Source organism: Cibotium barometz, chromosome 42 (genome assembly GCF_041138505.1).
Source record: "Cibotium barometz isolate CiBa-2024 chromosome 42, ASM4113850v1, whole genome shotgun sequence".
Taxonomy (NCBI): domain Eukaryota; kingdom Viridiplantae; phylum Streptophyta; class Polypodiopsida; order Cyatheales; family Cibotiaceae; genus Cibotium; species Cibotium barometz.
The window spans coordinates 21,993,153-22,105,287 of record NC_141087.1 but is presented as its reverse complement, the minus strand read 5'-3'; the positions used below and the strand labels follow the sequence as shown (position 1 = coordinate 22,105,287).

The 112,135-nt window shown below is 42.4% G+C and overlaps 2 protein-coding genes across 2 annotated transcripts; one reads left to right on the top strand and one right to left on the bottom strand.

Annotated features, from left to right (window-relative positions):
* Positions 1–40,543: 40,543 nt before the first annotated feature.
* Positions 40,544–101,418, bottom strand: LOC147614256 (ras-related protein Rab7). The gene is made up of 7 exons (XM_086780807.1): positions 101,163–101,418; positions 100,709–100,735; positions 100,506–100,605; positions 99,997–100,143; positions 41,710–41,790; positions 41,460–41,605; positions 40,544–40,993 (listed from the first exon to the last, which is right to left on the bottom strand). Exons 1-7 carry the CDS (start codon positions 101,213–101,215, stop codon positions 40,927–40,929), a joined length of 621 nt encoding a protein of 206 aa, XP_086636933.1. The 5' UTR covers positions 101,216–101,418; the 3' UTR covers positions 40,544–40,926.
* On the top strand, positions 95,248–97,356 carry LOC147614257 (uncharacterized). Its single transcript, XM_086780808.1, has one exon. The coding sequence runs from the start codon at positions 95,444–95,446 to the stop codon at positions 96,005–96,007; it is 564 nt and encodes a 187-aa protein (XP_086636934.1). The 5' UTR covers positions 95,248–95,443; the 3' UTR covers positions 96,008–97,356.
* Positions 101,419–112,135: the final 10,717 nt, after the last annotated feature.

Sequence of the window (112,135 nt, the reverse complement as noted above, 5' to 3'; positions counted from 1 at the left end):
AGCAGGGGCTAGGCTACATGTTGATGGGGACCTTGGGAGAGGGTAGGGTGGGGTGGGGGTGGGGTAGGGTAGGGTAGGGTGAGGCGAGCGTGATACATCGAGTGGATGAAATCAAGCGAGATGCAAAAGCGAGTGGGCAAAGTTGAAACCCACACAGGCATGATTTTAGTGTTTGGATGCTATGTTGCGCTAGATCCAAAATTTAGTGTGTGGAAGTTGTCTTGCTCGATCCAAAATTTTCCTTTAGAACGGGAATAAAGTAAAATATAATAAAGTGAGTCCACAGACGTGTGCCTCAGATGTAAGCCTATAAAAAAACTCAAACACAAATATATATATATATATATATATATGTATGTATATATGTATATATGTATGTATATATGTATATATATATATATATATATATATATATATATAAACTTCAATAGAACACACGAGTTTGAATCCATTCAGACCTGCTGATCGATTCACCAAAGAGAAACCCTTTAACATGCAAACTTGATTCGGACCATTTAGTGGAAATGACAATCTAGTCAAATGTAGTGCATCAAACCATACCTCCTCAAAGCCACTCAACCTTTGGTCCCAACCATAAACGACCAACACTTGACAAAGTGCTCCTTAAGGAGAACCCACTCAGCCTTTGGTCCCAACAATAAACCACCAACACTCGATAGAGTGCTCCTTAAAGAGAATTGGTGATTGTGAGTGGTAAAGGTGAAAAGGGTAGATCCCATATGACATAAGCAATGATGTGTAAAGGGTGTGTCTCTTGGAGATAGAAAAGGAAACTGTCACTTGGAAGGTGGAAAAGGGCAAGTGTCACTTTGGAAGGTGGAAAAGTGTAGGCTTTCCCTTACTTGAGCTTCTTCTCTACCACCTCTTGTGAGAGAAAACCACCGTAAGGTTATTCTCTTCTTGCCTCCATCTAGGCAAAGATATATCTTCCTTGCCTCCCATGGCCATGGAGCATTCTAGCATAATAAAGGAGTGAGGACTCGTTGACGAGTTAGTACACCCATGTTGTAAAGTTGCATTTGTGGCTTGAAGCAAGACCAAACTACACATAGGCTAAGGTAAGCTCTTCACTTAAACACTAGCTTTCTCTCTTACTCTCTCTCTAGGTCTATCTCTCTCTTACTCTCTATCTCTTTCTTACTCTCTAGCTCCTCTCTCTCTCTCTCTCTCTCTCTCTCTCTCTCTCTCTCTCTCTCTCTGTGCCACCCACAAGTCCGGGTAGATTGGCTAGTGCAAGGGCCCTTATAAAGGCCATAATCCACCCGAGTTCAAGTCCCACCATTGGTCGTATATGCCCTCGTGTTGCATTCTACCAACGTTAATACCTCTCTCTCCCAGTGTGTGTGTGTAATAAAAAAGGACCCTCGCACTACCTTTCTGCTACCCACAAGTGGGGCAGATTGGCTAGTGCAAGGGCCCTTATAAAGGCCATGATCCACCCGAGTTCAAGTCCCACCGTTGGTCGTATATGCCCTCGTGTTGTATTCTACCGATGTTAATACCTCTCTCTCCTAGTGTGTGCGTGTAATAAAAAATGACCCTTGGACTACCTTCTGCCACCCACAAAAAGTGGGGCAGATTGGCTAGTGCGAGGGCCCTTATAAAGGCCATGATCCACCCGAGTTCAAGTCCCACCGTTGGTCGTATATACCCTCGTGTTGCATTCTACCGCGACGTTAATACCTCTCTCTCCCAGTGTGTGTGTGTAATAAAAAAGGACCCTCGCACTACCTTTTTGCCACCCACAAGTGGGGCAGATTAGCTAGTGCGAGGGCCCTTATAAAGGCCATGATCCACCCGAGTTCAAGTCCCACTGTTGGTCATATATGCCCTCGTGTTGCATTCTACCGACGTTAATACCTCTCTCTCCCAGTGTGTGTGTGTGTAATAAAAAAGGACCCTCGCACTACCTTTCTGCCACCCACAAGTGGGGCAGATTGGCTAGTGTGAGGGCCCTTATAAAGGCCATGATCCACCTGAGTTCAAGTCCCGCCGTTGGTCGTATATGCCCTCGTGTTGCATTCTACCGACGTTAATACCTCTCTCTCTCTCTCTCTCTCTCTCTCTCTCTCTCTCTCTCTCTCTCTAGCTATATGTCTTTCTTACTCTCTCTAGCTATGCCTCTCTATTACTCTGTAGATTTCTCTAGATTAAGAGAGAAATCTAGAGAGTAATAGAGAGGCTATATATATATAATTATAATTATAATATGTATGTATGTATGTTTCTATTACTCTCTAGATTTCTCTCTTAATCTCTTTCACTGGCATGTGAGAGAGATTAAGAGAGAAATCTAGAGAGATATATATATATACATCTCTCTCTCTCTCTCCACACACACACATACCCCCTCTGAACACTAGCCTCTTGTATGTAAATAATTTTGGGATCAAGCAATACAACAAACCACTCTTCTTGTAATATAATTTATGCAAGCTCTCTTTTATCCCCTTGTATATAAGTAATTTAATCAAGCAATACACCTAGTGGCTTCCCTTACAATATGATTTGTATAAGCTCTCTTCTCCCTTGTATATAAGTAATTTAATCAAGCAATACACCTAGTCTCTTCCCTTACAATATAATTTACTAAGCTCTCTGCTCCCTCTCCCTCCTTCACTTACATGTGTTGTGTTGATCGATGCACTAGGTTAATGAATGCTTGCATGTGATTTGGCTTCTGTTTTTGCATAAGATTCCTTTATTTTTCCCTCTTATTTGAGGGATCCTGGTTGAGTGAGCTAGGTGCAAAAATATCTATTTCCTACATATTTACAAGCTTGCTCTTCCTCCACACGCAAATAGCACTTGGAGCTCTCTGATGCGACAATAGAGAATGGTACATGCTATAAGAATACATAATAGTGGAAGCTACAAAGCACTAATGAATTGCAGAAAGAAGTGGACAGTATACAATACTACTGCTTGTAAAAACTTCATTACAAACTGATGGCATCTGCCACCCGTGAGCTTTGAGTAAAGAGCTTTGATAGAGATCTAGGCAGACTCTGGATGGAGGATATCTTGTTTATAAGAGTGCTTCAACATAATGAACTTGATGATGACATAAGGCTAGCAAACTAGTCTATATATAGTATCCGATCTCAGCATGGATGTAGGTCGACCACCATGACTTGGTGGTTGGTTCAAAATGACCAACAACCACATCATCCCATTGAGACCATAGTGGACTAAAACATAGTTCCATGGAGATTGGTCATAACTCCCATGCCATTTGAGACCGTCTTAACCCTCAAATGAGCCCCACAACCCAAGAACAATGTGTCCTTGATTTGATGTCACATCCCTCACTAATGTGGTCACATAGTCAGAATGTATCCTACTTGGTAGAGTGCTAAGTCTACATAAGCTATTTTCTAACCATCTAGCCACACTTGGCCCCACCATCCCAGTGTCTAATCTGGGAACTATTGGTTGCTCACGATTATAACTACTCCTCACAAAATAGAGCACATATGTCACCCATGGAAACAACATAAGAATGGAGCATTGAGCAAATGTTTTTCTAACACCCCCCCTCAATGTCCACTCGTCAATGTCCACTCGTTAGGTGAACTACCTCTCCAAGTCAATGAAGATGGTGTTGAGGGAGTGGATCCGAAATCCCACTTAAGATGAGATTAGAACTCATACTAGATCTCTCAATGCATCCAAAATCCCACTTAAGATGAGATTAGAACTCATACTAGATCTCTCAATGCCTTTCAATTAACCAAGTTCACTATGAAAGCTCTCTCTACTCATAAATAAGAACCGTTATTTTACTCTCACAAACTAGAGAAGAGAGCTAAATTAAGCATAGCAAAAGATAAAGATTACGAGCATAAAAGAGAGCTAAATTAAGCATAGCAAAAGATAAACATTACTAGCATAGTTAAGAACCGATATTCTCTTACAAGAGACCTAAATTAAGCATAGCAAAAGATAAACATTACTAGCATAAAAGCTTCATTAAGAGAGGAGGTGGAAATACAAAGGAATGACCCTCCTTATATAAGAGCAAAAGAAAATACAAAGAAATGACCCTCCTTAAGTAAGAGCAAAAGAAAATACAAAGAATGACCCTCCTTATATAAGTAATGGAGGCATCATGAGCCCATGGGTACATGCCATGGCATCCTATGCAAAAGAAAATACAAAGAAATGACCCTCCTTAAGTAAGAGCAAAAGAAAATACAAAGAATGACCCTCCTTATATAAGTAATGGAGGCATCATGAGCCCATGGGTACATGCCATGGCATCCTATGCATATATGGGAGACAAGGTAAAGTGGAAGAAGCTAATCCATACAAGTGGCGGGGGTAGAGTGTGAATGGGATGACTCCCAAGTCAATAGCCATGCCCCACCTCTTTATTACAAGAAGACACTCTATAATATTAAAATGAGATTCTTTTTAAATCCCACTTTAATATTTAAAGATGTTATTTTGCTTAATCTAATGATATGCACCAACATAAGTAGCCTCTTAGTTAGAGGTTGGGCACATGCTGTACATGATCCTTATTACCATATATATATATATATATATGTATGTATGTATGTATGTATGTATGTATGTATGTATGTATGTATGCATGCATGCATGCATGCATGTATGTATGTATATGGCAATAAGGATATACATACATACATACATACATACATACATACATACATACATACATATATATATATATATATATATGTGTGTGTGTGTGTGTGTGTGTGTGTGGAAGACACTCCCCACCTCTTTATTACAAAAAGACGCTCTATAATATTAAAATGAGATTCTTTTCAAATCCCACTTTAATATTTAAAGATGTTATTTTACTTAATCTAATGATATGCACCAACATAAGCAACCTCTTAGTTAGAGGTTGGTCACATGCTCCATGTACATTCTCCTTATTACCAAATATATACATGGAATTTTTACACTTATGACAATTCCCCCCTCAACTTCAAGTCAATATAATCGACTTGAAGTTGAACCAACTTACTTGGTAAGAGTGTCATTTTCTTTGAAGCTTAATGTTACCCTTGTCAAGAATAGCTTCAAATATATTGAATTATATACCTTTCTTAGTTGCCTTCTTTGTGGCCGCTTTGGCACCCCCTGCTCCATGGTCCAACATCTCAATTACTTCATAAGGTCCTTTTTAGGGTAAGAACTTTTTATCAAAGGTCTTATCATGCTAAGCATCAAACATCAGAATGAAATCCCCTTTCTTGTAATTCCTCGGTTTCTTCTTTGACTCCATCATGGCCTTGACTCCATCAAGGCCATCAAATGCACTCTTTCTCTTAACCTACATTTCTTCCATGTTCTGTTTTGCTTCCCAACGAGTCTTTTTCAATTTTCCTAACTCGAGGATTCTAAGCTCTTGTCTGTATCTTTAATCTTTTGTTGCATCAACACCTTCCAAGTAGGGACTATGATATTCTAAAGGTATGATTGCTTCACATCCATACGCTAACTCAAAAGGTGTATTTTGTGGTTACCTCATGAATCATTTTGTAAGCCCGCTCTTCAGATGATCCCATCCTTACCAATCTTATATAACACATCATCTAAGAGAGAGAATTTCCTACCACCATGCGAATTTTCCTTTCTCCCTAGCTCTGGAATTTAAGGTATAAGAACAAGTTCTAAGGAATTTCTTGGCTTCTGTATACGTATCTTCATCAAAATAGGCATGATACTGCATGACTCTTCCTCAAAGTCTAGTAATACATTTTTTAAGGCAGCGGCTCCACCTTGTACCATTTTGACCTCAAAGTCAAACTTAACAAAAAATTGGCTCCATTTGATAAACCTTCCACAAGGAAACCCCTCAGGATTCTCCTTGTACCATTTTGTCCTCAAAGTCAAAACTCAACAAGAAACTAGATCCATTTGACAAACCTTCCACAAGGAAACCCCCCCCCGAGGATTCTCCTTTTCAAAGCACCATTTCTACTAATACAATGAATGTCCTTCCCAATAAAAGTAATGCGTAAATAGATTTAACTTAAAGATTAAGGAGAGGCCCAATTTTTCTTCGTCATCATGCTTAGTTTCTATAATTAGCATTAATCTAAAGGTAAAGGAAATGGGAAACATTCTATTGTCCTCCCCTTTCTGTAGAAGAATTCCTATAAGTGTAGGGGTATGCAACCTACATTCAAATAGAACCTTTCATGCCATTTTAGATTTCTCAAAATTGGTGCACGAGTCAATGCTTTCTTTAAAGCTTCAAAGCTACAATAGCACTCCTTTTCCCCAATAAAATTCAGTGTTTTTGTGAAGGAGTAAAGTAAGAGGTCTAGATATTTATGCAAAGTTAAATACAAATTTGCGATAATAACTTGCTAATCCAACAAATCCTCTTACCACAGTTGCACATTGTGTGGTGGACTCCATTCTTTGATTTTTGTAATCTTCTCTGGATCAGTCTTTATACCATTTTTTGAGATAGTATGACCAATAATTCTACCTTCCTATGTGGAAATCCTGCATTTTCTTGGATTTAGGCATCCTCCTACATCATTCATCTTGGTAAACCGCCTTCACTTTTTCCAAGTCCCAAGAACTATAAATTACAAAGTCATCCATACAAACTTGCATAAAAATAAGCAAGTATGGCACAAAGATATGGTCCATCAGCCTTTGAAAGGTAACACATGCATTAGCAAGGCCAAAAGGCTTAACTTTAAAAGCAAAAGTAACCCAAGGAGTGGGGAAGGTGGTTTTGCTCACATCTTCAGGGGCTACATGAACTTGGTAATATCTTGAATATCCATCACAAAAGGTGTACATCTCATTACCTACTATTTATCCAAGATCACATCCTGAAATGGAATAACAATCCTTCTTTGTTACCTTGTTCAACACCTTGTAATTTATGCATGCCCTCCATTTTCTATTTTTCTTGGGTGTTACCACTACAGAGGAGATACCCATTGGGAACGATGAATCTTGCTATGAGAAGTTTTGTCACCTCCTCTTGTAACACTTGAGTTTGAAGAGGCCCCAATTGTCTTGGCATTTAAACCACTACTTTACAATCCAATTCTAACTCTATTTTGTGCTGCACACCATGAATTTGCCTCACCTCCTCATAAGAAGTGGCAAATGGCTATGGAAACCCTGCTAACATACCTTCATACTCACAAGCTTCCTCCTTGGTTAAAGATTTATCAAGCATGAAATTGCTTTGTGAAGGTGAAGAAGAATTTACCTCTTTTTGATGACTTTGATCTTCCATAATGTACACCTCTACATCAGCATCACTAAAGTTGCTCTGCTCTGACAAGTCCCAAGAATCTTCCTCCTCATCCAAATTCATGGTTTCCTTCATTTTTTCTATAGCTTTTGGTGCTCCACTAGAATTTTTACTTGGGAATCACCTAGGGCCATGTGCCATGTTCCCTATTCCCTTGTAAATTTATCACATTGCTTCTATAGATCTTCCCAAGATCATGGATATACGTGTGGTTACACCAAACAATATAACTAGAAAAATTCAACCACTCCCCTTGGAGGAATCCAAGAGGGCCATCAACTACTTTGATTCTAACTGGTGTTTTTCTAATGCATTTTGAATCCATTTTGTCATACACATAGGTAGGCATGACATTGCATGAGGCTCCACCATCCACACTGACACCCTTAATCCTTTTCTAATTGGTGTTTTTCTAGGGTATTTCGAATCCATTTTGGCATACACATAGGTAGGCATCACATTGCATGAGGCTCCACCATCCATATTGGCACCCTTAATCCTTATCCCTTCATTTTTTACATCTACTCTGTGAGAAAAATGATCAACATCTGAAGCTTAGGCCATAATCTCCAAGAAAGTAATGTGTATCACATGTATAATGATCAAAAGGTATATGAAAGTACATAGGCCAAGTGCCTTTTATTATCCCAAGGTCACATGTCCTAAATCCCACATGCATAAAGATGCCCTAAGCCCATGTACAATGTGCATGTGCATTACTAAATTTACTTCATTACTACATCGCACAAAGAACATTGAGATACAATATCATTATGTGCATAAACTTATTATGGATGGAGAGTTAGAGCTTGTCTACTACCTAACGACAGAGAATTGTGTAGACATTTTGACAAAGGCTCTGAGGAGAGATTTGTTGAATTGCTATCATAGGTGTAAAAATTCCATGTATATATGGTAATAAGGAGCATGTGACCAACCTCTAAATACTACGCTGCTTATGTTGGTGTATATTATTAGATTAAGAAAAATAACATCTTTGACTATTAAAGTGATATTTAAAAAGAATCTTATTTTAATATTGTGGAGTGTCTTCTTGTAAATAAAGAGGTGGGGAGTGACTATTGACTTGGGAGTTGTCCCATTCACACCCTGCCCCACTTTCATCTACCACTTATATGGATTAGCTTCCTCCACCTCAACTTGTCTCTCCCATGTATGCATAGGATGTCATGGCATGTACCCATGGGCTCATGATGCCTCTATTTGCTATATAAGGAGGGTAATTCCTTTGTATTTGCCATCTCCTCTCTTAATGAAGCTTTTATGCTAGTAATGTTTATCTTTTGCTATACTTAATTTAGCTCTCTTCCCTAGTTGTGATTTAGTATAATTGTTCTTATTTATAAGTATAGAGAGCTTGGGTAATTGAAAGGTGTTGAGAGTTCTAGTATGAGTTCTAATCCCATCTCAAGAGGGATTTTGGATCCACTCCCTCAATTGGTGAACTCGACCGTGAAGCAAATAACTCAAGTCTTCAAGGCCGATTTCTAACATCGTAGCATTCTCTTTATTTTAAATTTTCTATTTTTTTTGCTTATTTGATCAATTTTGATTTATATTTCTTATTTTAATCACGAGATTCTATCTATTGAAACCCCATCATCATGTTCATGCTAATTTTTTGTCAAATCTCTTTTCTCATGTCAAAAGAATAAAAAAATCATCTTCTTTAATTGATGTGTATGCCTTTACCACTACTATACATGGGTTTTGAGATTCCTTTTGTGTCTGTATTGTTCATCCTTTGTTGAGGTAAATGGGGTTTAAGTGGTTCTAGATGGATCAACATATAAGAGAGAATTAACCTTGGGTTATAAGGAGAAAAATTAAAAAAAGTTATTTTTGGGAAGTCTTACCCCCATGTTAGTAAAATGGGCATAACTCTTTACTTTGGTAACATTTTTTAGTGTGGTTTAGTGGCAAAGTTGACTCTCTAAACCTAGGATGTTTACATGTGGGTCCTTTTCAGTGCACTCATATCTATAATGACCCTTCTCACCACACTGATAGCAAGTTATACTAGCCCTCTCTCTTGGTTGACCTCTTCTTCCCCACCACTTCTTTGTTGGGTTTCTATCAGGTGAATAGGAGTTAATCAAACTTTGAAGCTAACACAGCTACTTGTTGTTTTATAGGTGTAGGTGGTGCTAGTCTTTCTAGAATAGGAAAAGTTGTTGTTTTATAGATATAAGTGGTGCTAGTCTTTCTGGTATAGGAAGAGTTGTAGGAATGGGAAGAATATTGGATACACTCACTTTGTAGGAGGAGACAAAAGTGGAGAAGATTCTATTGATGTGGGCTCTATTAATCTTCTAGTACTCTTTCCCATGAGCGGGATTGATCCATAGCTACTTCTAAATTTTTTGGATCTTCAAACTTTACTTTCCTCCTCAATGGCTTTACAAGACACTTGATGAAGCTCTTCATCACACGTGGCTCTACTACACTGGCCATCGCCAAGGCTTTTACCAACCTCTTTAGCAAAGAAGTGGTCTTATCCACATATAATACCACTTTTTTCACTTACAACTGCTTTGCAAACATGACTTCTTCATAATTCTCTATCATCTAAAACTATTTTAAAAAGCCATCACTTAAAGCTTTCTAAGTTCCTTTTTCTTCTTCATCAAGATTTTTAAACCATGTTAAAGATAGTCCCTCAAGAAAACCAACAAATAGATCTAACCATTGAATCTTTGTTCTATCACCATGGGTTTTACAATACTTTCCAAAGGCTTGATGTATTGTTTGAGATCTTGTGTGTCCCTCTAGTGAAGTGGTTGGCAAATGAGGATGCACACAATAAAGGAATGTTGTCAGTTTGTGAGTCCCTAGCAAACAGTCGAATGTTTATGATATACAGAAATCTCATTAATTGTTGCCTTGTACTTAGCTTGATCACCTAAAGTTAGATATATGCGGTGGTAATGCCCTCATTTAAATGAAGACACCTCTCCAGCGGCTCCATCACCTTTTGCCCTCCTCTTCCTCTCTCCCCTTGGCTTGTAGAGCCATGCACTCTTCCTTATGAAACTGACTTGAGATATATTTAGATGCTTTAACATGTATCATGGACATACAGAAACATAGAGGAATTTTCCTACAAAGGAGAAGTCCTAGTGCTAGAAACTTTGCTTAAACGTATGTCAAACATTAGAAAAATGCTAAATTTGTGTAGGATAATGCACTGCCACTTGTCAACAAGAAGTTCTCAAATATAAGACTTCTATCAACAATGTGAATGATGGGTATAGCACACAACCTACATATTGTTAATGTGATGCCTTGACGATGCTCATCATCAAGCCTCACATGCCACCCACATAAATGTAGTAATACATTGTTGAGAAAGTCATTACAAATCATAGATCTCCACATTTCTTCACCCATGCTTTGAATTAACCAATCACCACAAGAACCACAATTATAGATGTAGATCATCCCATCGATCACAATCTATTGCCCTTGTGGCCCAAATTGGTTCATTCCATTCTTTTACTAAGAAAGTTTCTTCAATATCTCTTTCCTTCCAATAGTGTTTTCAATCCCTACATAGGGAATAGAAGAAGAGTACCACTATAATCATGTTTGAATCGGGCAAACAAAATTGGAGTCGAGACATCTCATTAGTTTCTTTTTACAGAAAAAGCAATTGACCATGTAGACCCAATTTTCAAGTCATTTGGCTATGTTGTTTTGAACGTACTCATGCCCTCTGTGATCCCATCCTATAAAAGCAATACTTTGGCCCAAGAATGATCAATTTTGCTATTGTCAAAAATTTAATCAAAGTCATTCACTACAAATTGCACCACACTTGCACCCACCATGGTGAATCTCTTTAAAGAGGTGACATACCTGGTCTTGGCCCGTTAGAGCCTCAAAAGGCCTAGCGTACTCTTCATTGGGTCAAACAAGTGTTTGTTTGCCCTAATTAGCTTAGACGCTACATGCACGTGAACCTCTTAGGGATATTTTTTCAGAAAAAGTGCATGCTAGTAACTTCCCAGATGGAAGAGGAGATCCTAAAACCTATTTTCCATCATTGTCTCAAGACCAAAAAAAAAAAATTCGAAAACTTTTTCCTTGTTTCGTAGCATGTTTTTGAGGGTGTTCCAAAAGGAATTTGAAATAACTTTGTATGAGAGAGTTGTAGTATTTTTGGAGTACTACAACTTTGTCTCTTTGAGTCATTCGTGTTGATTTTGTCGTTTGGACCCTCAAAAAGTAGCCCAAATATAGTTCGGAGCGTTTTCACGCTGTTTTTTTTATTTTTAGTGCTTTTTGGGTTATTTTTTGCCTTGATTTTCGGGTTGAATTTCGAGGCTGCTGGTCGGAGACCAAAATGATCAATTTTTACTTCGGACGGCCAATACTAAATTTGAAGAGCTTGATGTTGGCTTTCCGGTGAGCACTAGAGCGCCTTTATTGGATTCACGGTTTAGGAGATACAAGCCTCTAAACAAGGGTGTATTCCATTATTATTATTTTGGCCAACAGACCCCCTTTCACGTCATGAACTAGCAGGGTGCAGTTCATGGTGTAAAGTAGACTTCACGGATTTTATTAATTTTTTTTTTGTCTTAAGGCGTGAGACGCTTGGGTCGTGAGACACTCTGGCCGTGAACTGTGAGACACGTGTCTCACGCTTTTTTTTTTGCGCGAGGGCTGTTTCGCGCCGTGAAACACAGAGTTCACGTCGTAAACCGCTTAGGACATGAACTGTTTTTTTTTGGTGTGGACCCCTAGGGCGTGAATCCTTAGGGCATGAGTGCAGAAGCAGAAAATGGTTCACGCGTGAACCATTTTTTTCAATTTTGTTTTTGGGCGCGAACCCCTAGGGCATGAATCCGTAAGAGGTGAGTGTAGAAAATGGTTCATGCGTGAACCATTTTTTTTTGGCGCAGACCCCTAGGGCATGAATCCTTAGGGCGTGAGTGCAGAAAATGGTTTACGCGTTAATCATTTTTTTAAATTTCTTTTGTGGGCGTGGACCCCTAATGCGTGACACCTTGGGCGTGAGAGTGCAGAAAATGGTTCAAATGTGAACCATTTTTTCAGGATCTTTTTTTAGTCTAGTGGAAAATTCAAATTTTCTTGTTTGGGGGGGATATTTTTTGAATTTTAAATTAAGAAGATATGGGCATTTTCCCAAAAGGTAAGTAGGAATTAAAAAAGGAAACCTTTTTATGACACCCCATTACACCCTTCATAAATGACTCCTAAAATGGACGATTTGACAACTCATGGGCATCTACTCATTGAATGCTCATCTACTCATGGGCATCTACTCATTGAATGCTCATTAGCCTTAATGAGTTATGTAAAAAAAGTGATTAATAATTAATCAAAAGTTAAACTTATTACTAATCTTTCCCTCTTTTACACTAATCAAAGACTCTAATTAACCACTAATCCTTAATTAATTCACATAATTAAGCACATCATTGGATAGAGCAAGGAAATGCTAAGCTATGTGCATCAATAAATGTGTAAATTAATCTAAAATAGAAGATTAATTAGACTCTTAATTTTGGTCTCTTTTTTTAAGGCAAAATTAAGCAAAAGAGAGTCAAATTCCTCCAATTGATGAATAAATTGATGTAATTAAGTGTTTTGAAGCATATAGATGGTCTCAAAACACTCAAAAACACTAATTTCAACTACTTACACGATCAATTTGGATCCCAATTAATACATTTTCAAAAAAATTACCTTTTGAACAAGATTAATCACCCTTAATGATAAAAACCAGTCCATTAAGAGAAATTAGTCGAATTCAAGGGTTTTTTGATGGTTTTTAGAAAATTTTTGAAGGATTAAGCTACTCCTAATGCTTGATAACACTGTAATGCAAATAATTTTAACAAAAAATATATAAATTAAACTAAAATTAATGATTTTCTTTTTATGTTTAACACTAAAGAGAGCTAGCATTCACTACTAAAAATTGCATTCTATTGCATTGTTTGATATAATGGATGCAAACTAAGCCTAATACAAACTATGTTCAAGCCCTAAGAACATTAAAAACTACATTAACAATAACAAAAATAAAAAATTAAGCAAAAAACATTCTTTACAAAACAAAAAAGAGAGCTATTCTACACCAAATCACACACAAATCACCATCAAATCCACATCTTTTTCATGGGAAACCATTAATCAAGACATTGGGCAATGGGTAATTCGCATATTAGAGAAAAAACGATGGAAAAAGCCAAGGGATGGCTCCCCGACAACAACGCCAAAAATGTTATGGCTCACCCTAACCACCCTTGAAACACATCCAACAAGAGATTATCTGGTAAACCACAAGTGTCGTGAGGATCTTTCCAATGGCCGAGCTCATAACCCTTGAGGTCTCCAAGCTCTATAACTCTTTTAGAAGTAATTCCACTGCACCTCCCATGCGAGCATTGTCACACCGTCACACTAGCATGCATTAGAGAGAGAGATTAGCAAGAGGATTAGCAAGAGAAAGACTCAATTACACAATGGGAGAGTATGTTGTATTATGAGATAAATTTACTTATATACATGGCCATAAGTGTTCACACTCACTTAAACTGTGGTCGACCGGACACTTTAGACTCATAAGAGACCTAATGCTATTACAATGACTACTCTCATAATATATCCATGAAGTACATCACTTGGGACTTCATCCTAACTTACTACCATACGCTCTTTAAGCGGGAATCGCCTTAAATATTCCATCGGACCATTATAGGCGCCCGTCCAAGTTGTAGATTTGGATACCATTACTTCATATCTTAAATGTATGACCCTTTGGTGTATCTACCTTGACTCCTTGATGTAAGATAATGGTAGTAGTTCTTGTTAACCCTAGGAATGGGTTAACACACAATTAGGCACCAATATTAAAACCAAATGAAAAATGTGTAACTAGCAAGCATAATATGAAGGCGTAAAGCCAATCCAAATATAAAAGAGAATAAACTAAAGGAGAACCACTTATTTCCAGAACAAAGACTTGGTTAAGAGCTACAAGTCTTGCTATAAAATTTTTAAACATGCAACTCTCATATCTTTTATGGAAAAAAACTACATAATTAGCATCTAATTTTGTTGCTATGATAAATCACAATAAAGATGTAGCTAAGTTACATAGGAGATGATGTTGCCAATCCCAATGGTACATTTACTGGACAACTTTGTGACTTTCGCTCCATGCCAATAGTTAGATTTGACTATAGAGGCTTGCTAAGTTAGGAAGGTAGGTACAATCCCTAATTTCCAATAGTTACCAACCAATTTAATAGGAGGCTAAATATTTGGAGATACTTTTCACATATGTAATATCCCAATGGCGAGGATATAGAAAACAATAGGAAAGACATTTTATCTTTTTATCTCAACTCATTCTAATGGATGGATTCAAAGAAATAATCTCTGCAAAATCAAAAAAATTATCTTTGCAAAATCACCTCTATAAATAAGTGCACTCTTGTGATTACTCATGTGATGTAGGAGCACTTTTCATCAATCATGCATGTGTTGTCATATCCAAACACGCATACATGATCTCTAACATGCCTTAATGCAAACAACAAAATGACACACATCACCACCATCATCAAGATCTCTCTCTCTCTCTCTCTCTCTCTCTCTCTCTCTCTCTCACACACACACACACACACACACAAAGCAATATAGTATAACGAATATTTGGTCTAATTTATGGTGTACTTTTCTCCATTGCATTTACTATGAAGTTAGAGAAAGGTGGTGTCTCCATAGTGTATTATCTTTGAGATTGAAAATGAACCATTTGTTTATGAATAAGTGGGTTGTAAACTTAGCCAAAATATTATGATGTTAATGGGGGGGCTGCTTGTTTTTTTGTGATTGTTAAGGTGGAGTGGGGGATTTTGGCCATGCCTACAATAAGCATGTCATCAGGTTTTACACCCCCTGTCACTTTAATTCCATCGGGCTTTGGTCCTTTACTTAACATTTCCACCAATCTTATTGATACTAACCCTTTTCAACCCTTGGATGCCCGCACCTTAGATATACTGACTAGTCTAGGAAGGGGGATTGCCCAAGGACTGAGTGAGTCCCTATCCACAAGAGCACTCACATACGGCCGCAGTGACTCATACAAACGGCTATATAGATCCCCAAAATCATGGGTAAATACGATGAAAAAATAGATCTTGTTCAATTCATTCAAATGTTTGAATAGAGATGTGAAGCCTTTGGAAATACAAACTGCCCCACCAAGGTACATGCGTTGCACCTATGCTTAGAGGGAAAAGCTAGTTGATGGCTCATCACATTGATGCCAGCGATCAAGACAAACTTCAGAACCTTGAAGTCAGCCTTTATCCATGGCTTTTCAAGACAAGGTGATCGGTGGAGTGCAGCAAAAGAACTCTATTCAATTGAGCGCAAACCAAATAAAACCATTAGAGACTTTATCCTTCGGATAAAACTCTTAGACTCATGATGTGAGTCATGGAAGAAATTAAACGATTCTCAATTGAAGAGATGTTTCATGATGGGCTTAAAGAATAATAACTTACATAACTTGATCATTGTATCCAATCCAGAAACATTTGATCAATGTTGTAAAGAAGCAATACGTTTAGATGACAACATGATGGAAGATGATCCTGCTACAAGATGTTCCTCATTCTAAACCAAAGTGAACCAATGGCAAAAGAAAGATTGATCTCGAAATTGTCATTCCCTGAATTCTATACATCCTTTATTAAAAGCTTTCAATCAACATCTCTAAGAGAGGATGAAATCCTTCAAAGCCAAACATCCTTAATGCCTCTACAAGTGAGGAGTGAACTGCCTTGTGTTCAGTGCAATCACTACGACCATCCCAATCCCCATTGTGCATAAAGGCACCTGTTTTTTGTGTACTGCATATATTGTAAATCCTTTGGTCTCATGATACTACAAAGTGTCCCAATTCATCAACAACAACTGACTCAAAACCTCCATCTCCCGTGCACCAAACAGAAACAGTCCAAAGGGTAGAAACCGCTCAGGAAGCAGTTAAGTAAACACTTCAATGTTTCTATTATTGTGGACCTCATAAGATGACAGATTGCATAGTTTGGAATACTTCCATGCCCACGATCACTGACACTTTGCAACCCATGTGTGAACGATATGGCATTGATCACATGTTCTAAGATTGCAAGAAGACAAGTTGCTTCAATGCAACTTGTCTCACAAAATACAATTCTAAACATCTTAATTGTACAAAACAGGCAATTGTCCATGGTACCCTTGAATGTGCTTACATGCTTACAAGCCAAGGCACGAGAGACAGTAAAATAGAATGAAAAAGATAACACTTCAAAATGGATAGAAGAACATGCCATAAAGCAGAAACCAAAAGAGAAAACAAAACCTTCTAAACCCAAGAAAAACAAGGGACAACAAACTATCGAAACCAAAGCTGAATTAAAGGACTTGGAAAAGGAGCCTGTGGATGACATAAACCCAAAAGAGCCAAAAGCTACTCATGATGCAGAAGCATCCACCTCAAAGACCACCACACAAACCACAAAACCCATATGTGCGACACAGGATACAAAAGCCCAAAAGAAAATTCGATCTTGTCGCATATGGGCAAACATAATGAAAACCTAACAATCCAAAGAAAGTCAGAAGATGAAACATGTTTTAGTACATCGCTAAGTGAGGATGAAACAAGCTCTAACTCTTCACTCAGTGCACTTCCCAAACCAATCCTCCAGAAACTAGAACGCACCCAACAACCCCAAATTGAAAATCATGATCATATGACATATGCAAAAAGCAAAAAGTGAGCTCAAGAGAGCATGCTTAGCATGGTCGAGTGTCTTACAGGATCATTGGTTGTTACTGAAAAGATCCCTAGGATTTTGGTGGTTAGAACTTTCCAATAAAATCACCATAGCTCAAGCATAGCTTTATCCAACACGAGAACACAATCTCATGACCCTTGAGTTATGGGATTTGTTAGCTCAACCAACACTCACGGCTCATCCTGAAAGAATTCCCTTTACACAAGACTTGAACATGCCATGTTTGGGGTACTTTGAAGATACAATGTATATTGAAACTAACCCCCTTACAAGTTTTTTGTGGTTGAGTATGTGTTGGAAGAAGATTTGATCTTGGGGCATAAATGGACTATTGCTACCCAAGCACCACTGTGCTTTGCCAATGATAGGGTCATCTCATGATGGTCAACGAAACAAAGTTGACAATACCATAGTGCAAGGAAGATGATCCAATCCTAATGGATTTCTATGATGCTAAATCCGTCTATACAATGACCTACCATCTGCGTCAACGACCGACTCCGATAAAGCATCTACTCCTTCAACCCCATCCTCACCAACGAAGTTCGATGCCAAAACCTCTCAGTCTCAGCACTATTCCTCAAAAAGTTCCCCACACGTGCAACCATTTATCTTTAACAAGGAACTCAAAGGAAAATCCCCAGAGCCAATGCCTCTTTATAAAAACAAACCTCACCAAACAAGATGGCAATATGCTCAAAAGCCTCATATCAAATGCCACTCTTCTGCAAGAGACTCAAACCTCATCATCAACAATGCCCACCATGAGTCTCAAACCTGCAACCTCAACACTAACTAATGTGAAGGAGGGCTCACAACCTCCCACTTTAACCAAAAAGAAAAATCCACCAAGACAACAAAAATCAAGGTCTCTTAATGGTATCAAAATGTGGGTGGAGAAGAAGTTACTTGTTGCTCAAGGTTAATATGAAGGTGCCAATCAAATTTGGGTGCCTTGACAATCAAAGCCTCTTCCTCAAAAAGCAGCACTGAGAGGCCAAGGAAAAAGAAAAGTACTCCACAACACTGTCCACAAAAGCCTATGCAAGTTCCTCAAAGAACTCCACCAAGTCAACAAGTGTGGGTACCAAAAAGATTACTACAAGCACAAGGGTACTACCAAGGTAATACCAAAGCTTGGATTACCAAGCGCATCAAAAAGTCCCCTCAACCTATTCAAAGAAGCAAACCTCAGCACCAAAGGCATCAGCCCCACCAGTTTATAATGTACATCAACGATGGGTGCCTATGTATGTGCTTCAACAACAAGGATACTATGATGGTAATCCCATCATATGGTTGCCAAAATCGAACAACGTGAAGAAATCCTCACGACTTCAACCCCAATAGCTTCACCTAAAGTTCGACAAAACTGGAGGCCCAAGAAACACCAAGCAAGTCACTCAACCACTCTCAAGCATTCAGTACCTACACAAGAGCTTGTGTGTTCAAGCAGCCCCAGTGGGTAACCAACCAATAGTCTTACCCCTCGATAACATTTGAGCCAAAAATTTAAGAATTATTTCCCACATCTACAATGAAGACTTATGAGGACATCAAAGACAAACTCACAATGCTCTTTTCACCCCTCTGGATGTGAAGCGTAAGTGCAGAAGCTACATGGAAGACATAAGAACCTATTCTCTCAAAAAGGACAGTAGCCACAAGAACTTCTTGCTCATAAGGTGGTAGTCAAAACAAAAAACACACGGGAGGCACACATATGGCCTACCTAGAAGTGATAAAAATCACAAGCAACTCCCAAGGATCTTCAATAGCCATTATATTTTCTTAAGCTTATAGCTTATTATTCTTTTGGCTATGTTAATGTAGCAGCTACTCCATGAGTACATATCCATACTCATGCACTAGAAAACATTTGTACCAAGGCCTCACCACCCATCGAAAACTGCCAGGTATATCGAGAGGGGGGGGGCATGGTGGGCGAAAGCCTAGTCAATGGTACAACCCATCGCGCCTAGAATTTTCCTTCAAATTACAAACCTCTCCAAATGACGCCACCATCTTCACAAATTAATGATCTCCAATCCTTAGTGAGGATATCTATATTAGCCTCGCAAGAGTCGACACCACCATCTTCACAAATTAATGATCTCCAATCCTTAGTGAAGATATCTATATTAGCCTCGCAAGTCGACATAATTCTTTCAGTCCTCGCCAACCAACGGCTACTTCAAAACAGAGCAGTTCAATAAGAGTCTATATGACTCACTTCTTGTATATCTGCTTCATAAAAGTATGAAAAGCACATGGGAAGAAGTATGCAGGAACAAGTCCTACTCAACAATATTTTACAAGAATCCTGCCACATAAAGGGACTTCATTTCTTCAAATGATAAACGTCGCTTCAATGAATCAAATGAGGAACTAAGAATTACCATCTCGTTCTGATGATTATGTCTACATTCCTTCAAATCCTTCCCTCTCTTCTCTACCATTATTAACATCTCTTAGCGTCTCCACTAACACAAAATCACATGTAACCTTGCTTATGATTGCCAAAAACAAAGTGAGCAAAAAAACACCTTTAAAAAAACATGCTCACACAAATATAAAATTGCAATCATTCACAAAAAACCCCACCCCCACCTCGTTAGGAATTCCCAATAAACCACTAACCTTTTAATTCACTAACTAGCTTTTCTTATTGCTTCCTGATGAGGAACACAGACCATTGAACATCACTCAACATCAAAGCCATCGACAAAGCTTATCCATTATCCCCACACAAAGGTCTTCAACATGATCACGAGGACACGATCGACATTAGGAAGGGGAGAATGTTAACCCATTCCTAGGGTTAACAAGATCTATCGCCGTTATCTTACATCAAGGAGTCAAGGTAGATACATCAAAGGGTCGTACATTCAAGATATGAAGCAATGGTGTCCAAATCTACAACTTGGACGGACGCCTGTAATGGTCTGATGGAATACTTAAGGCGATTCCCGCTTCAAGAGCGTGTGGTAGTAAGTTAGGATGAAGTCCCAAGCAATGTACTTCATGGATATATTATGAGAGTAGTCATTGTAATAGCATTAGGCCTCTTATAAGCCTAAAGTGTCCGTTCGGGCCACAGTTTAAGTGAGTGTGAAAACTTATGGCCATGTATATAAGTGAATTTCTCTCATAATACAACATACTCTCCCATTGCGCAATTGAGTCTTGCTCTTGCTAATCTCGCTCTCTAATCCATGCTAGTGAGTGTGTGTGAGTGATGTGAGGTGAGAGGAGGGACAAGTACCCATAGTGCAATGCGGCAGTGTGACAATGCTAGTGGGAGGTGCAGTGGAATTGCTTCTCAAGGAGTTGTAGAGCTTGGAGACCTCAAGGGTTACAAGCTTGGCCATTGGAAAGATCCTCACACGACAGTTACGATTCACCGGGTAATCTCTTGTTGGATGTGTTTCAAGGGGGTTAGAGTGAGCCATAACATGTTCTCTATTCTTTATATACCTTTATAGTTTCTCAAATAGAAGAAACCTTGTTAGATATCCGTAACGCCGCTACGGGCGTTACCACAAGAGGGGACGGCCTCTGGCTCACCACCCAGCCATAGAGAAAGAATGAGGATTGCCCCTCATCCCCCAGGCTATATAGTGTGTGGCCTGCCATCCACACTAGCCTGGCCGCCCATGACTCCGCATGGATGTCCTCTCCCACTGAACCCCGGACATGGCCATTCGGTCTGCCCGTCGGTCATAGGCATTATAGCCTACGTGACATTACCCCCCTTAAGAAGAGTTTTCGTCCTCGAAAACAAACTGGGGAAACCTTTTGGAAATTGCACTACGGCGTTCCCAGGTTGCCACTTCCTCATCCCCATCTGTCCATTTAACAAGTACCTCCTGGTACACTTTATGTCGGGTTTGTCTGTCACGATACTGTAGAATCTTTTCAGGTTCATGTGGTATCTTTGGTGGCTCTATCAAGTCCACCAAAATCTCTGGAGAAACTGCGTTCTCTAACCCGTGAACTGATTTCTTTAGTTTACTGACATGGAAGACAGGATGGACTTGAGAACTCTCCGGTAACTCAAGTTTATATGCTACGTCCCCAATCTTCTTAAGGATTTTAAAAGGACCACAATATCTCGGAGAAAGTTTATCACACTTTTCCGTTTTCATGGTTTCTGACTGCGCAGGAATCTTGAGGAATACAAAGTCACCTTCTGCAAAGGTCACCTTTCTTCGTCCTTTATCCGCATAAGTTTTAGCACGATCCTGAGCGCTACGAATGCTCTCTCGTGCGGCTCTGAGCATATCATTCATATCTTCAAGGAAATCCTTGACAGATTGAATCTTCTCCTTTTCTAGGCCTACAGCCATCGGAGATCTCGGCTAGAATCCATACATTAACATGAATGGTGTAAATCCAGTCGCTGAGTGTTTGGAGCTGTGATAGGCAAACTCCAATAAGGGCAAGTACTCTTCCCAATTAGATTGCTTCTTACTAACATAAGAACGCAACATATCCTCTAGAATTTGGTTAACTCTTTCAGTTTGACCATTAGACTCCGGATGATCTGCCGTACTCATACTCAGAGTAGTATCCAACTTTTTGAAGATTTCCCTCCAAAAATGACTGTTGAACTTTCTATCTCTATCCGACACTATATCTGCGGGCAGGCCATATAGCTTGTAGAGATGTTCAATAAAGAGTTTTGCCAACTCTAGCGTTTTTACAGTTTTCTTCGTGGCAATAAACTTTGCCATTTTAGTTAACCTGTCCACTACCACCCACACCGAGTCATTCCCTCGACTCGTCTTGGGTAAACCGGTAATGAAATCCATGGAAATGCTTTCCCATTTCCCTTGAGGAATCTCCAGCGGATGGAGTAGTCCTCCAACCTTAAGACATTCATGTTTATTGACCTAGCACTTACTGCATTTCAGCACATAAGTTTGGACGTCCTTAAACAAACTAGGCCAATAAAACTGTATTTTTACTAGTGCATAGGTCTTCTGAATCCTAGGATGACCCGCACTTGGACTATCATGACTTTCTTTAAGAATTTGGGCCCGAAAGTCACCAATAGTTGGTACACATACTCTACCCTTGTAAAGTAAGTACCCGTCGTCAATGGAGTAATTAGCATATTTCTCCCACGTGTCCGGTCGAGCTCGATCGCCGCTCTACGGGCAATCCGACGTGCCATTACAGGCTACGTGACATTACCCCCCCTTCTAAAGAGTTTTCGTCCTCGAAAACAAACTGGGGAAGTCATTGGTAAGCAAATGTCTAGTAGTACTCACGCAAGCCGTGATTTGGTATTTCAACCAAAATCCCAAGGCAGATTTCATGCCTTGATTTTGCATCATGTCATTAGGAGAGAAGCTAATGTACTGGAGAGCACTCTAGTCGCGCAAGTTCTTAGACTATGCTACTAGATATTTGTAGACTACGCTACCATGTTGCATCACCAACTTGTTAAAACTTCTCCTTGGAAAGCTCTACAGCCATAGGAGAAATAAACTAGAGCCAATCTAATCATGCATCACAAGGATTAGTTCCAAAGCTGAGAGATACTTTCTCTCTTAGAGTAACATCTTTGCACAAGCATATGCTCTAGAATCTTGTTGAGTTTCTAACTACCATCAATCTACGGATGGTTAAACTCCACTCTAACTCAGAGTAAATGTAAGTTTTAAAAATTTTCCTTCAAATATAACAATCAAACTTCCTATCTCTTATGCCATACTATATCTGCGGGCAGACCATATAGTATGTGGAGATGTTTGATAAAGATTCTTGCACCACTACGGGTGTCTAGAGTTACATCCAATCACTTACAACTCTTTGTTGCTATTACCAGACACATCCCTTCAAGTATTGTCTGGACTCACACAACTATTCGAGTTTATGTGATATTTGAGGATATCCCTCCTTTCCCTCAAGAAAGGTTTTTGTCCTCAAAAACTCTACTCTCAAGCGGACTACGCGCTAGTGTCATAGGTCCAAGAACAAATCTAGACCGTGTTTAATATCATATGTTATATTCTTGAGTCCTTCCAAGAAACTTTTAAACATCTTGCAAACGAAGATGTGCTATAGTGTCTACGCACATATGGTGGTACTATTGATAAACTGCTTTGCAAACAGATCAGTGGTTTCACACTTGTAACAAAGTGCTTCATTGTTGCATATTATTACCCTTCATAATCGGTTACACACTTATGAATCATTTGGGTGGGTTGTACCATCTATCAAGAAAAATTCCAAACTACTAATAACCACATTATCAATCCACAGATAATGACTGAGCTTGCTGCGAAGCCATAGGTTACTAGATAATTGATGGTAATTACACAAGCCCAATGTCTCATTACATCATACATTCAATATAAATGCAAACATCACAGTACTTCGTGATGATGAACTTAGGAATTTCATCCTATCCCTGTTTGGTGTTGGTATGAAGTATAACTATGAGAACATTATTTGCTACCTCCTCATTATAGCGGCAAAGCTACCTACCCATCACAGGTGGCAATTTATCAAGCTATAATCGATGACAAGCAAATAAACGAGTACTCTTGTAAGAACTTCATAACCATATCTCACACCAAACTCATAATCACTATGGATTAAATGCCAGGGCTTGCAAAATTAAATGTTGTCTGATAGGTAGAGGGGATCATCAAACTACGGATGACTTTAACAACTCACTAGGACTAGTGATGTGTAACTTTTAAGTTACTCCACTCTCCTTGCTTATTCCATACCATCGAACAAATCGGTCCCTCGATTTGAGCAACGTCAACATATTTATGAGTACCTCGATACTCATGGATTGTGGTTCGGTAATTTAAAATGTTGATCTAGAGTATCTTTCACTTGAGGATCTTAATTTTATTAGCAGCTATGTATTAGTAGTGAGTAACTACGTACCCACTATCATCACACTAGTAGCTCCATACTAGTCTGTGAGTAACTCCGTACCCAATGGCGTACCTCCCCCGAGTGGGAGTACCATATACAACCATCTATAACAAGATGCTTAAGTCACCAGTGCTAAGAAGTGACTACACAAATTGACCCCTCCATTGCACATTGCAGTACAATCTCTGGTATTACAACACGAATTTTTGGACGTCCTTATCATAGAGGTCAACTTAAAAACTAGTGCATAGGTCTTGTGGAGTCTCGGCGGCTGACCTAACCACACCACTGGTGACTTCCTACAAAAAATGTGGCGCCAAAGTCACCACCTATGTACTTTAACTCCGTAAAGTACATGGTCTCATCTATCATCTATTGGAAAGTTGTAAAACATTCCTGCGATGGATTTTTATCACCCTAAAATTATTGTGCACTATTTTAGTGTGAAGAGCTTTTTTCCTGGGTACCATGGTTCACCCCAAGCTCATCTGTTGCTAAATTCTTCGATTTAACAAAAGATATGTCTGCCTCCGAACACTCCAGTTCAGCCCGAGACTTTGAGTTTACTTCTTAACACTCTGGTAAAGTCAAAACTCACCAGATACAGTAGGATTTACCACTAAGCCCTCCGGCTTAGCCTCCTATCCTAACTCAGCCCGAGTTTATGTACACTACATATGTCGGATCCGATACTAACAACAACCAGGCTCGTCTGGAGTGAGATACTACTCACTATTGCCATGTAAAACCTTATTAAATCCTAGAAATGCTCCACTCATTCCCCAGGGGTCATACGACTTATAGGGTTTACACGCACATGAACTTTGTAAGCAAAATAGCCTATCATGCAATATTACAATTGCTTATGTAGGAAAGTAATATATTTTCCAAATTCATATGGTAGCAACTAAAATGTGCTCACAATCGCACACTTATGTTGAACATAGGCAAGACTACGCTTGCAAAATGCTATAGGGCGTCCCCCATGCATGAAACTGTCCAACCAAACTAGTCTTACTGCTAACCTCTAGATTTAGATCACTCCGGAACTAAATCACTCTGTTAGCACTAGTACACCATCATGGTCTTGCTACCTAGAGCTTCTCCGAACTCTGTAACTGGGTTTTATCCCAACTTATGGCTGTATTTGGTAATTTTCAAAGTTCAAATTTTATCTTGCACACTTTATCACTACAGACAAGTGTACATACAGACCCGCTAAAGAGTCAAGTGACATGCACAAGCCTTGGCGTCCCATTCCACCAAGACTACAATCGATTCCGTAATAATTTGATGTCCCATACCATCAAATTACCGCCAAACCAATTGATGTGACATATAAAAAGGCTCTTTCCCCCCTCGAAAGATCACCACAAACTCTCGAGCAATGGGATGTCGACGCATGGCAATAAAAAGAAGAGAAAACCATGCTAGTAAGTTTAAGAACAGTTCTCTTCGATCAACTTCTATAAGGGCATTGAGCATTACATCTCAAGACTATACCCCTTCAGATTTACCTTTGATTTCTACAAATCAATCCTAAATCTGCTATTATTATCTAGGCGTATGCTAATCCCTCAGATTAGTACTCCTAGATAAACCATTCAATTGAGTACTGCTAGCAGCACTGTTAGCCCCTTTATCCCAAGTAATACACACCTTAGGGATTACTTTTACAAGGCAATCTACGTGACTAAATCAAACTAGTCACTACTCTCTAGGCCCAAGTAGTGACACTATTTTGTTACTACAAACAAGGGCCAGCTTGCCTCTACGGGCCAAGGCTCTCTTGTTGCTACAAACAGTAAGCAACTTGTTTGGACACAAGGCATAACCACATCAAGACTACGCTTGTACATGGTTCTCATTTGCCAAAGTTTTGAAGGGTTATGAGCACTACGGCTCAATTAGGCTTACCTTGATTTCTCGTGATAAGCACTTCGTCTAATTTGGGCACAACTGACGCCACTGTCGGTCCTCTTAGCCCAAGTAAAACACACCGCAGTTTTAGATTTACACTATAGCCAAACTACGTGACTTTGATGGTCAATACTAAGTCTATGCTCAGCTTAAATTTATTCTCTCTGAACCAAATGTGTGATCACCACATGTATTACCCTCGGCCATAGAAGTGTTCACTAGGCACAACGGCCATAGAACGGCTCTCTCTCGAAGGACTCGGCACTACGGCCGCCGTGGGATTTGTCTCTCTCTTAGCACGCGGCGCGACGGCCGTGTGCAGTGGGTCTCTTTCGTGGAAAACAGGCACTACGGCCACACGGCGCGACGGCCGTGTTGGGTTTGTTTCGTGGGGTGTATTGTTGGTTTTTTTTGTTAAATAATAATAATAATAATAATAATGGGCCGGGCCGGCCCTCGCCGCTTTCGGGCGTGGCCGCCCGCCCGTGGGGAGTGTCCACAACGTGGCCGCCGCCTGGTTGGCCGCCTGGGTTGGCCGCCCAACTGGCCACCCGCCGCCGCTGGCATGGCCGCCCGCTAGGCTGGCCGCCTGCTTGGCCGCCTGCCTGGCCGCCGCTTGGGCTGGTCGCCTGGGCTGTGGCCGCCGTGGGGCTGGTCTTCGCCCTATGCCTTTACGACCCACAAACCCAGGCATAACACCATCAGCCCACTGCAGTGTTGCCACAACCGAGCAAGTCGCCCCCAGGATTCTTCGCCCCCACTGAGGAACGCAGGTCGTTGGCTGGTCTTCGCCGTGGGGCTGGTCTTCGCCCCCCCCACACCAAACGTTGCCTTCGCCCCCCCTCCCCTCCCCCACACACAGTATAGAGATAGGCGATTTTTCTCCTACCAAACGAATTCGATTTGCAGACAATTTCAATGCAGAGAGAAAAAAAACAAAACGAGATGCTTACCTGCAATTCGTATAGTTGTGTGAGACGGGGAGAGAGAGAGAGAGAGAGAGAGAGAGAGAGAGAGAGAGAGAGAGAGAGAGTTCTTCCCTTCAATTCTTCTTGGCCGCCTCCCTCCACACACTCCATTGTGGAGATAAGGGTGAGAAGATGAATGGTTGAAAACCATCGAGTGGGCTCCGGTCCCCCGGTCACGCGCGGACTCTGACGATCCCATCGAACCACACTCTGATACCAGTGTTAGATATCCGTAACGCCGGGCGTTACCACAAGAGGGGACGGCCTCTGGCTCACCACCCAGCCATAGAGGAAGAATGAGGATTGCCCCTCATCCCCCAGGCTATATAGTGTGTGGCCTGCCATCCACACTAGCCTGGACGCCCATGACTCCGCATGGGCGTCCTCTCCCACTGAACCCCGGACGACATGGCCATCCGGTCTGCCGTCGGTCACAGGCATTACAGCCTACGTGACAAACCTAGGTATGGAAATAATAAAAAAAATAGGGCCTAAGGTTATAGATAATTTTTTATTGAGGTGATTAAGAACATACCATAGAATCAACCCACATAATAGTTGCTATCAATTAAATATTTATATTTGATATAAGAGCAAAAAATTTTCCAAAAAATCTTGAAAAAGAAGTTGTCAAGATTAGGCTCTTTGGTTTAAAAAAATGTGGAGCAATTTTCACATTCAAGATAGTCAATGGATTTCAAAGAAAAGGGAACTAGTTTGAAATCAATGTTAAAACTCAAAAAGTGCCTTGCCTGTATAGTGGCATTCTTGCATTGCTCACATCACTTGATGCGTCAAGGAAACAAAGATCAATAAGAGTGCTAGTTAAATAGCGACTTGATATAGGTGCCCATAATTCAAAGATAGTGCATCAAATCACTCACAATCCTTTGGTCAATTAAACGACGAGATCTCGTCACTTTGCAAGCACCTAATGAGTGTGTTTGCTTGGAAAGGTCTAGAAACTATTGAAACTAGTAGCAAGGAATCCATGGAGAATGCTCAAGAAATGAGGAGCCAATGGATGAGAAGAAAGTGTCTTCTCCCACAATATCCAATACTCTTTTAGACTATGCCACAAGGGGTTATTCGGGTTACAACCATAAGCTAAAGAAGAGGCTCAATCATCCAACTATTGTTAGGAAATCAGCTAGAGATTTGAAGGAAGAACAGTTACTCAAACCATTCCTCCCCGAATAGGATCGATGTAAGGATACTAGAAAGTACCTCTGAATAGACACTTGCACAAGTCTCAACAAATGCATTTCACTCCTCGGATAAGGAGGGATGGTACCGGTTCTCTTAGGAGTTGAGACGCATTTTTCCTTCTATGGAGGAAATGGAGTTAGAAGATGAAATTAGAGGGGCATAGTTGTAAATGCAAATTCTTGGATATGCGATGAGCCAATGCGGAATAGAGAAACAATGAGAGATTGTGATCGCTAGATTCAACAGAGTCTTAGGTGAAGCTTCAAGAAGATGCAACTACACAAGGCAATAATCTGGGTGTAGTCTAAAGGAGTTGAATTTTACTTGGTGATAAAGGAAGAACACGAATAATAGGAAAATTTTATAAAAGATGGTCAATGTGTTCAACCAAACGGGTTAGAAAAGAAGAGGCGATGGAGGAGAAAGTAAAGCACTCTTCATGTGTGAGAGGTTATCAAGATCATAGAGTGGGTTGGAGGTGGATTTAGTGGTTAAAATTGGAAGTGGGATGGTTGAAATATTTTTGGTTCTATGACAAGGGAAGGTTTTGTAGTTATCAAGATTAGTATTATCTTGAAGGCTAAATTCATTGATTTGGCTAAATAAATTTTCAATGGAAATCAAAAAGCTATAGTAGAATTCCATTAAAAAAAAGAAGATGAAGTTGATGTTGAGCCCATCCAAACAATGATACTAGGTGAATTTATTCCTTAAAACAAAAATGTAGTCAAAAAGTTGCAGCTAGGCTTGAAGTGTTATTTCGCTTCTTATTGTTTAAGTGGAAGGTGGGTGTCACCACCCCTACACACGTTGTACGTCATGACTTTAAAAAACTAAATCATAAAACACCTAAAGCATGCTAACAACACCCTAAAGTTTTCTAAAGCATGGGGGAAACCCTCATGAGATCAAATAAAGTGTGGTAATTGGATGTTCAAACTAGGTGGATAAGAGAGAGATGCCGGTGATAAAGTGGCAATGTGAATGAACAAGGGTAGAGAAGTAGAGTGAAATGGGCAAAGTAGAGAAGGAGTGTGAAAAGGGCAAAGTAAACCCTAAGATTTAATGGAGATAGGCGCCCCTTCTTTTTTCTCTCAAGTAATTTTCTTTCTTGAGAGCTCCTTTTAAGCTCGATGTTGCTACTCTAGATCAACCACCATCATGTAGCTCTCCACCATAGCCATAAAGCTCAAAGCTTCATCTTCCCCTACTTTGTGTTGACATTACGCTTCACAAGCAAGGAAATTCTTAGTAGATTTCTAGGGATTGAAATGAAGTCTATACTCAATGGCTAGAGTACACATAACTTACACTCATTAGCCATGGAGTACACACATGTGCTACTCATGAGAGTAGCCACCATGGAAGCTTGGGCCATAAGCTCCAAAAAAGTAATTTTGTGTATCACATATAAAATGATCAAAAGCTATCATGGAGGCACTTCTGAGGGCACCTTTCAAATAGCAAAGCGTAATGACGCTTGTCAAAATCCGTCTCCTCCTGAGTTCTCTAATTCCTATTCTTGCAGCTCAAGCTCTAGTTTGAAGAGAGAGAGAGATAGCTATGGCAGCTTGCCTTCAAGCAGATAAAAGGCACATGTGCTCACATGGCATTATTATTTGTTTGCTTCTCTATATTTTCCTTGGGGACTAGCTTTAGGTGTCCTGACTGGTCTTTTTGAAACACCCCCTTGTCCAGTTTACCTCTTGCACTCAAAAGCTCTATTTTCAATGCCATACCTCCTCTCTTCCCATAAAATTCACATGAATTATCCTTTATAAAGTCAGGGCCTTGAGGTGGTCAAACTATACATGGCGTGATGTTATCCTAATTTTGATGACCTTATCTATCCACAGCATGTCATAAGGTGATTCAAGAGGTCACAAAAGATTTTACTATAGGTGTTAGACATTTACATTAATTTAGTCCGAGGCAATTAGGCCTAGACCGGACATTATTCGTGTGTGCACGGGCAAGGGCCTAGTGGGCCAAGGTCCGTGCACACACGAGTAATGTCCGGTCTAGGCCTAATTGCCTCGGACTAAATTAATGTAAATGTCTAACAGTAGGGGCCGGTTATCACCTGATGTGGGTAGCACAATGGTTAAATTATGATAGGCCAAGGTAATTGCTATCATTGGGTGGCCTTTACACCATGAGTAAGTTTCCCCGTAGCATTGGGTGCTACAGTAACTAATCTTGTGCAAGTGCACTCCTATCTCCATATAAAACATTTTTGTTCAAGTGATGTTGTAAAGGTCATAAACATTGTTTCCAGTGAGTCCAAGAGGGCGAAGGTTCCACAACACCAACAAATGGTTATCCATCCCATAAGTGAAAATATTGTATCCTTTATTTATCACCACATTCCCAAGTGTCACAGCATTAGCTTTAACCTGTTGGCATACACCTCAAAGAAGCTGGGGCGGCAGAGTATTTGTTCAAGGGGCAGCAATCTAATGATTGTGTGGTTGACCTTGAAGATATGGAAACACATATAAATTGATCTTTCCGGCAGGCTAGGCTCTTCCTCATATGCTTGGAATAATCGGTCATTTAGTCCCTTAGTTAAATCCTAAAGTGCGAACCAGTAATAGATCTTATCATCTGATGAATGTTGCAAATCTCTTTTTAAGTTTTTGTTTTCTTCATCATTAATAAGCTTGTTACTGACATATATATGTAGGTCAGATCCTTGTAATATTGGGGAGCAAGGCTATGAATCAAACTGGATGTTGATCTTTTGCAAAGCTTAGAAGTCCATTGCAGGCTTACAAAAATCTATGATGAATCTTACCCATAGCACCAAGATTTTCACTTTTACACCCTTTTCTTTGTAAACTTTATGAATCTGCACCATGATTTGTTTAAAACTATAGCAAGCACTACATAGTTTTGCATTTCTTCTATACAAAGGGGTCCATGATGTCTAAAAGGATTATCAACTATCCCAAAGGCAAAGGCAATAATTATCTTGTGATGTGGCGTTTGAGAAGAACTGCCTCATCAAGTGGAGGAGAGGGCTCCATCCACACTATCCTTCCACGAAGTAGTAGCCCAATAGACACCAAATCTACAAGAGGTGAATTCATCAGATGATGAAGCAGAGAAGTCTGCAAACAGATCAATCAATGCATTTGCATCCATCTATGGCATCTTCCCATTTTTTATTTCCAAGTGCCTACTCAAAACAAGTGGGCTCCAACTCTTGAATTTTTTTAACCATGAAAGCATAATGATGGGTTGTATATCCATCATATACCAACCTCTCAACAAGTATCTAACACTCGTAGACCTGTTTACACTTGGATCACTTTCAGGTGTCCTCAAAATGGATCTCATTCTCCTTGTTGTAGGAGTAACCCCACTCATGGAATGCCAAGCTCCTTAATTAAGTTTAGTTTGGAGACACTAGAGTCACCATCCACATATGAGTGACTTGCTAATAGATCAAGCACAAAAGGATGATCTACCTTTTTCTTCCCTTTGTGTGATATATGTGTACCTACATATGTCCTCAACCTGCTTGACCATGGACCACAACACTGAATTCCTACCACTAGAGGACTATCCATGTCCACTAAGCACATGTGGTGTTTGCTGCTCTACATGTGGGGAAACATCATTACTTCTTACATCTTCATATTTTGTTGCCTTTATTGGTGCATACCAATAGCTACTCTTTTCATCAAAGACGACATCTCTGCTTACTTACATCTCATGAGTGGTTGGGTTATAACATATAACCTTTCTACTCTTAAGCATAACCAATCAAGATGCATTTCTCTGCCTTTGGATCCAGCTCTATTCTCACTTCATCGGGAACATACACATATGCAATACATCCAAACACTTTCAAGTGAGACATATTTGGTTTTATACGTGTAAACTTATGTTCAGGCATCATACCATGAATAGCTGTAGTAGGGAAGCTCCACCAAAAATCACAGAAGAGCCAGTTGTTTGCAAATCCAAGAGAATAGTTTTTGAACTCAAAAGTGCTCATGTCCCTATGAAAAATTTGAAGTCCAATATCCATGGTCTATTCTTGTTCCTCATTTGTTGACAACTGTAAGTGAAGTGGTGATGTGACTATGAGGAGGTATGATGTTGTGGCATGAAGGAGTGTGTGAAGCAGTGAGTGGTGTGTGAAGAAGAATGGTAAGTGAGGGTGATGTGCAAGTGGTTTTTGTTGTGAAGTGGTGATGTGGTGTGTGGAGTGGTAAGTATATTGGTTGAGTGGTGTGGCATGAGAAGTGATGGTATAGCCATGAGTGTTGTGTAAAGTGGTAAATAAAGTGTGGGTTGGTGAGTGGTGTGGGAAATCATGATGAGTGGTGTGGGAAGTGATGATGAGTGGTGTGGCATGAGAAGTGATGGTATAGCCATGAGTGTTGTGTAAAGTGGTAAATAAAGTGTGGGTTGGTGAGTGGTGTGGGAAATCATGATGAGTGGTGTGGGAAGTGATGATGAGAAGTGTGTGAAGTGGTAAGTGATACTCATATTCGTGCAAAGTACAAAAGTAGACTTTAATCCATCAGCCATCACTTCAAAAGCTAAAATGAAGTCGCATGATGACTAACCTAAGACAATGTCTAAAGGTCATTAAATCATAATTTAAAGGAATTCCTCCTAGGTAAAGGTTTTGTGGCACAATTAGAGCCAAGAGTACTTGCAACATTTTGAGACTACATGCATAGAGGTTGTAGGTGTGCAAAAGTACTTGCAACATTTTGAGACTACATGCATAGAGGTTGTAGATGCGCTTACACATGGTTGTGGATGGGTTAACAATACCCTCACTAAATTAGAAAGGAGATGAGCTTACACATGGTTGTGGATGAGTTAAATAGGATTATCTTATGTACTTAGTAGGTTGTAGATCGGCTTACACATGGTTTTGGATGGGTTAACAATACCCTCACTAAAGTAGAAAGGAGACGGGCTTACACATGGTTATGGATGGGTTAACAACACCCTCACTAAAGTAGAAAGTATGCAAGAGGCATATCTTATGTACTTAGGAGGTATGGTGTACAAGGATTTGTGAGTTGCAACAAAGGAATGGGAGAATATATGACCACCCTTAGTTACAATTTTTAATCTGTAGGATTATGGGACCAACCAATTCTCTAGTTGCAACAACTAGAAAAAAATATGAGCAAAGTGAGAAACTATATTACAAAGTTCTTGAGCATTATTACAAAGTTCCCAAATGATAAAAGGCCAAGGGACCAAAGCTTAAACAAACACTTCATTGAAGGTATAATTGAATATCTATCATGAGGTATGGAGGATGGAACAAGATAAAGTCTTAGAAACATCAAATAACTATTTGAAAGAGTTATTTTAGTGGAAGATAGGCTAGAATATAATGATCATGGCATAGATGATGAAGCCTCTTCCATAACATCTAGGTCTAGTGGTCCAAATAACTATTTGAAAAAGTTACTAGAAGATAGGCTAGAATATAACGATCATGACATAGATGATGAAGCCTCTTCCATAATATCTAGGTCTTAGTGGTTGAAAACATGCTCAATAGAAGGAGACTAAGCCAAAAGCTACACTAGCAAGGTGTTGGTGACCATGATTCAAGAATAACTCAAAGTAAGTGGAACTAATTCTCCCAAGTTGTAGCCACAACATAATATTGTGTGGTACCATTTATACTAGTGAGACCATAAAAATGAATATCCACACTCAAGAGCTAAGAGGTACCATTTTCAAATAAAAAATTGGTGGGAAACCTTGACACTTAAAATTGCATGTATGGAGCAAGGAGGCAACTAAGGGCCACAATATCTTGAAGTTTAGTTATAAGATCCCTTTCCAAGTACTAATGAAATTTTACCGAAGGGGCGTATTTATAGACCCCCAAAAGAAAACTAATGTTGCCATCAATTTTTCCTTCGCAACCTAGCACAACAACAATAGTTGAAGTAGTAGGGGAACATAATAGGGGGAATTGGGTGGTGGTGGCTATGATAATCTAGTGCAATGATAATATTTTATATTACATGAAAGAGTAGGTTATATCTATTTGTCTAGAGAATCACAATATACATCAAAGAACCAGTGGGGTGTTTTGGGTGTGGAGGAAATCACAATATTATAAAATTTCCAAACAAGATGCAGTAAGTGCAATATACAAATGTGTGAAGATTGTGGAGTGGGATATCTTTAAACAAAAATTTCTAGACAAATACTTTACAACCACCACAAGTGTTATCCATAACACGTGTGAAGATTTTGGAGTGAGATATCTTTAACAAAATTTTCTAATAAAGGCATCTACTTTAAATATGTCACAACCACCACATAAGGTCATTTAGGGCCATCCACACCACTTAAATCTTCTACTAATTTCAAATGTAAAGAAGATAATAGAACCAAGGTAAGAAGAAATATAATAGGTGGAAGAGCCTAAGGATCAAGAAGAGAACGATCTTGATCAAGCCTTATCTAAGGACATAAAGGCATGGTAGGAAGGCAATATAATCTTAAGTTGAAGAACTGGAAATGGGAATTCAATCAAATGATTCAAAGGAGGCAACAAGCTTGGATTTATGAGTAAAAGATCATAGCCCACACCTACTATTAAGAAGAAGAGGTGTCTCAAGACCAAGAAGGAGCTTCTCAAGAGGATGTTCATTGGGTTGTTCTCAATAAGAAGTTTTTTCACTTATGTGATTGGGCAGTTCCCCTCTGCAAAATACTACATGCCGTGAGAAGGTGTTGAGCTGGAGAATAAGAGAATCAAATCCCTATTATCATTTATCAATTCACAAATAAATATCTACTTTGTGGTTTTTCTCAAGTGTACCTCAATTTATCTAGATTGTTGATGATGATAGATGGAGAGGGGAAAACCTAACCAATGGGGAATTGGATGTGATGACAAGCTATGGAAGAATGGAGGTGAATGCAATGTAGGGAAAATCAAAATTGTGGAAAGAGTGATTCTTCCAATGCAACCTTTCCAATGAGTAAAAGAATTTTCACAGTGTCACAACCTTGTGGAAGAGTGATTCTTCCAATGCAACCTTGCCAATGAGTATAAGAATTTTCATAGGGTCACAAGAGAATAAACTTCATCCAAGCCTCAAGTGGGGTGAGACAACCATTAGAAAAGCTAGATTTTAAGATCATTTTGGCCAATCGAGCAAGGGTCTAGACTTTGGGTTCGATGAGAGAAATGTCAATGCAGATTATGGGCCTAACCTATACACAATCCCATTTGTAGTCATATTGCTATTAATTTTCCTCTATCTTTTGATACTATTTTGGGAAGGTTGTAGTTCTAGACACAGCAATGGTAATACATGAATGGAGCAAGAACCAAGGGCACTTGCAAGATAGATAAAAGGCAATCAAAGTAGATACACAACAAGTGTCTAAGCCAGTCACACTTGCGATGATGAGTCTTAACATTATTGAGAGGAACAAAGAGATTTCTTGTAGTGTTGATGTAAAAAAAGGTTGTAAATATCATATATTTCACCCACCATTAGATTTAGTAAAAAGACAAGAAGGCTAGTTAAAGATGGTGGTGGAAAGAGCATCCACAAGACAAAGTAATAGTCAATGGTCCAAGCATACACATGATTTCAGTGGAGTTGAGATGAGTATAGTACAACTCTACATGTAGAGTCAATCTAGTTCATCAAAATCAAAAGTAGTTAAAACTATGTTTAAAGTTGTTCAACCTCAAGCACAAATCAAGAAGATTCATGGACATCAAGATCATCCATAGTTGAATTCAGCCTAGTCTCGTCACCCCTAAAATTCCAAGAGACCAATTTTGTGTCCCTATTGATGCCTCACAGCTAAAGTTGTATCAGAAGCCTCATCAAGCTCTCAACCAATGCTTAAATAGCTTGATGTTAAGTTGAAATCTTTGGAGACACAAGAGTAAAAGGGATCAAAACCACATGCAAAGTTAAAGGATGCATCAAAAGTAAAAGAAAATTCAATAATGGGTTCTTAAGAAGCTACTCAAGGCACATAAACCAAAAGGAAATGCCAAATGGCTCAATGTTGGGTGCCCAAAAAGAAGTCATACCAATGTTCCAGCGTATACCATGAAATGGTCGCATGAGTGTCAACACAACCTTGGGTAGCATTTTGAACATTCACTCTACACTTTCCACACCAACATGCCATATTACTCTAAAATCTATTGGCCTGCTTAGCTAAGGGGCTAGGTGATAATGGTAATTTATGCGATGTGGGAAAACTAGGTAAAGGGGGTGTGTGAATCAATGTCATCATGCTACCATATTTAGTTAGAGTGATGCAAAAAAGGAATGAATAAAACATGCAATAAATTCCAAAAAGTATGCAAAAAAAAGGAATGAATAAAACATGTAATAAAATAAAAAACTTCAAATATATTGAATCTTTATGTTGATATTTTTTGGACTAGTCATGCTTGCTATTCAGTTGCAAATTCTACAACTTGATCATTGGTGATAAATGTAGAAGAAGCTCTAGCATTAGCCCCAAGGAATGAGATGGGTTCATGGTGAAGCGAAGATAAAATGAACACATTGATACATTTGAAAGTTGTGATGAATAAGCAAATGAGGAAGGTGTAGTAGCCATTTGGGGTAGGAGGTACATATATTACTCAATTTTAAAGATCTCTTTTACATGATAATGTAAAAGAGATTTCTTTAACTTGATAATGTTTTGGATTCATCATATATTTTATGTTTAAGGATCTCTTTTACATGATAATGTTTTAAATTCCTCAATTGTTTTATGTTTAATGATAAATTTTCCATTTGTAACTAAAATATAATCCTTAGCATTCCTAAAGATGTTTGTGGTGGGGTAACTAGTTATAATTCTTAATGTGCAATTGGCATTGACTTTATATTATTTTGTCAAAACCTACACAAAAGGCTACAGTCTTCCATCTACATGCAATGAGATTTGTGATGTTATGTTTTACGCCTACATGTGATTGTGACTTTGTTTATTTGAGAGTAAAATCAAGTGACTCATACAAGTATGTTTATGAAATCCATCTTACTGTCATATTCATCGTATAGAAAATAACTTGATAAGTTCTAAACAAATTCATACTATAAAACACATAATGTGTCGGAGTTAGTTTTTAAGGTTACGCACAAGGAGCTTCTCAAAGGCTTTAGAACATGAGAGAGAGGTTCCATGTTATCCACATTAGATATGATGATGATGTGATCCATGATGGATGGGGTTGATAATCTTTAACAACATATATATTTAATTTCTAAGTGATGGGATCCATGATGGAGAGAATGACCAATGGGGTTGATAATCTTTAACAACATATATATTTATTTGCTAAGTCATATGTAATTTCTGATCATTACGTATGTTTGTACTTAAAAGTTCACTGCATTGCTAATTTGTAAGCAATTAGACACTGTCGAGAGTCAACTTCGGTAAGACCTTTGCAATGGCATGGGGACACTACCACAAATGTTGAGTTCTTTTGGGAAGGGTTTCATACCTGGGCCACACAAATGAAGTATCTTCATATGCAAAAGAAGCTATGGAATTTAATTAAAAAGAATGCATCCACCAATCCAACTGAGGAATGGAATGAAAAAGATGAACAAGCATTGTTATTAATTGGATTACACTTTGGCACCGACCTTATTCATCACATTGATTCCAAAACCACAACGAAACAAGCATGAGATTAGTTAAATTTAAAATTTGGTTCCAAGGCCAAGAACCAAGAAATCCGTTTGAAAATAGAATTTTACGGCTTAGAGATAGAATTTCATGAGTCACTAGCACAACTCCTAAGCAAAAGGAAAAGCATCATGACACAACTAGATAGCATTGATGCAAAGATAGGTGATAAGGATGCACTTGCCATACTTCCAAAAAGCATGTCTGAGGAATATGGTGCACTAGTAACCACTCTAAAGAATTTACCTGAACCAACATTTGAGGGTTGTATTTCATCCCTACTTGAAGAAGAGAAGGGGCTAAAGAATGGAACACAAGGAACCACACACCAACAAGGGCACAAAAGAATGCTACCACTGCAGAAGGAAAGGACACTTCAAAAGTGATTGCAGACTCAAACATAAGCCAAAATGAGAACACTGCAACAAACTCGAGCACAAAGAAGAGGAATGCAGACTAAAGAACCAAAAAGCCAACTACGTGGAGTCTTCATTAAGCAAAGAAAAGACCCATGAACATCTCTTCTAAAACCAAAGCTACATTGACAAGCCTCACCACCTTAGCCCATGGTTGTAAAAGGTTACCAAATGAGTAAACCTAGTCTTTTGTTTTTTATTACACCTAACCCCTTGAGAGTAGCAACTTATGCACCCAGGGAGTAGCAAGCTTCCATAGCCATCAATTAAGGTATCATGAATTTCATCAAGGTGAAGGAAGGTGAACTCATAGATATTTTTCAAAGATATAGTGACACAACAACCATCGCCTCCTCAATAACATCATTAAGGCTTATGAGGAGAGAATCTACTTCAAGCAAGGGACATGTTAATACCATTTTGTTCCCTAATTTTGTAATGTTCTATCAATATATTATTTTAATGTAATAAGCCATTAGAGATTGCCAAGAGTACATCTTGTTAATTTACGCAGTCCATGTAAAGGCTGATGCTATAATGCCAAAGTCTTTCAAGTCTTTTTTGATGAATATCCGACCTAATGTGTAAACACATGGCCATGGTATATAAGACACTTATTGTAGACTCCTCTCACACATAATTGACATAGCTCTTGGCAAACTCATGTGTAGAGAGAGAGAGAGAGAGAGAGAGAGAGAGAGAGAGAGAGGGTGTGCACGCACGCTCACGTGCGCTTGAGAGCAATCCATTTTGTATTGTGTCTTTCATTTCCTTGCATTGAAATCTCAAGTGATGGGGCAACTACGGTGACACGCGTGGAGCAAACAACAAGTGGGCGCCTAGAGCTCGACTTGATGCATGTAACTAGTAAGTTTTCCTACGACAACCATGCACTCATTTTAGCTTAGGCCAGAATGGGAAGCAACATATGTATTGTAGAATGAGGACAATGATGATGATGTTAGTAGTGGTGATGATGATGTTGGTAGACATGAGTGAAGATGTAGATGAAGAAGAAGATGATGCCAATGATGAATGAGCTCTATCCTCTCAATCATCTTTTTCCCATAATCCTTGAATCATAAAAAATATATAAATCAAGGCAAGAAGAACTAAGTTTTATTGGTTACTTAAGCATAAGCACTCTACGAAAGTACATTATGGTATTTCCAAAATCAAAGCATATTACTTGGCTATGGATGAAGCAAAAAACATGAAAAAACATTTTCATATCGAACATAAAAAAGCTTTAGAGACCATGATCACAAGCCATAATTCACAAAACAAAATTAGAAACACAAAGACCAAACTCTATTGAAGTCATTTAGAACATACATACATACATATATATATATATATATATATATATATATATATATATATATATATATATATATATATATAGTGATGTGAGTACATACTCAATTGAGATGCCATTAGGCTAGATTCAAACCCAATATCTCGTACTTGAGAGGCATGGGCTGTAACCCAAGAGGCAAGAAAAAAAAGATCATAATTTATACAATTTTTCAAATTGAGAAGAGTATTAAGCAATTAAATACCTGGTAAAGCCTATGAATGGCAACATCAATCCAAGCACAAAAACTAGGCTTTCACTATCCACAAACTTAGTCTAAGAATCTAGACAACAAAAGACATCAAATTTGAACAATATTAAACCACATAAGAAATTATGGATGGTTCATATAAACAAATTTCTATTTTATATTCCAACACGAGCTCGATCAACATTAACATACCTCCAAGTGCAAACTTGCTTTCTCTTAGAACGGAGATGGACAGTAATCTGTAATGATACGAACCTTCCGAATACCAGCATTTGTCCTTGAAGGAAGCAAGAGGCCCGAGGCCATGCATGGACTTAATTTCATCACTAGATCTTAACACAGGAGATCGAAAAATTAAAATTTTGACAAATGAGGCCTCTTTTGTGTGTATAGTTTAGGTAAAAGGGTTTCAAAAAGGGACAAGTAGGCCAAAAAATAGGATAAATGGATGTGTCTGGAGAGACCCCTAACCACCACCACCACCACAGCACCATGGCAGCACAGAATCTTGGCACAAGCCCTAGATTTGACATCAAGTAACATTGAAAGCCATGCTTTCATAAGTCGAATTCCTATTTTCAAGTTAAAGAACGCAACCATAAAGCAATCACTATTTCATCGCACAATGTAGTTCCAAGAAAACCTGTGGAGCTCTAACTATTTGAATCCATACCCTGCAAGGACTAAATCATAAACCACTACAGGCTAAACAATCTAAGTAAAATATAAAAATCCCAATCTTCCTTATGAGCACAATTATCAATGGAAGCTGAAAGTATGTGAGTAATGAGTACCCATTCAAAAATGGTGCACAGCATAATATCAATTATTACAAGGACCTAACCTTCAGAGTTTCAAGATCTCAAAATCACAGAACCAAGCTGATATCAGTAGCCCTCACTACCCTACATGGACAAAGCGAATAAACATAAAACCTGATTCAAGAATCGCTCCACAGTGTATAGAAACTGGATTTATGCAAATCTTCGACCTCTCTCGACACAAACTGACAACAAGGCACATTCAAGAGTTTCGAACTCTGCTCTCTCATCATGTACATCTTTAAAATCCTATCAGTATCTGATCGTGCATCAGCCTCTCTTGCTAGCATTCACAAGTTGATGTCTTTTGTGGCCGCCCACTTGACATATCAATCGTGTCCGGAAGATATCTGAAACACAAAATGATCTGTAAGAAATGATATCTAAATCACAAAAATTGAAGCAGCCTGCATAATGATTCCTCATGCTAGTATCATTCAAACCATGCCATTTCTCTGGATTCTTTCTCTAACCATGCGCTGCTGTGCTGTGGGAGACCATGTGGTGGTTGTGCCTGCCATGATGCTGGGTAGCCTCAGACACTTCCAAACCAACTGTTTTATAGAGCATGCTAAAAATTGCTCTAAAAAAGCAGTATAATCCAATGGACTTGAACAGCCCCTTGAAGTCTAATGCTGCTTGATATATCACTCTAACCATGAAATTGCTAACATGTAAATCCTCTTGATATTAACATTCTAAACATTTGATTCCTCTGATATTATAATTCTAACCATGCAATTCCTCTTAATATTATCATTTTAACCATGACATCTCTCTTTATATTATCATTCTAACCATACAAACAATACTTACATTTCTTCCTCTGTCTCATTTTTCAATGCATTCTTCGCAATGCATTGAAATGCTGCATCCACATTCAGATCCTCTTTGGCAGAAGTTTCAAAGTAGGGGATGTTTCCTTTGGTTGTGCACCACGCTTTCGCCTTCTTTTCGGATACCTAAGATTGAGGAGGAACAAATCAAAGGGTTTCCCTCGCAAAAAAGAAAAAAAAACACTTTTCTAGAGAAGCCAAAATAACTGGGCAAAGAAGATGGTACATACCACACGGCTGTTCCCACCATCTATGTCCACTTTGTTTCCGAGCACCACAAAAGGAAAATTTTCTGGATCAGATGGATTTGCCTGCACAAACAGAGGCTCAATATTCAGATCTCTCTTCAACATCACATTTTTAGCTTGTCCATACAAAAGGCAAGCCATCGTTATCCCAAGGTATTTTAGAAAAGCTTTTAGAAAAACAAAATAGTCTCTCTCTCTCTCTCTCTCTCTCTCTCTCTCTCTCTCTCTCTCGCAACTCAAGTAGAAGAATCCACAAGGTCAGGCAGCTAGCCAACTTTAATCACTGCTGAATTTTGAAGCAAACCACTCAGAATTTTCAGCAATCGCTTGAGAGAGAGATAGAAGAATGGAAGAGAGAAAGCCGACATAGCATAGACCTCGAACGGCCGGGCCCCTTCACAAGAATATAGATTATTCCTCCATAATTATTACAAAGTGTATTGGCTGATTAAATTCAGCATGGCATCACCATCAAACAAATGCTTTGGAATCTCTTAAACTGTACGTGATGGCTTACCATACAAGCACAAGAGTTGGAGAAACTCACCCATCTGTGTGCCACCCCAATGGCCTACCAATGGGTCACACACCCGGTGTTAATCCATTTCTAGGATTAACAAGAGCGACTACCATTATCTTACATCAAGGAGTCACGGTACCGGATAGATACACCAAAGGGTCATACATTCATGATATGAAGCATTAGTGTCCAAAGCTACAACTTGGACGGGCGCCCGTAATGGTGTGACGAAGTATTTATAGCAATTCCCGCTTCAAGAGCGTGTGGTAGCAAGTTAGGATGAAGTCCTTAGTGATGTACTTCATGGATATATTATGATAGTCATTGTAATAGCATTAGGCCTCTTATGATCCTAAAGTGCCCGGCCGGCCAGAGTTTAAGTGAGTGTGAACACTTATGGCCATGTATATAAGTGAATATCTCTCATAATACAAGATACTCTCCCATTGTGCAATTGAGTCTTGCTCTTGCTAATTCTCTTGCTAATCTCTCTCCCTAATGCATGCTAGTGAGTGTGTGTGAGTGAAGTGAGGTGAGAGGAGAGACGATACATTCATGAAATCTCAGAAATTCAGGAGAAGTGACATAGATCACTGCTTGTACACCAAGAAAGCTTTGGATGGCAGTCTATTGATCCTCATCTTGTATGTTGATGATATGTTGATTGCCGGGAAATCTCGTAAAGAGATGGATGCCTTGAAGCAGAGGCTGCATCAAACCTTTGATATGAAGGATTTGGGTGATGCAAATCACATCTTGGGTATGCGGATACTTCGGGACAGAAATCAGCATGTGTTGTATTTGTCTCAGAAGGAATACATTGGCAAAGTCTTGCAGAGGTTCAATATGGACGGGGGGAAGAAGACTAGTACTCCTCTGCCTCCATATGTGAAACTCAGTGCTATGGACAGCCCACAGTCAGATAGAGACAGGGCTGATATGGCCAAGATTCCGTATGCTTCAGCTTGTGGCAGTCTCATGTATGCCATGGTTGCTACTAGGCCGGACATTGCATTTGCAGTGGGAGTGGTTTCTAGATACATGGCCAACCCTGGCAAGAAGCATTGGGAAGCAGTGAAAGGTGTCATGAGATACCTAAAGGGCACACAGGATTTGTGCATTTGCTTTGGCAAACAGGATGCATTAGTGCATGGTTACACGGATTCGGATTATGCCGGTCATCCAGATAACCGGAAGTCTACTACCGGTTATGTGTTTACATTCACAGGAGGTGCTGTGTCATGGATATCCAGGATGCAGAAGTGCACTGCCTTATCTACTACAGAGGCCGAGTATATTGCAGCCACAGAGGCTTGCAAGGAGACATTATGGCTATCTCGGTTAGTGGTTGATTTGGGCTATACAGGGAATATTCCATTGTTGCATTGTGACAGTCAGAGTGCCATCCAGTTGGCAAAGAACCCTGTCTTTCATGCAAAGACGAAGCATGTGGATATGAAGTATCACTTCATCAGAGAGGTGATAGAGAACAAGCAAATTCAGCTTGTTAAGATTCACACGGATGACAACCCGGCTGATCTGTTGACAAAGAGTTTGCCTCCCGAGCGGTTTGCTCATTGCAGACACTTGATGGGCATTGGATGAGGCCAGTTTCAGCCTTGATATGGCCTTGTATATTATCATGTACATGCTGATTTTTCTTTTCCTTTACTTAAGGGCACTTTGCCTTTAAGTGGGAGGTTGTTGGGGTAAAGGCGTTATGCCCACCCTTATAGTGTGTACAAGCCCATAAGTTATAGTACATAGTACACTTAGTACTTTTAATGTACTAAGTGCACTATGTGTACTAGTGCAATATACATGTGTGATAGGGAAGTCACACACTCATGCCTCATGAGTTGACTTATCCCCACAACTCTCTCTCTCTCTCTCCCTTGTGTTTCTCTGTGTATGTCTCCCACATAACTCTTAACCTAACCCTAATTCTCCCATCAACGCAGTGGCGCCCCTTGCGGTATTTCTTTAATTGATTATAAGAGCTTTGTTTACAATATAAGGCTAGGAACTCAGCCGTCGCAGTAGAACCCTAGAAGCCTGCAAAGAACCTGCATCTGGCTTCTTTTCCACTCGGCATCCACAAACAAATCCAGCCATTGCTCACATCGAAAGACCCTCTCACATTGAGTCTGCATACAGAAGCTTTCTCCCATGATCAAAGCTGCCACAACCATCCATAGCCTCACACACTATGAACAGCATCACACCCTGACACATCCAGTGCTTCTGCATCACAACACAGACTCCCAAACTGTCTCTCAAAAGAGAACTCGTATCACAGCACAGCATACCATACAGTTGACACACCTGTACCAACCTTCTCTACCTTCCAAGGGTACTATCCATCTCTGTCATGGATTCCCTGTCCCCTGCCCAATCAGTAGCAAGGTTGAACCAAGCATGTGTCCATTCCTGTACCTTCTGCCTGCATGTGACCTATCTCCTGGAGAAACCCAAAAACATGTTTCCTCGAGAAACCTACGACCTATTTCCACATGAAACCCTTAGGCCTGTTTCCCTTTTGAAACTTCGGTTCTGTTTCCCATACATCTAGTTACCTGTTCCCTCATGAAACATCTGGCAACATAGAGATGCCCATAACTGTAGGTCCCACTGTTCCTTTCTAGGAGGAAGAAAACAATCTCCTCCATGAGCACGCAGCCATGCGAGCTTGCATCACTCCCATGCCAAGAAACATAACCAAATGACCTTGTACTTGCAGCCAAAAACCCAAGCACATAGCTGAATTTGCAGCCAAACAAAAACAGCCCATAAACAGTTTCAAAACAGTCCCGGAATTGCTCATGCACGTAGCCAAAAACACAGCCATGAAACAGTCCATGAACCCTTCCAAAACAGTCCAAAACCTTGCCTTGTTTCCACCCTCCAAACTGCCAAACCCTTCCTCTCACAAAGGGCCAGAGAAACAACTCCAAGACAGTCACAAGCCAATGAAAAGAGAGACAAAGAGAAGAGAAAATAAACAGTAGCCGGCTGTCTCTACATAGTAACAGTCCACCGCCTTCCACTTGCTCCTCCGGCTGTCCACTGTCTTCCACGAGAAAGAGAAAAACAGAGAGAAGCATGGGAAAAGCCTGCAGTCCAGCCCACCTGTTGGCAAGGGAAAGAGAGAGAGCACGCCCAGCTCTGTGCGCCTGCTGTCCTGCAGCCGCCTGCAAGGGAAAGTCCCTGCTGACCAGTCCGCCTCCTTCTCCTGCAGCTGTACCTGCTCACAGATGCTGCAGCCTAACTGTGTATCCAAGAAGAGAGCCAGCCAGTCACCTGTAGCCTCTGTATCTCCTGCCCCACCCTTCACACGAGCATGAGAGAGAGTTCAGCGTGCAGTTCTGTGCGCCCAGCCAAGCAGCCTGCTTTCCAACGAAAAAGCCAGCCCATGTATCTTTAGGCGACCAGCCCTATTTTCTCCCAAAAAGCACATGCGACTGGAAAACTGCAGCTCGACTCCCTCTAAGAAAAGCATAAGGCCACGATTATTCCCTAAAAAGGGATTCTTTTATTTTTAAAGGCTTTTAAACCTTTGTCCCCTCCAAAACCCTTTGTCACCATGGGTTATGAGAGAAGACTTTAATCACTTGGCCCCCTTCACACTTGGGGTTGTCCACACATGGGCTTACTTTTTGACTCCAACCTGATGCCATTCACACTGTCCACCATGTCCCCGTGCACACCTGCATACTGTCCAGAGAAAAACACAGGGTCGTAACACCGAACCTCCACCCTAAGGAGGGTTCGTGAATCGTTCCTCCTGGTCCAGGACCATGGGCACAAGCTCCTCCCACGTGATGGTACTGAGCCTGCCACTGGTAATCAAAGACGAGTAAAATGCTGAGTACTGAAAGGGCAAGTGCGACAGCAACGTTATGGCCATGTCCTCTGACGATATCTCCTTCCCAGCCTGAAGAACTTCCTGCTGAAGAGCCTGCAACTTGTTAATATGCTCCCGCATCGTCAACGACTTTGCAGGGCTAATAACCCGCATCTATACTTCCAAGGAAATCCTCTTCATGGGCGATACCCTGTTGTAAAGAGAGGCCAAATGCTGCCATATACCTCTGGCCAGCGTCATATGCTTTACATGATTGATTACCTGCAGTGTGCAGTTGAGAAAGATAAACAAACGGACCCTGGCGTTGGCACGATCCCACATCTGTGTCTGAGCGACGGTAACTCCCCTTCCTCTACTTCCGGCCGTGGAACCCCGATAACGATGAAATCAGCAAGGTCATATGACTCCAACACAAACTCCATCATCTACCGTAATTGTTCCCGTCCAACTCACGGTCCACTGGGAACGTGGGGAGAGTCGGGATCTTCACATGCTTCTCAGCCATCTCTAACAAATCTGCCATCGCGGGGATGTAACTGAAAAGGATGGGTGGGTGGGAAAAAAAACTCTAAACCTGCAAGTGGCTGTCCAGCACTTCAGCCCGCCTTCCTCTTGCAACTTCTCTTCCCGGACAGTCCAAACAGTCCACCAATCAGCAACGTAACTATCCCCCTCTTGCTCAGAAAACTCCCAAGATCTATCAAGAGCCTACGGCTCTGATACCATGTCAAAATACACAGCGGAAATGATAACCAAACTTGAGACCACAAGAGCAAGTAGAGTGCAGAAAATAGACAGCACAAGAGAAGGAGAGAGATAGGCGTATAACTCTTCTCTATGCACAAGATCCCGAGAAATAACTGAATGAGTACAATGTGGGGCAATGGGACCTATTTATATGGCCCCATCATGCAGTCGGCCAGCACTAGTGGCCCTAACGACTGGGCACATCCGGTCGGCCACCAGAGAAAAATACCACGACCCCTCCTGATGAAGTCGGCCAGCTCCTGGTACACATGAGTGCAGTCGGCCAGCATCAAAGGCTCCTGCCAGCCTGTGGCAGCCACCCACATCATGGAGAAAATGGGAAAAAATGGGAAAAAAATACGGGGAGTGAGGAACAATGATAAAACACCTATACAGGGCGGGCACACCCACAACAGAGGCCCTGGTGTCTGATAAAGACAAGAGATGACTTCTAACAGGAGGGGCTGGCCGTTCCGGCTCAGTGCGGTGTTTATTCATAGTTCTTGTGGTATTCCTGCTGTGTGTTCTCTGTCTGAATACTTGGAGAGTTCTGTCCTTCTGTTTCGAGTCATCCGCTATTTGTGATAGTGGTATCAGAGCATTCCAGACTATTTGGAAAAGAGCAAAGATTTTGGGAGAGACTCGGATGATTTTTCTCTTCGCTTCGACGCTATGGACAGGACAGCACTATTCGGATACGACATCAAAACTTTGTTCAAGAACATGGCTGCAGAGTTCCAGAAGACTCTAGATGCCCAGAAGGAGTTCTATTCAGAGCAGTTGGACAAGCTCCTTGGACAATTGGCCACATGAGAAAGTAAATATCGGCGCTACCCATACGTAGAGACACTATTGTCCGGAAAGGTAGCTCAAGATCGGTTGGTTATGGACATTTTCGGAGATCTAGCCCAAATGTATGCCGAAGATCCAACAGACTTGGCTTTCAGATATCTCTCAGAGGACGACGACATTCAGCTACAGCCCTTTGGCTACATAGGTGGCCAGAGAGTCGTTGTCTTGTTTGACAACGGCAGCACGGAGGACGTGGTCACAGAACAAGCCGCTCGGCGTGCCCGTTTCGTCCTGAATTCGGTGGACAAGCAAGTTGAGGGTTTTAGCACAGGCATGACAACGAGTGTCAAGTATGAAGCTCTAGGTGCTAAATTGGTTATTCAGGGCATAGAGTTTGTGCATGATTTTATGGTTGCCCCTCTCGTAGAAGCAGACATAATATTGGGCATTCAGTGGTTTCACAAGTTCCTTCCTAATGTCAAGTGGGACAAGCACACTTTCCAAGTTAGTCGGAACGTGTCAAACGCACTAGTGACCAGTAAGTGTGAGCCAAGAATTACGAACTTTCCGCTCATAAGCCATTTGTAGGCTAAACGAGCCATCAGCAAAGGCGCACATTGTGCGATGATATACATCCAGACTGCCCAAACGGGGATCAGTGCTTCCGAGAAGTATTTGGCTCTCCATGAAAAGTTCCAGAAGATTTTTCTTCGGGACAATCTCCCTCCCCAGCTCCCCCCGTCCAGACCAGAGGACCACAAGATCAATCTCCTCCCAGGCTCGGAACCATAGTCACATGAAAACGAGTTTCTGGAGTGAGAAACCCCGAAACGTTTCAGAAACTCCTAATTTTTTTGGTTTCTCAAAAAAAAATTGTTTCTCAAAATGTTAAAAGTTCCTATTGTTTGGAACTTTAGCAATGCAAAATTATATAGAAAAAAAAACCGAACCTTGGCATTTCTTAGCTGAAGGCCGAAACGTTTTGCCCCGAAACCCCAAAAACCCCGAAACGTTTCTGGTGACTATGCTCGGAACCTCCGAGCAAATTTCCAAATCACCTTTCCAAGACAATGGAATCAGAGTTGGACCACCAACTCCAAGAATTGTTGCAATTTGGCTTTATCCGCCCCAACATGTCGCCATTTGCAGCACTGATCCCGTTTGTCAAGAAAAAAGATGGGTCTTCTCATTTGTGTGTCGATTATCGTGCACTCAATAAGCTGACTATCAAGAGTAGATTCCCGATGCCTCAAATAGATTATATTCTCAAGAGGCTGAATGAGACTAAGGTGTTCTCGAAACTCGATTTAAAGAGTGGGTACCACCTCGTGAGGATTGTGGAGAGGGACATTACCAAGACAACCTTCCTTACGGAACATGCCCACAATGAATTTGTGGTCATGTCTTGGCTTGACGAACGCCCCAGCCACATTCAACCACATGATGATGGGTGTGTTCCGGGAATTAATTGGAAAGTGTGTGTTCATATTTCTGGATGACATACTAGTATTTTCAACTACGGTTGAGCAGCATGACATTGATGTGGAGAAAGTCCTGAAGTTATTGGAAAGCAACGAGCTCTACGTCAATGAGAAGAAGTTGGAATTTTATTTGTTCGAGGTTCATTACCTTGGAAATATAATTAGTGCAGAAGGCATTCGACTTGATCCGGCTAAGGTGGCCGAGATTGTCAATTGGGAAGTACCTCATACTGCTTATGACATCAGATCCTTTGTGGGTATATGCCAGGCATACTCCACCCACATAGACAAGTTTTCTGACCTCTCGGCGGATCTCAAGGATCCGCTAAAGGGTGTCAAGACAAGAAGGCAACAGATTCGAATAACTCCACGAGCGTTGGAGGCATTCAAGAACCTCAAGGTGGCTTTATCAGAAGCACCTTGTTTAGCACTTGCCTCGTGGGACGAACCATTTCAGGTGATCACCAATGCGAGTAACATCGCAATTGGAGATGTATTACAACAGAATGGTCATCCAATAGCTTACATGTCTCGTAAGTTACTGTCCGTAGTAGAAAAGAATTACTTAGTCTACGATCGTGAACTCCTCGCAGTTATACAGGCCTTGAAACATTGGAAACATTTTCTTTATGGCCGTGATTTTGAGGTTCTCACTGACCATCAGGCATTACCTTGGATTCAGACAATGTCAAGTGCACAGTGGAGTGACCGACAGCACCGCTGGAGCTAGATATTCCAGCAATTTGGTAAAATGATTGAGTACCTTCCAGGAAAGGCCAATCCAGTGGCTGATGCTTTGAGTAGGAAGAGACAAGTAACTTTGATTCAGACCACTACACTCAACCTTGTTGGTACGGGACTAGACGACATGAAGCACACGTACGCGGATTCCGAGGAATTCAGTACACAATGGAAACATGCATTGGATGCCATAGAACCATGCCACCTTTTGATATGCGATGGTTGGCTTTTCTACAAAGGCCGACTATGTGTCATGAAGTCGTTCAGGACAGCTCTTCTCCATGACACCCATGATGCCATTACTGGCGGTCATAGGGGCATGAATTCGACTTTGGAGAAGTTGGAACGGCAATATTTTTGGCCAAAGATGAGGTGAGATGTGTTTTCATATATATACATCAGTGTGATATTTACAAAAGGTGAAAGCTCCTCGGGGGAAGAAGATAGGGTTGCTACAACCCTTGCCAATTCCTGAGGAACCTTTCCAAGAAATTTCGATGGATTTTGTCACGAATTTGTCTCCCAGTCCAGGTAAGCGTAATACTCAATGCTTAACTTTAGTTAATAGATTTAACAAATTTGTTATGCTTATTCTATGCAGGGCCAATGTGACCACCAAGAATGTTGCCCATTTGTTCATTCGGCATTGGTACCCAATTGGTGGGATTCCTAGGACCATAGTGTCAGACCGAGATGCCAAGTTTACCAGTCATTTTTAGAGGGCATTGTTTGATAACTTTGGTACTAAATTGAATTTTTCCAGTGCATTTCACCCCCAGGCGGACGGCCAAACAAAAATCTACAACCAGTTGGCCTTTGATGTACTGAAGTGTTATGTCCACGATCAACAAGGTAAGTGGAAATCTTATTTGCCTTTAGTTCAAGCTGTTTTGAATGATTCTTTTTCTTCAGCTATTGGCAGGACTCCATATGAGGCAGCGTTTGGAAGACCATTCTAGTCGCTATTGACCAGAACCTCCTCTTCGGTACCTAAAGCGAATAGATTAACAGAGTCTTGCCAGGAGATTTTGGAGTCAATAAAAGACAGGTTGGCTAAAGCGCAAGGGGCCTACACTAGACAGGGCAATAAAGACCGAAGGGATATAAAGTTTTCGGAAGGTGATTGAGTTTATCTTCGGAGTATGAAGCAAAGGTTGAAACAGGTGGGCAAGCGATGCCCAAAGTTGTCTTTCAGGAGCTTCGGACCTTTTCCCATCCAGAGAAAGATTAACGAGGTTTCAATGAAGTTGAAGCTACCTCTAAGTTGGACTACGCACGATGTGTTCCACATCAATTGGTTAAAACCATATGCAAGTCCGATCCCTTCAGAAGTTAAAGACGAGGCAGCACTAGATATCATTGATGAAGCTGAAGTTATGGTTCCAGAACTGATCCTTTTGCACCGCTTCAAGCATGGCTCAGGCCGAAGACAATGACAGTTCCTCACAAAGTTTCAGGACCGAGGGACCCACGAAGCGATATGGCTTGACAAAGAGTTTTTCCACGACTATCCGGCGTTATTGACAGATTATTTGGAGGCTATGCAGCTTCTGTCAAGTTAAGCAGAAAGGGATGTCACATGCATCCCGCACTTGGATGCCATGTAGACATATCTGTACAGAAGGTGAAGGACCTGGGGTGGAAAACTGGTCCCATGTGAGCCCAGTCCGGGACGAGTCAACCAGGGTTCCACTCCAGTCGTCCGAGGTCAGGTTTGCATTGTCCTGCACATGAAACAGTGCCAGTCCGCGTTGTGAGTCTCCCTCTAGAATGATGTCAGTTGTTCTGTATGTTTGGTTTGCGACTAGATGTCAGACGGGTGTGTAGATGTAGGTATGCATCAGGTCCGGGCACGGGGACAAGGGGCTTAGGCAAGCCCCAGGACTTGCCCACCAGTCCAAGGAGGGGTTGGGCAAGCTGTCAGCCAGCCTAAGGGGCCTGGCCAGGCGGCCGACAAGGCCTTTGGGCCAGCCCAGCCAAGCGGCCAGGCCCAGGGGCTGCGCAACGGCTTGCGCTGGCCTGGATAACAGCCCACAGAGGCGGCCAGGACAGTCCAGTGTGAACACGTGGGACTTCTTCAGTATTTAATGCTATTTAAACAAGTCGTGGAGGGAAAAGTTACCAGCCGACCAGCATCTTTTAGGGGTATAAATACCCAAGGCATAATTCAGTTCTATCATCTCATAATTCACAAAGTGGTGCAGCTACTCAAGGGCCACGACAACCAAGGGAGAAGCTAACGCAAGGGTGAAGGTTTGAAGGTCAAGGGCAGAGATCTATCTCAGCCAAAACAGGTTCAGTAAATCATTTATTTTCAGATTTTGCATCATTCTAATAAAAGCAAATACACCATTCGTGGTGGGGGCCCTACAGAGGGTATTCGGGACCCAATACTGTGTCCTCTTCTCCCTCCCTCCCTCCCTCCCTCTCTCTCTCTCTCTCATCTTCTGCACATCTACGTTCAGTTTTGTGCATTAATTTCATCGCGACAAGTGTGCTGATTTCTGAGCATTGAAGTTACCGATCGCCCCCGAAGCTTCCGCATGTTACAACAGTTGTACGGACAGATCTGCTAGCGGCAGTTGTACGGACAGATCTAAGCAAGGACATAGCCTGGCAACTGTACAGCTAGAGCAGAAAGACAAACTGTACGGCCAGTTCTACTTGCGGGGCTGTTGTACGGACAGATCAGAGAGAGAGAGAGAGAGAGAGAGAGAGAGAGAGAGAGAGAGAGAGACTTGTCTGAGGATGGAAGCGCATGCATCAAAAGAGAAGCCCCATCCCTTTTTAATGAAGTCGACCAGCTGTATATAAAGTGCTTTTTCCCTTTTTGCCCAAAGTAGGTGAGCTTGCCCAAAAATATCAACTTTCTGCTTTTCCCAAGCTTGCTTTCCAAGTTTCATGTAGGTGCCTCCTTTTGTCCACCTATCCATGCCCAAAATAATATAATGTCCAGCCCGTCTTTAATGATGTGTGAACACACCTGCCTTATAAACCTTATAAGCCACTTTAAATGATAAAAATCCCATGTTGCTCATGCTCTGTGGCCATCTTTCAGGCCAAACTTTGCCGGTGAATGCTCCAACTTTCTTCTTCTGTGGAAAAAAATCCCCATTCACAGCTTGGTTCCGCTCAAGGTGTAAAACACTGGTCAAGGCTGGTGAAGGGACCAAATGGTGACATCCCCTCCGTCTTATAAAGAGTTGTCCGCAATTGAATAAACTTGATACCACTGAAATATTCTTCAAATAAAGCAGATGCACTACCAATAAAATTTCATAATCCATGCATTAAAGCCATAAATCCAGATCACGATCCGAAGTCATATACGGGCATAAGAGCCAACCGTATCAAGATAGAATCTTTATCCATATCCGGAGTCAGCAACTCTGATAATAAGCAGCCACAGGCACAAGAGAAAAGAGCACCACTACTATGATCCATACACATGCCCAAGCCAAACATGCTTCACATGTCCATATGGTTCACGAGGGCAATGACCCTTCCACGAAACCATACATGCTCGCCAGGGTTTCCCCTTCCACAAGGCTTGACTCACGAGGCTCACCAACCCTTCCATGAGTCCAGATATTAACTCACTAGAGTCACCAACTCTTGCATGAGTTCACAGGGTTACCAACCCGAAGTCACTCACTAGGGTTGCGAACCCTTCCATGAGTTCATGAAATACTTACTAAACAGAGTCACCAACTCTTCCATGATCTCATGAGTTCAAAAAGTGAGAAATCAGAGTCACCAACTCCTCTCACTGGACAGATTCACCAATTCTTCCATGAGTTTAGAGAGAGTCACCAACTCTTCCATGAGTGCAGTAGGGTTGCAAACCCTTCCATGAGTTCATGAAATACTTACTAAATAGAGTTACCAACTCTTCCATGATCTCGTGAGTTCAGAAGTCACTCACTAGGGTTGCGAACCCTTCCATGAGTTCATGAAATACTTACTAAACAGAGTCACCAACTCTTCCATGATCTCATGAGTTCAGAAAGTGAGGAATCAGAGTCACCAACTCCTCTCACTGGACAGAGTCACCAATTCTTCCATGAGTTTAGAGAGAGTCACCAACTCTTTCATGAGTGCAGTATAACATAAGATAACAATAAATCACAGGCATAGAGATCCTGGTTCTCCATAAACATGTCTGCGAGACAGATAGTTTTACAGACATTTTGGGAGACGATAGAAATCCATAGAAAAATCCTCTATCCATGAGACATCCGTAAATCCCAGAAATCCATTGCATCCCGAATAAAAGGGAGCGAGGAACACACTCCATCCCGAGAAACTTGATTGACGTCGATGGAATTTGTATGCATAGTCATAGTGACAAAAGCATCAACAAAATCCAATAAATCCTCATTGCTGATAGATAAATGACTCCGTATGACATAGAATACCAAAATCATAAAGTAGTTTAGTGGCTTTGCAGCCAAAAGAGAGATATTTGAACTGCTCAAAATGTCTATCCTGCAACACATAGCAATAGACTGAGGATTCTTCTTACACACAGATGCAAGAGTGAAAGTATATATATTCAACCAAAAACTAAACATATAATTATTTCTTGCATGTACAAAGCCAAAAATACTTGGCTGATAAAAAGGATACTGACAAAAATACACCACTGAAGTGTATGCAAAAATTAGCATCCTTGTACCAAATTCTACACCTTGAAGTGAGTTTGAGATCTGCTAATCTAAAATTCAGATGAAGCTTTAGCATTGTCATAATGCGTGATCTTTGGTTGGGGACAGAAGACTGTCATGTGACCTTCGGCTTCGCAATTAGTACATGTAGGCTGCCACGCATGCAGTTTTAGAGTAGCTCAAGGTTTCGTTCGACGTGCTACTCCTTCCTCTCAGACTCAAGAGGTGCGGGGTGAGGATCTTCAGTTTTTTGCGTCTCTTCAGGAGACGTCACAGCAGGCAAACGAGGTCTCTTCTTCTCAAAGCATGACTACTCATCCAAATCCTCCGGTGTGCATTTTCGGTATTGCTTATGAGGTTTTAGGATGAGAAGTTCAGTGTTTGTCTTGAGCAATTCATTGCGCTCATACTCCTGGTCATGAGCGCCCTTCTACTTATCTTCGAGCTCCCGGCTAATGATTGCTCCAATTGAAGAATTGGGATTCGAAGAACTAGGGACAACAACTAGGGTCTATGTGGAAACTGGGCTCACCACGGAAGCTGTGGAGGCTGAGGCGGTAGTCTTCTTAGGACACTCCCGAGAAGTGTGTCCTTTTGTATAGCAAAAGAAACACCTACCCTCCTTGTACTGAGCAATCTCCTCAGCACTCAATTTGCCACCTGTCTTGCCTGCCTTCGCTTTCTGATCTGGAGTGAGCTTGGGCGCATTGGTCAAGTTCTTGGAGCCAAAGACCGTGCTCTGTCCCGGGGAAGACCTCGTCTGGTTCTGGCCTTTTTCCCCCGAGGTAGTAACCCTGGGAGTAGCCGGCTAGGAAGTCTTGGGCTTGCCACCATTGTGCTTCATTTCAGCACTTTGTGCAAGCGAGAGTACGTCTTCGAAGGTGGCTGGCCTAAACATACGCACCTCCCACTGGATTTGCATGTCCAGGCCATACAGGAATTGCCCTTTCTTGTCCGTATCAGATAAGCCTAATTGCAAACATAAGTTCGAAATTCTATTGGCAAACTAAAGGACTGGTTGCGCGTTCTGACGTGCTCTCCTAAACTCGTCTTCGAGTCGCTCAAGGTAATGGGGCGGTAGAAACCGCTGCTTAAGGTCGCGGACAAACTCATCCCAAACATAAGCTACCATACCTAATCTGGTGCGGGCATGAGCCCACTGGGTCCACCAAGGAATGGCCTTACCTTCCAAGTACCAACTGGCTAAGATCACCTTGTCAATATCATTCTTTCTAACTGCGGTAAAGTAAGCTTCAAATTGATGCAACCATGAATAAAGAGTTATAGGGTCGAGTTTACCATTATACTTACTGAAGTTCATTTTCTCGGGAAAATGATTTTGAGGAAGCCGTTGGTGTCAGTCTTGCGTCCAAAGCCGCAAGGTATCGCTCATGTTCCACACGTCGCATGGCTTCGTCTTCACGTTGTCTCCTATGCATGCATCTGCAACTCAAGCATCGAACTCGACTGCGGTCGTGACCCCTCGAGAGGGTCCCTGTGTAGAGAATCTGGAATCTGGGATACGGAAGGAGAGGGAGGAGGATACAGAAAACGCGGTGCTGGAGAACGGGTGCGCTCTTCCAGAGCTAGTATCTGCGCCTTCTGCTCTTCCAACTTGGTACTCTGGTCTACGATTGCTCGCAACGTCTGCTGAAACATCTCTTTAACACCCATGCCTGATGCCCTAGCTGGGCTGCCTGGTGCACTTTGGTCCCAAGGACCTTGGTCTCTCTCGTCGTCGAAGCTCACCATAGTAGGAAAATGCACCTCCTTTCCGGAGCGCAATCTGACCATCCACTGTGTGTGCGGGAGACTTCGGGAGGCTTCTGGAGGCTGAAAACCAACCGTCCTTTGAGGGACAGGAGTCAATCCGAAAGGGGTGGTCCACCGGAGTCTGAAAACCAACCACACAAGCGAGAAAAAATTTCTGGTTTCTTGCTGAATCTTTACACTTGAAGTAGGCTCTGATACCACTGTAACATGCGGAAGCTTCGGGGGAGATCGGTAACTTCAATGCTCAGAAATCAGCACACTTGTCGCAACGAAATTAACACACAAAACTGAATGTAGATGTGCAAAAAAATAGAGAGAGAGAGAGAGAGAGGGGGGGGGGGGGGGGAGAAGAGGACACAATATTGGGTCCCGAATACCCTCTCTAGGGCCCCTACCACGAATGGTGTATTTGCTTTTATTAGAGTGATGCAAAATCTGAAAATAAAAGACTGACTGAACCTGTTTTGGCTGAGATGGATCTCTGCCCTTGAATTTCAAACCTTCACCCTTGCGTTAGCTTCTCCCTTGGCTTTCCTGGCCCTTGAGTAGCTGTAGCACTTTGTGAATTATGAGATGATAGGACTGAATTATGCCTTGGGTATTTATACCCCCAAAAGATGCTGGTCGGCTGGTAACTTTTTCCTCCACGACTTGTTTAAATAGCATTAAATGCTGAACAAGTCCCACGTGTTCACACTGGACTGCTGGACTGTCCTGGCCGCCTCTGTGGACTGCTGTCCAGGCCAGCGCAGGCTGCTGGGCAGCCCCTGGGCACTGGCCGACTGGCTGCTGGGCAGCCCATTGGCCTGGCCGCCTGGCTGGGCTGGCCCAAAGGCTGGCCGACAGCCTGCCCAGCCCCTCCTTGGGCTGGTGGGAAAGTCCTAGGGCTTGCCTGGCCCCCTTGGGGTGGCCCATAGCCTTCCCCGTGCCCAGACCTCATGCATACCTACATCTACACAACCGTCTGACATCTGGTCGCAAACCAAACATACAGAACAACTGACATCATTCCAGAGAGAGACTCACAGCGCGGACTAGCATTGTTTCATGTGCAGGACAATGCACACCTGACCTCGGACGCATGTGCAAGACAATGCACACCTAACCTCGAACGATTGGAATGGAACCCTAACTAACTCATCCCGGACTGGGCTCACATGGGACCAGTTTTCCACCCCAGGTCCTGCACCTTCTGTACAAACAGGTCTACGTGGCGTCCAAGTGCAGGATGCACGTGACAGCCGTACAGTTCAGGCCCACACATGTGAAGTCAACCTGTGCCTATTTCATCTCAGATTTTGGCCGAGCAGAGGGCTGAGGTTGATACCTGTTTATGGGCTGTTTTGAGGACTGTTTGACAACACTTTGGAGCTGATTTGTCTTGCTGAAGTTTTGTGGAAAAATCTGGTGTTATTCACACCCGCACTTTGGTCATCTTGTAAAAAGCTTCTATCTCAATAAAGAAGTACCTACGGAGGCCGCGGGGGGCGGGGGGGGGGAGGGGGGGGGGGGGTTCCGGCTCAGTGCGGTGTTTATTTATAGTTCTAGTGGTTTTCTTGATGTGTGTTCTCTGTCTAAATACTTGGAGAGTTATGTCCTCCTGTTCCGAGTTATCCGCTATTTGTGATAGGTGGTGCTCATATGGAGTCCAATAACATAGCAGAATGGTCTATGCATGTAACATGTGGAAGCTTCCGGGCTCAGAAATCAGCACACTTTTCACGATGGAATTAGCACACAAAAATTGAATGAAGATGTGCAAAAGAGAGAGAGAGAGAGAGAGAGAGAGAGAGAGAGAGAGAGAGGAGAGGACACAGTATTGGGTCCCGAATACCCTCTGTAGGCCCCCACCACGAATCGTGTATTTGCTTAATTAGAATGATGTAAATCTGAAAAGAAAATACAGGAAAACTTGACCTTTCTTGGCTGAAAAATCTCTGCCCTTCACCTGCAGTCCTTCACCCCTTTGCGTTAGCAAGCCCTTGGCTGTCCTGGCCCTTTGATTGCTTGAGCACTTGGTGAATTATGAGATAACTCAATGGGATTGTGGGCCTTGGTATTTATACTACCTACTAACAGCAGTCGGCGAGCATTAATCCAGGCGGCTGTCTTTATTCTGCCCACGACTGAATTATTAGCATTAAATGCTGAAATAATTCACATAAAAATCTGTGCATCTCTTCATGGCTGGTTGGGCATCAGGCGCATGATTCCAAAGGGGTTGGGCACTGTTTTGCAAGCAGTTTGTATGGGCTGCCCCATACATCAGCCAAGGCCTTCCTGGCCCTCATGGGGGTGGTTTTACACTATCCCCATGCCCACACAAAGACTTGGTGTCACCATTTGGCCACCCAAATGGTTCACTCTTGCTTTCACACTATGTACATATTGGATTGGTGTCCTGCTTATGGAATATGCCTATGCAGGTGATTGACACGTGTCATGCTGTATAGTTGGATATGATATTCCGCTGGGACTTGATGTTATCATGCCCGGAATATCTGGAGGACTTGGCTTTCCGCTGGGACTTGTGCCTTTGTGTACATGCCCGGAAACGCCTGGAGGATTGGCTTTCCACTGGGTCTGGTATTGCGTATACTTGCCTGGAAACGCCTGGTCTTATATGGTTTCATGAACGGAAATTGCTCATGCCAATGCTGCATTGCATAGCATCTTTATGTGCTTGCCTGCAAATGAAATTGCATGCTGTTTTCATGCCTGCATGACCTATGTGTAGTTCCGGGCTAGGGGACGCCCGCCCGTGAACCGTGCGTGTGAAACTGTCTGCTGACATGGTTGTGTGGCATGTGAACAGGTGGTAAGTATTACCCAATCTAGGCTCAAATAGCCCTTAAGACTTAGCCAATATTTATAAGTGAGTGCGTTCCCACTTCATTAAAGTTTGGGCGCCCAAAAGTCACTTATAAATTATGACCGCTTCCAAGTTCACACTCACTGAAGTCCCGAGGCGGACAAGACTCAATGTCCAGGACCTGATCCTCCCTTTTTACTCATAAATGGGCATCTCCCCATGTCCCTTCACCTGATTGGACCCCAATTCACTTACTTATTAAGAGAAATTCGTGTTTTCTCTTCATGAGGATTTTTGGAGGCTGAAAACTCTGTTTTTCCACCATTTCTCTCCATTTCCAAGCTCTCCATAGCCATACCCAACTTGCTAGGGTGTTTTCCAAGCTTCCAAGAGTGTTTCCAAGTGCTAATCACTCTCCTACTCACTCCCAATGACTGAAATTCAGCAAAACAGCTCTCATTTTTGCTGTAATTTCTGGTCTTTTTGCTGAAAACCCTAATTTCAGCCTTCCTTTCTCAAGTTGAACCATAGGGGAAGCTTTCCCAAGGTTCCCTTCATCCTCTTGAAGACTTTTGTCGCGAAGGATTGCGGCAAATCGAAGATATCAACACTTCTAAAGCTTCCAACGCGAAGGCTTCCGCTTGCAACAACTTCTATGAAGACTAGTAAGGTAATTGGACAATGTATTGTCATTACTTACTCAGTAGAAGGGCAGGACTCCTTGTTTAGCCGCCCTGTGTAGTATTTCTCTTGTCCTATGTGCTCTTGAAGATGTTGCTACCTTGCTTGGTAGAACATAGAGCCAATGGTAGAGAATATGGGCACTGAAGTCGGGCCGGGCATCAAGGCAGCTCCTTGGTGATCTACATCGACATACCATTGTTTTCTAAATGCTGAATTTCATATGCATTGGCATGGAGGATTTGGCAATGAATGCCCGTGAAGCTATGTATTGAATTTCTCCAATAGTAATACAATTTACTCAAGGGAGGGGTCGGCCGTTCCGGCTCATTGTGTGCCTCTTGTCAATTCAGCAATTTACTTCTTGTATTTGAGCAAGTGTCCTTCAAATCTTAGTGTATTTAAGTGTATTGATTAGCATTGTGTTCAACCAAGTTACATTGGTATCAGAGCATACGGTTCTCTTTCACTTCTATCGTGAGAGACGATCACCGTGAACACTAGCTATCTCTACACTTAGAACATTATGGACAGCCATACAATGAATGTTGGAGATGCTAATACAAGTGGCAGGGACAATGAAATGCATGCCTCCAATGCTTTACAGGATGAGCAAACTCATGTGGTGCACAATAGGGAACATGAATATGTGGGACAGCCGTCTCGTGGCAAAGAGAAGATGCAAGAAGAAGAGTCCATAGTCTTGAGAGCTGAACTTACTCGTATGCAGGCTCTTCTCCATGCACAACAAGAAGAATTGAATCTCTATCGCCGCGAGGACCCATTGGTACATGATCGTTTGAAGGCCAAGAAAGCTGAATCTTATATGGATCATGCAATGGCAATGATTGCTCAAGAGTTGCACATGCAACCAAGGGATGCAGCACGTGCATACTTGGCTCGTACCGAGGATGCCTATGCAGAAAAGGCAACCATCCCACATGTCTTGGAATCCCCACAAGTGCCCGAACAAGAAGTTATGTCTAAGAGGATGAATCTCCATGCTATGGGAGAGGAACAATCAGTGACTTCACGCCATGCAGGAATATCTCATGTAGCCCGTGAAGGATACAATGTTTATGGCAGTGGTCAAAATGTATGTCAAATGCCATTGCCGGCTGAAAATGTACATGCACAACACATGCAACATGGGCTGCAATTTTCTGTTGGTGCAGGTATTCCGCGTATCTCTCATGCCACTCATGCCTTCGAGTGTGCTCGTGAGGGAGAAGCTATGGCTGAAAATGTATCAATGCATGTTGAGGGGCCAGCCATGCCTCATGCTTACAGGGCACATGTATCTATGCCTTATGCATCACCTTTTGGTCCAAAAATGATGCCAGTCACAGGAGTTGTCCCAATGGACAAACATGGGGGAAAACATGTTGAGATGCACACACATGCATCAAAGTCTCGTGACTTCAAAGCCGGAGATAAATCTGTGAAGTTTGACACATATCATGGAGAGTATGATGCATCAAAGGCACTTGCTTTTATTGCCCAGTTTGATATTGCTTTCAGTGATGAGGATTTCACTCAGAAATCCATGATCCGGCATGTAAGCATGTTCATGAAAGGCACTGCTGCCCATTGGTGGCTCACGGAGAAGCTCTCACCGAATCCTGTTAGATCATGGGAAGAGTTCAAGGAGAGGTTCTATGCTCAATTCTTGCCTCCCAATGCATTGAATGAGATAACAATGAAGTGGGATTGGGTAAAGCAAAATGAGGGGGAATCGGTAAATGCATATGTACAAAAGTTTTGGAAAGTGCTCTTGGAGGTGTCTCCATTTATGCATGTCACCGAGGCGGAAAGAAAGAGAAGGTTTCAATCGGGATTGCAACCCGTGTACAAAGCGGGATTACAAATGTATCCTGGTCATACCTTACACCAATTAATCGCAGCCGCCACCGCCACCGAGCAATTGGAACTCAAATTGAGTCGATCCAATAAGGCTAAACCCTCATTTCAAGGCAAAGAGAGGGCTGTCCAAAACCTGCAAAATGATGGACAGCCACCTAAAAGGGACCAAAACCAAGCCAAATCAGGTCCAAAAGCTGAAAATAAGTTTGCTAACAAGCGCCCTTATAAGCCAGCAAACTTTGGTCTTAGTGCTGAGAAGAAGGAGCAATATATGCGTGAAGGCAAATGCTTTACTTGTGGCAGCACTGAGCACATGGCAAGAGCATGCCCAAATAAGAAGAACAAAGCTGAAAATGCTAATGTACCGAAGCCTAATGTGCATATGATTCCGGATGTGCAGGGCAACACTTCACATGATAGCAAAGATAGGGTTGTATGTAAAGCTTGGGGACAGCTCAAAGATCAACCTGCTTTGTTCATGTTTGATGATTGTGCATCGGAGAATTTCATATCCACTCAGATGGCAGCTGCTTTGGGTATTGAAGTGGAGGACATGGGTCCTCAAATTGAAGCAGGGGCTGCCTTTGTTGGTAGAGAAGTGCAGGTCATGCCTATTTTTGGCAAGTTGCGCATACACATTCAAGGCTATGTGGATCATGAGGATTTTCTTGTGGCGCCTTTGAATGGCTGTGATGTATTGCTTGGAAAGCCTTGGCATACACGTATTGATCCGTGCAAGGCTTACAAGACTAACAGGATCACCTTCATGCATAAAGGCCGAGAACATGTAATTGATGCTGGTGAAGAGGGTGATACCATTCCCCTTGTATCTCATGTACAAATTAAGAAAGTAATGAAAAAGAGTGTTTTTGCGTACTTGATTTTTGTACGAGATCCTATTGAGAAAACTAATGTACATGTAAACACTCTTTGTAATGATAGGCTGAAATTTTTGCAAGAGCACAATGATTGTTTTGCTGATGAGTTACCAAATGAGTTACCACCTGTACGACCGGAAGATCATCGCATTGATCTTGTGCCGGGTAGCTCACCACCTAATAGGCCAGCCTATCGTGTAAGTGCATCCCAAAAAGAGGAGATCATGAAGCAAGTGAATGAGCTTCTTGAGAAGGGTTTGGTTCAGCCAAGCTCTTCTCCATATTGTTCACCCGTCCTCTTGGTTCAAAAGAAGGATGGATCCTTTCGTATGTGTGTGGATTATAGAGCTTTGAATAAGCTTACCATCAAGAATCGGTTTCCGATTCCACGCATAGACGACATCCTTGACAAGTTGGATGGATCGGCATGCTTTAGCCGAATTGATCTCAAGAGTGGATATCATCAAGTGCGTGTAGTGCCTCAGGATGTACACAAAACTGCTTTCAGGACAGCATTTGGGCTTTATGAGTATCTTGTTATGCCTTTTGGTCTTACAAATGCCCCGGCTACATTCAATAGAATGATGGATCGCATATTCCGTGGATACAGGAAATTTACAGGTGTCTTCTTTGATGACATCCTAGTCTTCTCGAAGACCGAACAAGAGCATAAAGCTCATTTGGCTATTGTTTTTGAAGAGCTCCATAAGCATAAACTCTTCATAAATGCAAAGAAGAGTGAGTTTTTCTTGTCAGAGATACATTATCTTGGGCATATTGTGTCCAAAGATGGAGTGCGGATGGATCCTGCAAAGATTGATGCAATTCGGAATTGGCCCGAATTGAGTTCAGTGCATGAGATCCGCAGTTTTCTTGGATTATGCTCTTACTACCGTAGGTTCATTCGGCACTTTGCATGGATTGCTTCTCCTTTGCATGATTTGACAAAGAAGAAGGCCGTGTTCAAATCGACTAATGTAGAGAGAGATGCATTCCTCGCATTGAAAGATGCAACTACTCATGGTCCAGTGTTGATCGTTCCGGATTTGCAAAAGCCTTTTTGTGTGGAATGTGATGCATCTGGAAATTGCATAGGGGCTGTCCTTAATCAAGAGGGACATGCCGTGGCTTATGAGAGTCGTAGATTGCATCATGCAGAGCTATCTCTTGGCATTTATGAGAAAGAGCTCTTGGCTGTAATTCATGCACTTACTATATGGAAACATTACCTTCTTGGGGCTGATTTCACTGTGAAGACAGATCACCAGAGTTTGAGATATTTTCTTACTCAAACTAAATTGTCAGAGAAGCATATGAGGATGGCCAATTTCCTCTCTATGTTTCATTTTCAGATCTTGCACACCCCGGGAAAGAAGAATGTAGTGGCCGATGCATTGTCACGAAAGCCGTATGTAGCAGCTATCTCGGTTGCCTCTCATGGGGACTTGTCTACCATGCGTGATTTGTATCATACGGATGCTGATTTTGCCACTATTTGGGCTGATTTGATGGCTGGTCATGCACATGCCTCATATGTGATCAAAGAGGGTTATCTCATGAAAGATAATTGCCTATGTGTAGTGTCTGACATGAGGCAAAAGGTTTTGGATGAGTGCCATGCTCCTCCATATGCTGGTCATAGAGGCATAATGCCTACTACGCACATGATTGAGCGGTATTTCTTTTGGCCACGTATGCGGAAGGACATAGAGGCACATGTACGTGCATGTATCACCTGTCAAAAGGTCAAATTTGACAGGCAAAAGGCACCAGGTTTGCTTCAGCCATTGCCTATTCCCACGCAGCCATGGGAAAGTATTACAATGGATTTCATTATGGACTTGCCACGTACCCAACAGGGTAATGATGCAATTTGGACAATTGTAGACAGGTTTAGCAAGCAAGCTCATTTCTTGCCGGTCAAAAAGACCATCAAAGCTGAGCATATGGTTAAAATATATCTTGCACAAGTGTTCAAACATCATGGAATGCCGAAGTCCATTGTGGGGGATAGAGATCCCAGGACTACAAGTCTCTTTTGGCGGGCCTTATTTGATAATATGGGCACCAAATTGGACTTCTCATCAGCTTATCACCCTCAAACGGATGGGCAAAGTGAGGCTGCAAATTCAGCCGTGTTGGATCTCTTGAAATGTTATGTGGCGGATCAGAAGTCTTCTTGGGAGAAGTACTTACCGCTTGTGGAATTTGCATACAACAACACGGTGCATGCATCTACGGGAAAGGCCCCGTTTGAGATTGTTTATGGTAAGGTGGTTTTGCCACCCATCCTTCGCACAAAGGATGAGATATTTGCAGCTGATGAGTATGTAAGAGACTTGGATATTGCTTTTGCTCAAGTGCGGACAGCCATTGCAAGGTCACAAGACAAGCATAAAAAGGCTGCCGACAAGCATAGAAGGCAATTGGATGTTAAAGAGAATGATTGGGTATTGCTGAAATTTGAGAAAGCAAGACTTGCAAAGAGGCCTGGCAAAGAGGGTGCATATCCTAAGCTTGCAACCAGGTACTATGGACCTTTTCGAGTGATCGAGAAGATCAATGAAGTGGCTTTCAGATTGGCATTACCTAGTCATTGGCACATACACAATGCTTTTCATGTGAGTCTCCTTCGCAAGTATGTAGGGCCGGAGCCCAGTGAAATGGTCATTGAGGATCCACCACAAGTGGATCAGCTTGAGGAGATCTTGCAACCAGAGCAGATTGTGTATCACAAGGAACGCAAGCTTGCTGCAGGCAAAGTTGTGAGGCGTTACCTTGTGAAGTTTAAGAACTATCTTCCCATTGATGCTAAATGGGTAGATGAAGAGTTCTTCAAAGATTGCCCGCATGTCCTTCAGACATATTTGGATGCATTTCAGTTGCGGACAACTGTTTAGAAGCGGGGGGGAATGTCACCATTTGGCCACCCAAATGGTTCACTCTTGCTTTCACACTATGTACATATTGGATTGGTGTCCTGCTTATGGAATATGCCTATGCAGGTGATTGACACGTGTCATGCTGTATAGTTGGATATGATATTCCGCTGGGACTTGATGTTATCATGCCCGGAATATCTGGAGGACTTGGCTTTCCGCTGGGACTTGTGCCTTTGTGTACATGCCCGGAAACGCCTGGAGGATTGGCTTTCCACTGGGTCTGGTATTGCGTATACTTGCCTGGAAACGCCTGGTCTTATATGGTTTCATGAACGGAAATTGCTCATGCCAATGCTGCATTGCATAGCATCTTTATGTGCTTGCCTGCAAATGAAATTGCATGCTGTTTTCATGCCTGCATGACCTATGTGTAGTTCCGGGCTAGGGGACGCCCGCCCGTGAACCGTGCGTGTGAAACTGTCTGCTGACATGGTTGTGTGGCATGTGAACAGGTGGTAAGTATTACCCAATCTAGGCTCAAATAGCCCTTAGGACTTAGCCAATATTTATAAGTGAGTGCGTTCCCACTTCATTAAAGTTTGGGCGCCCAAAAGTCACTTATAAATTATGACCGCTTCCAAGTTCACACTCACTGAAGTCCCGAGGCGGACAAGACTCAATGTCCAGGACCTGATCCTCCCTTTTTACTCATAAATGGGCATCTCCCCATGTCCCTTCACCTGATTGGACCCCAATTCACTTACTTATTAAGAGAAATTCGTGTTTTCTCTTCATGAGGATTTTTGGAGGCTGAAAACTCTGTTTTTCCACCATTTCTCTCCATTTCCAAGCTCTCCATAGCCATACCCAACTTGCTAGGGTGTTTTCCAAGCTTCCAAGAGTGTTTCCAAGTGCTAATCACTCTCCTACTCACTCCCAATGACTGAAATTCAGCAAAACAGCTCTCATTTTTGCTGTAATTTCTGGTCTTTTTGCTGAAAACCCTAATTTCAGCCTTCCTTTCTCAAGTTGAACCATAGGGGAAGCTTTCCCAAGGTTCCCTTCATCCTCTTGAAGACTTTTGTCGCGAAGGATTGCGGCAAATCGAAGATATCAACACTTCTAAAGCTTCCAACGCGAAGGCTTCCGCTTGCAACAACTTCTATGAAGACTAGTAAGGTAATTGGACAATGTATTGTCATTACTTACTCAGTAGAAGGGCAGGACTCCTTGTTTAGCCGCCCTGTGTAGTATTTCTCTTGTCCTATGTGCTCTTGAAGATGTTGCTACCTTGCTTGGTAGAACATAGAGCCAATGGTAGAGAATATGGGCACTGAAGTCGGGCCGGGCATCAAGGCAGCTCCTTGGTGATCTACATCGACATACCATTGTTTTCTAAATGCTGAATTTCATATGCATTGGCATGGAGGATTTGGCAATGAATGCCCGTGAAGCTATGTATTGAATTTCTCCAATAGTAATACAATTTACTCAAGGGAGGGGTCGGCCGTTCCGGCTCATTGTGTGCCTCTTGTCAATTCAGCAATTTACTTCTTGTATTTGAGCAAGTGTCCTTCAAATCTTAGTGTATTTAAGTGTATTGATTAGCATTGTGTTCAACCAAGTTACACTTGGGGTAGCCCTATGGGCTGGCCCCTTTTCCTAAAAGCAAACCCTAACTACCTACACAATGATCTGGCATCCAGTACCATACCAAATACACAGAATCACTGACATCATTCCAGAGGGAGACTCACAGCGCGGACTGGCACCGTTTCATGTGCATGACAGTGCACACCTGACCTTGGACTCATGTGCAAGACAATGCACACCTCACCTCGTACGACTGGGATGGATCCCTGGCTGACTCATCCCGGACTAGGCTCACATGGAACCAATTTACCATCCCAGGTCCTGCACCTTCTGTACAGATATGTCTACGTGGCATCCAAGTGCGGGATGCACGTGGCATCCCCTTCTGCTTAATTTGACGGAAGCTACATAGCCTCCAAATAATCCGTCAATAAAGCCGGATAGTCTTCGAAAAACTCTTTGTCAAGCCATACCGCTTCGTGGGTCCCTCGGTCCTAGAACTTCGTCAGGAACTGTCTGTGTCTTCGGTCTGAGCCATGCTTGAAACGGTGCAGAAGGATCTGTTCTGGAACCATAACTTCTGCTTCATCAACAATATCTGGTTCCGCCTCGTCTTTAACTTCTGAAGGGATCGGACCTGCATATGGCTTTAACCAACTGACGTGAAATACATCGTGCATAGTCCAACTCGGAGGTAGCTTTAACTGCAGACACCTCATTAATCTTCTTCTAGAAGGAAAAAGGTCCGAAGCTCCTGAAAGACAACTTTGGGCATCGCTTGCCCACCTGTTTCAACCTTTGCTTCATAATCCGAAGATAAACCCAATCCCCTTCCGAAAACTTCATATCCCTTCTGTCTTTATTAGCCTGTCGAGTGTAGGCCTCCTACGCTTTAGCCAATCTGTCTTTTATTGACTCTAGAATCTCCTGGTAATATTCCGTCACTCTGTTCGCTTAAGGTACTGAAGACGAGGTCCTGGTCAACAACGACCGGAAAGGTCTTCCAAACACTGCCTCATATGGAGTCCTGCCAATAGCTGAAGAAAAAGAATCATTCAAAACAGCTTGAACTAAAGGCAAATAAGATTCCCACTTACCTTGCTGATCGGGGGCATAACACTTCAGCACATCAAAGGCCACCTGGTTGTATATCTCTGTCTAGCCGTCCGTCTGTGGGTGGAATACATTGGAAAAATTCAATTTAGTACCAAAGTTATCAAACAATGCCCTCCAAAAATGACTGGTAAACTTGGCATCCCGGTCTGACACTATGGTCCTAGGAATCCCGCCAATCGGGTACCAATGCCGAATGAACAACTAGGCAACATCCTCGGCGATCACATTGGCCCTGCAAGGAATAAGCATAACAAATTTGCTAAATCTATCAACAATAGTTAAGCACTGTGTATTACGCTTACTCGGACTGGGAGGCAGGTTCGTGACAAAGTCCATTGAAATATCTTGGAAAGGACTCTCAGGAATTGGCAAGGACTGTAACAACCCTATCTTCTTTCCACGAGGAGCTTTCACCTTTTGACAAATATCACACCATTGTACATATGTAAACACATCTCGCCTCATCTTTGGCCAATAATATTGCCGTTCCAATTTCTCCAGAGTCGAATTCATGTCCCTATGACCACCAGTAGTGGCATCATGGGCATCATGGAGAAGAGCTGCCCTGAACGACTTCATGACACACAGTCGGCCTTTGTAGAAAAGCCAACCATCGCATATCAGAAAGTGCATGGTCCTGTGGCATCCAATGCATGTTCCCACTATGTACCGAATTCCTCGGAATCCGCGTACGTGTGCTTCATATCATCTAGTCCTGTACCAACAAGATCGAGTCTAGAGGTCTGAATCGAAGTTACTTGTCCCTTTTCCTGCTCAAAGCACGGCCACCACTGGATTGGCCTTTCCTGGAAGGTACTCAATCATACCACCAAATTGCTGGGAATATCTGACTCCAGCGGTGTTGTCGATCACTCCACTGTGCACTTTGCATTGTCTGAATCCAGCGTAATGCCTGATGGTCAATGCGAACCTCAAAGTCACGGCCATATAGAAAATGTTTCCAATGTTTCAAGGCTTGTATAACTGCTAGGAGTTCACGATCATAGACTGAGTAATTTTTCTCTGCGGGCAGTAACTTACGAGACATGTAAGCTACTGGATGACCATTCTATTGTAACACACCGCCAATTGCGATGTTACTCACATCGGTGATCACCTGAAATGGGTCGTCCCACGAGGCCAATCCTAAACAAGGCGCTTCTGATAAAGCCACCTTGAGGTTCTTGAATGCCTCCAACGCTCGTGGAGTCATTCGAATCCGTTGTCTTCTTGTCTTCACTTCCTTTAGCAGATCGGTGAGATCTACCGAGAGGTGAGAAAACTTGTCTATGTGGGTGGAGTATGCCTGGCATATACCCACAAAGGATCTGATGTCATAGGCTGTCTAAGGTATTTCCCAATTGACAATCTCGGCCACTTTAGCCGGATCAAGTCGAATGCCTTCGGCACTAATTATGTATCCCAAGTAATGCACCTAGAACAGATAAAATTCTGACTTCTTTTCATTGACGTACAGCTCGTTGCTTTCCAACAACTTAAGGAATTTCTCCACATCAATGTCATACTGCTCAATTGTAGCTGAAAATACCAGTATGTCGTCCAGAAATATGAGCACACACTTTCCAATCAAATCCCGAAAAACACGCATCATCATGCGGTTAAATGTAGCTCGGGCGTTTGTCAAGCCAAATGGCATGACCACAAATTCATAGTGGGCCCGTTCCGTACAGAAGGCTATCTTGGAGATGTCCCCCTCCACAATCCTCACCTGGTGGTACCCACTCTTTAAATCAAGTTTCGAGAACACCTTTGCTCCATTCAGCCTCTCGAGAATATAATATATTCGAGGCATCAGGAATCTACTCTTGATAGTCAGCTTATTGAGTGCACGATAATCGACACACAATCGAGAAGACCCATCTTTCTTCTTGACAAATAAGATCGGTGCTACAAATGGCAACACACTAGTGCGGATGAAGCCAGATTGCAACAATTCTTGGAGTTGGCGGTCCAACTCCAATTCCATTGCCTTGGAAAGGCGATACAAAAACTTGCTCGGGGGTTCCGAGCCTGGGAGGAGGTCAATCTTGTGGTCCTCCAGTCTGGACAGAGGGAGGGAGACTATCCCGAAGAAAAATCTTCTGGAACTTTTCATGGAGAGCCGAGTACTTCTCGGAAGCACTGGCCACCGTCTGGGCTGTCTGGATGTATATCATCGCACAATGTGCGCCTTTCCTGACTGCTCGCTTAGCCTACAAGTGGCTTATGAGTGGAAAGTTCGGAATTCCTGGCTCACACTTAATGGTCACTGGGGTGTTTGACACATTCCGATTGATTTGGAACGTCTGCTTGTCCCACTTGACATCAGGAAGAAACTTGTGAAACCACTGAATGCCAAAATTATGTTTGCTCCTACGAGAGGGGCAACCATAAAATCACGCACAAATTCTATGCCCTGAATAACTAATTTAGCACCGAGAGCTTCATACTTGACGCTCGTTGTCATGCCTGTGCTAAAACCCTCAACCTGTTTGTCCACCGAAGTCAGGACGAAACGGGCACGCCTAGCAGCCTGTTCCGTGACCACATCCTTCGTGTTGCCGCTGTCAAACAAGACGACGACTCTCTGGCCACCTATGTAGCCAAAGGACTTGAGCAATTCGTTGCGCTCATACTCCTAGTCATGGGCGCCCTTCTGCTTATCTTCGAGTTCCCGGCTAATAATTGCTCCAACTGAAGCACCGGGATTTGAAGAACTAGGGGCAGCCACTGGGGTTTGTGTGGGAGCTCAGCTCACCACAGAAGCTGTGGAGGTAGTGGCGACGGGCTTTGGAGGCTTCTTAGGACACTCCCCAGAAGTATGTCCCTTTGTATGACAAAAGAAACATCTACCCTCCTTCTTGTACTGAGAAAGCTCCTCAGCACTCAACTTGCCACCTGTCTTGCTTGCCTCCGCTTTCTGGTCTGGAGTAAGCTTAGACGCATTGTTCGAGTTCTTGGAGCCAGAGGCTCCCGGGCTCTGTCCTGGGAAGACCCCGTCTGGTTATGGCCTTTTCCCCCCTGAGGTGGTAGCCTTGGGAGTGGCCGGATGGGAAGTCTTGGACTTGCCAGCATTATGCTTCATTTCTGCACTCTGCGCAAGCGAGAGTGCGTCTTCAAAGGTGGCTGGTCTAAACATACGCACCTCCCACTAGATTTGTGTGTGAAGGCTATACAAAAACTGCCCTTTCTTGTCCGAATCAGATAAGCCTAATTGCAAACATAAAGTCGAAATTCTATTGGCAAACTAAAGGACTAGTTGCGCGTTCTGACGCGCTCCCCTAAACTCGTCTTCGAGTCGCTCAAGGTAGTGGGGCGGTAGAAACCGCTGCTTAAGGTCGCGGACAAACTCGTCCCACACATAAGCTGCCATACCTAATCTGGTGTGGGCATGAGCCCACTGAGTCCACCAAGGAATGGCCTCACCTTCCAAGTACCAAGTGGCTAAGATCACTCTGTCAGTATCTGTCTTTCTAACTCCGGCAAAGTAAGCTTTAAACTAATGCAACCATGAATAGAGAGTTGTGGGGTCGAGCTTACCATTATACTTACTGAAATTCATTTTCTCGGAAAAATGGTTCGAGGGCACCGCCGGTGTCAATCTAGCGTCCAAAGCTTTGAGGTAACGCTCATGTTCCACGCGTCGCATGGCTTCGTCTTCACGTTGTCGGATCTCCAATGCACGCATCTGCAACTCAAGCAAAGAGCTCGACTGCGGTCGTGACCCCGCGAGAGGGTCCTTGTGTCAAGGATCTGGAATCTAGGATACGAAAGAAGAGGGAGGAGGAGATGGAAAACGCGACGCTGGAGAACGGGTACGTTCTTCTAGAGCCTGAATCTGCGCCTTCTGCTCTTCCAACTTGGTCGTCAAGTCTGCGATTGCTCGCATCATCTACTGGAACATCTCTGCAACACTCAAGCCTGGTGCCCTAGCTGGGCTGCCTGGTGCACTCTGGTCCCAAGGTTCTTGGTCTCTCTCGTCCGTCGAAGCTCGCCATAGCAGGAAAACGCACTTCCTTTCCGAAGCGCAATCTGACCATCCACTATGTGTGGGAGACTTCCAGAGGCTTCCGAAGGCTGAAAACCAACCGTCCTTTGAGGGACAGGAGTCACTCCGAAAGGGGTAGTCCACCGGCGTCTGAAAACCAACCACACGAGCGAGAAAAAATTATGGTTTCTTTGCTGAATCTTTGCACTTGAAGTAGGCTCTGATACCACTGTAACATGCGGAAGCTTCGGGGAAGATTGGTAACTTCAATGCTCAGAAATCAACACACTTTTCACGACGGAATTAACGCACAAAAACTGAATGAAGATGTGCAGAAAATAGAGAGAAAGAAAGAAAGAAAGAAAGATATATTAACGTCTACGAGAGGCCAAAGTCGGCCTATGAGACAAAAAATAATACAACTGTGTTCTTCCGGTCATCGGAAGAAAAGAAACAAAAGAAAAAGTGTGCATGTGTCTGGATACAACTTTGAATCATCATGGATCGGTGGAGCCCATATACAAACAATATAAGGGGGGTGGGGATGTGGATGGAGTGCTAAGGCAAGATGCATCTCTATATGCTGAAGGGGTAGTACAAGCATGCTATGCAGATCTATGTCTAACTCCATCCAGTGCCATAAGAGGGGTATAAGATATCATACATCGCCGATGCTGAGGCTGTGAATGGCATGAACATGTACCCTGAGTCTGAATGAAAGTGAGCTAGCCTCTCTTGTGTCTCCATCTGGTGTCTCATTCGGATAGCTGCTATCTCTCGGTGACGGAGTCGGAGTGCTCTATGTCCAGTCTGTCTAGGTCTCCTCCTGGCTCTCAATTCCTCTGCTCTCTGTGCGGTCACCCCACGTGGTACATCAGCTGGCACTGGCATAGCTCTCTGGAAGAAATCTGTGAGCTGGGACTGTCTCCCACCCCTAGTGGGAGCGGGTGTCTGGAGGAGTCTCTCTCGAGAACTATGAAGCTCTAGTAGTAGTCTGCCAAGCTGTCGCTAGTCCGAGGCCTCCATCAACTGATGTAGTGAAGAGTGCTCCTCAAACAATCCTGCATATCTATCTCTGACCCCCTGGTGGGCTCTACATCTACATACAAAGTGATCCTCAGTCTCCACCTCCTCGCGGCACAATCTGCATATCCGCTCAGCTCTAGGAACCCGTGCCGCTCTCCCAGCCTCTATCTCTAGCTGATGTGATGAGACTCGTAGCTGTCCAATAGCAACACGAGAGCTGTGTGGCATGTATACATCCATGTACCGCGGTCGATGTATAAACCCATCCCCTGAGATGCTCATAAAGTGGTCTCTGTAATACAGCATCTTCGGTGGTAGTGGGCTCTCTGGTGCTGTCCATGTCTCCTGTATGTAGTGCTGCCATATGTCCTGTCTCATCACTCTGTTCCTCTCATTGAGAGAGAGGTAACCCCGTGGAGCAGACTGATCATACTGAAAAGGAGGCAACCGCTCAATGTCTATACCATGATGTGAGAACCACTGTAGCATCTGTGCATACCAAGATCCAGTGTGTCCAGCCTCGGCCAGCTGTCTGGATGCCTCAAAAGCTCGGCGGGATAATCTCTCCATGGGCATCTCCCTCATCCTGTATATAAAGGAGATCGTCTGGAACAATGCCTCCACTGCCATAGGTGGTGCAGCAAACTCAGCTCGAACAATGTCGTGCGGGACGGATGGTTTGCTGCGTATCATCCTCGAGAGCATCAAGATCTGTGGTCTCTCCAGCTGTACCCATGTGGAGGCTGCAAGCCCTGGTGCCCAAACCGCTGCTGCATACATCAAGGCTAGTGTCACTAATGTATCAAAGAGCCACCCCTTCGTGCGGGGTTCCTGAAAATGTGCCTGATGACACTGACGCTCAAGGCCAGCAAGAGCTGCATACCCCCGGGTCACTCTGTCTCGGACTGCCTGAGCCATGGAGAAGCGTCCAGCTGAGCTAGTAAATGTGATGCCAAGGTAAACATAAGAGCTCACCACCTCGACCCGCCCTCCTGCTAATGTGAGAGTAGTGTGGCTCCTGACTGCGGGTGAAGTGTGGAAGATCATAACCTTGGTTTTCCCAAGGTTCACTGTGAGCCCCTGCTGTGCGCAGAAGTCATCAAGAGCCACAAGGTGTCTTTGAAGCCCAACCTGCGTGTCGGATACCAAGACGATGTCATCAGCATAAAGCATAACATGGATAGTAATACCTGATAGCTCAACCCCAGAGCCTCCTCCCTGTGTGATGTAATCAACCACCTCATCAATATAGAGCCCAAAGAGCGTGGGGGAGAGCGGGCACCCCTGCTTCACACCAATGGTGCTAGCAACTATGTCGGACAAGCCTCCTGGGCATCGGACTCTCCCAAAGACCTGCTCATATAGCCTGTATATGCCCCACATCATGTCTGAAGGTATGCCTAGTGTCTGTAGTCGCAAAAAGAGGCGCTCTTTGGGCACAGTATCAAATGCCTTACGGAAATCCACAAAGCAACAATAGAGCCATTGCCTCCGTGCCTTGGCCTGATCAATCAGGCACCTCAATGTAAAAATGTGGTCGATGGTCGAGAAGGCTCGACGGAAGCCTGCCTGGCCTGCTGCTCTCAATCCCCCAACCTCTGCATGAGTGCTCAGCTCTACCTCCAAAACTGCCCCATATAGTTTGGCCAATATATGGCCAATCATGATGGTCCTGTAGTTCCCGGGGTCTAGTACATCTCCCGCTTTATGGATCGGCACAATAGTGTGCATCGTCCACTCAGCCGAAAACCCCTCTGACAGAGCTCTGTTGAAGAGATGAGCAAGAAATGGTGCCAATGTATCAATAGCATAGATGAGATGCTCTCCCTGTAATCCTGTATGATCTGTCGCCCGTCCATGTTGGAGTCGGCATATGGCCCTCCTAACCATAGGTGGGGTGAAGAAGGTGGAGACTGTGGAGCATGGCTCTGTGGGCTGTGGTATAGGGGGCTATGCAGGCACATCATAAAGTCTCTCTGCATATGTCTGCCAGGTCTGAGGATCGACAATAGGTGTGGGAGGACGGGGTTCTCTGAGTCTCCTCCAAGCAGCAGCAGCATCTCAGCTCATGAGCATGTGATATGTGTCCCAGTACTGAGCCTCCTCATAAGCTCGCCGGCGGGTGAGAGTATGCATCCTCCTGCCTGCCTGCCTCCGGGTGATCTCCCCGCGAGCCCTCTGCACTCGGAGACTGCGGTAAAGGTTTCTGCACTCATCATCATACCATCGGTTCTGGGGCATGCTCCCAGATGTAGGTGGCCGTCCTGTCTGTATGTGGTATGGGAAACTCCTCGCGGCTGCGGAGTGCAGTACATGTGAGAGCTGGGAGGTGAGCATGGCCATGGGTGCCGATGGATCTAAGGCAAATAGCTGATCATGAACATGATAGTTGTACACCTCGGCTAGGTCCTGAGTGAAGTGAAAAATAGTGCGTGGTGGCTGTATGATGGGTGGGTGGGTCTCCAATAAGCTCCTGAAAGTGAGAGAGAGGGAGAGAGGAGAGGACACACGTATTGGGTCCCAAATACCCTCTGTAGGGTCCCCACCACGAATGGTGTATTTGCTTTATTAGAATGATGTAAATCTGAAAAGAAAATACAGGAAAACTTGACCTTTCTTGGCTGAGAAATCTCTGCCCTTGACCTGCAATCCTTCACCCTTTGCATTAGCAAGCCCTTGGCTGTCCTGGCCCTTTGGTTGCTTGAGCACTTGGTGAATTATGAGATAACTCAATGGGATTGTGGGCCTTGGTATTTATACTACCTACTAACAGCAATCGGCCAACATTAATCCAGGCGGCTGTCTGTACTCTGCCCACAACTGAAAGCATTTGGCCTCTCTTTACAACAGGGTATCGCCCATGAAGAGGATTTCCTTGGAAATACAGATGCGGGTTATGAGCCCTGCAAAGTCGTCGACGATGCGGGAGCATATTAACAAGCTGCAGGCTCTTCAACAAGAAGTTCTTCAGGCTGGGAAGGAGATATCGTCAGAGGACATGGCCATAACGTTGTTGTCACACTTGCCCTCTCAGTACTCAACATTTTACTCGTCTTTGATTACCAGTGGCAGGCTCAGCACCATCACGTGGGAGGAGCTTGTGCCCATGGTCTTGGACCAGGAGGAACGATTCACAAACCCTCCTCAGGGTGGAGGTTCAGAGGCCTTAACTGGCCAACGGCCAAAAGGCCGTAACACGGGCAAAGGGAAGGCTTCATCGGAGAAGTCTTCTGAGAAGAAGTCCGTTACTGACCGCGAGAAACTAAAGGCAGAGAGGACCTGTAATGATTGTGGCGAGAAAGGCCACTATTGGAGGCAGTGTCCCAAGCGGAAGACCGAGAAGGGTGCAGATTCCTCAGCAGCAATCATGAAAACTCCGGCTTTTGTGCGGACACCGATGTTTCATTTTCTTCAGGCAGGTAGGAGATTGGAGGATTCTCCGCAACGGATACTCGGGAGTGGATTCTAGACAGTGGTGCTTCCAGGCACATGACTCCTTCCCGTTCTGATTTACAGGATCTCTGCAGGTATTCTGGTCACATCCTTACTGGGGATACATCCACTATCCCAGTTCACAACGAGGGCAGGATGGAGATAGTTCCCGATGGCAGAGGGGGGAAGCATTCCTCCCAGGTGTTGTACGTTCCATCACTTGGTTTTCATCTGTTGTCAGTGCATCAGAGGTTTGCAAGACTGGCATACGGGTGGAGTTTGATGAGCATTTTGTTGCTCTCTGGGACAAAGCAACAGGCCAGGTGGTTTGGGAAGGCGGAGTGGACAATGGAGTTTACAAGCTTTCAGCACTCTCTCTCCCAGATCCTCAGGTTTGTGATGAGTGGCAGTTTGGTAATGGCCACTTAAGTGTGGATACGCTGTAGGTGCAGGCTTTCCAGGACCAGATGGTGGATAGCTTGCCAGTTGATGGCAGCAGTTGGCAGGAACTTTCCAGTACTGATGATGGTGGTTCTTGTGTTCGTTAGTCAGAGGAAACTGAACAGATAACTTATGCTCTGATGTCTCATAGTATTCGGGACAAAGAAACTCCTGTAGATGAGGATGTTCTTTCCACGGGGACCTCTCGGAAAGCCAAGCACGTGGCAGTTGATTACTTGCAGAAGGAGGTGCATTCTCCAGGCTTTGTGGTTCCGGATTCACAGGGGGTGGTTTACAGGTTTCAGAAGGCCTTGCGTGGTCTTCAGCAGGTTTCCAAGACTAGGCTTTGCACCGTAACAGGTGTTGATCCTTGTGAGCAGTGTGATGCCTCTTTGACTCAGAAGCAAAATGGTTCATTGATTTGGTTGATGGACACCAGATTGGACGGGAGCTTCCTGATGAGGCAGTTGAGCTCATGGTTGCAGATGACTCTTTGGGAGGCAAGATTGCGTATCCTGTGGTTTTTGCGACATGCGAAGGATCATGGACTCTTTTACACAGGAGGGGGATTGATTGATGGAGTCCGACTCCACGGTTGGAGTGGCTCAGTTTGGGGAGGAGATCCAGACACGAGGAGATTACTTCAGGCCCAGGAGCAGTTATACGGAGCAGTAAGAGGCAGTCATCTTTTGCCTTGTCGACGACAAAGGCAAAGTACCGGGCTGCTTGTGAGGTGGTGAGGATGCAGAGGTTGCATTGCAGGATTGGGCTTCCATTGGAGGAACCCATGGTCATCAGAGGCACTTTGTTCGTGAACAGATCATTGCTGATGACATCTTGCTAGAGCTCTGTTCAACGGAGGACAGTACGGTGGACCTCTTCACGAAGTTGCTATCTCAGGATTTGCTCAAGCGGCACCCCAGCTCCCTGTGGTTGGTTTCACAGCCAGGAGCTGAGAGGAGGTGTTAGAAGTCATCTCCTGTCTATATATATACACCAGGGCCTCTGTTGTGGGTGTGCCCGCCCTTTGTAGGTGTCTTATCATTTTTCCTCACTCCCCGTATTTTTCCCCCATTTTTCCCTATTTTTCTTGGCATGGGTGGCTGCCCTGTGATGGCAGGAGGACCTAGTTGCTGGCCGACTGCATTATTGGAATTAGGGTTGCAGGAATGCACACACAACTTCAAGAAGATGAGGAAGCTTGAGCACAACACAGTAGTGTATTATGAGTGCCAAAAATGAAAGATAACAAGCCCTAGAAGATAATGGGCGTATATACAATGCACGGGGGGAAAAACCTCCTAGTGAGGGAAAAAGTGTCCCGGCGGTCCTAAGTGTGTTCACACACATCACTACTATAATATGGTAACAAATCCCCCCTGGAGTGATGCGGTGAACAAGAGCTAGCACTCATGTATAGGGAAGTGTCTAGCTATGTGGACGAATCCACAAAAGGGAGTAAGCCCAAAGCTTTGCGAAAAGCTTCGAACTTCTCACGAGGCAGAGCCTTTGTGAAAAGGTCTGCAAGGTTATCCTGTGTTGGCACATAAGCCAAACTGATCTCTCCTGCAGAGAGTCTCTCCCTGACATAATGGTAGTGCACCTCAATGTGCTTCGTACGAGCATGGAACACTGGGTTCCGCGCAACTGCCAATGCGCTCTGACTGTCAGTGAAGATGGTGGTGGCAGATGGCTGCCCAACACCCAAATCAGCCATAAGGCGTCTGAGCCACACACACTCAACCGTAGCTGTGAAAGCTGCCCTGTACTCAGCTTCACAACTAGAAGTGGCCACAGTAGGCTGCTTCTTGCTCAACCATGATATGCATGAGCTTCCAAGCATGAAGCAAAAACCACTCGTGGACACGCGTGTGTCATAACAACCAGCCCAGTCAGAATCTGAAAAAACATGTAAATCTGGCGGCAATGATCCCCCCTTGGGATAAAACAACCCAAGATGCCGAGTACCACTCAAATAGCGAAAGATACGCTTCACTGCCTGCCAATGCTTAATGCCTGGGCTATGCATAAATCTGCTCACCTGTGAGACTGCAAACTGAATGTCTGGCCTCGTAATGCATACATAAATGAGGCAACCAACAGCTGTCTGATAGAGTGTGACATCAAAGTGATCTCCAGCATCATGAAGACTCAACTTCAAACCTGTCTCCATTGGAGTAGCAATAGGCTTGCAGTCTTCAAGGCCAAATCTCCGCAACAATGTTTCAATATACTTTGTCTGACACAAAGCAATACCTCCATCACACTGCTTAAATTGTATCCCCAAATAATGATGCAAATGCCCCAAATCTGACATCTCAAAAGAGGCATTCAAATCGGCCTTAAAATCAGCAATATGACTCTCATTTGGTCCTGTGAGCAGCATGTCATCGACATAGAGAGCAATGATTAGATGTACACCATCCACACGTTTAACATACAAAGTGCTTTCTGTTGGACTATTCTGAAACCCATGTGCAGTCAAATATGCATGTATTTTTTCATACCAAGCTCGTGGAGCTTGCTTTAAACCATATAAAGCCTTTTTTAACCTGCACACTTTGTTTTCCTGCCCTCTTTGAACAAAACCACGAGGCTGCGATACATACACCTCCTCATGCAAATCTCCATTTAAGAACGCAGTCTTTATGTCCAGCTGATGTACATTCCAACCATTATGAGCTGCTAATGCACAGATGCTACAAACAGTGGTCATACGACATATGGGAGCAAAAGTCTCATCAAAATCAATGCCCTTCTCTTGAGCATAACCTTTTGCAACAAGCCTAGCCTTATGGCGATCCACTGTGCCATCAGGCTTACGCTTCAATTTGTATACCCACTTAGTGCCAATGGCCTTCTTGCCAGGGGGCAAGTCACATAAAGACCATGTACTATTCTTCATAATAGCATCGTATTCTGCTTGCATAGCAGCCATCCAATTTTCTGAACTTTGTGCCTCATCAAATGAAACAGGCTCACTTTCATCGCACATACTAGAAACAGCCAATGCATAACAATCTGACGCATAAGAGGCACCATGAGAGCCAGAACGAGTGCGACTAGACAAAGGGGCATCCAACTTGCTGTCACGCAAAGTCTGCACCAGCCATCTGGGCATGTTCCTAGAGCCCTCAATCTCTTGTCTCTCATCCTCAAGTGCATCATGCACATCTGCATCAGATATAGGCTGATCTGTGCCATCATTTAAAACCTGCATAGGCTGAAAAACTGCCTCATGAGGTATTGCACTTGACTGTGCACCACTGAAAAGAGGCAACAATGTATCATAGACATCACGTGAGCTGATATCTGTCTCCTTAGTACATGAAACCAAGGGCTGAACTGCATCTTCCACAAATACAACATCACGGCTAACCAAAATGCGCTTTGTCTGTGGATGATACAAACGATAGCCTTTGCTCTCAGCACTATATCCAACAAAAATACATTTGACAGCTTTGTCATCCAATTTTCTGCGATGTTGCACAGGCACTAATGCATATGCCAGGCAACCAAAAACACGTAAATGGCCAACAGATGGCTTGCGGCTATGCCAAGCCTCATATGGAGTGACAACCTGTAATGCTTTGGTGGGACACCTGTTTAGTACATAAGTGGCACACATGACAGCCTCAAGCCAAAAACCATGTGGTAGACTTTGACTCTTAACCATACATCTTGCCATTTCCATGAGAGACCTGTTTTTTCTCTCAGCCACACCATTTTGCTGTGGTGTATACGGCACTGTACATTGGTGTTTTATCCCACGCTCAGCCAGAAATGCATTAAATTCTGAAGACATATACTCCCCCCCTCGATCTGAACGGAGGGTGCCCATCTTACTTTCTGACACATTTTCAGCCATAACCAAAAACTGTTTGAAGCACAAAAACACTTCGGACTTTGCCTTCAAAGGATATACCCATGCATGCCTGGTAAAATCATCAATGAAAGTCACGAAGTAAAGGTAGTTTCCAAATGATGGAGTTTGCATGGGACCACAAACATCACTGTGAACAAGCTGCAATCTGCGTTCAGCTCTCACTGATCCATCTTTGGGAAAGGAAGCACGCTGCATTTTACCCAATATGCAGCCCTCACAAACATGCTTGACAGGTGCCTCAAGCTTAGGCAAAGAAGACACCATTTCAGATTTCTGCAGGCGCAGCAAACTTGCAAAATTCAGATGACCAAAACGTGCATGCCACAGTTTTGCATTTGAAATAGCCTGCGTATCCATAATAGCACATGCTGAATCCTCTACACATTTGCCATCCATATTGAGCTTATACAGCCCTCGACATAGTGAACCAGATGCTACAATGATGTCACCACAAGAGAGATCATGAACAGTACATCTGTCATCCACAAATTTTACAACCAAACCTGTTTTGGCAAATGCGGAGACTGACAGCAGATTCTTTTTGATCCCTGGCACATACAATGCATCAAAAAGTGTAAAGGTGTTGCAATTTGCAACATTCAGCACAATCTGTCCAACTCCTTTAACGGGATAAGAGGAGTTATTGGCACAAGTGACAGTATTCCCTGTGGGAGCAGACTCAAGGAAAGTGAATAAACTGCGCTGCGAGGTGATATGCTTAGTGGCACCACTGTCAAAGTACCATACATCTGAATCTACTGCAGACATACATGTGTCATGCAAAGATGGGTCATAACTGCACTGCGCATTGAATGCCCATTCTGTATCTTGAACAACATTAGCAGATTCATTGTTAGAAGGAGAGGCATCTGCAACAGCCATACCAGCCTCTTTCTTCTTAGCCTCTTTCGCAGCCAGCTTAGGACACGCTTTGATGACATGATCATTTCCCTTACAGTACTTGCAAAATGTCTTCTGTTTGTCACCCTTCTTCTCATCTTTGTCTTCCTTCTTTGGTTGCGCAGCATTTGCAGATTTCTGCTTACTAGAAGAAAAGCCAGCTTTACCTTTCCCGCTTCTCTGACTAGCAACGAAAGCTTGATCTGCGACACGCATAATATTCCTGTTTTGCCTTGACTGGTCTTCTTGCAGCAAAACAGAAACTAACTCCTCAAATGATAAGGCATTGGGATTGCCTTTCATCATCAAGCGAAGAGTGGAAGCAAAACCCTGATAAGAATCTGGTAGACCATTCAAAACAGTCTGCACAAGTGAACTGTCTGACAGGATTTCATCTGCAGAAATGAGCTGCTCTTTGAAATCCTTGATCTTTGTCAAAAAGCTATCCATAGAATCACCTTCGTTCATATGCTCACTCTCCAACTGTTTTCAGAGGTAAGCAACACGAGCCTCATTTCTTGCCTGATACAATGTGGCAAGTACATCCCAAGCATCCTTAGAAGTCCTGCAGGAGCGAATATGTGGGATAATGGTACGTTTGACAGACAGCGCAATCAAGGCATGAGCCTGCGCATCTCTACCATCCCAACGAATCTGCTCTGCTGAAAGTGGTGGTTCTCGAACAGCTGCTACAGCACTTGTGCCTGCACCATCATCAACAGTACCTGTTTCTGATGTGTTTGCAGCATTCCCAGCCACAATAGGACGTGCATCAATACCCTGCACAATGTTCCATAATCCCTTTGCTACCAATACATGTCGCATCATATATGCCCACAATGGATAGTTGGTGCCATCCAACTTATCCTCAGCAGCCAACATGCGGAATACATCATTGTTGTCAGCCATGGCCAATGACTGTACTACTAGATGTAAATGCTGTCTGTAAGAGGTAAACCTGTATAAAATCGACCTGTGCTATGTAGCACAGCCCAAAACAGACGAATGGGCACCTGTCCTGCAGATTTTAATCTTGACAGAAAATCTGCACAGTAGGACGATTTTGCCTGCGCAGTACTTGGAATGCAAAAACGGAGGGCGAAATGACTTCAGATCAAAATTCTGAAACGAACAAGCCCTACGGGCTTTCCCACGGCATATACTAACCTGCAGACGCTCGTGAAACCTCGTCGCAATCGGAGGAGATGAAGCGGCAGGTGCCGGTGATGCTGCCCGGGAGGAGGAAGCCTGCTCTGATACCAATTGTTGGAATTAGGGTTGCAGGAATGCACACACAACTTCAAGAAGATGAGGAAGCTTGAGCACAACACAGTAGTGTATTATGAGTGCCAAAAATGAAAGATAACAAGCCCTAGAAGATAATGGGCGTATATACAATGCACGGGGGAAAAAACCTCCTAGTGAGGGAAAAAGTGCCCCGGCGGTCCTAAGTGTGTTCACACACATCACTACTATAATATGGTAACATGCATCAACATGTTTGTGTTCACATGTTGGAGCTGGCCGACTGGTCTAGACAGGTCGTGGACCTTTTATGCTGGCCGACTGCTATTTGCGAGTCGTGGGCTCCTGTGGTGTCTTGTCGGCTGCCCTACAGCAGGCCAACTGCTGTTGTTGGGGGGCCATATAAAATGGCCCCCCAGCCCCCTTGTCACATGTGTATCATTCCGGGATTCTTTTGTGTATATAGAGCAGAGTTACACGCCTCTATCTCTTGTGCTTTTATTTTCTGCATTGCGTTTTGCTCGTGTTCCCAGATCTGGTCATCATCTCCGCTGCGTATTTTGACAGGCTGGTGGGTTCAGCCAAGGCCTTCCTGGCCCTCACGGGGGTGGTTTTACACTATCCCCATGCCCACACAAAGACTTGGGGTAGCCCTATGGGCTGGCCCCTTTTCCTAAAAGCAAACCCTAACTACCTACACAACGATCTGGCATCCAGTACCATACCAGATACACAAAATCACTCACATCATTCCAGAGGGAGACTCACAGCGCGGACTGGCACTGTTTCATATGCAGGATAGTGCACACCTGACCTTGGGCTCATGTGCAGGACAATGCACACACCTGACCTCGGACGACTGGGATGGATCCCTGGCTGACTCGTCCTCGACTGGGCTCACATGGGACCAGTTTACCATCCCAGGTCCTGCACCTTCTGTACAGATATGTCTACGTGGCATCCAAGTGCAGGATAAACATGACAATGCATGCATATGGATCATATAGGCGATACTCATATAGAGTTCACTAGCATGGCAGAAGAGTTGAAAGACTCATGAACAGAGTGGTACCCTGATAAACAACTATTGGAATGGCGGGTGGTCATCGCAGTTAATGGATTTATGGATTTCTCGCCATACAGTTGGCTTTCATTTTTAGTGGCTGATCTCTTATTCTATGGAACAGCACACTTGGCTCAGGATACATTTGTAGTCCCGCTTTGTACACGGGTTGCAATCTTGATTGAAACCTTCTCTTCCTTTCCGCCTCGATGACATGCATAAATGCAAACACCTCCAAAAGCACTTTCCAAAACTTTTGCACATATGCATTCACCGTTTCCCCCTCATTTTGCTTCACCCAATCCCACTTCATTGTTATCTCATTCAATGCATTGGGAGGCAAGAATTGGGCATCAAACCTCTCCTTGAACTCTTCCCATGATCTTACAGGATTTCACTGTGAGCCACCAATGGGCAACAGTGCCTTTCATGAACATGCTTACATGCCAGATCATGGATTTCTGAGTGAAATCCTCATCACTAAAAGCAATATCAAATTGGGCAAGGCAAGTGCCTTTGATGCATCATATTCCCCATGATATGTGTCAAACTTCATAGATTTATCTCCGGCTTTGAAGTCACGAGACTTTGATGCATTAGCCTGCATCTCAACATGTTTTTCCGCATGTTTGTCCATTGGGACAGCCCCTGTGACTAGAATCATTTTAGGAACAAAAGGTGATGGCATAGATACATGTGCCCTGTAAGATGAGGCACACATTGGTGCATTTTCACCCATAGCTTCTCCCTCACGAGCACACTCGAGGGCATGAGTGGCATGAGAGATACGCGGAATACCTGCACCAACAAAAAATTGCAACCCATGTTGCATGTGTTGTACATGCGAGCAACCAAGGGCCTAATGAAGGGAACAACTATGAGGCCGATCCAGGACTTCAGGATGGGAACCAAGGTCGCCGATCCATTACTCATGAGACCGTGGCCATGTCATCAGAAGAATACCATAATTTTCAGCAATTCAAGCGTTTGCTCAGAGATGAAGAATTCCTTGCCTGGAGAGCCAAGAGGGAACATGACAAAAGAAGGGCTCAAATGTTTGACGGCTTCATCAAGGATAGAGCCACCAAAGCTGAAAGAGTTGAAGCCTCCAAAGCTTATCTTCGTGCCAAAAGAAGTCACCATTTCGGAAGGATCTAGAGCCACCATTTCGGAAGGATTATCAGATTGACATCATGCCAAGAATATCATCAAGAGGTTTGCAGTGGATGCTAGACCAATGCAAGTTTTAACAAAGAAAGCCGTAGGATCTTTGTGGACCAAAGTTGAAATAGAATCCTTTGAAGCATTGAAACTCTATGTTAGCAACAAAGGACTAATATTGGATATTCTAGACCTTTTTGTGGTTGAACATAATGAGCTTGCATTGGAGCAGTCTTGAACCCAGAAGGCCATGCTGTGGCATATGAATGTTAAAGACAACCTTGGAGACTCCTAAGCCATGCGCTTTCTATTGGGTACCATATGGATTTTACTTTGATCAAGGATCTTTATGCTACCAAAGAGGATTTCAGCCATGTGTTGGAACAAATTGCAGAATAGAAATTTGGTGACTTCTTATGTCATCAAGAAGAGTTTTCTTATGATGCAAACTTGTTATGTGAGACAAGGGACTTGAAGCCAAAAAGTGACTCCAACTCAAGCTTGGGATAAGCTACTACTATTGGCCTAGCAGAAAGAACATTCAATTTCATGTTCAAGAATGTTTGGTTTGTCAGTAGATCAAGTTTGATCGACAAAAGCAAGCTGGACTATTGCACCCATTGAATGTTCTATGGGAGAGTATTGCTATGGATTTTATATTTGGATTGCCAAAGTCAGAGAATGATTATATTTGGACCTTTTTCACGATCCCAAGAAGATCAACCATTGATGAATCTTGGGCAGTCCTAGTGACCAGATGGCCTTGAGCGATAGTCTAAGCGATGTCCCTCGAGAGCCAGATAGCTCAACACGGAAACCAGACACGACAATCCATGAACAGGAGGATCATTACTTGTGCATTGCATACTAATGTATGTTTGAATTTCTTTGACTTTGTGTGATGTTTTTGATGTGTGGACAATGCTTGGATTTATGGCATGTGATAGTCCACTGGGCTCCAGACTACCTGGCCAGTACCTGGAATACCCAATAGACGGGAATGATGCATACTTATTTGTTGACTAGCGTGTGTCTAGTTCTTGCAAAAGGTAAGTATGCATTTATTATATCTAACACATGTGACCGGCCATGAAGATGTACCAGCAACAACAAGGACATCGGTCAAAAAAAAGACATAGAGATGTTGCCAGATGAGCAGAAGGCACCACATATATAAGGAAAGACCAGATGCACAAGATCACCAGATGGGACTAGTACCAGGAACAAATGGAACATATGGATGTACTTGGAAAAATATGGATATGCTTGGAAGACTTGCAGCCCGTAGTTGAGAACAACTGCAATGTAAGAGAAAGAGAATGTAACTATTTGGCTCTCCTAGCTCTATTTCAAATGATAGAATCCTTGCCCGAACACCAAACAGGTGAAAGAAGACATGGGGACAGGGACCGTAAGGTTTGCTCAAGAAAAAGCACAAGAAAAAGCAAGAAAAAGCAAAAAGTCAAACTACGTTGACTACAAGCCAGGGACACCACTGGCAAGAGAAGGTTGAGCTGAACCAAAAAGCTAAAAGCCACTTTTTCAAAAAGTAGCTCCAAGCCCGAAAGACAAGGCCCTGAAGTTAGAAAAGCAAAGTTAAAGAACTTTGACAAAAGTGAGTAATATTTTATTATAAAGTGGAAAGCAAAGGGAAAAAGGCAAAAGCAAAAGCTTGGTTAAAGCTTTTGGCAAAAAGCAGAGCCCTCTTTAAGTATAAAAAGGTATGCATGGGCGATACAAGCACGCGTATGGAGCTGTACGGACATGTACAAAGGTGTACGGACATGTGCGGAGCTGTACAAACTAAAAATTTCAAAAGCCCTAAAAATTTTAGAAACCCTGAAACTGCTCCAAAAACCCTAAAAACTACTTTTGGGTGGTTTTTATTGCCCGAAAACCATTAAAACAGGTTTTATATCAATTTTCTTGCCAAAAGAACTTTTACATACACATGGCTGGTGACATGATCATAATTTATAAGTGAGTTTTGGTCGCCCAAAACTTAATGAAGTATGTACACACTCACTTATAAATTGATGCTAATTCCTAAGGCTAGGTTTATGACCAATACTTACCACTTGTCACATGCTGTCACGTGCACACCATTCAGGTGTACAGTGACATGGCATCATTAGCATCATCAGGTATTTTACAAGCATTAAGGCATTTTTCAGGCATTTATGAGGCAGCCGACTAGCATTATTGGTATTTATGGGAGATATGAGCCTTAAAGTACTGGCCGACTGCATTAATGCTGGCCGACCAGCCCTCTCACCCATATATATTCAGGCGCCTCTCCATTCAGTCATTCAGGCTCATCATAGCAGCATTCAGCCCAGTGTGCTCCAACGCATCTCCTCCAGGAAGCCTTGGGAGCAGCATATCCAGCCAACGCATCAAGCATTCAGCAACGCATCTTCATCAGCATCATTTTCAGCAAACGCATTCAGTTCAGCCATCAGATCTGCAAACGCATCTGCGTTTCATCATCAGGTCAGCATTCAGCATCTGTTCCAAAGCCTCCCTTCAGCGTTTCCTTCCCAGGAGACAAGGGAAAGATAGTGGACAGCAGTTCATTCAGTTCATTCAGCATATTCAGCATATAGGCAGCATATTCAGCAGTACAGATCCATTTGGATCTCATTGTAACCGCATTCTTCATATAATATAGCTGCATTGCATTGACACATATTTATCTGTCTCTTGAACGTCATTAAGTGCAGTTTAGTTAGACTAAGGTTGTGATTACTACGGGCGTAAGCCTCTCACATGTCACATTGGTATCAGAGCGTTACAGGGTAACCAGCCTTAGAGCATGTTCAGGTCATCAGTCATTCAGTCAGACATCCTTTTTATCGCTTCCGCACAGTTAAACCCAGTTCTCAAAATTTTGCAAGCCACCCTTAGGGATTTTCCCTTAGGTCTGCATCAGTAACCCATCCATCTGCATTCTTGCACAGCATATAGGGTTGCACATGGCTTGCATAATAGAAATCCTAGCAGTCAGTCTTGCATACATGTTGCCCATGAACTCTCAGGGAAGAATGACATCCATCATCAAAGGAGAACATAAGTTTTGGGCTTCAACTGGCAGCAGCAGGGGGTTTCTCTTCCACACAAGACGGAAGTTTGCTCCAACATCGCCTCAGGAGGTTTAGAGCTTCAGGTACGACGGAGATGGTAGGTGAAAGGTTTCCAGAGGCAGGACAGGGGTGACTCAAGTATTTGCCATTCAGTTCCCGCAGTACATGGAGTCTTGGCTCAAAGGATTTCACTCCTGCAGACGGTCTCAGTCAGCAGAAGACAGAAGGGGGCAGTGGTTCGGAGGAGAAGGATCACAGAGGAGTCGAAGGTTGCCAGGTATACCACCCAGCAACAGTTTAGCAACGGGGAATGTCACGTGCACACCATTCAGGTGTACAGTGACATGGCATCATTTTATGGCATCATTAGCATCATCAGGTATTTTACAAGCATTTAAGGCATTTGAGGAACAACAAGAGGACCAAGCTCAGTAGTAAGGTAAGTCTCCCACGATGGTTGTACTTATTTCTAGCTATCCATGAGCATGTAGAGCTCTTGGAAGGGTAGGGAAGGAGAATAACAAGGAGACCTCACATTAATCACCATGGAGGTTGGTCCTCAAGCCAGCTTCATCCGCTCATGGTAGTTCTTCGAGATGGCACTACCCCCACCCTCCCTCCCCCCTCTCAAGGTCATGGGTGTTGAGAGGAATGAGAGTTAAGGCATTTATGAGGCAGCCGACTAGCATTATTGGTATTTATGGGAGATATGAGCCTTAAAGTACTGGCCAACTGCATTAATGTTGGCCGACCAGCCCTCTCACCCATATATATTCAAGCGCCTCTCCATTCAGTCATTCAGGCTCATCATAGCAGCATTCAGCCCAGTGTGCTCCAACGCATCTCCTCCAGGAAGCCTTGGGAGCAGCATATCCAGCCAACGCATCAAGCATTCAGCAACGCATCTTCATCAGCATCATTTTCAGCAAACGCATTCAATTCAGCCATCAGATCTGCAAACGCATCTGCGTTTCATCATCAGGTCAGCATTCAGCATCTGTTCCAAAGCCTCCCTTCAGCGTTTCCTTCCCAGGAGACAAGGGAAAGTGTCACGAGCCTGTGGCAATGACTAACTTTGTTTTTGCTTTCTTTATCGGATTGGTTTCCTGTTTAGAAACCCCTTTTGGAATCCAAAATGTCTGCATTGCTCAGTCGGAGTGGACAGCATTAAAGTTCAGTGAGAGAGTCTAAGTTTGGATGGCCTAAGGTTTACAGGCACTGAATATTGACATTAGATTAAGGCTAAGAGAAGGGTGGGTCGAAAGAAGAAGAAGACAGATAAATATCTCTGCTAGAGGGCAGTGCACTTGGAATTTGTCAGTGCTCTAGAGATAGAAGAGCATCCAGAAGATCAGAGGGACGCGATTCTGACATCTCCTAAATTTTAGGGGAACCTGCTATTTTTGGCCTATGTCGGAATTGAAATGTGTTCGCGTCAAAAGGAGGGCAATTAAATGGGGAACAATAGTCCCCAAAGACCTGCAGTGAGCTGATGAGCTGGCCAGGATATTTTTAGGCTGGAAGTCCAAAGCAGGAAATTGCTTATTAATGTGCCATTTGTCACATTTTACAAAAACTTTCCACTCGTGGGAGGCTGAGCACTCGTTTTCTCTCTGTGGGAGCTCATTTGGTGAGTTTGCAGGTGGATTGAAGCAGGTTAAGGGCTGTTGAGAGCTGCCTACTCCCTTTGCCTTGATGCAGTGAGCCATACGTGGCTGTAAACCACTCCTCTACTCTCTCAGAATGATTATGCCTGCAAGAGGCTTTCTTATGTGTATGTACAGCTGTGAGGAATTCATGCTTCCTGGCTGAGGCAAGAGCCTCCTTTGATAGGAACAGGCGCGGTTAACCACCGTACCATAGCAGGTACCTGTGGGGGTCATAACCCCACAAAGCAGGTGTCAAATTCAGCAATTTATTGTTGCTGTTTATGACTGTTTTTGGGCTGTTTCGGAGCCCGAGAAGGTACCGGATTGCAATAAGGTCAAGCCAGATGGATTCCAGAGTGAACAGAGGGCCATATGTGTGCAAAACAGAGTAAATTTCAGTGCTGTGTAGAAATTACAGCAAGCTGAATTACTGGTTTTTATGCTCTGTTGAGAGGGTTTCGACGTACTGAAGAGGTCAGAAGTGGTTTGGAATGATTCTGACATATTTTGGGTCAGTTTTGGGACAGTTATGCTGGCGAAATTTTCAGGAATGTGCAGAAAATTCAGCAAACTCAATACCTTGTAAAAATCTCTTTTTCTAAAGAATAAATAAATACCGAAAGGGGCGCCAAGCTTTGGGGCCTATCTGGTGTCGGTGTCAGCTCCTGGGGACATTCTAGTTCACAGGATTTTGTTGTTTTTGCTCTGTGTTTAAGCTAAGGTATTAAGTGACGACATAAACTGGTGAAAGCCGTGTGTATTGAAGAAGATCTACCGCCCAGTCAGTAGTACAGGCCGGTTTCATGGTTCCATTGCCGGGATAAACATCACTTTGTTTTATTGAAGTGAGCCTGGGCCTGCTGGGTAGAAGCACAGAGCACTGATGGCTGACCGACGTGAAGAAGCTAGAGAGGAGTTCTCTTCCTCCCAGGAAAGAAGAGAGGTTCTAGTGGTTTCAGAGGCTGGAGAGCCGTCTAGGCCGTCTCATGCAGTGCCACCTCCTGTCATGCCTATACCACAGGGAGCCAGAGCAGATGAGGATGCTGCTTTCAGAGCTCAGTTGCTAGCAGCAGTGGGTATGTTTTCCCAGGTCATGCAGAATCCACGTTTCTTGGAGTTTCTGCAACCTCCTCAATCTACTCAGCCCATTGGGGCTACAGAGTTAGTGCAAGAACCTGTTGAGGTTCAGACACTCAGTGTACATCCTGCCGACTCACGAGAAAGGGCAAGGCAGCTTGTGGGGTCAGTGGAAAGAGCACCAGTACTTCCTTCTGTTCACGAACAGGTGGCTGAAACGCCAGTTGTGCCGGCTTTTGTTGAGCAGCCCGCCACCTTACAGCAGCCATTAGTTGGCCAGTTTGGACAGGGAAGTCAGTTCCAGGCACCGCCGCAGGTATTTCCACCACCTACCTTGCATCCAGGCTATTTTGGAGGCGGTTCTGTGTTTCAGAGCATGGCTGGTTATGCGCCAGGAACAGTGGATTACCAGCAGAGAACTGTGTTTGGGGGTTCACAGAGTTTTATGCCAAACCCCATGTATGGCAATATTGGCATGCAGCCAGGTTTTCAGGGTGTTCAGAGCAGTTTTGGAATGCCACAGGGCACTTTTGGCATGGCTGCTTTTCAGAATCAGCCACCACCTCTTGTACAGTCAAACCCGTTTGTGGGTGACAGAGGGATGATGATGCCATCGGATAGTGTCCTAATGATGCCAGCACCTACTGTTGATAAACCGAAGCCATACAAGGAAGGTGGAGCAGCTGTACAGTTTGACACTTTTAGAGGCTTTGAAGACAGGACTAAAGCACTTTCCTTCATACAGCAGTTTGATGCTGCCTTTGCTGGAGGGAACTTCACAGAAGTTTCTAAAGTGAGAAAGGCTGCCACTTTTCTGAAAGGCAATGCTAGCCAATGGTGGACCACTTTGTTGATGCAAGGTCAGGCACCGTCCACTTGGGTTGGCTTTAAGCAAGTGTTTGCTGCAGCTTGGTTAACCAATGAGTTTGAGGTTGATGTGATGTCAGCCTGGCACAGTTTGGATGCCTCAAAGTGTAAGGATCTCGAGGATTATAATAAGAAGTTCTGGAAAGCTTTGTTGCCAGTCACTTCTTATAGAATTGTGCCGTTAACTGAGCAGATAGAGAAGTACTGTTGTGGCCTGCCAAAAGAATTGCGCAATTATTGCACAAAGACCAAGGTTACCACATTGACTCAGCTGATTGAGAATGCAAACACAGGGAATGCACTGTTGCTGGGTCAGACTAGTGGTTTTGGGGGCAGCAGCAAAGAGGGCAAATCAGCCAGAATTTCAGCAGCCAAACAGGTTGAAAAGGTTGATGAGCAGGGCCCTCAGAAGACAGGTAAAGCTGGATCAGCAAAGAAGAAATTAGCCAAGGCTTTTTGGCGTCAGTCGAAGAGCAGCAAGCCTCAGTTTAAGCAGAGAACTGAAGAGGAAACACAGGCTTTAAGGACTGAGGGTAAATGCTTTATCTGTGAGAAAGCTGGTCACATATCAAGGTTTTGTCCTGACAAGAAAAGGCCAGCTGACTCAGAAGAGAAAGAAGACAAGAAAGGAAAGAAGGTCACCCCTTCGGCAGGTTTAGTGCCAGATATGCTAGGGGATAGACCTCAGACAGATGCCAGTGAGTTGTGTAGAGCCTGGGGAAAGGTCAGAGATCAGCATGTTCTCATTTTCTTTGACCCTGGGGCAAAGGCAAACTTCATTTCCCCACAGTTGGCTGCACAGTTGGGCATCAGAGCTGATGAGATGGGATACACAGCTGAGGCAGGTTTGGCATGTCCTGGCCATTCAGAGTCTGTGACACCCATCCTTGGAAAGTTACGTCTGCATATACAGTCTTATGTGGATGCAGAAGACTTTTATATCATGCCGCTTGAGGGATGCGATGTATTGCTTGGTATGCCGTGGTTGTACAGAGTGCATGGCATCTTGGATTCCTTCAAGAAGACTGTGACCTTGGAAAGTAGAGGGAAGACTCATGTGCTAGATGTTAAGCTCAAAGGAGAGTCTGTACCTATAATTTCAGCTTCTGCTATTACCTCGGTAATAAAGAATCATCTTTCTGCGTATTTGATATTTGCACGTGATTTGAATGAAGTAAGTGAGTCAAATTTGTCAGTACTTGAGAAAGACAGATCTGAATTTTTGTCACAATTTAGTGATGTCTTTTCTGACTCATTACCGTCTGAGTTACCACCAGAGAGGTCAGAGGATCATGGTATAGATCTGATTCCAGGCAGTAGTCCACCGAATCGACCTCCGTACAGGGTTAGTGCAGCGCAGCAGAAAGAGATTATGAGCCAGGTGAATGAGCTGCTGGAAAAAGGGTTGATACAGCCAAGTTCATCTCCCTTTTGCTCTCCTGTGCTCTTAGTGCAGAAGAAGGATGGCTCATGGCGCATGTGTATAGATTACCGCGCTTTGAATAAGGCCACCATAAAGAACAGGTTCCCTATTCCAAGGATTGATGACATCTTAGACCGCTTGGAAGGCGCGTCTATGTTTAGCAGGATAGATCTGAAAAGTGGCTACCATCAGATCAGGATTAGAACTGAAGATGTGCATAAGACTGCGTTCAGGACGACCTTTGGCCTGTATGAATTCCTTGTGATGCCATTTGGTCTGACGAATGCTCCTGCCACATTTAATCGGATGATGGATCGGATATTCCGACCGTTTAGACAGTTTGTTGGCACCTTCTTTGATGACATGATTGTCTTTTCAAAGTCGGAAGAGGAGCATAGAGACCACTTGTCAGAGGTGTTCAATGAATTACGTAGTCATAGACTGCTTGTGAATGGCAAGAAGAGTAAGTTCTTCTTGGAACAGATTCAGTTCTTGGGGCACATTGTGTCTAAGGATGGGGTCAGAATGGATCCTGCTAAGGTTGAGGCAATCAAGACATGGCCAGCCTTGAAGACTGTGCATGATGTCAGAAGTTTTCTTGGTTTATGCTCTTACTACAGGAGATTTATCAGAAATTTTGCTGAGATTGCTTCACCGTTGCATGCTCTGCAAAAGAAAGACGTCTCTTTCAGATGGACACAGAAAGAGATTTCAGCTTTTGAGCTACTGAAAGAAAAGATGACTTCTAGTCCAGTGATTATATTGCCAGACCTCAGGAAGTCATTTGTTGTCCAGTGTGATGCATGTGGCAGCAGTGTTGGTGCTGTCTTAATGCAAGAAGGAAGGGTAGTGGCATATGAAAGCAGAATATTACAAGGGCCAGAGAAGACTATGCAGGTCTATGAGAAAGAACTGCTGGCTGTAGTTCATGCTCTAGAAAGTTGGAAACACTACCTTTTAGGTGCTGATTTTGTTGTTCAGACAGATCATCAGACTTTACGCTATTTTCTGACTCAGACAAAATTGTCGGAGAAGCATATGAGATGGGCAAACTTTTTGTCTATGTTCCACTTTCAGATTGTGCATGTGGAAGGCAAGAAGAATGTTGTGGCAGATGCTTTATCAAGGAAGCCACAGATTTCAGCAGTGTCTATTCCTTATCATCATGAGTTAGATGACATGAAGGAGCAGTATGCTGTTGATGAGGATTTTGCCCGAGTCTATGATCACATTGTGAATGGACAACCTCATGACCACTATCTTCTCAAAGAGGGTTATATGTTGATGCATGGGAGACTGTGTGTCACTAGGCCACTGAGAGTGAAAGTGATGACAGAGAGTCATTCTCCTCCGTATGCTGGACATCGTGGTATAAATGCTACAGTTAAGGCGGTTGAGACTTTCTTTTACTGGCCTACTTTGAGAAGAGATGTTGAAGATTATGTACGGCAATGTGTGATTTGCCAGAAGGTCAAGTTTGACAGGCAAAAAGCACCAGGGCTGTTACAGCCATTGCCTATTCCAGAGAAGCCATGGGAAAGCATAGCAATGGACTTTGTGTTTGATCTTCCTAGGACACAGACAGGGAATGATGGAATATGGACCATTATATGTAGGTTCAGTAAGCAGGCTCATTTCATTCCTGTTCGAAAGAAGATTAAGCCAGAGCAGATGGCACGATTGTTTATGTGCAACATTTTCAAGTACCATGGGATGCCACAGTCTGTGATTAGTGACCGTGATCCACGAATGACTAGTCTTTTCTGGAGAGGCATATTTGAGAACATGGGCAGCACGTTGAAGTTTTCTTCTTCGTTTCATCCACAAACTGATGGGCAGTCTGAAGAGGCAAATTCTACTGTCCTTGATCTGCTAAAGTGTTATGTATCAGAGCAGAAAGCAAAGTGGGAGCAGTATTTGCCATTGGTTGAGTATGCATATAATAATACAGTGCACTCTTCAACTGGCAAAGCACCTTTTGAGATTGTAGAAGGTGGCAAGAAAGTGCCCCCCATTTTGCATACAAAAGATAAAATTTTTGAGGCAGATCAGTTTGTGCAGAATATGGATGAGACATACAAGAAGATTAAGCATGCCCTTGAGAAGACTCAGGCTAAGCAGAAAAGAGCAGCAGATATGCATCGCCGAGAGCTCATGTTTAAAGAGCATGATTGGGTCTTGTTACGCTTTGAAAAGGCACGGCTTAAGAAACGTAAGGGCAAGGAAAGCCTGTTTACTAAGCTGAGTATGCGGTATTATGGGCCTTTTCAAGTAACAGAGAAGATCAGCGATGTATGCTATCGGCTGAAATTGCCTGAGCAGTGGAAGATTCACAATGCGTTCCATGTGAGTCTTCTTAGACCCTTTGTGGGTGATGTGCCAGTGGATATGCCACCTCAAGATCAACCTGAAGTTGAAGAACTTGATGAAATTCTTGTTCCAGAACAGATCTTGGCACATAAGGAACGGAAAGTAAAAGGCAAGGCTGCTAGACGCTATTTGGTGAAGTTCAGAAACTATCCACCTTTGGATGCTAAGTGGATGAAAGAGGGTGAACTCGCTGAGTCACCTAATGTATTGGGACTTTACCTTGAGGCATTTAGTCTGCAGCCTACCTTGACCCATTGATTGAGGAGCTGTATAGATTGTTATAATACAATTGCTCCATCGATCATGTACAGCTAGTCTATCTTTTGTCTTGTGGATTATTCAGTTAATAGATACATGTAGTCACCAATTTTGGCATATGTTTCAGTACTATGGTTTTGGTTTTGTCAACATGTATTTCTGAATTTAGACTCTACGTGAACTATGTTGCAGTGTGACTGAATGTCACTGTTAGTGTTGGGTTCATCGACAGAGCAATGACCATGCTTGTAGTATACATGTCTTAACTTGATGTTGGTTCATCTCGTTAACTGGAAACATGTATACGACGCATGCAAATGAGGACATTTGCAATTTCAAGAGGGGGGTATGTCACGAGCCTGTGGCAATGACTAACTTTGTTTTTGCTTTCTTTATCGGATTGGTTTCCTGTTTAGAAACCCCTTTTGGAATCCAAAATGTCTGCATTGCTCAGTCGGAGTGGACAGCATTAAAGTTCAGTGAGAGAGTCTAAGTTTGGATGGCCTAAGGTTTACAGGCACTGAATATTGACATTAGATTAAGGCTAAGAGAAGGGTGGGTCGAAAGAAGAAGAAGACAGATAAATATCTCTGCTAGAGGGCAGTGCACTTGGAATTTGTCAGTGCTCTAGAGATAGAAGAGCATCCAGAAGATCAGAGGGACGCGATTCTGACATCTCCTAAATTTTAGGGAAACCTGCTATTTTTGGCCTATGTCGGAATTGAAATGTGTTCGCGTCAAAAGGAGGGCAATTAAATGGGGAACAATAGTCCCCAAAGACCTGCAGTGAGCTGATGAGCTGGCCAGGATATTTTTAGGCTGGAAGTCCAAAGCAGGAAATTGCTTATTAATGTGCCATTTGTCACATTTTACAAAAACTTTCCACTCGTGGGAGGCTGAGCACTCGTTTTCTCTCTGTGGGAGCTCATTTGGTGAGTTTGCAGGTGGATTGAAGCAGGTTAAGGGCTGTTGAGAGCTGCCTACTCCCTTTGCCTTGATGCAGTGAGCCATACGTGGCTGTAAACCACTCCTCTACTCTCTCAGAATGATTATGCCTGCAAGAGGCTTTCTTATGTGTATGTACAGCTGTGAGGAATTCATGCTTCCTGGCTGAGGCAAGAGCCTCCTTTGATAGGAACAGGCGCGGTTAACCACCGTACCATAGCAGGTACCTGTGGGGGTCATAACCCCACAAAGCAGGTGTCAAATTCAGCAATTTATTGTTGCTGTTTATGACTGTTTTTGGGCTGTTTCGGAGCCCGAGAAGGTACCGGATTGCAATAAGGTCAAGCCAGATGGATTCCAGAGTGAACAGAGGGCCATATGTGTGCAAAACAGAGTAAATTTCAGTGCTGTGTAGAAATTACAGCAAGCTGAATTACTGGTTTTTATGCTCTGTTGAGAGGGTTTCGACGTACTGAAGAGGTCAGAAGTGGTTTGGAATGATTCTGACATATTTTGGGTCAGTTTTGGGACAGTTATGCTGGCGAAATTTTCAGGAATGTGCAGAAAATTCAGCAAACTCAATACCTTGTAAAAATCTCTTTTTCTAAAGAATAAATAAATACCGAAAGGGGCGCCAAGCTTTGGGGCCTATCTGGTGTCGGTGTCAGCTCCTGGGGACATTCTAGTTCACAGGATTTTGTTGTTTTTGCTCTGTGTTTAAGCTAAGGTATTAAGTGACGACATAAACTGGTGAAAGCCGTGTGTATTGAAGAAGATCTACCGCCCAGTCAGTAGTACAGGCCGGTTTCAGAAAGATAGTGGACAGCAGTTCATTCAGTTCATTCAGCATATTCAGCATATAGGCAGCATATTCAGCAGTACAGATCCATTTGGATCTCATTGTAACCGCATTCTTCATATAATATAGCTGCATTGCATTGACACATATTTATCTGTCTCTTGAACATCATTAAGTGCAGTTTAGTTAGACTAAGGTTGTGATTACTACGGGCGTAAGCCTCTCACATGTCACACATGCCACATAACCATGTCAGCAAACAGTTTCACACGGACGGACATCCCCTTACCCGAAACTACACATTGGTCAGGCAAGCATGAAAACAGCATGCAAATTCAATTGCAAGCAAGCACATAAAGATGCTATGCAATGCAGCATTGGTATGGACAATCCCCGTTCATGAGACACTGCTAAAATAGACGTGCTCCACGCAAGTACATGAGGTACCAGACCCAATGGAACACCCATCCTCCAGGCATTTCTGGGCATGTACACACAAGCAGAAGTCCCAACAGAAAGCAAGTCCACAGTATCACATGAGTGGCATCAATCCCTGGCATATGCAACTGCCATGGATGCCAATCCAATGTACATACATAATGAGAAAGCACGGGTAGACCAATTGGGTGGCCAAATGGTGACAGCAGCTATGATGTGTGTAGAGAGAGAGAGAGAGAGAGAGAAGTTATGTGGAGAGAGCATATGCACAACTCAATGATTATATTGATTAATGTTAATAAAAGCTTCAAGGAGTCCACTACTTTTTATAGGCTTAAAAGACTTATCTTTGACACATCACATTCACGGGGGCAATGACACATCGCTAGGCCTATGACATCACTGCTTATCACACTCACACATAAAATGTCTATAAGAGGTTGTTCACACACATAAACACACTAAGCTATCTAAGAACTGTTTCACACACATGAGGCTCCAAATACCCGACACCTATAAAAGCGTGCATGTGGGTGGTTCTATCATGACATAGAGTATCATTTGAGTTGTGCAATCTCTCTCTCTCTCTCTCTCTCTCTCTCTCTCTCTCTCTCTCTCTCTCTCAGTACCATGTCAACCCACAGAAACGACTTATGCTCTTCTAAAGAGAGAATTTTTCTAGCCAGGTATAAACAAGGGCATCCAAGATTATGTTTTAAAGTGCCAAAAATGTCAATTGGAACATCGTAAGATAGGAGGTCTACTAAATCCATTGCGGATCTCATGTGGCTGATGGGAGAGTAATTTATTACACGACTATCCACGACACAAAGAGGGCATGACTGTGTGGATGGTAGTTGGTCAATTGAGGAAAATGGCTTATTTTATTCCAACCAGAAAAGATGTGAAGACTCCCTAATTAGCTCATTTATTTGTGGAATGTCTATTTAAACTTTATGGGCTCTCAAGCAATATTGTTAGTGATCACAATAGTAAGTTTAACAGTTACTTTTGAAAGGTTGTTTTTCAAGGATTGGATATGAAGTTACATATGGGCATGGCTGAATATCCACAAACAAATGGTCAGACCCAAAGGGTCAATCAGATCATTGACGATATGCTTTGTGCCTATGTTAACAAGAGGCAAACTAATTGGGAAATTTATAGTTTGCCTATAATAGTGCAAAACATTTAGCAACAGGCTTTAGTCCATTTATGATGATGTATCGATTCCAACCTAGAGCTGTAATAGTGGTTGGGTTAGAGAAGGAAAAGGAACAATCAGCCAAAGACTTGCTTGAAGATATGAACGAAATGGTCAAGCTAGCTCAAGACACAATTAAGAAAGCTCAAGATAGGCCAAAAAGTAATGCGAGCCTACACCGAAGAAGGGTGGAGTTTGCTAAAAATGATAGTCTTTTCCAATGTACTTGAAACTTCTTAAAACCCTAAAGGCGGGCAAATGCACTAGGCTAGCTCCTAGGTATTGTAATTTGTGGTCCTTTTCCCAGACCATGGTGGGCGCAAGCCTAGCCCTCGGTACAACCCATCTTGCCTAGAGAACCCTCAACCTTGCAAGTACCTCTAAAGAGCTTTCATGCATGCAATCTCTGATTCGAATCCAATTCAACACCACAACCACCTTGCTCAAGCCGACGTATTCAATATGAGAACCAGATACAATTACAAAATATTACTTCATGATAAGCAGATAATTAGACAATCGTGTATTGTGTTGCACAAACACAAAAAAGGCTCGTTACTTCTCAATTAAGGCGAGTCTATTTGCACCACCAAAGCAGGTCACCTGTATAAGAAACTCGTCCCGCCAATTGTCTAGATTGTCAAAAGTCTTCATGACATTAACATCGTAAACAAGTACACAGCAATCTGCACCCCGATAGAAGGCAACCCCGAGGCTCTGAAAACGCTCTTGCCCGGCAGTGTCCCAAATCTGTGTACACATCCACCCTTATTAAAGTGGAAAAAATTTGAGCTAATGAGACCAAAAAAAAAGTATCACAAAATGAAAAAGAAAAAGCAGGAAAATCAAGTCAACAAAAATTGCAAATTGATCACAAATTTGTTACAAATTGAAAATTCAAGCCCCGTGAAAAAAGCAAATTGGAATAATTAGTCCTGTATTTAAATGCAAAAGATATGTCTAGAAAAGAAAAGAAAAAAGTAAATCAATTAAAAATTCTCAGAAGAGAGGGAGAGATAGATCTTTTAAAAGAACAATAATTCTATCAAAATGCCAAGTTATACTAACTTATTTGCAAACAAATGTAGTGAGAATATTTTGGAAAAACTCACCTGCATAGTGACCAATCTATCCTCCACTTGCACTTCTTTGGTGAGAAAATCAGCCCCGATGGTTGCCTTGTACTGGTTACTGAACTTTTTGTTGACATATCTGGCAGGATTAGGGTTGAGGAGACATAGAAAAGAACTAGTTTTTTATATTTTTTTTATAGGCATAAATTGAAAAATAATCAAATGCAGTAAAATGAGGATACTGATTCATCAAAGAGGTTTTTCCCACCCTGCACAAGAAATTCAAAAAACAGGAAAACGACAAAAATAGATTATTATTTTTTTTGGAAAAGAAAACTGCATACCTCATTTAATGAGAAAAAATGCTAATTGGTGAAGAAAAAAAATGCCTAGATAGTTCTCACAAAAAAAAAGAGCTCTAAACCCAAAGAATAAAATAGCTCTGGCAAAAAATCCTAGATTTTTCTTTTTTCAAAAACTGCCTTAAAACAGAACAGCAGAATGATGGAAAAAAACCCTACTAAATGTTGACTTAACAGAAAACCCTAATTTTGACAGGATCGTATAGATTCACGGAATGAAGGATCGAGCCTAGATTAAACAGAATAATGAAAACCTGGTTAAAGAAAAGGGGAACTTAACCCTGATTCTAATTTTGACAGATAAACGAGAGAGAGAGAGAGAGAGAGAGCATACCCGCTGTCTCCGAGGATGATGACCTTGAGGAGCGTTCGCTTGCGAGTCGCCATGGCGCTGATTACCACACAGAAGCCGACCTAAAAGCTTCTTTTGAGAGCTTGAAGAGGAATATAGCTATGGCGGCGGATTTGCGGGTTGCAACAAACACCTGAAGTCTACAGAGAGAACTGGTTTTTTTTTTTGTTTTTTTAAAGGCAGTCGAAAAAGACGAGTCATACGTTTTCACGGACTTTGCAAAGTACAATTCAATGCCCGCATGGGAATGACTGGTTTAAGGGATTTTTTAACTTAAATGAAACAAAATAAATAGGGGCCTATAATGAGTAAAAAAGAGAACCTATTAATTAATGTAAGTGACTTTTAGCTAAATTCAAATTGCCCGACTAAGGTTGAGAAACGGAGACTCGGTGACGTTTCAAAAATCACGATGTTTCAAGAATCACGCATCTTCTTGCCAGCGAGTGATCTTTGTTTTGTCCTTTTTCGGTAGAAGAGCCGAAGAACATCACATAGAAGCGGCCAGTGTACAAAAGTTTATGGTGTGCACGATCTTCACAAGCTAAGCTATGTCTTTGCGCTTGCACAATATGGCCCAGACAACATTGCAGGCCTAGGGGGTGGTTTCTTTTTTTCGCACGCTTCTCTCCATATGAATTTTTTTCGTGTTTTTAAAAAATTATCTGTGGAGGCAGCTTTGTGATTTGTGTAGCGGTTGAAGAGCTATTCATTTTTTTTAGAGCCCTTGAGGCATTAATCTATTGATATATATATATATATATATATATAATAAGTAAAAACAAAATAAATATGTGTGTGTGTGTGTTAATTGTTATAATATTAAATGAAACAAAATAAATATATATATTTACATTCACATCATACAAGCATCTCTATTTGTCTATCCATAAGCAAGATTCTCCTGATAGCATGGTCCTTGTGTTCCAAGTCCTTCGTGAAATCTGTAACTTTAGATTGATGCTCTCGAGTTAGGCCCTTTTGAGCTTGTCGATTATACAGGGCTTTCGAGATGCTGGAGATAGCACAAGTGTCGTGATCCACTGCCTTGATCCTCAAAGCACAAGAGTTGATGAAAGAGAAGGAAGAAAGAAAGGAAAGAGCTACATGGAAGTGGGCCACTAGAGACCCGCTTCAGGCTTGGGGAAGAACCAGCAAAGTTTGGAAAGCTACAAAGATTGCCCGAATTAATATGATTCTATAGAGAGTGATTCATCAAAAGCTCCCCAAAAGAGAGAGACTTAGAAAGTGGGCTCTCATCACCCCTTTTTGCCCCTCTCTAAGGGATTTAATTATTAATGGGGTGGTTAAAGGATTTCATTATTAATGGGGTTAAAGGATTTCATTATTAATGGGGGGGTTGAGGAAGGGGGGTAAAGAGTTTGTGTTCTACAATGCAGGCATGAGTTTGAAACTCACCCAAACCTCCTCGTTTTGTGTGTGTGTGTGTGTGTGTGTGTGTGTGTGTGTGTGTGTGTGCACGCGCGCATGGAGTTAAGGGTTTAGTGGGGTCATGACTATGGTTTAATGGTTTAATGGGGTTACAAAAATATAATTATTACTAACAATCATTGTTCATCAAATTATTGTTCATTATGACCGGGCTATGTGTCTTTCATTTTGATATAATAAAATTTCATCTAACCTCTTAACTTAATGATTATTGGGATTTCATGAGCCACACACTTACTATGTAAAGCATGTACCATTTTAGCCATTAAGGGTGGTACAAGGTGGTACAATGGGAAAAAAAGATTAATTCATTAAAAAGGTTATTGGTATGTTTTGAAAAGTTAAGTTGAACTCAAGCTTTTGTACACATGCACACACCTATCTATACACATCAAAAATTACACAAATGTATTTTTGTAGTAGCAATAAAATTAGCTTATTTTTTTCTATAATAGCCTATTCTCTCTCTCTCTCTCTCTCTCTCTCTCTCTCTCTCTCTCTCTCTCTCTCTCTCTTTGCACCAACCTCCTCATCCACTAAAAATCATTTACAGCCATAAGAATTCTGTTTAGATTTCTATATTTCCATTAAAACTAGATTGATTCAAATCAAAGCTTCCCTTGCATAGCTAGGAATTTAGGTAGCAAAAGGAACCATTTTAGGACATTTGGTCATTACGTATGCTACAATCAAATTAATGGTTTATTCCATCAAGTAGAGCACTAGTAACTAATAAAAATAACCTAAGTCACACAAAGGATTTTTTTAGCACTAGACTTTGATTAATTCATTCAACAATAAAGTTAAGATATATCCACACAACATTAGAGGGTGGGTAGTGTGAGTGTGTTTCTTGGGTTCGTGTGTGTAAGATCCCTCCTTACTGTAAATATAAAAAATTGTGTAAAGAGAGATTATGTGAAAGATGTGTACTTTAGAGAGAGAAATTGTGCGGATGTGTACTCTTGAGAGAGAGAAAGTGTTAGTGTTCTAAGCCTAGGACATATTAAGAAAATAGTATAAAACCAAAGATGCAAAGAGAAATTGTAATATCAACATTAGAAAATTTACTTGAACCCCTAGGGTGTACACAAGTGCACCTATGCATTTTGCACATCCTTAAATCATAAAAATGAGTTAGAGAGAAAGATAAATATATGCCCTTAGAAAATACAAATAATATATAAAATATTGATTTTGGAGTGAAAATAATAAGGGGTTATATATAAAATAATAACACGTGTACATATGTGCAATTAAATTAGGAAACCTTACATTTAAGGGTTACATGTTGAGAATTGTACCGCTGGGAAAAGAGTATTTCCGAAATCTTTGACTTGGGCATGCACACATTAAATGCGTCCAACCACTATATGACCATATGATAATTTATGAATCTTGGGTTTATAATCATTATATGTATGACTACATTGTGAAATAGGTTAAAAGAAATTTTTAAAGAGTGAAATTGAGCTTAAGCTCAAATTCTAGAGAGAGAATCTAGTTAAATACCTAAGTTATGGGTATAAATGGTAAAATTCAATACTATAGGTTTAAACATTCAAGATTCAAGAACTATTTAATTTTCTTAGCACAAATGTGATTATTTCTAGAGAGAGAATAAGTAAATCATGCTAAGCTAGAGAGAGTGTGTGATGTAAATGATTTAAATGCATGTAGAATAAGTGAATAGATGAAAATTTAAGAAAAGCAAGATTCATCAATTAAGAAGAGCCTATTCAGTACCAACTTCTTGTGAGAGAGGGTATAAATATTGTAATGAAAGGATCTTAGTAAGCACATACATATGGGGGATAGGCCTAGGCACATGGGGCTTAGGGGCATTTGCACATATGTTGTGTAGGGCATATGGGAGCCTTGGGACTATAAAAGGCACCAGCCCTAGAATATTATACCCTTTTTGATACCTTTTGACATATTAACCATTTGGTTATCTTCTTGCCTAGAGCAAGCTTCCATAGTGAGCTCTCCCTCTTAAGGAGCTATGTGTGCACTCCATTATGAGTGCAATAGTTTCTACTCCCTATGATGAGTGTGACATGTGTGTACTCCATGCTAATGAGTGCAACCCTAGGTTCCCTTCATTGCATTGGTATCAAAGCTCTTAGCTTAGATCTTGATGCTTTGATTTGGAGATTAATCATTTTCGGATTGTTCTTAAATCTAATTTTCAGAATGCATTTTCTTGATCATGACTAGTGATAATCATTTTTGGATTTCTGTTAATTCAGTTTTTCAAAATGCTAATTTCTTGATTTGAAAAGATTAGCAATGGAATTTGTGTTAATCATTTTTAAATTTATATTAATCATTGTTTTCAAAAACCCTAATCCACTTTACTACTTGAATTTCTAGATCTTCTTAATCTTGATTTCTTAAAAAAATCCCTTGATTTTTGAAATTAGGATTTAGAGAAGTTCTAACAACCAGTTTTGAGTGATTTCTTGCATTATCTTTCTTAGGGAGCATACTTTTTTGAAGATTAATCCTCAGAACCCTTATTTCTTCAAGATTGAAACCCTATATTACCAAATTTTTGAGTTCTTAAAGGAATACTACAAGAAGAAAGTTGTTGTGCAAAAAAACTTGGTGCAATTTGGTGAAAAGAAGGTTGCTGTGCAGTTTTTGGTGAAAGATTCATCAAAAAAGGTGCTGATTATCAAGATATTGGAGACAAATTGCAAAGAATATAGAATCTTGGTGCACTCAACAAGTGCAGAGTTGATAGACAATGAACATCTATTTCAAGAATCAGTGTAAAATTGAAGATTCAAGTGTAGAAAGCAAGATTGAATCAAAGATTCATAGTTGTGAGTAATATTTGTCAAAATCCTACACATACTTTGTATCTCTTTGCTATTTGTCACAGTTTTGTTGAATTCTTGAAAGAAACAGTTGAAATATCAAGAAACGGATAAAATACCAAGAAACGGTTAACAATACCAAGAAATGTTTGCAAAAAAAATATTAAATTATCCTCAAATTAGGTTGTTTGCAATGTAATCAAGTGGACTCGTATACTAATCTTCAAGATTAGTGTTAATCTTGTGAAAGTTTAACAAAACAAGTTCATAGAAGTGTTGTCTTGATAAACCAACTGCAATTTTGGAAAAGATTGAGTGCAAATTGCAACATAATGCAAAAACAGTGCAAATTTCTTTGCATTTGATGCAAATATAGAGTATGGCCCTTTTGGGAATTCAACCCAGTCCACTGGTATGAGCCAGTGTGCCCCATACACCACAAGGTTCTCCTAACCTGTATACAAGGCTTCTTAAGTGGGAAGTTCTATCGCAAGAATGATTAGTGATAAACATGACAATAAAATCAAGATTGAGTTCTACAACAGCATAATACATGAGCCTTTTCATCCTTGAGCTTTGGTTAAGCTCTCATTGAAAGAGGGCAAACAGTTGGACAATGGATCTCTCCTGGAGATTGTTTAAGTTTATCCACTTATGCTGCGTTGATATCCTAGATGATGTACTTGAAGACATAACAACAAAAATCCACAACAAATAAAGTACAAGATGTAGATGCAATAATTGCCAAGTACATATCAAGTTCAGGATGCAAATGATGTGATACAAGACTGATTTGTTACAAGCTAAAAACAAAGTTCTTATTTAAGCTCTCTATAACACAACACTTGTGCAATAACAAGAATAATGTAGGGATGAACGTTTATTTTGCAGAACTCAAGTTGGTGCTGCTCTACAAGAAGAGTGCCTTTGTGACAAAAGAGAAAGCATGTCTTCTACACAAAGCACATATGAGTTGGGCCTACATTACAAAGAAGAATTGGAATAGGCTTGAAGACCACGGATTTACTGCTACACCATCAGAGGTCAGACAACCAACACAATCAAAGCAGGGGCATAAATGTAAATGCAACTCCTTGTAACTAGTTGCCACATCATCGCCTTTTAAGGCTCGGTTCACTGGTATCAAGAGTATACATGTGCAATGCATTTTACATGCTTCATCGCTTAGCTAGTGTCTACAACAAGCTCACATAACATAGTGTAGCATCATCTCTCTCGTTCAAAGTCCAGACACCTTCAAGATCCTAGGCTTTATGTCATCTCTCTTCAACAGATAGCTCATGCCACACCTCTTTGGCAAAACCATTGGCCACAGTGAATTTAGAGCGATGCAAGCTCAGCACAATGACTAACAGCATTAGTGTAAAAGGGTTGATTCACAAGCTAGCGTCAGCGTAGTGCAATAGTTAAGCAACATGTGCAACACTTTTGCAGATTTGCTCTCGCCCATCATTGCCTTCCTAGAGGCTCAGCGTAGTGTAACAAGTGAACCAACATGACTAACAGTTCCCATCATTGCCTTCCTAGAGGCTCAGCGCGTAGTGCAACAGGTGAACCAGCATGACTAACAGCGTTCATCCCGTGAGCAGCAACAAACAAGCAACATGGCAAAAAAAAGCCTTGGCACTGAACCGATCTGCAATATGAGCTCTATGGAAAGAGAGCACCCTCGAAGAGAGTAGCAACACACAACTCTACTAACACACTGGCCACCAACATGAAGAGAGTCGCGAGGCAACATGGAATCTATCCTTCATATCATTGTAGTAGCAGGCGAATCCGTCCATAGATGAGAGAATGGTACGATCATGGCCAACCCTTCAATCCTGAGACGGGTCTTAGATCCTGGGTACTAGAGAACCTAGGGCATGTGACGAAGAAGATATGATCATTGCAGGTTGTTAATGGTAACTAATAAGAACCTAATCCATGGGAGGCTGATTTTATGTATTAGAGACACTTCTATATGATTTTACATAAATTGTTTTCTTATTTCATACTTTTAGGTATTATGATTAAGTGTGTGAGTAAGGAATCCCTTTATTGATGGTGTATTTGATTTTTATATCTATTGAAGTGCCGGCAAGGGGACTTGGGTGAGGAACCCTTTGTATCCAACATGTTGTAGGTCCAACATAGGCCCCCAAGGTGTGGGTTAGGCCCATGGCTATGGAGTCTTGCATTGTTCCACCATGGAGTAGAGAGAGAGAGAGAGAGAGAGAGAGAGAGAGAGAGAGAGAAAGAAAGCTTTATTAACATCTACTAGAGGCCGAAGTCGGCCTATGAGACAAAACAATATACAACAATCAATGTCCTTTGGTATCCAGATAATAGAAAAATGTACAAGGTATAAAGCTGAAAAGCTAAGGATCGATGGGAGAGTGGACCATAAAAAATGACAAGGGATGGATGGAGCTCTATCACTAGGGGGTCAATGTGCAGTATTGTATGCATCGGGTATACAATCACAGAGAGAGAGAGAGAGAGAGAGAGAGAGAGAGAGAGAGAGAGAGAGAGAGAGAGAGAGAGAGAGAGAGAGAGAGAGAGAGAGAGAGAGATGATATGCTAGAGAGAGAAGCAAGTATTGCATAACTTAATTACCTTCATGAGTACATGCTTTTGTAGGCGGTAAGCTTTACCTTTTGACTGTTAATCCTATTTTGGATTAACAAACATGATCCTCCAATTAAGGACATTAATAAGTGTCATGAAACGACACTATAAAAGTTGTACATTATGAGATATTGGCCACCCAAGGCCTAGTAAGTAAGTTTTTGGCGCCCAAGTGTGAATAAGGGCCAAATGTATATAAGGCATTTTCTCATAATGAAAAGAGACAATCCCCTTTGTGTTATAGAGAGCTCTCCCTTGTGTCTTGAGAGAGATTGAAGGAGAGAGAGAGCATTCTAGCATTGTTCCTCTTTTATGCTTGTGTGAGACAGTGAAGAGAGAGAGTGATTGCCTTATGTGACGGTGCGAGCGACTCTACAGTGACAGCGTGGAGGTGGAGCTTGAAGGTTGGAGCTTAACAAGCGAGCTTGGAGGCCTCAAGGGACTCAAGTTCGAAGCATTGGTAAGTGCCCTACGACAGTTGTGATCTATTGCTTATCCTTTAGGTGAATGTGTTGAGTTCCCTCTTGGAGGTGTGGTAGCCCATAACATTTTTTGCACCGGTGCCAGGGAAACACCTTTGTTTCTTCCATCCTCTTGGAGTTTCAGCTCCCAATTCATAAGATTCATGATTGCCCTTGCATTCTGGTAGTGCATTGTGTGGAAAATGAATGGATAAGATGTGTGTGGTAGGAAGAAATCATGAGAAATTGGTTGTGATGTTGTGTATATTTGTGGTGGAGTGGTCTTAGGATAGAGCTTCATTGTTTTTCTTGTTAATTCTGATATTTGCATCATTGAAAGCACCAACGTGAATGAGCAGGTTGGTGTTTTGTTTTTCTTCTTTTTCAAAAATTCACAAAAATAAAAAACATAAGGAACCATTGACTGTGCCAAGAACTTGCATTCCCTTCCTTAGGCGTGGCACAATTAATTTGGGATCAATTGGATAAGTATTACGTACCCAAAATCACAACTTTCGACGCGGGAAGTTCCACGTGAAACTGTAAAAAAACGTTCATGTCATGAACCTTTTCTGCAACTTCACGCCGCGAATCACTCGCGAAATCAGTGTCGCCAATCAACGTCGAAAATCATGGGATTGCCTTGCCAAAAATAGGCAACCTTATCCTGACACCTGTGACGCCACGAAGTCTGCCAAAATTTTTTATCACGTGAAAGTTCAGCAAAACGTTGACGGACGACGTGAACCTTTTTCTGAAAATCTTCACGACGTGAAACCTTTTGAAATTGTTCACGGCGTGAACTTTTTCTACAGATTCACGGGTTGACCAAATCCAACGAATAGTCAGTAGACCAAGGCTACAAAGGTCAGTAAGGGAGGGTAGCCTATATCAAAGAGAGGGGATCTGACCCGAAAGGCAAAAATCTTTGAGCACGTGAAAGTGCATAATAACGTACACGCCATGAACCTTTTTCTGACTTTTCATGCCGTGAACCATTCTCTGCAATTTCATGACTTAAAAAACAGAGCGATAGAATCGGAAGCAAAATCAAATTGGGTCGACAAAAGTAGCTTATCAAATCGTACATGCATGCACTTAAGATGTGGAAAACTCATCGGAGATGATCTTACACCTGATGATAGTGCATCGAATCACCCAGGATCTTCTTATCAAAGAAGTGTGGGATCGGGACATTCCTAACAAGCACACACCTGAGTGTTTCAAGAAACTTGACCACCACTAAAACCAGGCGAAGAGTCCATAGAAGAAGGGCTGAGATACACTGGGTTTGGGAAATAGGAAAACCACCCTCCCCAACCAGGTCCAGTGGTTTCATTGATATCGCCCCTGATATTTTTTTGTCTCTAAACCAGTCAATGACAAAGAAGTACAATATGCAGGCACGCATGGGTCCATCAACCTATTATGATCCATGTTATTTGACGAATGATAGTCATGGTCATTTAATATTTAATGGAAACCCGAGAAATTTTTTCGAGCATATCCTGAGATTCTTCGTTCTTTTCAAACCCAGCAAACCTGCAATTGAGGGCAATTGCAAACTCAAGCAAGAGGGATGTCATGAGAATATATTTTAAGTCCTCTTTAAGAATATTATTTTTCCCTCTTGAGTAATTTGGGGATACCTAGGTTACTCTTGCGTCATGACGGCTAGGTTAATATCGTGGGTGACACCACTATAAATATTAATACGTGCAGTATATGACGTATGCTTGGGGCCGTCTATGATTATTTCAGTTAGGTTTGTATTGGCAGGGTGATTCCTGGAAGTACTTACGCCTGGTAGTCATGAGTTGGTTATGGTTTGTGCCTGTTTAATATTTGTGGGATTAATTTAATTATTAATTGGACTTATATTTTCAGGTGAAGAAGATTATGAGGATTGATGAATAATGTCGAGGAGAATGTTTCTTATGCGTATCATATTTAGTAACCTTAGTAGTTGATTTTTCCATTTTGATACATTGGCAAAAATACATTTATAATGTTGAATTTATTAAAGCCTAAAGGCTTTACCCTAGCCCCAATTTTTAGGACACTCTATTTTTGTTGTGGAAGAGTGTCGTGCTCTCTAAAAGCACACTTTGTATATTTTTGGGAGCTATGGTCTATTTTTGATTGGAAGCTAATAAAAATACTCTTGTGTGGGGAAGGCCACGCACAAGGGGGGGTGGGTGCAGCATTGTGTTGATGGTGATGTTTTTCTTTCTCTTGCCTTATGTTTTGTTTTATGCTTTAATTTTCAATTTAATTCAAGTAGTTGTTTTAATATTTGATATAATTTATGAGTTTTTGATTATTCTCTTCAAGAAGATTAAAGGGTCCCGTTTCAGTGGTATCAGAGCTTTGGTGTAATTTAATTTTCTTGAAGGTGGTCAAAAGAGGTGAAAGAGACAAAAACAGAGGTGATTTTGGTAATTTTCTTGAATTTAAATTAAAGAAGAACACGTTTAGGGTTTTTTGTTTATGTATGGATGAAATAAAGCTTGTTTTTAACCATTGGGTAATCAATCTCCATCAATCTTTTGCCCAAAGGGTAAAACTAGGTGGAAAACCATTAGTGGGTTTCCCAAAACCATAAAACCACCTTCCTCTTCACTAATCTTCTTCCTAATCTGTCTGTACGGATTGAAAGAGCAAGGAAAGGAGCGTTGAGAGCCATAATCAGAATTGCTAAACCTTCCCTTTGCTCAGTTTCTATAATAGAGGGATGAGAATTGTTCAAGAGTTGTTTTCAAAAATTACTTTTAATTTTTATTTATTTTTTTCTCCTCAGTTGATGCGCTGGGCGCAAGCTTAAAGTAATATATATATATATATATATATATATATAATTAATTTTTTAATCTCTCTCTCCCTCCTTCATACCCCGGCGGGCGAGCGCTGCGAATTCAGGGAGGGGAGGAATTTTCAGATTAGCGCGAAATCCAGGAGGCGCTGAATTTTTTCTCTCAATCCGGCCGACGATGCCGAGCGCTGCGAATTCAGGGGGGGAGGAATTTTCAGACCATAATTTATTGAGGCTTTAAAAAGCTTTGTTATTACAAAGCTTATATTAGCTAAAAGCTTTATAAGCTTAAAATGTTTATTTTTATTTTTATATTAGATGCAATAAATTTTTTCGTGGGCTGTTTCCTTTTTGCGCTCCAGCGCTTGGCGTTGGTGGGCATTGGCCAAGTTACAAGCTTTATAGTAAAGCTTTCATAAGCTTTTTAATAAGCTTAATAAGTTTAATATTAAAAGCTTTATGAGATAAAGCTTAGTATAAAGCTTTACAAATGAGATCAGTACAAAAGAATTTTTTTTTGACTATTTCCATCATATTTTATGGAAAAGGATCCCATGTACATATAGTTAGTTTAGATTTCTTCTACAGATTTTTAGAATTTACCTTAAGAGAAATTTTGAGACTTTAGTCAAATTCTTGTGAATAATGTTGTTTTCTAAATCCTCATGAAGTCCGAATAATATAAACAGCTTGTTTTAGTGAAGATATCATTAAAATGTTGCTTTAATCTACGGCTAGTTTTCTAATTTTAAAGAGGACATGGATTATTTC

Bases quoted from the DNA above. Each gene is read 5' to 3' on its own strand.
- LOC147614256 (XM_086780807.1), bottom strand. From the start codon at position 101,215: ATGGCGACTCGCAAGCGAACGCTCCTCAAGGTCATCATCCTCGGAGAC. The intron at 100,736-101,162 runs GTATGCTCTCTC...TTTCTTGTGCAG, and splicing joins ATCATCCTCGGAGACAGCGG to GGTGGGAAAAACCTCTTTGA. The intron at 41,606-41,709 runs GTATGTACCATC...CCTCAATCTTAG, and splicing joins ATGGTGGGAACAGCCGTGTG to GTATCCGAAAAGAAGGCGAA.
- LOC147614257 (XM_086780808.1), top strand. From the start codon at position 95,444: ATGGATGAGACATACAAGAAGATTAAGCATGCCCTTGAGAAGACTCAG.